Below are 144,179 nucleotides of genomic sequence, written 5' to 3' on the forward strand. Positions count from 1 at the left end.
TTCACACTATACTGCACTGTACTATACTGTAATTCAGGGAAATCCCTAAAAACTGGTATGCATAGAATGATTAACTGTTATGTAAAGCATTTGTAAGAGTCAATGGCTGTTAGGAAATGCACTTACAGTTTGCTTTCTTGCCAACTTACCACTATTATGTATGTATAGGAAATATGAAGCTGCAGTCAACAGCTGGTTAACTTGGCGTATAAAGACTGGAAACAGGAGGAAACTGCGAGCCTGGCTGTCAAAGCCTGGCTTATAAGAAAAAGTGACAAAATCCACCTCCCACCACTTTTAAAGCTCAATAATGAAGGCTTTGTTCAGATTACCAGCCCAAATCCAGTTTTTGACACGTCCAGATTGTATCCAGATTTATTTTAGAAAATCTTGACAACAAATAAAACACCCCACATGAAATCAGATTTTTGCAAATTTGGATCAGAGCCACATTTGGAGGTGGTTTGACATGCCATTCGAATAATATTTCTACTGCTACAACTCAGTCCAGAAACTCTAGATGTCTAAATCAGATTTCAAAATTCCTTTTGCACCACTTGCAACATGACACACAACAACAACAACGTCAAATCAGAGTCAGAATGGTGGAAGTGCATGAACTAGCAGAGAGGTAAGGAGGACTGCTGGCTGAGTGTGTCTGGTACAACGCAGAGGTTCTTCACCAACTGACAGGGCAATTGTTTAAAGCACAATTTTGATGGAGCACTATGCTCCCACATTTAAAAGCCATATCACCAGCATGCATAGTTATTGGTCATGTCTGGTCACACAAATCCAATCTCTTCACTTGCAAATAAAAGTGCAGACAGTCTGTCTTAAAGTACTGACTTGAGAAACAAATCTGTTTTGCCTGCAGTCTGAACAAAGCCAAATAGAGCACTCCACTGATTTAACATTTCATTCCTGTAACATTTTTGGACTCAAAATTGGTAAGAAAACTATAAAAAGCAATGTAGCAGAAACAGAGATGCATTTTTTAATCCATGCATTCTTTTCTGTCATGACTTGGTGCCTTCATTACCCATAATTCATGCAACTTGACAGCCAACAGCTAGGTCAGAGACTCTGGTGTGTTTGGCTAGTAGCGGCTAATGTAGCCTTGAGCCATTAGCTTCAAGCACAGATGAAGAGCAGGATACAGAGCTCTGGTAAAAACGTCTTTCTAAGGGCTTGTTAGCGTTTCTTTTTTGAGCAACAGGATCTTTTTTCATTTGTTCCAATGAGAAGCGAGCATATGCAGCAGCATGAGGGGGCCCAGACAAAAGGCGATGCACCCAGCATCTTTTTTCAGACCACTCCAACTTTATTGCAGACCTGAGTGCTTTTACAACGTAGCTGATAATCTCTGAACTTTTCAGAAAAGTGCTGGTGTCATCACTATCATTTTTTTTTTTTTTTTTCCAATCAAGCAATCATATTAGATGGGGACACTTCACCCTATTAACTAAGAAAACGGAGAAGAAGCTTGTTCTGTTTGTGTCTATCTATGTGTTACAGACAGAAACTAACATAAACAGAAGAGTCTGTTTGTGGCAGCAGATCAGCTGGATACTACATGTTGCTGCTTTTATCACCCTGTAAGCTTGTTGTTAGTTGTGCAGTCAACCCTCTGTTTACACAGCAAAAAAGTTATCTGCGTAGGTAATGTCAATCATGATGTCAGCCATAATGCACAGTGTTTTTTTCTCACCACATAATTGCCTCATACCAGCGTTCCCCAGCGCCTCGCTAGCACTTTTCTAAATTCTCCTAAATTCAATTCAATGTTATCAATTTTCTCACACAACTCTAACCAAGAAAACAAATAAGCCTTATCCCCGAACTGTTGAAGTATTCCTTTAATTAAACAGAATAAGAACTTTACACTGTTGTGGTCCTCAGGGACTCTCATTATCATGAATAAAACCTGTGTAGTTTGTGTGCTGCCAGTATTTAACCAATGAGTCGTGTGTTTGTGTTCCAGTGACTAACAGAGATAAAAACTGGTAAAAACAGCTGTTTTGTGAGGATTTCCAAACGCTTTTGTAATGCATGCCAAGCTGTAACACATGCAGAGCCTTGGGAATGCTTGTTTTTAAGGTTTGGTTCTCCACCCTGGCTTCACCAAACCGTGGACGGGCAGTTTTAAGAGGGAGAGCCAGATGGCCACAGCTGGATGGAATAATTGGGGGAAGAAGTTGAGGATTTGAAGGAGGGTGTCTGAAGAGCTACAAAGGTGGAAAGAACACTGAGAGGGTTTAGAAGAGAGGTAGAAAGTTGGAGGGTAGAGTGGCTGGTTTATGTACAAGAAGGGTGGAGGGGTGAGATGAGCAGCAGTGGGACCATGACTGTCTGTCTGTCACACCCATGTCTGGATGTTTTCCTGGCTGCTGTTTGCCTCCAGCTCCTTGCCTGGAGTAGTAAAAATGGTAGAATTTGCAGATTTTCAGTTTAAATATGCACAGATGAATGCACTGTGCATTTGAATGCCTGAAAACATGACATTGAAAACGTGAAGTTATGCAGAAGTTCACACTATAATCAGCTCTGGTGTGACTACAAAACGGTTGAGCAACATAATTTGAGCTTGTCAGCATTCTCGCTGCTCCTCGTCACCACACAGGTCTGAATCAGTCTGAATTTTCTGCACAGGATGTGAAGAGCATCTGTGGGTCTGCTGACAACAAATGCCAGAGGTCACCGGGAGCAGGCGGCCCGTGCGGAGACGAACACTCTGGCGAAGCATTTCCCAAGATTCCACAACACAGTGCTACAATAAAGAGTTACCGTGGAAACCAGATTGGGTGGGACAGTTTGGAGAGTGACAGCGGGGGTTTGACTTGACAAGTGAAGGGTACTGATGATGGTGGCGCTTCATCGACTGAATTACATGTTGAGTCACACATGACACTCACACACCCTTGAGATGAGGTAACCTCAGTGTCAAGAGACAGGAAGAGGAGCAGAGGGACCAGACAAAATACTTTATCATTCAACTCTTAGGTCCTCTCTTTAATCTGCAGTGATTTGTAGATGTCTTTAGGTCACAACTCTTCATAAGGAAAGCGCAAGTCAAGATGCAAGTAAAATTACACATCATTTGTACACTTTTACTCCCAAAGCTGTGTTACTAGTGTTTTCAGCATAGAGACTTAGTCCTGTCGATGCATAGGCCAAATGAGTGCAGAGCCTGCCTGACACTGACTTATTTTCTCTGTACTAATTTGAGATTTTACTAAGCCAAAACTTCTATTTATAGCAAGAACTTTGCTATAAAGTCTTAGGTCAAGCCTTAATTTTGTGATATCTACTGTGTGGCAGAAAGACCCCTGATGCTAACACTTTCTGAGTGACGGCAATAGCATTCAATCAATATAAATTCTATGAAAACACAAATAGGAAAGAGCTGTTGTGCATCTGACTGTACAAATTGTTTTAACGAGAAATAGAAGTTATCTTTTTATAAACTGCCAAAAGTAGGTGGTTTGTTCTATGAACCACATTGGAGTGTGCATCCTCACTGTGGACATAACTGCAAGCACCCACGCTGCAGCATGTGAACATTTTGGCTACTTGGAAACAAAACTTGAACAACAACAACTTAACATTATCACCTGATTAAGTTGATATGGCACATTTGTTGGCAAACACTTGCCTACTTACACAACCATCAGACAAAAAGCAGCAGTCGACTGGTCAGCTCTGTTTTGGTCTCCACCAGCTTATCAGTTCTGCCTCTTTAGCTTCTAAATGCTCCACTTTGTCTGTCTGTCTGTCTCATTCTGCGCTGGGTTGGTAGTTGTTTTTTTAAAGCTTTTTTGCTGAAAACAGCCGCCTGCTGTAGTCAAAAATGACACTGATGAGAGAAGTAGGAATGAACATGAAAAGTAAAGTTGCAGACTGTAAAATCTGATAAGGTTACATAGGCAATATTTCTTCAACCTGTAAGATGTTCTTTTACATGCCACAAAGTATCACCTTTTTGACATGTGCAAAGTGGTTCCACCCGCTGTGAAGCCACTAATCTGCCAGAAATTTAACAGTAGATAAAGAAGTGGTTCTGCCTGTTAAAACAATTTTTACAGACCGACATCATGTCCTGGGAACAATGTTTGTGTAATGTCTGAGCTTTGTTAGAGCCCACCCCGAAGAGCCAAGGGTCGTCCAGACTGGGAATCGAACCACAGGGAATCATAGCACAGTATCTGGTCAGCTAAAGGCCCCGCTCATGAACAGCCATGCAGCTGTATTGGTGTGTTACAGTTGTCCTGCAATACTAGAAGCACGTCCGCGCATGCCAGGAGCGAGGCTCAACCGGGGGGATTTCGCAGCATTGGAGAGATCTAACCACTGCCACCAATGCAACATCCGAGCTTGATTAGAGCCCACCACGAAGAGCCAAGGGTCATCTAGTCTGGGAATCAAACCGGGGATCTCTCACACCACACACAGCTGCAGTATTTGGGCCAGGCCCACTGGTGAGCGGTCATGCAGCTGTTTTCGTGTGTTACATTTGCATTTCTGATGTTCTTTGTAATCAGGCAGCAATCTCAGCAGCACATACTTCTCCTGCAATCTTTGGACGGCGAGAGTGCAACTCATTCATGTCATTTACACATGGTTATAAGCGCTAATATTTTCCTGTTGATTATCAAAGGTTTACACCACCCCTCACGACCCAATTGAAAATGCTCGCAGTGTCACAAAATAAAGACGCTAAAATGATCCGAAGAGGGGAACTTGGATATTTCTCTGTGGGTTCACCCCTTTAAGCAACAACTTTCAGACAGAAGTGATCAGGTTGCTTTGGATCTTAACTTTAAAAGACATATTGTTGAGTGGTGAAATATGAGGAAGTCTCCCACCTCTTCCACCTCTGATGCAACAATGGCACTCCCACTGCAAACCTTTGTGAATGCTGACCTACGCCCTCCACCTCTGCAGACAGCTGTGTGTCCTCAGTTTGTTCACAGTTTATACATCCACCAGTCAAACCTGGCATTAGCTCTGCTGCCATTTCCCGAACGGCAGTCTTCCGTGACACTTCTCCTTCAATCAGTGACGTCAAAACCTCGTCCGTGTCTTCACACCATCACACCAGGTGTAAATAAGCATGACCTTAACGGGGTAACACGTGTGTTTTCATGCCGTGTGTTTGTGTGAGAGAAGAAGATGGAAAGAGATGAAAAGGCAATGTGGTCTGGGTGGAAGTGCACACTGTGTGCTTCTTTAACCTGTGCCCTCACACACAGTCCACTGCAGTGAGTTCATTCAATGTGAAAAGGATGAGATGTGCTTTTCCTGTGGGGTTAATTTCTCAGACTGCCCCTGTGATTTTAATAAGGCCAATGGGAAAAATAGTGGAAACAAGTCTGCATCTTGTTTACCCGCCGAACTGAAAAAGTAGTCACTTTGTTAGTGTTGCAAACTGAGCTTCGCAGACGTGCACAGAATTTTGGATCCATGTGAAAACGTCTGAGCCTTTTCCTGTTGTCACACCAACTAAGACTGATTGAGAGACCACAATTCATCACGTTAATGAATTCCTGATTAGGCCGCCAGTGGGAAGGTGATGATATTCACACAGACAGGGCACAATTCCAAAGGACTTACGGTAAGCTCCAAAGGCAGCAAGGCAGAGAATCACTCTGCCCTGACCCCGGTCAGTCGTGTTACTCATAACACTGTTGGTGTGTGTCTGCGACGTGCGTTTGTGCTCGGCTGACCTTCGCAACAACCTGCCTGCCGCGTCATCTCTGACTGGGCAGGTTGTCCTCAAAAGCTCCAGCTCAGGAGGAAGCAGACAAAGAGGGGCTTTGAGTGGGCAGGACTTTCACTGGAAAGGTGAAACAGACCAGTCTGGATCCAAATATGTCAGCCAACAGTCAGACAAAACATATACAGGAAAACACAAAGATGCTGTTCTTGTTGATGGGAAAAAACATTTATTCCAGTCTGCAATAAAAGCCATTTGTGCCCAAAATGCTGAGCCAAGTTGGATCCTTGTCCTCACTGTTTTACTATTTTCCCCAAAACATTCAGCCTTAATGAGTGAGCATTATGTTCATTACGTTCTGTTTCACTATGTGTTTTATTAGACAAAAGGTTGTTGTCTCTAGATTACGATAGGCTGACATGCACACAGCATACAACAGGTCAGAGCAGGCAGGGTTGGGGAGTAACAGAGTATAAATACACACTAAAAACTGCCGGTCTACAAAACAGCTCAAATTTAACCCAACCACTGGGCATCTATGGGACAGAACACATGCTGGGTTCGTTTGAAAGGTGACTGTGCAATTTAATGACAAGTTTCAATTGTTTGACAAAAGTTGCACTTCATGATTCTTTTTGTCGTTGTTGTTAAAAAAAAATATTGTAAAACTGAACATTTTCTCCACACTATAGAGCAGTGTTTAACAGCTCAAAAGCATTTTATGAATCATGTTTTTCAAAACATTACAAAAATAAGACAAATGTAAACTACAAAGCGTCCATAAGTGTTGGCCACAAATTTTTGGTTACTGTGGTGTGTCCGGTATTAGAGGCGCGGAGGGTCCACACAGAGCTCCGCACTTCGGTCAAAATATGAAACTCTGCAGGCCTCCGCAACTGATGCTGTCAGTTTCGTGTCCATGATTGGCGAATGGTTGCTATGTTAGTTGGTTACTACAACTGACAGCTGATGATCAGCACACACTGACTAACTGCGCTGCTGCTGCATTTGCCATGAAGTGTTTTACCTCTGTGGAGAGACTGGTCCTGCAACAAAGCAGGACAATAAAGTCAGGAGACCACTGCAGACTAAACAGCAAAATTTAAAAAGAAAAAGATAGCCTGGTTATCACCTAACAAGCAATTGTTGGTTAGCTAGCTAGGTTCCAGTGAAAAAAAAAATTGTGACGCTCAACAACCCAGCACAAGCAACCCAGCCGTGTTTACAGAAACAACCCAGCACTTTTTTGAATGTCACTTAATACCGATAAAATACAAAATATGAGTAACTTGATTGTGTTACAGTCTAAATTATTAGTTTTCTGAATACAATTACTGTCTTTGGAAAATAGATTACTCAAAAGAATTACTTTATTTTCATTTTATTTGCTATAAAATTCATATTAGACACACATTTCCCATAAACGGATTAGAAGAAATGTGAAACAACTTGAGCACTCACTGCACCCGCCAAACACCAAACGAGGAGACGCACAGCCAGGATACTGTCAGGAATGTGTTTTTATCATAAAATTATACAAACATATAAACATTTTACCAAGACATTTGGTCAAAATGCTGCAACACTACAGTGCAGTGCAAGCTCTGCTTACCATCAATCTGCATCAAATCTGAAGAAGATCTTGGGGTAACTTTAATTTCTTTTTTCTCATGCTAGTGTGCATGGTCATGCTAATGAGGGTCTGACATTAAGGACATCGCTGTATTTTTACTTTATTCTATTTATCACCCATGGATGTGTTTGGTGCGCATAAGTTGCTCTACATGACTGTGTGTGATAAGAGTAAAGGGTTCGCTGGGGTTGTTCCAAAAAGCAAGTGCTAACCGCATAAGAGATCCCAACCAAACAGCTCAGCAGGACAATGTAGGAGTATTCCAAAAGTAATCTAAAGTATTTAAGTAAGTTTAACTTGAATAATCTAATGGAATATGTTAAAAAATTATGTTGCAGGACATGAATTCAGTTCAAATTTGTTTTAAAAGTAACACTCAACTCTGGGAGCAGGGTGTTTTCCAGCTCTCCTGCCTGCCTCGTAAAGCTTCTTGACATCACTGACATAAAATAGACTTTCACTGTGTCGACCCCTCAGGGAAGCAGAATGGAGGTTTACGAGACCCTAGCAAGTGAAAAAATGAAATTCTTAGTTTCGCCCTCTCTCTGCCGTGTGTTTTTCTCATTGTCGGCACTCCCCCCTCTTTGTCGGCCAGTGTGTACTTTTAAGGCCTAAAGACAAAACTATCTTCCTGCCAAAGTGGAAATCCTTTGTTGAAATTCACCCACTTTGTGCACACTTATACAAACATGCGATTCACCCCTAAATATTTTCTGCAACTGAGCCCTGATGATGCAGACACACTTTCCAAACCGGTGAGAGGAAATGTCATTAACTGTGTACCTTGCTGTAAGCATCACCATTACTCACTCATTCCCGTCTAGACGACATGGACATGCCAGCTCACCTGGGGCTGTACAGAGGGGGACGCCCACCTGCCTCTTCCCAGGTGAGGTCAGCCTGTTTTTGGAAACACACTGCATGACAAGCTCCACAGGTTCTATTAACATTAAATGGTAGGGCTTGGTGGAAATTAATGATCAGCAGAGAGAACGCAACCCCTGTCACCCGAGATGCAGGCGTAGGAACCACAGTGCGGCTCGTTCCCGAAATGGTATGCTCAGTTTGTCTGTACCGACAGAAGCCAGCATGCAGAAGCACTCGTGTACAGACCACCACGCTCCCCTCAACACACACACACAGTCAGACACAAATATACACATACACAGAAATACACAGACACCTCAGCAAACAGTCTGCAAAGTACACCGATGTTTGCTCTCAGTATGCGATCACCACAGGTGTGGACTTGAGTCACATGATTTGGACTTGAGTCAGATTAGAGTCTCAAATTTGATTACTTTAGACTGGACTTGACAATATCAAAAAAGCTTTGGCCTTTAAAGTGACAGTTCACCACAGAATGAAATGTTTCCACTGACATGTAGTACATTATCCATGTCTTAGTGGCGATATCAGATGAAGAGATGTCTGCCTTCTTGCAAATATAAAGGAACTAGATGACACTTGGCCAAACAGCCACCAACTGTATTAGAAGGAAGTGTGCATCTACTCATGGATGAGAGGCTTGTGACAACACAGGATGTAAATTTTAATGCCGTCCTCCTTGACTGAGCTGTAACTTCTTGTCCATGAGCACCATGAGCCAAGTGTCATTTTGTCATTTATCCGGATGGATAAATAACACTTAAGGTAAAAGGAAAAATAAGTATTTTTTAATTTAGGGGCTAACTGTCCCTTTAACACCAATGACTTCTCACTTCACTTGGACTTGACCCTTTAACTTGAAAATAGTTAATACCTTTTGCCCCAAGCTCACAAATTTAAAAGTATGTTATTTAAAAAGTGTGCCACAAATCAGTTCATTTCCTGGATCAACTAACTTAACATATTCATTCTCAGCAATTTGACATTTAATTCCCCAGATCCACTTTGTTTGAACCAATCTGACAACATCCAATCAAGTTGCAGGAGAGAACAATGAAGAACTAACTTTAAACTACTGAGCTCCTCTTGAACTAAATTATACCAAAGATAATTTTGTTGTTTGTCAGCCAAAAATTATGTGGTAGTCAACAAAAGACGAATGACAGTATGCAAAAAGCCACGGGTCAGAAATTACAGGAGTGGAATTATATTTGGTAAAGAGCACATTATAATAGGTTTCAGACTCTTCAGATTGTAATTTAGCAAGTTAATTTGTACGTATACATCATCAATCATGTTGATAAGTCAACAAAAAAAAATCATAAGCGCTTTTGCTTTTAGCACTTAGTAGACAGCTCACTTCATGCCCCAAACAAATATATCTAAATATCTGAATTAACATCATACACGTGTGAAAACTATTCGACTGTTGGCTTTAACTAAAGACTAGTCGACCAGAAAAATCTTCAGTCAGGGGCAGCCGTAAAAATTACAGATGGAGATGCAACAACTACCAACTTTGTTTGATATTGGAAGTTGCACAAAGAACAGTAAGCCGAGGCTTTGGTGTTAAAATGGTGTAACATTTTGTGAAGAGCACATTATGACTTGTTTGGGACTCAGAGGACTTGGGACTTGCATGTCTTGACTTGGGACTAACTTGTGACTTGCAAAATAATGACTTGCCTAAGGATCTTGCAAATGAAACATGAATGTTATTCTGTACCCCCTGTTGTCGACTTTGCAGACACACCTGTGTTAGGATTGTGTTTTGACACAACCACTAGAAATGATTCACCGTGCCAGTAGGAGCACAGCAGGGAGGCTTGATTCAGAGGAGATGATGGTGAAGGAAGAAACACAGTCTCTGTGGATGAGCAGTCTTAGTGTAGCTGCTGAGTGAAGCGTGGGTCACAGTTCACACCCGGACAATGATTCTACCGGTGGCTAACAGGAGGGATATAATAGCATTTCTCAGCGTTGGTAAGGTGGTGATGATGTTGGAACTATAAAGTATGACCTCTCCTGCAAAGACTGACAAGTCCTAATATTACAAACCTAATGCCAGACAGAAATATTGATATTACACAATTCTGAAAAAAAAAACAATGGATTATGTTCATTTTAAAATCTCTTTTAATTCATTTCCAATGTTTTTAACATGCTTTCTTGAAAAATTTGTATTGTTGCATGGCAGCAACAGTACGATTAATGGAGAAAGCGTCTGGTTACAGTTAATTAAAGAGCGACTGTTAATAGACGTCTATGACAGGACACAAACTCCAGTCTCCTGCACTACACACACATCCACCACCCTCTTTGCCTGGTAACATAAAGGGTGTGCACTTTTTTTCTGTCTAGGCATTGAACTTTGGAATTGGAAATACATTGTGAGGTACAAAATAGTTCAATATGAACATACAGTCCTTCTTATACCGGGCTGGATATTAAAAGAAAGAACAGTGACGTAACTTTAGGGTAGAAAAACCCTGCGTCACACACATAATATTTAACTGCAGCAAGATGTTGAATGTTTCCTTTTCTCGTGATATAATTTCAAATCATATACATCCCTTTCATCTAAAATGCATGTTTTATTCTTTCATATTGCATTAATAAGAACACTTTCACTAGCAGGAGACTTGGCCACAGACTAAAGAGCATGAGAGCATGAGCGTTTCCCCTGAAACAGCAGTTAGTCTGACCAGCAGTGAGATGTCACTGTTGGGTGGTTTATCAAAGACACGCGCAAAACAACATTAGCGAAGCGGCAGTTCAGATCATTAGCACAGCAGGAGCGTCAGACAGGTCAAACCATCATGTTTAGTTACAACTGTAAATGTTACAGCTAAAATTAAAACACTCTATACAGCACTGATAAGTACACTGTAAAACTGTATTAAACTCTGACACAACCCAGAGGTGGTTCAAGGCCATTTTTCAGGAACTACTTTGTCTTATTTGCTCAACAATGCCTCCAAGTGGAGAAATGATGTGGGCAGTTCCCCAAGGCTCAGTCCTTGGACCACTTTTATTTATCATTTGCATGCTCCCATTAACCCAAATAATGCAAAATAAATATTTCAAAGGATCAGTGTGTAGGATTTAATAGCATCTAGCACTGAGCTTGCAGATTGTAAACACCTCATGCCACTCTCGCCTTCCAAATGTCTAGGAGAACTTATGGTGGCCTCAAAACGCAAAAGGCCGTATCTAGAGCCAGTGTTTGATTTGTCTATTCTGGGCAACAGAAACATGGCGGTGCAACATGGTGGCCATGGAAGAGTAGCTCATTCTAAGGTAACAAAACCACAATTTTTATTTAGATGTAATAATATACTGCTAAACAAATGAAAACAACTTATGAATATTATACTCCATTTCAACCACATTCTGACAATAAATCTCTGTAAATCTTGCAACAAAATAGTTTTAACACTACCTGATACGACTTCATTGTAATGTGTAATTGTGATATAAAATAATGCTAACTTGATGATCTCAGGCATGTTACAAGTCTCTGCTAGTTGATTTTCATATTATATCTGGATACAGGTCAAAGAAAACTAGATTTACTGTACTGAGGAGGAGAGCAGTTCCCACACACTTAAAGCTTTATGGGTTGTTCACACATTGATGCCACATTACCCCGTCTGAGAGTCTCTATAAACATACAGTTTTCATTACTGAAACATTACATTACTGAATTCATTGGCTACCTGGATGCTAGAAAAGTAAACTAAAAATTAATGGTGGGATTCAGAAAAATGTTAGCAATACTGTACAATAATTATGATTTGTAGTTTATTGGTTAAAACAAACAAAACCTCTGAAATTATTTGGCTTTTAATGCTACGACATAATGGTCCACATAGCATACAGGGAAAGTGGAGGCAGTTATATCACAGCAGAATCTCATCAAAGAATAATTTCACGTGGGTGAGGATATAATTCCACCTTGTCTCGTATTATCCTTTCATTTTTTTCCCCCCATGTCACCATCCCCCGCGCTCGTCTTTCCTCTCCACTACCTTTTTTGGTCTCAGTCTGAATGCTTCTCTCCATTTGGCTCCACGTGAGGCCGACTGCAGCTCTCCTCAGACCATTTGCCACAGCGCTGTTTTCTGAGGGAAATGCCAGAATGTTTTACTGACTGTGCCACAGAGAGCCAAACAGTATAACCACAACACTTCAAGGCTAAAGCGTCTTTTGCTACTTGAATGTGACTGTTAACAGTTGACTGGAGTCCATCTTTGACCTCTCAGACCGACAGCCGAATGAAGCAAACATATTGCAATAATAAACTCCAGTCCAGTTTATTTGGCTATGGCTCTGGCAATACTCCAGGTTGGATGTGACGCACGTGTATGGCAATGCAGCACAAAAAAATCATAACCAAGCTGTGAGAGAATGACTCACAGTCTGTGGACGAGCACACTGACAGAGCTCATTACATTATTTCCCAGCAGAAGACTTCTCTGCATGGGGAAAACATTAAGAATGAACTGAAAGGAGTTTCCCAAAGCTTTCACTGTTACATTGCAAAGTAGGCACACGATTATAGTTCTTAGCTGCAAGTAGAGTTACAAGGCTATTAAAGAAACACCCTCACACTCTTGGAAACAAAATTATCCTGTAATAAAGCCAGAACTCAGTTGTGCCAGTAACTGAAATTTCTGATCTGTGCAGCGCTTACAAGAAAAAGTAAAAAGCAAGAGGAGAGTAAAGCTGTAAAAATCATGGACATTAGGCCGTACTGCAGAAACCTCTGAACTTTCAGATCCTTTCTTAACGGCTTGGTAACCATGGTAATCAAGTCAATGTTCCCGTCTTAACTTGAGAGAAGATATGATGGAAAGTTCCCAAATCTTAATAAACTCTCCCTAACTTTAGGATAATTATTAAGCTGTCCTAATTTTAATTTTTCCACCTGTGATAGTAGCTAACTAGCTAATGGTAGCTAACAGTAGTGTTAGCGAACTTGTTCCTTTTATTGCCTTTCAGTCAAAAGTGTGGGTCAAACTCACACATATTGCAACATAAACAAACTCCCAGACTGTTTTGACTGTGAAAGAAAAAAAAAGTAATAGGAATTGTATGAACTGAGAGATTTGAAAATGAAGAATGATCCCACCAAAAATGTCTTTTTCAGTACAGGGATTTTGAAAGAAAAAAAGGGGTGAACCTCAAATGATGATTAGGACAATGTTTATTATCCATAAAAGTCTCCACTATAACATATAAAAAGTTCTAAGGGATCCAAATGGTGGTTAAAGGGTCTTTCTTAACAATAACCTAGTAGCATGTTTTTGCTTCCTAAAATAATCATTTAAATCAACATCACTATATTAGTACACTTGCATACAAGGCAACATAAATTGGCACTAGTCAGTGTAAATGGTGGCATAAATTAACATACATTTAAAACAAAATTATTAAATTAATTCTTCTATCTAAGCCCACTCTCTTTTCAGTATCTCCAAAGTTAGCTTTTTTTCTCTGCTGACAGGAAACAACAAACTACACCGACTGACCCTAAATTCGGTGGACTGGCACACAAACTACACAAAGTGATAAAAATAACACTCCATTTGCAAAGTGTCACTCTGAAAACATAAAAGTCAGAGCCAGCATAGACAAAATCTGTGTGTGCTTCCCAGGAAAGGCCGGCTTCTGAAGATACAGGAAGTTGAACTGCAGCAGGGGACAAGGACTCCTCACAGAAGAGACGGGCAGACTTAGTGACTTGCTGACTTAGTGATTGACTTTAAACAACAGGTAATGGCGGACAAAACTCCAAAGTTGACTCCTATCCCAGAAGCACAAGTCTCCAGACAGGGAACCCAGGATATCCACCAGGTGACAGCTCACGTACAAAAAGACCCAGTTTCCACACAGGAATCTCAGAAAAACATGCATGTCACAAACCATGATGATTCAAGGTTGAAGGAAACCTTCACCAGAAGACACAAGTTTTACACAGCAAAAAGACACGGTACCCCAGATCTCAAAACACTGGGTGTTTGGAAGGTGAACAAAATCATAACCTGCAACCAAAAAACTGTAAATTAATGTATCTCTATGTAATCTTTGGTTAGAAGTGAAAAATTCATTGGAGAGATGAAAATAATCTGAAGGGGGTTTCTGTCTCCATTATTCAACAGAGGAAGCAGAAACATGGAACCTGCTGCTCAGAAACAACAGTCAAGCTGAGTCATTTACCAAGAATTCAAATTACAGAACACATAAAAATAAAACATTTTAATTGTGCAAAAATTTAAATAAAAATAATAAAGTGCAAACAAATCTAAATGTAAACATAAAACAATAAAAAGGAAAAATTATATAAATACAAGATATAAAAATAACATATAAATAAATAATAAATCAAAACAGCTGTTACAATGATTATATGATATATATGATATATATATTAATAACAAAGTTTAAAAAATATCTACCTATATATGCACATAAAACACATAATACAATTGGCATGATGAAATATTTAGAACTGGAATTTTCGAAACTGCTGAATTTTAAGGACATTATATTGAAAAACTATCAAATATCAACAACGTTAATTTCAAAAATAAACATTACTTAGAAATCAAACTCATCAAGATTATTCTGACAGAACAGGATTATTCTGGCTCACCCTGGGGCGCTAGCACAAACTGGAGGAACAGCTGATCAGGTAGCATTGGCACGCACCTGCCGGTTGGCTCGGCCAGGCGTGCCAACATGAAGTCAGGGGACGGCTTCTTGGTGAGAGGTATGAAGTGAGGGGCTGGCTTGTTGGTCAGGGGGGCCGGGGGCGGCTCGTCAGTCACAGGTGCTGGCAGGGATTTATTGATGAAATATGGCAGGAATATAATATTCATAAATAGGTTTCATTGGTGTATAATCATCTGCGTTTTCACCACCTAATGTGACGTTTATATCTACAGAGGGAGTGAATCCTCTTCCACTGAGGCTGCCACGATGTTTCTACAGCATCACAGAACAAACAAACCGTCACCAAATGCCACACAGATGTCACCAAATGCTACCCAATGGACCTTTAAAATAGGATGTTTGTACCAAAATTCTTTCAGACCTTCTTAAAAACATTGGCTCCTGCCTCACATCTACATCCAGGACTGACTTTGTCATTATTTCTCAGACAGAGCCCGAACGGTCAACTCAGGGTAACCTGTCTCATCCTGCAGCTTCAAAGACCATTAAACAGACGATGATAGAAGTCCCCATAAAAACAACCATGATATCATCAGTGTGTGTATGTTCATACATGTGCCTGTTTATGCGTTTGAAGTCTCTCTCCATTTCTAACCTCCTATAATTATACAGCTCATCGTACCCTGAAGGCATCCAGCAGATGACATCAGCCAGACCACAGCCGAGTCACTTATTCAAAAGTGAAATGTTGGATCTTCTTCACACGTTCACACATTATAGAGGCTTATGGGATCTACTGCTCATCTGACTCATTGGAGACTGTGATGCAACAGGAGGTGTGAAGTGCACATACAGGTAGAAGAGGTGACATATCAGTGATTAACCACCTTTCAATGCCTACCTTTATGGAAAACAAACATCACTCCTGATATTTATGTAGATATACTGTATATCAGCTTGAACTATAGTTGAACTAAACATTCCAGAAAAGGGTTAAAAGACTGCCAGGCACAGAAGTATTTGAATCATATACAGTGCAAACTAAATATAACATCTGCTGTTGAAAGTGTGACAATGACATGGAGAAGCATTGTGAAAGTTTGAGTTTGTTGTGGAGATACTTCAGTCAGTGATGACTGTCTCTGAACCAAAGGGGAAGTCTGGAGGTTTTGGAGGTGAAGTCACTGAGGAAAGGTCACACAAGCTAATAATGGAGAAAATTCTGTGAAAATATTTGAAAATAGGAAGTAAAACCTTTGAAAATACAATTGTGTGCACAAACGCACAGTAGTGCATAGCCATATGTGGTCATCATTCTTAAAAGACTTATCTTATGGGGTTTTACTAATTTGTTTTGGCTTTCTCATTTTACTTCCTCTAGGTAAATCCTTTGCTTGTTGTGCCTCTCTAATTTTAGACAATAATCTGCCCTCACTATGAGCAGAGCTGCAACTATGCAGTGAGCTAAACACATTTCCAATAAAGGCTGAGGACAGGAATTGGCCTTTTTTCCAGTTTTTACTGGAAGAAAATTTCTTAAAAACTAAAAACAGTGACAACAAGCTCAATGACAATGATTACAAATCAGAAAAATATGTGATATATATAAGAGTTAGAACAAAAGCATTATTACAAGACTACCAATCTACAGCCACACGCAGCCTTTCTGTTGTGGGGCTGCTGCTACCAGACATACCTTTCTACAGTGAGTTTTGAAGAGAAGAAGAAGAAGAAGAGCTATAACTAGAAAGCACTGTGATTTTTCCTCCTCGTTCAGAGATCAAGAGAGAGAATGCTGGAGGGAAAAAGAGAGAAAGAAAAAGAGAGTACACACTAAAAAGTACTTTAATACTACACATATAGTCACTGAAACTGAAGAGAGGGGTATCATGTTGCTGATATGACTGTCAACAGATCATTTTTCACAGTTTTTTTTTTTTTTTTGTTGAGAAAATTCGCCACACACATGCACTGCTCAAGCAGCCATACTACACCTGAGTGGGGCTTTAAGATAACATCTTATTGTCTTAACATATCTTGAGGCGTTATAACCTACATGATATTCTTTGGGGCCATTTATTCAAGGCCAGTGCTGTATTATAGGTCAGCTGATTGCATTTTCCAAATGATGGCTGACTCAAATCCAGCATATTCCCCTTCGTAACATCCAGAAGAAGGTTAACTGAGCAATGTAACCCTTCCTTCAAATTTATATAATACAAGGTTGTCACCATATGCATACATGCCTCATATACCTTAAGATGTTTCCACAGTAAATTGTTTGAAGATGGCAACCAGTCAAGACCGGTCTGTAGGATTTAGTGCCGTCTAGCAGTGAGGTTGTAGATTGCAGCCACTCGCTTTACCTTCCTCTGTAGGAGAAACTGCAGCTGCCGCGAAACTCGTGAAAAACGCAAAAAGGCCGTATCTAGAGCCAGTGGTTGGTTTGTCTGTTCCGGGCAAATGATCACGCCTACTGAATCGTAGGCTACGATTCAAGTCAGCATACAATAAAACGTCATCAGTGTGCATCATCTATCTGCGCCGCTGCAGTAGTAAACAATGAAGCTGAGCAAGAATCGAGGTCTGACTATAGTGATATTTATGTGTATGGAAAGAAGCCAAAAGAAGAGGTGAGGAAAGTGAATGTGGAATATTGTTCATAAAGTAACATCTAAGCCGGACTGGGAGTCAAACCAGGGGTTTACTACACAAGTAGTATCCGGTCAGGTAAAGGGCCAGGCCCACTAGTGAAGAGTGATGCAGCTGTATTTGTGTGTTACAGTCATTCTGTCTTACTAAAAGTGCGTCCACAGGGTTTGATGTTTGTGTGTTGTGCTAAGTATGTCAAAACAGCACACATAAATGTACGTTTGTGCATTCCTCTTAGGCTGGGTGTCTGACGTAGCAGCAGTCACATGGGAGAAGTTTATCCTAAATTTCTTACACTGTCAGAATTTTGTCCCAGGCAATCTTTGGTCACAAGACCATGACAACAGTTGTCTCACAATGTGACGCTGGACCACTGTTTTGGAACCATTACCAAAGATATTGCCAGGTATCTTTCATGCTGGCCATCTTTCGCCCAAAACACACACTGTATACGCAGCTTTAATCTCACACACAAGTCCTTCTTAATGGCCTCTTTGAAAAATCAGGAGCTTGTAAATAACTTTTTATTTTCCCATGAACAAATTCTGACATCATATTCGAGTTGCTTTCAGGACATCTGTTTGGTGTTTCATCCACAGCAGTAAGAACATAAGAATGTGTCTAATTAATGTTTATTTCAGAGTTGTTTAGCTTTTTCTAGCCTACTATGTTTTCCCTCTTTCAGTAGAGAATTTTCCGTTCATAATTGCATAGAGATCTTACATTTGTCATTATCAAAGGTATTTAGCCAGTGACTCAGACTTCAAAATGTCATTATTTGGCAGAAGTATTATTCGAATAAAACCTCCTGCACTGACATTTTAGACTCACTCGGTGCTCTTTTCCAACTGTCTGCATTACCGGAAAGAGGTGGAGACAAACCAGAATGGCTGCATTTCCCACCAATAGTTTTACAAAAAGTTTAGGCTTCCCCAAAGTTCAGTTAAATTGTGAATAATTGCAGCTCAGTTGTGGAATAATATGCAGTAATTCATGCATTCATAATTCTTTCCATTTCCCATGTTTAATCTGCTTTTCCTATCTCATTACATCCATTCTGAGCCAATAAATGTCTTATGTAACCATAAATTAAAGGAGGAACAGTAAATATACTATGAAATGGAAAGCTGCCCAACATCTAGTGTGTGTATGTGCATATGCAGGAGTGTGTTTGAGTTCCTTATTGACTTAAATAACACAGACCCAGACGGTGAGTCCCTGAGGACCAGACCAATGAAAACAGCACCTCTCTTTTGTGGTCCCGTCCAACACGACCCTCTTCCCTGTGCAAACGCAGCCGGTCTGAATGCACGTCACAAGCACACACACACCCACTCGCTTCATCTCCTCAGGCACTCTGCTCAAGTGGAAACTCTGTGGACAGTGACATCATCATTCCGAGACCACTGAGTAAGATTGCAGAGAAGCGGAGTGGAAATGTAGTCCCGGGCAACGAGTAACATCACAACACCACGGCACAGTGTTACTGTCATTACTGTACCACAACCACAGAAGGAGAGGCTCCGGGGGCACAACAATCGAGTAAACCCACACAAGGACACACACACACGCACAAATGAGCAAAACATCTCCCTGGCGAGACAACAAAAGGGCTGTTCACCCCAAATTCAAAGATGCATATTTTTCCTCTGTCCTTAAGTGCTATTATCCATCTAGACTGTTTTGTTGTGAGTTTTTTTGCCACTCTGAGGTCCACAAGCCAAGTGCCATCTAGTTCCATTATACTGGAGAGAAGGCAGACACCTCTACAGTCGATATATGTAATACTCGTCAACTTAAACCAAAACAATCTAGATGGATAAATCAACACATCCTGATACCTAAATGACGAAGAGGTCAGAGGTCTGCAACCTGCAGCTTCGAAGCCACATGCGGTTATTTTGCTCTCCAGTAGCTCCCTGTGGCTGTGACAAAAAATTAAATGCAAATAAATAAGTTTTTTTTTTTACATTTGAATTTTCACTTAATGTTGAAGGCCTAAATTGATCCTCGCATTTTCTAATAGTAAAAATGTATAACCTATACTAAAATATGCACCTTTTCCTCTACATTTTGTCAGTGACTAGTCTTAAGTCTCCCTCAACTAGCTATGGATGCCAAATCCAACAACATAAAAGTGTCTGAGGAAAATAGAAAATAGTTGTGGCTACAATCCTTCTGACTTTTTGGGTTTTAAGCAGGAGGTGTCAGAAAAGTTACCACAGGGATAACTGGCTTGTGGCGGCCAAGCGTAAACATATATTACCGGTGGAGAGTACCGGCAGCGACAGGCTTGGCGGACCTGAAACACATTATGTTAGGTCACGTGGCATAATGCACGTGGTTTATGTTCTAAAATTGTCACAGTTTGGCTAGTTTTAGGCTATCGGGCCTATCAGTAAATGGACATATCTGTCAGAATAAGCTGCTTGCACTACCTACCAACAGGCATGCATCTGGTGTGCAGAGACGGGATAAAAAGCTCGACAGGCCAGAGGAAAAATATGCATTTTTGATATGGGGTGAACTGTCCCTTTAAGTCTTCCCTGTTTTCCGAAAAATCTTGTTTCATGATAAAAACATTAAGGAGTGAATCATCACTTAAATTACATGTCCTGAATGTCCCGGATGGCCTTTGTGTACTTGTTCACCATCATCTCCTTCCCTTCCATCATTTATCTATCCAATATCTCAAGAGGCACCTTTAAACAAACACTCTAAGGGGGGTGAGCTATTCCCTGATATGTTTATCTGTGCTTTGGAAGATAAGTGGTTCTGGCGAATTCTTGAGCTTATTTGCTCTCGACTCTCTCCTGTGGATTGGAAGCATATGGCTGCATTGCATAACATAGACCAAGAGGGCAAACAGCATGGAGAGAAACGACTTCACATAATTATAAGAAATGATAGGTCGGTAGACTCCCTGTGTGGCTACAGCTTTGAATTTTGGCCAGTGGGCTTTTCTGCAGAACCCGAGCTCCTTTGCACATGCCTGAAAACAAATGGAGTCTTAGTCAGTGTTTCCTTTTGCCAGGAATCAGCAGTTTACCGCAGTTTGACAGCGCAAAGGACAAAGAGTTCTCCATCCATGCTGCTGCATTAAGACTAACATCTGTACAGCATGTTTCAGTTGAGATCACTTTAAATTACGTCATCAATCCTTAAAGGTAAGCGAGTCTGCGAACAACAGCATGCACATACAGCCTGGAGAAAAACAAGAAGGATCTAACATGTTTTTTAATAGCAACATAAAAATCAATGAGTTCACAAAAGGTGTACATTCAGTGTTCAAATGTTCAATAGTTTCTGGAATCTTAATCTCTCTTTTTCTTTTACCAAGACTCAAGGAGAACCTGCATTTATAATGGCTTTTTGAGAATTTCATTATACAAAACATTTTGTTTTTCCAAAACTTGTAGAGCTGAAATGGCGCCTTGCAATTAGTTCTCTGTTTTGCTGAATATTAAGTGTGTAGGCCTACCAGAAGACTGATAAATGGACTCAAATACTGTGAAGTCACCGCTTCAACCAATAGCAAAGATGTGTGTGTGCCATTCACATTGTCAGACAATGGTTACTCCACTTCATTCATGCATGTGTGACTGTGCCCCAACTCTATACCCAACAGAGAAACTGCAAAGCTTCTCTCATGGTTACTAAATCTCATTGAGAAACAAATGCATACATATTTGTTGCATTTGTGTTAAACCTACAAACGCTGAATGCTGCTTCAATGAGTTTTATTATGTCTAACTCAAGTTTAAGGTTTACCCCCATCCGTAACCATGACAAGTACATACCTAAACCCAGTTTATATGACCATGATTCTAGTGTAAACAAAAGGATATCTCCACCATCAAAAGTTAAAACACAGGACAAGTACCTGCTATCAGTTCCAAATTGATTAAGATGTCAGACAACAACAAAATCTGCCAATAATTTTGAGCTTGTCAAATCATTGTTGACCTTTGAAACACCAGTGGACAAAACATTCCCAACTTAAGATGTGAAGACTACAAGGACTGTGTTATAAGGTAAAAAATTCCAGAACAAGCAAGTTATGCCAGTAGTCGCACTAAATGACTTTCAAAGTCATCAGTCATCAGAACACTGTAAAACTTCCTGTCTTGTAAGTTGTTGGAGTTTCCACACTATGTGACAGATCAGCAACAGGGGGTCACACAAGATCTTTCACCAGGATGACTCCACGACAAGTCTGCAAACTACGTGACACGGTAAAAGACGCAATTCCATGCATAGGACAGAACCTTTTGCTTCTCAAATGGATGTCCGCACAAAAAGAGTGGCCCACATCGTGGACCGCACTTTTCTTGCAGCCGTGTTGTCTCCATGATGTCTTCTATCTTTATCATTCTCAGCTCGTTCCCTCCTCCAGCCTGTGTCTGCTTTCATTGGTTGTGTAGTGGCTGCATGTCTCCCTGACCAGTCCCAAACACGACCAGATATTTATCCTGCTTGGTATCTTTCAGGTGTCTGTGAGGCATCACTGAGCTCAAACCAGCGAACTCCAAAAACCTTTAATGAGTAGAGAATCAGCAGTGCAATGTTGTAGTAGGAGCTCAGCAAGCAGACTGTCAGCTGAGACAAATGAAGTGTCTAAGTTGACTATTTGCTGATGTTTCTATTTGAATTATCATTTTTTTAATTTAACTGTGTATGTATGCCTCAAATTTATTTGGCAAAAGAAGTATGGATTGGATCTATTTCCAGTTAAAAATAATGCAACTGCAGAGCAAACAAATCGTGGACACCAATAACACATGCTGGCCTCAATTTTTTGGTTGAAGCATGAGAACAAAAGAACACTTTGCACATCTATTTGATGAGATAGGTGTGGAGGAGGGGGACAAGTGGACCAGAAAGTTGGAAAAGAACTCCTACACACTGTCTAACTTGCAATAATAACATTTATTTCGGTAGTACACCTTCATGAGGCAAACAGTTTGTCAACGAAAAACCATCTTAAATAGGGAATATTTGATGTAATCTGCTATTTATATACTTTTTGACAGTGCACCTTAGTACCTTAGTATTTATCCCTCTAATGTAAATATTTTGGGACACATTTACATATGTAATGCTTTAATTTTCCGGGGCTGTTTTGGGTATTGCTGTGTGTTTGATAGTTAAATGTTATTTATGTCTTTTTATTGGACGTGGGGAATGTTACTGGCTGCAGACAAACAACCACTCCCCATTTAAGATGGCTTCTCCTTGACACAAACTGTTTGCCTGGTGAAAGTCTAGTACCAAAACATTAAATCAATTAAAATGTGACAGACAGTTTTTTTAGTCTAGAGAACAGAATACATATGAATCATTTCTGTGGGTGGAGGTCAGATTAGGTCACTCTGTCTCATAAGGCCACAAGGAACACGTACACACACACACACACACACACACACACACACACACACGCACACACTCTCTCACACACACACACACACACACACACACACACACACACACACACACACACACACACACCGCGCTGCACTGCGGCATTTAAACTCACCCGTCGAGGAAATGGCCCATTGTTAGGCTGTTTAGCTAAATACATAACTTTTCAGCTCCTGCAAGTGTTTTGCATCTATATGCATACTTTTCAAATTATTTTTTGTTTTTCAATGATGTGTTTTTAACCTTTTGATACAACCACACCCTCTATTTCCTTCCCATTTTGTTCCTCAGTTGCTGCCCAACTTAGCTTATAAAATACTCTGCCAGGTAACAGAGCTCCAGTACATCCACTTGCTTTCATTCAGACTTTTTAAGAAACAGTCATATCAAGAGTATTCCTGGGGTGGAAACGAGCAGCATGACTACTTTGCTATCTCTGCCAATCATTTTTTTCTTTCATTCATTCGGGTTTTGTTGTACGTGGCTGGCTCGCTCTGCAGACGATTACTGATTATTCAAACTATGATCTAAGTCCTCTGTCTGGTTCTGAGTTTTATTTAGAGTTAAATACAAATACAGTCCACATTCCACATATGCCAGATGTCGTGCCCTTCTAACAGTAGCAGGCACCATTTTTCACATGTTGTTTATGTTACTGTTTGCCAGAAAACACTGCAGGTATGAGCCGCCCTGCAGTCCTGAGCTGAACTAAGCAGAGAGTGCAGATCTGTTTATGTCTTGGCTGGACAGATGTGTCGGGAGAGTGAAGATCTTTGCAGGTTAAGGGCACTCTGACTGATGGGGCAATGTACACAAGAAGGGAGTCAGACTCTGAGCTGATATAACACAGCTGTCTGGCAGACTGCATTACACTAAAATGCCCAAATGGTCCACATTAACTATGCTTGCAGACACATTTAATGGGCAGTGAGGAAAGGTGGAATACAGTTGGGATGCAGTAAGTGCTCCACGGAGACTGTAGGAAGGCAGATCTCGGTTGAGGAATGAGTGTTTATCACCCTAAAGAGATGCTCCTCCAGATGTGCACAGAACACCGTTAACACATGTAAAAATTCACATACATGTGCAATGATGAACAAGCAGAAACACTCACACTTTCTCACATACGCAATCCAGTATGCACCTCTGCAATAAGACAGCTCTTAAATCAATCTCACCTAAAATTTATTAGCTGTTCTGGAGCTTTTGAACACAGTCAAATGATATTCTTTACTAGACAGATTTTGATATTTGTTGTGTAAATGCAGAGGTTCAAATTCCCATTTTTTTTCTGAGTATTTTAACATTGCAATATGTAAGAATTGGCCACTTGCCAAATTCGTACTCCAAACAAATAGGAGATAGCATTTCATCAGAGTAAACACTAACTTCTGCAGTAGCTGCTGCAGCTGCCATCAACAGTCTTATTAGCTGACTCTGCATTCGTTTTCACGTCACAAGCACGGGAGCATCGGACTGTAGGGAGAAGGAAGGTTTTGAGGCCTGGGGTGGGGACCCAGCAGGCAATGCTGGAAGGGAGCGGTGCCGAACCGGAACCAGGCGAAAGGGCAACAAAACCAGGCTCAGCAGACCAGACTCCTGGTGCACGCCACAGCCTCCTGTCAGTTTGATGACAGGAAATACAGTGCCATGGTGGTTTTCAGCAGCTCTGACCAGGACTCCAGGTACAATGAAGAGTGGAGACACGCAAGCTGTGAAGCAGGAGAGGCGCAGGAGGGAGGTCAAACACCAGTCATCGCCCACCTGCGGAGGCCTGAGCAGGGGTTACAGTCACGTCAGCCCTGGGGGGCCAGGAGATAAACCCAGCAAAAAAAACACACCTCTGTGTTATTTACTTAAGGGCAGACTAAATAAGCATGCTAACCTCCACGGATAATTGTAGCAAATTTAGTAATGTTTTAACTACAATTCCTACACATTGCACTTTTAAAAATGTTGATGTTAAATAGGTACAATATTAACCATGTTCACCATCTTAGTTTGCTTATTGCCACAAACTCAAAAAGTACATCTGGGGCTGATGGGAATGTCATTAGTTTTGCAGGTATTTGCATAAAAAACAAAGTATTGGACACAATGATTTTATACTTTATACCTTTATACCCCATCCACATGGAGATGCTACATTTTCCCTTTAATGTCTGTACAAAATTTCATGTTATCAAGATATCTCAGTCCAAACCAAAGCAGTGGAATGGCCAACAAACCAACATCCCAAGAGCCACGGCCCCCAGCATGACTAAAACACAGTCTGCTGGTGAGGATCTTCTGATATGATCGCCGGCTCCAAAATAGCAAATAAATGGACCGTTTTTGGTCAACAACTGCTTCCACAGTCAAGAATAACTGTGAAACAAACAAAGACAGAAGGTTCTCAGACAGTTCATTTACTGTATCTCTTTGCCTCATTACACTCTGACTCAGCAATGAAGAATTCTCAGCGTTTCACATGAACAAAAATATGCTTATCTGCATCTTTTGTACTGCGATTGTTCGCGTTTTGTAACTCTCTTAACTGCTCATCTGTGAGAGTAGGCACTTAAAAGGGCTCAACTCTGTCATCCTCTGGCGCCCGTCCACTGAGGCGGGGCAGAGTGTGTTGCGTACTTGGCCATGGCTTCATGGGAGTGATCCGTCCTCCTAAGACCACACCAAACAGCACCAGCGTTTATTAAAGCCCCTGCCTTGTTTACAGCATCCCCCTTTAACTCATCTGCTTGGAAGTGGTTCACCATGAGAGGAGAGCGGGGAGGAAAACATTCATCTGCAAATGAGAGCGATGAAGGAGCATCACATGATGAAGCTGGTTCTCCTTCAGGCCTCCATCCAATTAGTAGGAGAAGAGACTGGCAGATTTGCACAGGTGGAAGAAAGATGTCTGCTCAAGACTGAGCATTAGTGAGTCTCCAGTCAAACCCCAAAGGATCATCTGGCTATTTACAGTAATATACACTCACAGCCAAACCCCAAGAATCATCTGCGGAGAATAAAGCATAGTTGAGGCTTATCTTACCCTGTTTTCAGAGAGAGACAAAAAAGCAGGATCGGACTTGTGTGCTACAGTGAAGTTTTTCCTGAGTGGAAGCCGATTATTACGGCTCCAGAAAGATAACATTGTGTTGTTGTTGCTGTCTCGCATTGGTTTCTACGCAGGACGGCAGCACGCTGGTTTCATTCGAGTCTGTAATCTCAGTGAGACATCGCCTGGCATTTTAAACAGGATAGACCTTGTCTGAAAACGTCTCAGTGATTTCAGCGGGCTAGAATGAAAATACTGTACGATGATTCAGCACTTTAAACACACAATGGAGGTGAAACTAGTAGGCTTATACAAACAGACAAGCTTTACATGACTTTGCCTTTCAGAGCTTCCTGTTTTTTGGAGATTACTGTATATTTTTGAGATGCCTTTTCTTCTACCTTCACTGCAAGGACTTGTACAGTAAGCACAACATCTATAGCTTCACATACATTTCACACATCAACTCTATTGGCTTCACACATTGATGGAAAGTATCAAGTGTGGTTGTTTATTGCGCCCCTCCATTCAAAAATGTGTTTTACTTGTTCCTACTTCACTTGGATGTTTGAGCTTCACTATGCAGAAAGATGTATGTGCAGAGTTTAACACAAGAGAGCTGTTTTCACATTCATCAGCGAAAGAGGTAAAGTTTCTCCCTGCCAGCCTCAAACCTTAAAGGTCCAGTATAAATAAGATTTAAGGGGATCTATGGGCAGAATATGGCAGACATGGAATATTCACAAGTATGTTTTCATTGGTGTAATCCAGTCCCTCCAGGAATGTGCAGGCCTTTGGGGGTATTGTTGCAGCCCAAAATGCCTGATTTTATGGCAGCTTTTTTAAAAGTGTGATATGTTGAGATGTTTCAGGCATTTTTGCAATGAAAAGTTAAAATTAAAAGAAAAAAAAAAAGTTCAAGACTGTAAAAATTCTAACATATGCTTTATTTGTAAATGAAGACATGCACTGCGGACTTGTGCGGACATGCACACTTCTACAAAGAAATAAAATCCTTTTGGAGCTCAGAATCAGTCAAAACAGCAGAGTGCACAGAGCATTGATAAATATCAACAACAATTACAAAATAAAAGTACAAAATAATTAAATGTTGCAACTGCAATATTCCAGCTTCCTGGAGGGACTGATTAATCACCTGAAAATAAGAATCACTGTGTTTTTGTTACCTTAGAATGAGCCGTTTATATCTACAGACGGAGCAGGTCGTCGTCCATGGAGGTTGACATGTTCCGCCACCATGTTTCTACAGAAGCCCAGAACGGGCAAACCAAACACTGGCTTGAGAGGGGAGAGTGAGATGATGTGTTTGCAAGCTCACTGCTAGATGCCACTAAAATCCTACACGTGTTCTTAAAGTTTAAGGTGCCTAGATACAGGCGTGATTTTGTAACATCACTGCTGGTTTCAAAGCCAGTCGTGATCCAGAATGCAACTGGCACAAACACTGAGACGCCACCTTTCATTGGAGGAGGAGACATCTCGTCTCCAGTCGTTTAAAGCTGCTACAAGTGATTCTGAAGAAAGATAACTGATTTCTCAGTGAGGGAGAAAGAGAAGGAGTGGATGTAATTTGAAAAAAATTCAACCCGATAACTGGACTTTTTTTCCATCTTAAAAACACCATGTACTTGTACTTGTTTCTCTTCACTCCAGAGGGAAATAGCTTTTACTGCATTCTGCTAAATGAATATTTGTATAATTGATATTTAAAGGTGGGGTAGGCTGTTTATTTTGGCCTCACTGGGCAAAAGTTCCATAATAACCTTTCAGCATATTCCAATTCAAGCGGTCTGAGAGAAAACTAGACTTCTAATCCTCCTCTTGATGCAGATGCTTTAGAAATTCTAGTCCATGATAGGAGACTTTGGCCAATCACAGGTCAGTAAAATTGTTGAGTCTCACTCCTCAGACACACGTATTTGATGATACTGTAAAATTTTGAATATGTGACATGTACCTCCAATTGAGTACTATCACGCTGTGCCATTGACAATTCAAAATGTAAATGCATGTATGTAAAGCAGTAGTTGTCAAAGTTGTTGGGCTTGATCATAAAGCCATTTACAGAAACATGGAGGCCGCCCCTTTGTGCACTTAATTTTGAACTGTTCTGCAAATTTCCAAAAAAAAATAAATTGGTTCAGAATCCAAAAAGTTGGTAACCAAGTGGAACCAAATAATAGCAGGTTTTTCTTGGATGTGGGTGCATGGTGAATCTGTTGATGATGATCCATGGTTATGATGGTTCCGCTCAAAACGGCTGGTTCACTAGATAGAACCAAGGTTCCAAGTATCTTGAATGGCACCAGTTCAAGAGCCAGGGCTAATGTGCAGGAAACTGACTTAGTGAGAGTCATTATTAATCATTAGTATGAGCCTTACACTTATCTTTTTACACGTTTACAAGTTTTTTTCCCTGTATTTTCTTAAAAAGTCTTTTGAGAGCATCTTAATAGCCCATATGAAAAATAAATCCTAAAAACATTTTATTGATTTCAAAGTCAGCACTTTATTAAATGTTGATAAATCTATATAACCCAGTCAGCGCTAATATTAATCTAATATGCAGTGGTGGACTAAAAAAATACTTTTGTTCAAGTACTTTTACCCTGAGTATTTTCTTTTCATGCCACTTTCTACTTCTACTCCACTCCACCTCAGAGAGAAATATTGAACTTTTTCTCAACTTTTAGGTTATGAATTTACCGTATGGTCTATGGTGGAGCCCACTTTGTCATTCCCAAATGGCCTTCAGAGAGGTGTTTCATTTCACTCCTAAATTTTCACATTTTTTTCGGAGCGTGCTCTGAGAGAAAGCCAATTCGATCCTGCGTGGGTTGTGAAGATTCCAGTCAGGAACAAAAATGATGTAACCTCAAAACTGATTTAATGGCAAGGGGCCACATAACTCTCTGTCCAGTTAGTGTATACTGGACAGGGTGGACAAAGACCATATGCTTCATGTTGCTGAGTTACTGCAACACGAGCTGCATCTCTGGCTGAGATCCTGTGAACCCATTATGGAGACTTTCTCCCTTCAAACTGTAATAAACTACGAGGGATACTGGCTGTTCGGCCCCGCTCTCACTATGAGAACATGACTCCTCTCACAAGAAAACACTCAGCTGGATAAGCCTGTTGTTGATTGTCTTTATTCAGGTGGTTTGTAAACTTTACTGTTTGCACAGCATCTTCTCTTCAGACCAAACCCCAGATGTAAATATTATATATTTTATGTGTCAGGTTAATGTCTTTTCCATCCTACTCATTTCTCCTTTCTAAAAACTTTCTTAAGAAGCTGCAGTCTATGCAATTCAGCAGAAATATGTAGGAATGAAGTTTCTTCATGTCATTACTCAGTACAGTACATTACAGACGTAAGCCTACACTGAAAAAAGGAATTCACTCTTGCTGATCAGCTTTTTTTTCCCTCAAACAGGGCAAAAAATTTAACATCACTCATCTTCCTCTTCCTTGTAACTGACTACAAGCTAATGTTTGCAACAAATAAAGGGGAAGGAATCTTTTTTTATAAGCAGACAAAAACCAAAAATCAAAAATAAACAGTGACATGGAGCAGTAAGAGTTCACAGTGGATGCAGAATAGAGGATATTAAGTGTGCTGTCTCATATTTTAGCTATGGAATCATAGTAGATTCCCCCTTAAGTATTGCCTCGCCTTTTATCACACACCACAAAACAGTCAAATCTGTTTGACTCTGGAACAATAACTGAGCTGAAATGTTGTACAGAATCAGAAGTGACATCACCTTGATCACAAACAACCAAGCCCGTCTGAGGGTTTAACAAGTGACAATGACTCGACATATACCATCTGGATCACAACTTCTTGTTTTCATCCATTAAAGTTGCACCTCTGACGCCACCCAGTGGTTAGGACGGGTGTTACACTGAGTCACAGGGAGACTCAGCTGCTGCAGCTTCCTGTTCCACCTTTAAACTCAGCATCCAACATATTTTAATTCTGTCAGAAGTAAAACTAGGGTCGATCTATATGCAATAAATAAATAATTATGTTGCTTCTATTAAAATATTGTGATAGTGATGAGTCATGATTGTAGTGGAAATGGTCATTTTTTCCATTAAATTTTCACTGGGAAAAAAATAAATAAATAATTTTTCCTGGGGTCTGTACCAAACAATCATGCTCCCTGATGTCTGGAGAAATGTCACTGGTAAGCAGCTCCTGCAATTTGGATATTGCACTTGGCCATACTGTGATTTAATAATAATATTAGGATTAATTGTTCAGGCCTGAGAAAAAGCAATAAAATAAGGCCGTTTCGCCCTTGTTAAGAATTGTCCAGATACACACAAAAATACTACATGAAAAAAACTAGATAAAATTATGTAATAAATCTGATTATGTTCATGATGCATTTGTCTAAACAGTGGTTTTCAAATTTTTTCCAATCACACCAAAGAGCAAGCCAAAATCTCAAGACACACCTGTATTCATGTCAGTGCAAAATATCCTCCATAACCACAACCAAAGGAGGACTAGCCAATCAGAGACAGAGTTGCTAGAGTGCAGGTGAGAAAAAAAGGTGTCAGTTTTTCCCACCATCCAACAACTGTGCAAAAAGCAAATAGTTGGTATAAAAATGCAGAAATACAATACTTTGATTCAAACAGAAACAAAGTTATGCGCGCTTGTAGAATTATGCAATTTGCTGTTTGGATTGTAAAATAAAGTACCACCCATGTTGTCCAACTCAAACCAGACGCAAGACTTCATTTCATACATACATTTATTTTATATAAAAGAAAACAAGGGTCGCAATATTAACAGTTATACACACAGGGCCGTCACTGGAACACTACGGTATCCAACATGGCAGCTAAGCACTGAACAATGTTGGATGTCATTAAAACGTCTACGTGCTCCTCCAAGTGCCTCTTGGGATCCTGCAAGAAGGAAAGAAGATTAGAAAAGAAAAACATCAATAATGACATTCTTTAAATAAATACAGTTTCCGTTTTGGCGAGTCTCTGGTGTCAATTACAAAGTAAACTGATCCCTGCTTGTATAAATTTCTCTTCACTAATATGTCTGCACAATCTGTCTCTAACCCAATGCAAATTCACTTCAATGAAAGCAGCTACAAGGAGCTTTCATATTGTGTTGATTCTGGAGGCCCCTGTGGACAAAAGCAGTAGCCTATCCACTGCCATAACCACAAAATATAACATCAAAAATGAAATCTAATCTGAAGAAACCTATAGAAAAATGTCAATATTATTAACTGGCTAACTACTCACTATAACTTTGCTTGGGAATACATAAACTGAGGCTCTTCTGGTCTGCATTCCATAAATAATTTCATCCAATTTCAAAGAACCCGACGGGTGGCAGGTATTAAAACCTCTGGAAACAAATCCACAATCGTCTTCTAACCCTTAATTCAGCCTCTCATAAACATAACAGTTAGCACAGAAGAAGCATTAGAAATCAGATTTAATCCAAATTTGAAACATTATCATTGAGGTTTTTGTAAACTTTCCTGTATTGAGTTTGAATTGGGCAGGTTTGTGCTTGGAGATTTAGTCTGAAAATTAAAGAAATAATTCAACAAGCCAATCATAAATCCTCCGTGAATTGCCATGTGGGTGCAACCAAACTTATCTGGTCTCGATTCTGCTGCTGTTCTCTGAGTCTGAGCCAACTGAAACAGGGAGCTAAAGCCATTATATCACTCCTTTAATACAAACGGTGATTTGACCTGGCTCAAATCAATATCCGTTTAAGTGTATGCAGTATTTAGAACATCTTCCCTGCTTTACTTTGCTATTAGATGGTCTTTACTGATGGCGAACCAAAGCTATCTGTGCTCTCTTCACAGCCACAAAACTCCATTGAAAAACATTTTCATTTGAGGACATGGGAGTCACTGGTTTACCGCTGCCTCAATCCAGAGTTACTTCAGACCTGAACAAACGTGTTAAAACACCAAAGTCTCACAATAACACAAACAAACTAACATATCAAGGTAGCAGTAATCTTACAACTCCCCTGTCCTTCACGGTCAATGGAGTGTGGACAAGCACAGATGGCAGCTTCAGTTCCTCATTGTAAAAGACAACAAAGAAAAGTGGCAAACATGTTCTAAATATAGTGTACACTTAAATACATAAGGCTTCTTTTAGTCTTTTATTTAGGTGACTAAACTGGACCTGTCAATCAGACGTGACCTGCCATACCCACACGGTCCTGAGAAATGGCAAAATGAGCCATTTTCTGAAATAGGTTTTTGTAATAATTATGAACTTTGATTTTCACTTACAATTCTAATCAACACCAAGCACAAACAAGGACCTTGATGTAGCACCTTGTCATGTGGGAAAAAAATATATATAATGTTGCATGCATCATATCTGAAGTTTGAAATTTAACTGTTACCTGTTTTCCAACATTCTTGATTGCAAGCTGCTCCGGGGTCATTTTGTCCTCTTCTTCAACGGCCTGAGGTGGAAACACGACAATGTGTCTTAATACTGAGGGGGAGTACAAAACCGGACCACGCTCTGCATGCAAATGTTTATGCATGCAACCCTCTTTGCAGGTTTTGCCCTGCAGACATGCTGTATATCATTTTTAGGCCTTGCGAGACCATAAGAATCCTGTAAAGGGGAAATATAGCCAGCGCGTGTGCACAAGTTAAACATCGGCATTACTAAGACATGTCTCCACAAGCATCGAAAACTCAAGGGTGGATTCTTCACCAGCTGATCAGCAGAAAATTCTCTGATCCTCTGACGGATGCACCAGAGTTAACAGTTGAACTGAATAACAGAGCAGTGATTTTGTTTGTTACAACACTGCCCATAAATCTCTGGATTAACAGAGTTTTTAATGTCAATACTAAAAAATACCTAATACTTTATTATATGAAGATTACTAAAATATACATAAACATTCCTCAATCACAAAGCAGCACGGTGGCTCAGCGGTTAGCACTGTTTCCCCCGTGTTCATGTGATTTTCAAAACACACATGCATTAGGTCTGTTTCCCTGCCAGCACCTTGACCAACACACTGGTTTAGGACTGGAGTTGATCCCCAGGCGCTGCAAAAGGCTGCCCACTGCTCTTTAGGATGGATTAAATGCAGAGGCTGAATTTCATTGTGTGTGAGGTCTAAAAGGTGTACCTTGTTGTAGTTCTTAGCCAGCTCCAGCATTTCCTTGACGATGGTCTCATTGAGCTTGCAGTGCTCACTGTAGTCCTGCAGGGTCAGGCCCTCCATCCAGCTCTTCTTATGCAGATTCAACAGCATCTGAAAAATAATAAGTTATGTTTCTTATGTTCTACTAAAAAACATCCAAGTAAATAAATCATTCTATTAGAAGTATATTCTCAAACCTTTTGCTCCAGCTCATTTTTCCTGTAGTTGATGGTGATGGAGTAGTAGTGTCTGTTCAGTCCATGAATCAGAGCCTGACACACATACAAAAAAAAAAACAACTTAAATATTTGATGCAATAACATGCATTTTTAAGTGCTGAAAAAATATCCCAAATTAGGATTAATACTCCACTTTTTTGTTTTGATTCAATCCTGTTTGGACCTTCGGCAGTAACAGAGGATTAAGTCACATTAAAGTGGTGTAATATTAAGCCAACTGTGATTTCTCTAATTGTAACAAGATGATCTCTGATGTGATGTTTATCTGACCACTAATGACTAAGAAACTGAGACAAATAAGGTCATCAGCTGATTGTCTTTGCTACTCGTCATGGGGCACAAGTATTGTGCCTGTGTGGCTCAGAGGTGTGGAAAACAACACTTGAACATCTTCCCTTGGGCATTTTAGAAGAAATTCACATTGAGCAAAGATGATTTTGCCAAATCTAATGTGTTACCTGGATTGAGGGCTTGTTCAGATGACCCAGGTTGGATGTCGTCTGCCTTGGTTCATGACCCAACACCATCATGTTGGCGTTGATCAATCTGAAGGCATCAATAACAACCTGTAGAAGACAAGAACTGTTTACTGACTAGGAGGTCATTTCTAACTCACTTCACAATAGCATTTTTTTTGTAAGACAACTAAAATTAGAGCTACTGAGTTGCGAGGTTCCACTGCAGCAGTCACTTCTTTACCTTTCCTTTGACGCTCTGAATGGGATCAACCACCACTGCGACGGCGCGCTCTGACAGGGCCTCGAAGCTCTGCTGTGTGTTGATGTCCACACCAGACAACCAGCAGCCAAAACCAGGATGACTGTGGTACCATCCAACCACCATTTCTGGTCTGATAAAATAAGATGGGTGCAGGAAACAAACATGTTTAGAGGGTATCAAACACCCTTTAAATTTAGCCAAGAAATTTGCCTGTTTTGCCTTCAAAGCAAGATTTAATAAAACTAACTAGCCCAGAAATTACACACAAGTTCACATATAAAATACTCAATGTAAGGGTGCAAAACTAACTTTCTGACTACCTGCTAAATGGCTAATCAGTCTTTAAATTTTACTAACCAATCAGTAGGTTACCATTGTTTTTTTAGCTGTTGAATGAAGCAAATTTACCAGCCACTTGCATATTTACCAGCATTTGGATGGTGCTAATTTTGGTCTCTGGGTAGAGTAACTTTTTTGTAAGTTTGGTTCAAAGAATTTGTAATACATGTAGACAAACAAACAGTGAGTAATTTGTTAAATACTGTTTACTGTAAATATGTGTCAAGGTTTTACCTGCCAGTCTGCTTCAGCATGTCCAACATCTTGGCCTGGAACACAGGGTCTACTGCTTCAACACTCACACCCTGTTAGGTGAAAAACTGTCATTTAGTACTTAAGAGCCAAAGTAAAAATTGGCACCAAACAATTTCTTGTTTTTTCTTGTGTGACAATGTCAGCTTTATTTATTATGTAAAAAAGTTTCCAGATCAAGTATTTTCTATAGCAATGATGTATATTGTTATTATACAAAATACGTACTGTTCCTGACTGGGGCATGGCAAATACATCAATCACTCGCACTGTGTAGTCATCAACAAATTCTCCCAGCATCAGTCCCATGACCTCCATTGGTACACCAGCACGCCCGTGCTTCAACATCTAATGAAGAGGAAAAAACAGGAGGGAAAAGTCACAGGAGTGTTATTTTAAATACAAAAATGAATACAGCCACTTTGAAAGTGCAGGGGGTGATGTGATTACCTTGAGCAGGGCCAGAGAGGAGATGTACACCTGCTCAGCTGTGTCCACAGCAGGTGCATCTGTTGGAGGGCCCTGAGGAGTCAAAGCAAAGATTATTTTTCAATTCAGCCCCTTAAAATATAACAATTTCTCAGATTAATCATTACGATGAAACCATCATCTAGAATTTCAATGAATGCAATGTATAATGTATGGTCGTGATTTTTTAGCCCTTATTCCTGTGGTAATATGAGACTGCACTGGGACTCAAGCAAAGTTTCTGTGTTCTCACCCCTGAGCTTGAAGTTGAAATTCTAGTTTTTAGTAAGTAGCCTACATATTACTGATACAATAATGAATCACAACTGTGTTATGGGCAGTTTAGTCCAGCACAGTGTAGCCTACCAATTTTTAAACACTTACCAAGTAAGATTTTATAAGTATAAGCTTGCAACCATGTAAGTTTAAGTGTCATTTTTGTTCATATTCTTTATTTATGGACAATTCAGACTTTGTGTTACCTGGCCAAGCCCTGGCATTCCACCTCCAAGCCTCAGCAGCCGGTCCATATTGGGAACTGATAAACACACAATAGATACAATAAAGACATGAGCTTGCTTTCATACAATACAGCTGACCAGGAAATTGTAGAATTATCATATATCAGAGAGATTTGGAAAACAAATAATTACTGTTGTTGATTAATTTCTCAATTATCAATTGGTTGTTTGGTATATAAAATATATTTCCCAAAGCTTACAATTATGTCTGCAAATATTTCATTTTGTCCACAACACAAAGATCGTCAGTTCACTCCGTAATAGAGGACTACGGAAACCAGAAAATATTTACATATATATATATATATATATATAAAAAAGGTCAGCTTTGGGTTAAATGTCTTCCATTACATCAACTTTTATATTTTATGCTGACTAAGTGTGTGTTGACATTATGACATAAATTAACGTGAATTAATTGGGAATTGTTTTAATTTCGTGTCTTTTCTGGTCTGAAGCTATTGTACCTAACTTTATGACATAACGACTACAACGTTATTTGAATGCTAATGAAAAACTGAAAATAGCGACCAAATCGCTAGTTAGCTTCAGGTAGCTAGCTTTAGCTAACTTACCCGCAGTCACGTAAACACAGCACAAAAACGGGATAACCGGGAATTGCTCTTTAATTCAAATTAACAGCTGCTGTATTAACTGTAAAAAATATCTGCCACATTTACCATTTAGTAACATTAAATCGCTCGGTTCACGAATTAACAGTTAACGTACTGAAAGCGTTAGCGTATCGTTAGCTTACTCATGCTTGGCCTCTGTTAACTCGCACAAGAAAAGCAGAAAAATTATCAACACTGATTCAATCTCACCATATATTATTAAAACTGACGGTTGTGCTAAAGCTGTAAGCCTGCTTACCTGTTGTCAAATCTGTCGGATGTTCAGAAAAGTCTGCGTTTCTGTAGTCAGTCGAATCAAACCAACTGGCTACAATGAATCAGCCAGAATTGTCCTTTTTTCAGAAAAGCTACTTCCGTCGCACTGATGACGTTTTTGTTGTAGGCAGATTGGCAACTGCATAATCGAGACACAAGGGGGAGCCACAGTCATTACATTTCATACTACTGCTTCTGTAGCTTGGTGAATTTATTTATTTATTTTTCATTTTTATTTTTTATTTATGTATTATTTTCTATTTGAATAATATTTTAATTTTAGGTTCATTTTATTTTATTTTATTAGAGGTCATCTTCTGAATAAATCTGAACAAAAGGAGGGCATTAAAACTCTCTGAATTACTTGAATATTTAATGAACAAACTATTAGCTATTCAATTAACTTTTAATTTATTTTGATATTTTTTGCTTTTCTTTATATATGTAGGTATTTATTATTTATATTCATTTTTTCCTCCCCATTCTGCTATTTTTTTGTTTGTTTGTTTTTTGTTTTGTTGGTTTTTTTATGCTGCTTTGGAGAGTTATTGACAGATGTGTTTAAACTTACAGTCTTATTTATAATTATCGTTATTAATAATAATAATGAATATGTATTTATTCACCTGATAGAACATAGCACACATGCATGTAACTAATTACTGCCTAACACCTGCAATTATCATATATAATTCTATTGGGCTATGTCTTGTCTACTGTAAAATAATACCAAAAGCTTGCACAATTTCCAGATTCTATTTGAAATTCAAAATTATTATCTTCTATTTATGTAATTAATTATTATGTAACTGTTTCTGTGTTCTCTGAAACAGGACATATGCAACTTTGACAGCAGGATTAAAAAATATATTATATTTTATAAGAAGTTCAAATGCTTTTACATAATTTGAAATATGCTTTGTAAGTAAAACTGATAACAGATTCCAATTGTCAATGGATGGCATCAAATGGATTTTAAAGGAGATTGGTGGTAAAACTAAAAATCACATGTAATAGGGATAATTTATGTCTATATTTTCAGGTAATTGTACATTTTCAGATTGAACTGAAGGTAAAGCTGTTCCCTGACCTGGCTTTCAAGTACATACAGTGGTAAGTGTCATCTTTGTAAAGAGAGCACACTGAAATAAGACACAGCGTTTCCCTTTTAATACTAAAAGAGTGAAAGCAGCTGTGATGTTTGTGTGGTTTCTCATATTTCAGCATGCAAGCATTTCATTATTCCCAGAGGAGCCACAAACTCTGAGCCAAACCACACCATCACCAGGCCTGTGAAAAAGCTTCACTGTGCGCTTTCATGTATTCTGGCCAGACAGTTGCCAATCCAGCTGAGCGGCTCGTACAATATCACCCAAGAATGTTACCAGCCACACTGACCAGCCAGACAGGTCAGTTGGCAAGCTCAGGTCGTCCATAATTCTTCCTCAGCAGAAGAGGAAGGGGCAGATAGTCGTCCACATTCCTCAGTCCCTCCCTCTCCACACCCACAGGACCTCTTACAACCTCAACATGCATACACTTTGCAGTCTTAACCAGGATGTGCATCCTTATGATGGACTCGGCCAGTTTACTGCCTTTGAGAGTTAACCTACATAAAGTATATATTATTAATGTTGTCTTGACATCCAGTGGCTTCTGTGTTTGTCTCGTTTCTGTTGGATTATTGCTGATATAGTTTGAGTGCAGCCTCCTATAATGACACTTCAGCAGGTCCAGAGATGGGAACAAATACATCAAAAAGTAAAATACAAACTCATCAAATGTATTTAAATAGAATACATTCTATACAAACTCACATCATCACATTTTAGGAAGCCTCAGTGAGGGTCTGACCTGAACCCCTGAACACTGTGGTGCATGCTGGGTGGTTTCAGGTGGTCCTCACCAGAAAAACAGCAGTATAGGTCATCCATGAAAGCAGCTTAGATACATTTAATGTTAGGCGGCGGCCTTTAGTGGCCATATAATTATGACGGGGCAGAATAAAGAGTAAAAAGGCCCGCATACGAAGGGATGGGTCAAGGACAGGACTTTTACCAAGGACACTGGGGTTCATGTCTTTTGTAAAACCAAAAGTCAACATGGACTTATTTAAAGTTTTAAGCTAATTAAAGAAATTACAGTACCTATTGCAATAAATTAAAAATGACCATGATATGTCATCAGAGATTAAGGAAATGTGTTAAGTTGAAATACTCGCCACTCTTACAACAAAGCTACAGCTGCAGTGTTCCGGGCTGAAATATGTGTTTTTGAATGCCTGTTTCACATTTATAAAAGTTTAAATTAATGGCAAACGTTTGCCAAATGAGTGTCTGTTAATGAGACGTAACAAATCATTAATAATTAATAATCTTTTAGAAGGAGTAGGTTTTTGTAACGGTTAAATTGAGCAGTATGTCATCGTAGTCTCAAAGGCAGTGTGACAGGCAGTCACTGAAGTCCAACTCCAGAGTGTGTATTTTCAGAGCAGTGGACTTTTGTTTTCAGGATAATGGACTAACCTTTACATCAAGAGATGACTGACAGTTAAAAAGGGCTGATGAACTTACAATGTGGGGGAGGAGGCGAGGGGAAACAACTCGCTTCACCCACAGATTGTATATTAAATAGGATTTCAACCCATTTAATGTACCATTTAAGCCTCCAGCTTGCTATCTGAACTGCTATATTCATTTTTGCATGGGCAAAATGTTTCCTAAGTGCCATCACGAAACACAACATACTTATTTTAACCCAAACCATGATCTTTTCCTAAACCTAACCAAGTACTTTTGGTGCCTAAACCTGACCGCACTGTGTTCCATGTGTTTAATGTGGAACCTGTACTTAAGGTCCGATATGCCTGTTGCACAGGACGGGTCACATGATTCACTTGCATTTAGCCAAATGTGACGCAGCTGTGCCAAGTGGAATCAACCCATAGGACTGTGATTTTTTTTTTTCCCCTACAGTTTAAACCTGCGGATAAAAATGAAGCTTTTTTAAAATCAAATTACAGATTCACTATTCTGTTTCAAATACACAAATGCAAGCTATTAAAGTATTTTGTTGCAAATTGCATCCTATGTTTTTCTTTCCAGCAAACTATAGGAAACAAAATATTCGAAAATAATCAGACCTGTTATTTTATTGAGAAAAGACTTTGCTGTTGTTATACGAAAAGATTTTGTACCTTTGGGATCCAAGTGATCATCAAAGGATAAACTTTATGTTTAGTAACTCCTCATTCTTATTGCAGTTATGATATGGAGGGCGATGATATGTGTTTGTCCTCTTCCTTGGATTTTGTTGTTGTTGTTTTTCTGTATTTTTTGTCAGTTAATCTGTACAGTTGTCTGGGTCTGATATTTGTGTTACACAGAATTCTTTTTGAGGACAACATGAATATATGAATTTATGCACAAATGGAAACAATTACTAAATGAAAAGTAATTAAATCTGTATTTTAAATACATTTCATTGAAATACCGGCCGTCTCTGTATACGTCCATTATTAAAGGATCTGATAAACAATGACTTAATCAGAGTCAAAACAATACAGGAAACAAACTGTCATTATTTTCCCTTTAAGTGGGCCGAGTTTATTGTTTGCTGAATTGTTATTGCTGACTGGGTTATCTCATTGAATTCAGCTCTGCTTGTGATTGGCTGACAGCTTCCCAGTGGTTCAATTTGAAAACGATTCATTTTGTTGCTCCAAACAGAGAGAAATCATTACCGAAGCTTTTTGATGAATTACACAGACAAACAATGGATAGCTGGATGAATGAGATGAAGGCCACAGATCAATTGACTTATTGGATATTTGACACATTTGAAGGTTAAAAATACAATGCAAACTGATGTGGTATACATGTTTTTAATTTGTGAAATAGTTTAATTACAGTTAAATCCAATATTAAATCCCCTATCAGTAAAAGGGCAATTTATGGGGCATCAATGTATAGGGATTATCGATCAATAACTGGGTAATAAGAAGCACAGGAAAGCATCTATATAAAGTCTGTTGAAGCTGATCATTCAGATAGGAACGATTGGACTTTTCAAGGAGCATCAGAAGTAGCTTGTAACTTGACACCAGCATGAAACCTTAATCCTACCAGCAGAGGAAATAAGGGAGAGAAATTTGATGCTTTAAGAGCTTCCCTGCACCCTGATGGGATTTGGATTTAGCTTTGCTTTATAAATCTCCAGCAGGACCTGCAGCAGGATGACTGCCAGTGGCAAGCACTGCTTTGTGCCCTTAAGTGTTGGTATGTGAATATAAAATGAGTGTAATTAGATAAAAATGCTAAGGCAAATGTGTACCTAGACAGTTTAAGTACAACACCTCTGGGGTCACATATGAGCCTGTGTAGCTTAAGATTTAAATCCCTCTGCAGCATCTCTACTAATCTGTCTACTTTAACTGTATGAGTAAACATTAAACTTGTTTATAGTGGTTAAGATGCATACCGTACACTGTGATGCAAAGTATGTGGTTTGACACCGCGTGGGCATCTTTGTTGCATCATCCCCCTGCTCTCCTTTCATTTCCTGTCATCTCTATACGGTCCTCTTTTGAATAAAAATGTACAAAAGATACTTGAAAAAAAAATCACATTCACAAGTTGACTTTACACTTTTCTTTCTGAGAAATTGAAAACAAAGGACTGTACAACACCGTTTTGATGTCTGTTCCTCAGTGACGTTCGCATGAATAACGACTTGTGATGTTTGCAAAAAGATGTTGGTCAAATACTTTAGACACAAAAGGTAAAAAAAAAAAAAAAAAACAAGGACACATTTACTGATATGAAGCCATTTTACATTCTGGCTGCATAATGTTGACACTAGAATTATTCAAACTCAAGACTTCAGTGGGTTTTTTTTTATTATTATAAATGGAAATATTCCTCATGACCTTTGCATCATCATTTTACACATGTCCCAGAAAAATCAGGCAATATATTTCAAATAATTGGCAAAGTTGTGATCTCCACATGAATCTGAAATAAAGATCTATGACTCTGAAAGAAGTCTGACTGCAGAGCTTGTAGAGTGGCTCGCTGAGATTTGAACGGTAAAGGAAGAATATGCCAGACTGCCGTTTCTGAACACAGCTCATTGCATCGTTGTATTTCCAGGTCGTCAAATAAAAATGCTTTTGATCGGTAAAGCCTCCTGAAAACAGCAAAATAATGAGAAAGTAAGAAAATACAGGCTCTCTGCAGATACAGACACCACCACACACTTCTAGAGGGTCATGAATGATGACTGAGAGGGTTAATTTTAGATGAGTTTATGTATTGTTTTTTGTTGTTGTTGTTTTTAGAAAAATCCTCCAATGTATATCTTTAATGCACTGTATGATAATCTTTTTTAATGTATTGCATGATAATGTTGCATGATAATGCATGAATATGTTATCATGCCAAGTAAAATTTATTTACACAAAAAAAAAAAAAAAACAATTGCACAAACAAGGCACACAATCAGAGCCATGGCCAGTATCTCAGAAATACAGAGATCATCAGTCTACATCCCTCCAATGCACATTTTACATGTATTATTTTGTTGTTGTTGTTTCTGTTATATTAAAATATAAACATATCAAGTCTTATTTAATCTCAGTGGAATCTTCCCAGAAAAATCAGAAGATATGACCTCAGTTAAACAGTTCAACATATGATAAAAGTGGCTGATGCACAAGAATGAAAAACACTAATTTGTTCACATGGCAGGTGAAGAATAGAGCTGTTTTTAAAAGCCTTTTGATTGATTGTATTGAGGAAGGGGTGGCCCACCCTGCTGGTGTAATAATGAGGGAGGCTGGTCCATCTGAGTGCAACAACTGAAAGCTTTATTTAAGCCCGTGCCAGATGAACCTAAAGGGCCTTAGAGGTCAAACAGGAGATCAGAAACATAGGAAGAGGCCATCTTATCTTGCATCAACAGCAAGCCACAGAAGCTAGAAACCTATAGTTCCTCATTTTTGGTCATTAATTTGCTTAGTGCTGGTTTATATTTATATGCTATATGTGAAAAATGCTTAGTTTACACTTTTATAGACTGCATATCAGCAAATCAATCATATGAATGCACTCAAAAGTGGAAGATATTAATGGTTCTCTTGATTTATAAGTCGATATTTTGCTCCTATTTCGCCATCAAACCTGTATGTCACATGATGATGGAACCTATAGGGGAGTGGTTCTCAAATGGGGGGCCTTGAAGGGGTTCCAGGGGGTCCCCAGCAAAAAGGAGAACACTTTACTTTCATTGTAATTCCATCTATAAGCAACACAATGATATAATGCATGACTATTTGGTGATGGGTTTGATAAACCAGTGTTTCTTGTGTATTTATTTAGCAGTGGTGCAATTACCATGTTCACACGGTGGCTATTTTGACATCGTGTTCAGGGTGGGGCACTTAAATTCTGTTATCAAAAAGAACACTGTCGCCCTGCTGTGTTCATGGTCATAAGTTTACAAAATATGATAGTTGTCATGTCACTGACTCCTGATTGAACAGCAAGTGAAACGAAAACAGCTGGTCAAAATCTGGAGTGACATCGAGCCATATTTTCAGATAACACAGCATATTTGACAACAGCTAAGGTTAGCATTAACAACCTCGGAGCTAACAAATCAGTTTGATAGTATTACAAAATACAATATGAAAAGCATGAATGAATTCTGAAATATCAAGAGAAGAATTAATTTATACCTTTCATACTGCATTATGTCATACTACCAAACAGTAATGTTAGCCAAAAAGTGGTTGAATTAGCTGTTTTCTAGCTAATGAGTGATGAAAGATATTGTTTTCATTTCAAATATAACCCCATGTCCCCCTGGATCTTCACTGTGCATTGTCTTTTTCAGTTATTGTTTGGTTGGGTTACTTTTGCCTGCCTCTGTCGAGACGAAAGAAATTATGGCTCATACCACAACAACAGAAAATACTTTCACAAAGTAAGAGATATATGTTATTGTTCTCCTGTAAGTCTGGTAAAACTAACCAGATCAGGCTTATTTTTGACCGTTGACTCAGTGATGAGGTGGACTTCATTTAAGCTTCACCCTGACACCCATATTACAAGAGAAAAAGCCTGTGCTGCAACCGTCCCCCTCTATGCTATTGTCCCTGCTCTCCCGTAAATAATGATTCACCGAGACGTGAACAGCAAAAGACATGAGACAAAACTAGCATTATTGCACAAAGATCCTGTAGTAGTAATATTACAGAAGAAACACTGTACACTTTCTGTAATAAATCATCTGAAAGTGAAACTCTTATCAAATGGAGATCTTTTTACAGCAGCCAACTCTGCTGGGACGAAAGAAACAGCCGTGGGACAAAAAATACATCAACCACAAAACAAATAAGTATTGAATAGTTCTGACATATAACACTCATTAATAGTTCTGTTAGTCCTCCAAGCAAATGATCACGTTACTCCCTAATCAGTTTTCATGTTAAAGCTACTACAAGAAACATTTCTTTTTTTCTCTTTTTTAATTTTATGTTTAAATAGCCGGTTTTCTCTTTAATGATCTTGTTTGCATATGTGGGTCATACTGAGGCACTTGTAATAAATTGAGATTGTTTCATTATCAGTTAAAAACTCTTTGTAGTAGCTATAAATGTCCCTGTTGAATGAAATTGGTCCAATTCGTCAAATTCAACTTAGTGCAAAAATACCTCTTACGGACTATTCCTCACACAGAACAGCCTGATGAGGCCTGTCATACACATCTGGACTGATGAGACCACTGTTGGTCTTCCTCATGCTAACTCTGGGCATTTCCAGCAAATGTGATGAGAAAGAAATAAACATTACCGTTAAGAGAAAACACTTCCATTTTGTCTTTGTATTTTTCTATTATAGCTAGAGCTGCACAACTAATTACAGCTGCAACAAAATCACAATATGGCAAGGTGCAATATCCAAACCACAGAACCAGAACCAAATCGAATTTTTTTTGAAAAAGGAAAAAATTGTATGAGAAAACAACATTTATAATGAGATACTGTAGTGCTGCAGAGATGACCTGGCCTTAAAAAAAAATCTTGTTCTCCAGATGAAAGAAAACATGTTTGTTTGGTACAGACCTCAATAAATCACATCATCACCATTTTAGTTTTTTTTTCAGTGAACATGAAAATTAGAATTCAAAAGCGATCATTTCCACTGATCATATCGCATACTGCAATCACAATTACAGTTAAAATGATCACAATATGACTTTTTTACTAAATCGTGCAGCCCTAACTGTAACTCTGGCAAAACTAATCGGATCAGGCTGACTTATTTATTTATTTAGTTATTTAGTTATTTATTATTGTTGTTAAAAGAGAAAAGGTCAGTGTTGCAACCGCCCCCCTTATACTTTCATCCCTGTTCTCCCCTACACTTTGTGTAATAAAACATCTAACAGCAAAAATCTCACAAGACTGGGGCCTGATTTGTGTCAGTTTAAAAGTCCTTGATGTGAAAGCGTTTGAGAACCATTAGCATAGGATACAGGCTGTATTTTAGAAAACATTAGTCCAATATTAAAGACAGCAGAAAATGTTTTAATATATTTCAGATATTAATTCTGTGTTCTTGCTTGTGAATCCACTCTCTCCTGTGACCTCCAGCTCAGGCCAGCAGCTCACTGCTTATATTTCATTGCATCCTGATTCTCTGACATGTAGTGTGTTGGATGGGGGGAAGGGTAGGAAGAGGAAGAGGGTGTGTGTGTGTGTGTGTGTGTGTGTGGTTGGTGGAGGTGGGGGTGAAGAATGCTTGGTATGTGCGGACGACAACAACATGAAAGGCGACGAGTGTGCAGCCCAACCGATTGTGCGCCTGCAAATCAAACCCAAACGCGCTTTGTGTCCCATTATAAATTGCGCCGCAGACCTCGGGCGTCTCGACGTGCCTTTGTCGCAAAAAACAAACCGCCGGTGCGAGTTTTTGTGAGGCCACCGCGCAGCTCATTTGATGTCAAACACCCTGCAGAGGCGGAGATGGTTTGGTCTGTAGTAGGTGGGACTGCCGAGCGGTCTGCTGCAGGACGTCGTAGATCAATGAACCGGACCGGAGGGTTGGTCCATCCATCGCCTGGTGTGCTGTAGCGGTCTGACTGTATAGATGTGTCAGTGTACCTATGCAGGAGCGAGGGTTTATTACTCTTAATCAGTATGCGGATGTTTTAAACCGTCTGTCGGCTGTTTTATAGGCTCCTCACACCGCTTGGATTCCGTCTCTAGTGGCTCCATCGCTGCGATATTTTTATTTGTGGGGAAATAAAATACACCAGTAACCTCCAGGATGATCTTTGCAAACACAGGCAACCCGCTGAAGACAGCCAATCGTAAGCAGGTAAGGCCAAAAACACATTATTATTATTTCTGCCTACTTTTTTTTTTTTTTATGCTCACACCTGAGGCAGAATTTGAAGCCACAAATGACATTGGAAAGCCCTTTCCGTCTCTCGTGTGGAATATATGCGTTTATATCTCTTAATTTTAATGCAAAAAGAATTAGATTCTATTAAAAAATAGATCCTCTTACTCTCAGTCAGTATCAAACAGGAAGCTGATCCTCTGATAGGCTACATGGGGAGATAAAACCAGCTGCTGCTCTACTACCACCGAGACTTTAATTATTATGTCCATATAACCTTGTTTGCCCACTCTGGTCAATATGCATGGCGGTAATTGTAGTCCATTTTATAGATTAATGCATTCGGGGTGAATCCACACACACGCAGAAAGAGAGAGATGGAGGGAGTAGGAGTAATGTAATGTATGTCAGTGTGCTGAAGTGAACTGTGCTGCCTTCATCCTTCATTTTGACCTCTCAGGTGAACAAAAAGGTAATTGCAGGCCGAGCCCCCTTTTGCTTTCCCATCACACTTTCTGATTTAGATGGAAGATGGGAAGAGAAGGTGAGGCAGCTGTTGTTATAACCTCTGACGATGATGATGGTGATGGAGATGGTGATGATGATGATGATGATGATGATGATGATGATGATGAAGGGAATGTGAGAGGATGAAGTTGGATTGGGGGTTCAGATTGGAGCCTGCAGCCTTATTAGGGCTGGGCTATATGGCTTATAAATAATGTCTCCATATTTTTAGACTATGCTGTGGTATGCACATGGTTTCTAAAATCAAATAATGCAAACATGATGATCTTATAGAATATTGTGCATTGCTGTAGATTAAACCATCTAACAGATAGGGCTGAGCAATATGGACAAAATCACATATCACAGTATTTTATTATTTTTTTTTTTTTTACCAAATACTAGGGCCCGAACAATACTGGTCAAAAATACATAAGCCAGTATTCTGACAGATACAATGTAGAGAATATGGAATTTTTTTTGCCTATAAAGCTAACAAATAAAAACAATCTGCATTATGTTCTGTTATTAAAAAAAATTAATATAGGCATATATCAAACAACATATGCTGATACTGATATACAGCAGTATAGCTGTGATAGGCCAATAACAGGCCAATAATATTGGTTGACAGGCTCAATACCAAGTACCTTAATATTAGGACAATATTGTAGGAATGACTATGGGTGCTTTTGTGAAATATTGTAACAGTGAGATTTTTATTTTAATTTAATGATGATAATACAGGGTTTCCCCCAGCAAATTTGTTAGGCCCAGTGGCCAAGTGCCCTTTTTGGTGAGGGCCTGGCATGATAACATAATCACGACTGAAATTGCTGAATCGAGAATTTAGAAAAATCAAAACACAGTTTGAATAGGGCCCATTAGGGTTGGTCCGATGGATCACAATGCCTGACAGTCATCGGCTATTGAGCCCTCTGTGATTTAAAAGTGCCTTAGAACTGATTTACATGATGTTTTTTATGGAGTGTCAGCCAGAGAGTGCAAAAACAAAGGATTGGTTTATTATAATAGCACCTTACGCCTGATTTACTAAAGGAAAAACAGCAAGAAGTACTGTGCAATTTGTAATTAATATCCAACATATATCCAACCATTATGCCAATGTTTCTGGTGTTACGGTACTCAGTGGTGATTCCTCTGTTTGGATTGTGCCAGGAATCACACATATGATGTTTGTCAGTTCAAAAGATAATTTTACAAGTGAAGAAATTTGAAGTTTGTTTTAAAATTGTCAGACTGTGAAGACACATAATTAGAAATACTACACACCCAGTGTTGGCATAAGTGATACATGACGTTAGCTACTGAAGGTATGATGTCGCTGTGTGTTTTAGTACCAGGATGTAGTCACACGAGTAACAGGTTTTGCACGTTCTTTGGCTTCCTGCCTGGACCAGGAGTTGCTGGATAAAACACCTCAGGCAAGATTACGTTACAGGGGACAGCGATGTTGTTGTTGGTGACTTATATTGTGCAAGATGAGAGATGTAGTTCACTGAGCAATTTCACACGCAAAAAAAACTGCCTCTCTCCATTGACAACCACACCAAAGTAACAACCTTTCCAAAGTAAGGTGCCATGGAGACCACTGGAAGGGGAGGGGCTTCACCTCTCTACAGTGCATTCACATTTTATCCAACAGATGTCGCTGGTGAGCTTTCCAACTGAGCCGCCCCGCTGTTACTGTTGTTTTAAAACAATTTCAATAGTGGAATGTGTATAAGTAGTTAGTATTGAGTGCAAATAAAAAAATAACTAAACTTAGTCATCGTATCCACGTCACTGATGATTAATATTTTGTGAAAGCACCAATATTTATCCTTACAATATTGCTGTGATACTAATAAAAATCTATATCAAGGTATTTGGTCTAAAATATTACAATGATTTTGTCCTTATCACCCAGTCTCAGATCTTTTGAGATCATCTGAGAATTCATGGTATGTTATTTTTTGAAAAAAAAGGTGTATATGGAGATATACATTGAGTATTGTGTCGGGTTGTAATGATACCAAAATCTCGCAGTACGATAATGTTACAACAAAAAGTTCACGATATGATATTTATCACAATGCTAAAAAACAAATAAAAATTATGACTTGAAAAAAAATCCTTTATCAAGCAATAAATCTGATGTGTACGTCATTTTGGGCATATAAAATGTGTTTTTCCTGTAGACTTCTGCCTTCCTTCTTAAATAAAATAAAAATAATGAGCCATGACCTAAGCATGTGCAAAAAAACTGCATGAATTGTCTTTTGAATGTTTGAATTATGTATGTAGATTTGCAAATCGAATGCAATGCAGTAGTCATTTTATGAAATAAAATAAGTATAATAAAATAACATAATTAACCATTTAATATCACTGTATATATTGCCACAGTCTGGGACGACATTTAGACATTTTTTATTTCGATATTTGATGTATTGGTACATCCCTAATATTGTGGAATAGCCTAAAAGCATTGAGATATTATTTATATTGCCCAGCCCTACTGGTGAGTTCATAGAAGTACATCACTTTACAGTAATTTAAAACCAGAAAAAGACAACACATATGCCACATCACGATATAATGACATCCAAAATCCAAAAGACGATAGAGTCTCATGTCACAGTATCAGTAAGATATTGATAAATAGGCCAGCTCTAAGCCTTATAAGACCCCAAATGTCCCCCTTTCAGATTCAAACTGTGATATTTATTCATCAGAGGAACGGTGCTGAGTATTACTTTGAGGACAGGAATGTGAAAGCAACCACATATGAATCCCCCTTAGGGAAGCAGTGAATGAGTTCCTGGCGTGGGCGTAACACAGGTTGAGTCTGCTATAAGGTGTGATGATGATGATGCCTCTGTGAAATGTGCCCTCTAATGGAGTGGGCGTACAGTCTCGGAGGCCTGATGTGAACCCTTGATGGTCTCTAACTAAGTTAGCGCCGTAATTGCACACCAAAAAAAATGTAAAGCCTCTACTTGAAGACCTAACAGGCCTAACAGATGTTCTCCTGCCACAGCGATCAATTCCTCATCTGTAAGAGAAAAATAGCTGCTATGAACATTTAAGCGTCACATGACAGTGGAGGAATATTTCAGTGATTCTTGTTGGCATGGCTGTTGGAGTGGATTGTCCTTTGGTTATTATGGACAGATGGTGTGATTCTGCCATGCTTTTGTGTCTTTGATCTGATCTGGAGAGGGTTTGGGGTGGCTCGGAGCTATTTTAATGAATGAGTAAGGGGAAGGAAATGCTTTGCAGGCCAGCGCTACGTGGTTTGGCTCACAACTATGAAGAAAACTGTACGTTTCTGATAAACACTACGGCAGGATATGAGACCTGAACACAGATTTAATCACTTTGGTGATTCATAAAAGCCCACACACAAGAAGAGGTGCGTTTTAATGTATTCTGCGGTGCACTGGTGGACAGAATCACCCTTTTTACAACCAAAAGGAGCTCAAAGGTCAAACCTACCGGCCACTGAGACCCTGACAGTGGTGGAAGAAGTATTCAAATCCTTTACTTAAAGGTACAATGTGTGAGATTTGTTAGTTGCTGTTGTTGAGTCTCACTCCCAGGTTGTCAAATACCATAGATTTGGGTTGGTAATGTGTCCGGGACACAGCAAAATAATAAGAAAATATGGAGCAAAACTAAGCTGAATGAATATGATTTATGATGGGAAAATAAACAAACAAGAGTTGCTTGTTGATGCTTTCATGCTGACCTTTATTCCACTGTTTTTGTTTTTTTATTATTAGTTGCTTCCCATATCATTGCTAATGAATGCTAATGTGATTCTGGGGTGTGAATTTTTTTCAGCCTCTGAAGGGAGGCATGCTAGAAAAATTCTGACAACCAGAGAAAAACCTAAGCTGTGTTGACCTATATGTGGATCACTGATAATTAACATCTTAATAGGAGTACAGCAACTTTTAATGTACACGAAATAATAAGGGCAGATTGTGCGGTTGTGTTTATTTTCAGCGTTTTCGTTCCACACAGTTGAGACGTTCTTGTGATCTCTGTTGACCTGGGATTAAATTAGATCATCTGGCTCCCATAAAGTTACTAACAGTGGGTTTCCTGTGTGCAGTCCTACCCCATGACTCCGTCCAGTCCCAGCAGCAGCAGCAACAGCAGCAGCACAGGCCTGGAGCAGCTCAGCAAAACCAACCTGTACATCCGCGGGCTGCCCCCTGCTACTACAGACCTGGACCTGGTCAAACTCTGTCACCAGTGAGTACACACATATGTACAGTATGAACATAAGCAATAAATATGCACACCGGTATTTTGTCACTGATAGGCTTGTTTGCTTTAATAACCAATAGTAGTGGGCTTTAGATATCACATACCAACGTGATTTCAGTCTGATTTGATGAAGGTCTCTCCCTGACCATAGCAACAAATATATGGGTCAGTCTGCAGAAATGTCCACTTTAAGAATAGCAAGGTGTATATTTTATTTCTATTTCTAACAATTTAATTTAGACCACATTATTGCATAACTAACTAACCTTGTGAATGCACATGAATGACAGATTTTTTGTGCCTTTATTTAAAGACCACATGTAGTCTTTTAGTCACTGGTCTTTCATTACCCCTTTGGTAATATCAAAGGCTTTTATTGAATATTATTCACAGAAGAAGAATAATAATAAGGCAATCAGTCACCCTCTTCCCCTCTTCATGTTCATGATTGGGCCGTTCTATCAAATAAAGGCATAAAAAACAAAAAAAATCAAGCAAATCAGGAGATTATCTTTAATTTATTTTTAATCAGGTTCGGTAAACGTGTGATTGAAGAATATTTGTTCATTTGCACAACTGCGTACTTGTTATAAGAATGAATATATTTGAAAAAACAGTTATGAACAAGAAATGATTCGATCATTTAAACCTTAACCAGTGATAAACTGATTAATTGGGCAGATTATCTGGAATTTTGTGGCCTCGCCTGCTGCCTGCGCCCCCGAGGCCAATAAACAAAAAATGTCTGCAGACATACATGTGCAGGCAGCCTCATCAGTGAGGCTGCTGTGGAACAATGACTTTGTGAGTGACAACTTTGTGAGTTTTGGGATGGAGGTGAAAAAGTTAGTTTGCAGTCCTGCATTATAACTCGCATGGATCGTGATATAAATGTTTGCCTCAAGTTCCTCTGTCACCATCGTCTTTTCCAAATGTTAGCACATTTATCCCATCCTAAAACAGCAAATCTAATCTAAAATTGTACTAGCTAGCCTTAAACATTATAATGTATAGATTAATGCAGTCTAATGACATCCCTTCTACATACTGTGACCCACTCTCCCTTAAATACATTCTCCCTTAACTCACGTTCCGAAATTCACACTACAACCCAATGCATTGTTCTGTTTCATTAATTAATAAAAATCCCTGTAAAACAGCATGTAACTGACTAAAACATCTATCAGCTGTAATGTGCATTGAATGTAGGAAGTATACACGAGTTCTTTGTTTTAACCTCATTATCATTATCAGTATCAACCACTGAAAAACCCAAATCAGCGACCACTAATCTTAACTCTTGACAGGAGCAAAATTCAGTGAATGCCAAAGTGTTTTCATGTTAAATGTTATATTTTGAGATTTTGGGAAATACACTTATTCACTTTCTTGACAAGAGTTAAATAAGAGGATTGGTGCCACTCTCATGTCTGTACGATAGATATGCAGTTACAACCAGGAGATGGTTAACTTAACTTACACACACACACACACACACACACACACACACACACACACTCACACACACTTACACAATTTCGATCGTCCCAGCTAATCTTCAATCATCCATCCTTTATAAGCACACACACGCGCAAAACTCATGTTTTTCCTTGATGCTTTGATAATATTGTTTATGTGACATTTATGCCAATAAAGCTTGTTGAATCGAATTGAACTGACTGGAAACAGAGGGACACAGCTCGCATGGCTCAGCCCAAAGATAACAACATACACCAAAAAGAAGACAAAAGGGGACATTTCCCAAAATGTTGAGTTATTTGTTTACTGCCAATGCTAAAAATCTCATTATCCTGTGTTTCAATAGGGTTTTAGTGTCTCAGAAAAGTTTTTAAGTTGCTTCTGATAGGTTTCCTCCTTAATAAGAAGATACTTTTGGGAAGATGTATTAATAAAAGGAAATATTTTACATTTAAATGGCTGCTAACTGTTTCCCCCTGTTTCCAGTCTTTGTGCTAAGCTAAGCTAACCAGCTTCAGGCCATAGCTTCATATTTAGTATTTATAACATTTTTATTTATATATATTTTTAGATTTATTTATAAAAATGTTATTAATTCTCTTCTGACCCTTAGCAAGAAAAAAAACTGATTCCCCAAAATTTCAAGTTACTTGTTTATGAGCTTCAAAGGCTAAAAACAACCATTAACAATAGCCTATTTTGAGTTTCAACATAGTTGTAGTGCAGAAGTTTTAAATTTGGTTCTGATAAGTGGATAAGAAGAGACTTTTGGGAAAATGCACTACAGTTATAAATAAAAGTAAATATATTGCATTTAAATGGCTGTAGTTGAAGAATTTTAATTGAAGTTTGACAAAGAAATACTGTCTGCCGTTCTAGTGCAAAAACAAACACGCTGGTTTAACCATAGTGTACGCTGACGCATAAAATGCTCCAACCATGTTACCTCTATAAACAGACACGCACATGGAAAAGTCTTAGCTCAACTGTGGTATGTGAAGCGGACTGTAAAAATGATTGTTTTCTAAAAAGAACGAGTCATGTAAAGCAGCCCAGCGCACATGTTTGATACGTGATACTATAGGCTTCAGTCTGAGTGGTTAGTGCGGTGGATGTGCCATAATTAGTGGAGTTTTGTCTCCTCTCTTTCCCTCTGAATCACAAGCATATGGAGTGAGGCATTCACCCATGTAACCAGCAGCAGCAGCAGCTGTTTGTGTCCTGTTTGCTTGTGTTTTGTTCATGTTCCCAATGGTGTTTGCCAGCACAAAGCAGAAATGAAAGCGCTTTTCATAGCAACAAGGTCTGAATGGTGATGTAAGCTAGGCATTCAGTCTGTATGGTGTGTGTGCACGCTCAGATAGCAGCTCGCAGTTTGTGTCACAGTTCAACTTGAGTATAAAGTCAAAGATAAAGCAAAGCCCAAAATGTTGACATTGGATTAATAGTGTTTGGAAACGTAGGAGAGCGTAGTGATGTATGATAGAGTATGTGCCTCTGAAATCACCAGCTATCTCCGTCAATATGACCAGTTTTTAATATTTTCATGAATTGTTGTTATATAATTGTGTTGTATTTTATTTATGAGCTCACTAGATTTCAGGATGAATCAATGAACTCTGTGCAAATTCATCTAGAAATGGATACACAGAAATTTGACTGACATAATGAAAAGTCTTGCTTGATTGTTTGTTTACACATATAAAATTAAAGGGCTATTATTACACATAATCAAGCTAAAATGTCATCTTTTTTGTGTTGGTGGGTGCCTGATTTGAAATATTAATGGCTCAAAGTATAGTTTTATCTCATACCAGCTCGCACTGATCTCGCGAGGCAGCTGAATTCACAAGGTCACGCAAGAATCCATCTTGCCCGGTTTCAAGTTATCGGTTTAAGGTCAACATAGATACTGTGATGGCATCAGTTATATCAGAACTGGTGAGTAATTTCCTCATTGTAAGAAGAGCAAAGAAAGGCACTGAAGCCTTTTCTCAATGGAAAAAATGTTTTCGCTCTTCTCTTGACCGGCTTCAGCAGACAGATGGTTCATCCAATCACCTGCCAAGTGTTTTTTTTTTTAAAGTGCCTGCCCTTTCCCAAACAGCTTCTAGGGACAACTTCCCAGACAGTTCTGTGCATCAAACCATCTGGCGTGTCAGGTTAAGCTCCCGCTGCCAGTCAAAAAAACAAAACATAAAAAAACTGAAGACAACTTTAGGTAACTTTTGTAAAAACACATTTCATTTAAACTCAACAGACAGAAAAACCATCTTGCTCAGTCCTTCCACTATTATAACAATCCCCAGCTCTGGTTTAGTTGAAATAAACCCTTCAATCACTGCGTTAATGTGAAAACACTCTGGTTCTATGGCCTGGTTTACTCTCACATGTCCTCTGGCTCAGTGCACCGTCCTCCAGCCAACAGCAGCAGTCGTCACTCTGCAGACCCTGAAATTAGCAAAATAAAAAGACAAATATCGCCCCAAAAAAGGCAACCATTGTTGAACTCAGGTAGTTGTTTGCACATCTGCCCAGTTGCCCAACCCTATGGCAATTGTAGTGCGTACGGGTCGGGCAGTCTGGCCCTATTGATTCATGTTAACCTTTTCAATTAACACTCGCAGTCCGGGAGAGTCATGACTGCACATCTTCAGCCACTGTTACTAAAAACGAGCTAACAAAACTTGCTGGCTAGTGTCAACTAAGGAGTTATTTTGCCTCTGTCTAAGCTCCGCCCACAAAAACAGTGATAATGCTTACCAACAGAAAGGTGTCCATTTACGACAGATGGGTCTGTGTGTGTTGCGTGCAACAATGCATCCCATAAACACCCATGTTTTACACAAGTATAATGATTCAGTCACACTCATAAGACACACACACATTAAGATCACTCATTTATAATACATGCAAGTATACACAAATCCAAGGTAAATAGGAGACATTTTGATAAAATACTATCACCAGTTATTTGACATTCATCTACATGTTGATGTGTTCCTTGCAGGTATGGCAAGATTCAGTCAGCAAAGGCAATCCTGGACAAGACAACCAACAAATGTAAAGGTCAGTAAGGTTATTAACTTATCAGTCATCATTTATAAGGGCTGCATGATGAGACATTATAACTTAAATCCTCTTCCAGCACTGCAACATATCACTTGATAAATAGTTCAGTTGGAGCATTTCGTTTTCAGATTATGTTTGCAGAAGTATCACACCAGTTTTTTGCACGTTGTGTCATATGTCATGCATACTTATACCCAAGTGCAATCGGGGGATCTCCCCACCTAGTGCTTCAGTGTTGCACAGACTCTGTATGCATTATACAAGATTTGAGTCTGTATTTTTAACCAAGCGTAACCATGATGTTGAGCCAAAAAAAATAATAATAATCCACTGCTTTTCAGGTTGTACAGGGTAACACTGCAACAGAAACAGCCTAGTATTCAAAGGCAACATGAGAGGAAGCTCCACAACAATATGTTTTGTATTCATCTTTGTGAATAAATGTTTTTCAGTTTTAATACTGGCAATAGTCAGCATTAATCAAGGTGTCTCAAACCTTACGCGTATTTTGCAGCATGCTTACACTGTATAACTGTGTGCTTGTAAGATATGAAAACATATCATGCTGTTTTAGATTTTTGAATGAATTTCCATACCTTCCAGGCAGCTCCTGGTTTCATTCATTTCCAAAGTGTATGAAAATCAATTTGCAGTGACTTGAGACTTGCTTAGGTTGGGTAATCCATCACTGTGAACATGAACAGTGCATTTGTCTGCCTTTATTTTTGTCAAACTTGTTATGTTGTTCTATATGACATCGCAGCTGAAAGTGCAGATTGATTTGCACAGTCTGCCCTGCGTTATGATGCAATGATAAATTTGACCAAAACAAAAGCAGATTATGATGGATTACCTAACACAAGCAGGTTTAGAGTTTCAGCAAACAGATGGAAATGAATGGAAGCCAGTGAGTGACTGGGTGATGGTAGAACACATTAAAAATCCAAAACACCATGCATGGTATGCTTTGGAAAATGGGGGAGAGGCATGCTCACAGTATGTGTATTATGAATTTGGTTAGACATTGAGGCTGGCTTGGTCCTTAACGGAGCAGTGTGACATTTTGAGTTCAAGCCTACAGGAAATCACTGCACCCAGCGAAGAAATAGTCTCCTCGAAAACCACAAGTCATTTCTACACTTTGCATTTTAACAGGTTTAGATATAACATGTTAATTTGTGATAAGCAGAGTTTTGTAACATTTGGACAAAGCCAGGGTAGCTGATTCCCTTTTTTCAAGTCTTTATGCTAAGATAAGCCAGCAGCTACAGATATGAGAGTGGTTTCAAACTTCTCATCAAACTCTTGGGAAGAAAGTGAATCAGCAGATTTCCCAATGTGTTGAACCATTCCTGTAAATTTGACAGAACTGTTTTGTAGTTGTTTCGATTTGCATCAACATGCAACATGCGTCTGTCAAAACTGAAGTCACATTTTCAAAACTCTTCATGCAGTCATTGAGTCAGAGGTCCATATGGACCAAACTATGAATCATTTTTCATTGATTTTACATGAAATACATTCATGATTGACAACATTTTCCAAAAAACATGAACTGTTTTCTCAATCACTACACTACTACTACTACACTATTTATTTGCACCACATTTGTCATATTAACACACAGTTCGCAAAACTGTTAAAATCATACTCAAATCAAAACTATGGCAAATTTCGTGCATTATTTATTGTTGTTTTTGTAATCACTGCACAAATTTGTTTTTGTTACAACATTTTATTTTTCAGGAGTAAATTACAATATGCAACTATATTTAGGATACTGAAACAAATTTCTGCATTTCTCATTCATTCTTGTCACATATACTTTAGTATAGACAATAAAGGAAAAGGTGCTATTTTTATGCTATGATGAAATAGTGAGTTATGTGAAAAATCATTCAAACTTAAAAGATAAAACCTGTTCATTATGTAATGCTATTTGTTTTTTAAGTCAGTGTGTTATGTGTTCATTGATTTGTGTGAATTTTGAGTTGGGATCAACTGTTTGGTCAAGTAATGCATACTGTATGAAGATTTTTGCAAAACTAGCTTCAGTTTTCACCAATGCATGTTAGCAATTGAAAAAAATATATATATTTTAGACAACAAAATTGTGTATGGTGTGTAAGATATAATGTGTATAATGTAATATTTAAAATACTGTGTATAATATAAAATATATCTTACACAATAATAAATAAATGTTAAAATACTATGTGATCCATCCCTTCAATAATAGTGATAGTACAAAATGTACAATAGGGGATCTTTCTTAAAGTGAATGACTGATTCATGTAAATGCTGTTCTACTGACTACAGGTTACGGCTTTGTGGACTTTGACAGCCCCGCGGCTGCTTTAAAGGCAGTACATGCTCTGAAAACCAGCGGCATACAGGCCCAGATGGCCAAGGTGAGTTTGGTGCAGGCGTATGTGTGAGAGTGTGTGTGTGTGTGTGTGTGTGTGTGTGTGTATGTGTGCATATTTGACTTGCTTGTGAACATCTCTGTGGGCTGCGTGCATTTGTGCGGTGTGTGTTGGAGAATGACATTAGACTGGTCACATGACCTCAGCTGACAAGCTGTTCTTCCCGTGACCCCATTTACTTTCACTGTAGAAACCAGATGTCACTTCTCTTTCTGCCAAATAACCTGTCAGTCAGTGTGACACGTTAACACACAGGACCACCGGCCCACACACACACACACACACACACACACACACGAACACACCATCCTGCTGAGGTTAGACTGTGTAGATCATACAGATTGTTACCAGTGTTATTAGTATGTCACTGATTATCATTCATGCATACTGATGTAGGCATATCTGCACCAGAGCTCTATAGCAACAGCACTTCTGCAACGAGCCATTCTTCATCCTCTGTGACTAATTTAAAGTAAAACACGCCAGTTTTTCAGTTTCATAAATATGTTTAGATGACAAACAGAGTAGTTCTGCATCACATCTGTGATTTGTGTCGTAGTGGGCAGCAGAAATAGCCTGGATCATTACATTTCTGTCAGTCCTTTCTCTTTCTCAGCCCGGTCGTGTTGCTGTGCTTAAATTCGTGGGTGAGAGTTCATTGATGAAGGGGTTGTTCTCCTGAGACCTGCATGTAGCTGCTGTGTTTGGAACAAACACGGCAGAACACAGTTTGTGTGTTGTGGTAGCTAGGCTACGCTGCTCTCCTGCTGTTTCTAGGGAAGACTGGAGCAGCGCTGAGCTACTGCTGCACAGTGCTGATGAAGTGTGTTTCAGTGTGTGTGTGTGTGTGTGTGTGTGTGTGTGTGTGTGTGTGCATGGGTGTGTGTGTGTGCATGCGTGTGTGTGTGTGCGTGTGCAGAAGAGCTTATTAATGTTTGTTTAACCAAATGTCTTCTTCTGACCCTTAAACATACTTCAGCTGAGTCTTAAATCCTGATTCATGCACATCCGGACACGCTTCAGTAAAACTTTATTTAAAACTGGCTTTATAATATTTAATGGCATCTTTATGACAAATCCAAGTGGTACCACTTTGTTTGAGGTCAAGGAGATTATTCATGACGCTGTTATAAAAGAAAGGACAGTGTAATAAAACTTAATGACATCTTTATGACAAGTCCACATTTTATGACTGTATTTGAGGTCAAAGAAAATATTAATGACACACTGAGAACAGTCTCATGACAGCCAATGTCAAAACCAACCACATATAACATTATAATGTAAAATTCAAACAGTTCATGTAAGTTTAATAATGTGAAGTTTTCATGGTAAAGACATTGATAGGTTATATTGTCTTAGTTAAAGATACATTTAGTAAAAACGGGGATTATTAGAAGGAGTACAATTTAAAATACAATAAAATAAAGACCTATATACTATATGTGATGATGATCACATTACAACACCACTGTTAACACTGTCAACACCACTCTGGTTTCAGTGAAACCAGTTAATCTGACAGCCACAAATTCATTATCTCTTGAAAAAATGCTTTCACTAGAGGGACATCTTGTCTCAGGATTAATTTAAAGCGCTAACATTAGCTGCAAAGACCAAAGGCTAATATTAGTTTACCAGACGAAAGGCTGCAACTAATGATTTATATTCAAAAATTTTTGCTCATTGTTTTCCAAAGACAAAGATGTGGGTCCTCAAATGTCTCGTTTTGTCCACAACCCGAAAGTTTTCAGTTTACTGTCATAGAAGAGTAAAGAAAGTATTCACATTTGAGAAACCGAGTATTTGGACATATTGTCTTTAAAAATGACTCCAAACAATGAATCGATTATCAAAATAGTTGACAATTAGTTTAATAGTGGACAACTAATGAATTAATCAACTAATAGTTGCAGCTTTGTCCATTTTCTTTTAATATACAAAGTTAAGAGTGTTTTAAGATACTCTGAAACACCTTCAATATACTTCTTCTTTCCTATCTTTCATGTGAGCAGCAACAGGAGCAGGACCCCACAAATCTGTACATTTCCAACCTCCCGCTCTCCGTGGATGAGAAGGAGCTGGAGAACATGCTGCAGCCCTTCGGCCAGGTCGTCTCCACGCGGATCCTCCGAGACTACAGCGGCAACAGCCGAGGCGTGGGCTTTGCCAGGTCGGTCACCGGAGACTGACACAAAGGAGCGCTGCTCTTTTATTCTCAGCTGAGTTGTAGTTGTAGAATAAGCCTGCAGCTTTGATCACGAACCAGTGATAGTAAATGAGTAAAATTCATATCTTATTGACAAAATATATTGTGAAAATTTGAATCAAATTCGATAGAACATTCTGTAACACAATAAATCACCAGAGGTTGGGTTTTATTGCAGTTTAGTACAATAACACCTTGTTCACACGCGATTTTAAGCTTGACATTAAACTTATTGGGTGGAGTCGGCTGTGGTCTGTACAGGATGTCTGTATTCATACTGCTGTCATTAAACTAGATCTGTAATAGCAAACAGTATAAACATGATTAACAGAAACATGCATTACCTTCAAAATAATTCTCTATCTTCTAGCACGTAGGGAGCCGACAGTTCTCCCCATTTGCGTCACAACTCACAACACCACTTTGTGTGACAGAAAATTTGACTGTAGATCGTCTCTGTGTGAGTCATTGTTGTTTTTTTCTTCTCCCTCCTGCCAGGATGGACACGACAGAGCAGTGTAATGCCGTCATCTCCCACTTCAATGGGAAGTTTATAAAGATAGCTTCTGGAGCTCTGGGTAGGAAAGAATCATTTCACCTTTCTGTACACTTTCCTTCCAATGAAAACTGTGGAGGCGGCGATGATTGATTGTTGAGTGACTGTTAATATGTCGTCTTTTTTTTTTTTTTTTTTTAATGCTTTGCCCCCAGCTCCCTCTCAGCCGCTGCTGTGTAAGTTTGCAGACAGTCAAAGGAAGAAACACGCTCACAGTGGATTTGTTCCCAACGGACAGACAGGAGATCTCAGACTAGTATGTATCTGCCAACTGCCAACAGTCAACTTACATGCGACCTTTTGCCCCATCTGTAGTACTTGTTAATGTGATGAGAATGAATGTCATGCATGTAACTCCATATAGGTTGCTCAGACCTGGTATTAACATGTGTCTTGGGTAATCTGATCAAAAGTTGACAGCTCTAGGTTCATTGGTTCACACCTGGCATTATGGTGCATCACCCGACGAGGCAGTAAACATGCAAATAAACACTAGAAGCTATTTTGTCAGTTGAATTATCCATTTGGCTGTTCAGTGCATAGATTTGACTATTTGCTCTTTTTTTTTAAGCTCAGCACCACACAAAACTCTTCTACCAGCCTACATGAACGTCACGTTTTTCCTGCACTGTCAGCAGCCCGACAGGAGTGATTTGGGATTTTGGGATTTTATAACTAAACTATGAGCAGGATGCGCATTTTTACTCTTTCTGACTATGTGAAAATCTGATGCTTTCACATCACAGATGACTAATAAAGACATTAATGACAGAGTCAGAGAGAGTAAAAGCGAGCATCCCAGTGCACCACGGAGCATTTCTCCGTTCTGCTCTTCTCAACAACACAAAGTTTTTCTTTTACAAATAAAGTATCAACTTTAAGTGTTGCATTTAGTTTGTCGTAGCGGTTTCATTTTCTCACTCTGCATGCAAATACACATACTTGCAGTTTTTTTGTTTTTTAACCAGCGGCCCAACTGTAGTAGCCATCCCACTGGGACAAACGGGCGTAATGTTTTTAACACAAAGAAAGAAAAATGTATAACATTTGTCGAATTTACAAGAAGGCCCAAATAATTAAGAATTTGTCAGTGTTTCATAAAATATATAAAGTTTCTCATCACACAACAGTTCTCAAAGCTGCATGATTTTTTTAAGGGAGTCTGGGAATAATATGGTCACAAACATCCACTGCTTATCTTGGCTGGTAAGAGAGTTCAAACATGTTATTTACATTACAATTAATCAAATCACGTAACGTCAGTTGAGTAGGTTGTCCGTCAATGTATCCTCAATGCATCTTGGGTGCATTCACACCTTTACTTAGAGCTGTTCACTTGAGATCACATCATCCAAGACGCATGTTAACACCAGGAGTAAACAGGCTCATAGTTTACAACAGAATCCATAAATAACTAGCAAACACATTTACTATATGATACCAAAGAAATCAGTTTAAATACTATTCAAACAGTCCATCTTATCTTCTGTTCCAGACTTTTGAACTCATCATTTCAGTTTTTGATCATCTGTACAAAATAATATGTCATTTCTTTCTCTCTTTAATGATTATTTGTAAAGAACAAAAGAAATTAATAAGTAATATTTTAAACACTAAAATTATTCCTGTATAAACCCATAATAACTGATACTAACACAATAGTGTCATACAAATATGTAACTCCACATTATTGTCTTTTTCCTCACTTTAGGGTGCAATGACACTTACCTATGACCCCTCCTCAGCAGCTATACAGAATGGGTAAGTTACGCTCAGGTTATAGCAGGTCGTAGTCAGGTCGTAACTGTTGAGCTGTATTTTGAAAAGCTGTCTGTTCCCTATAGGTATTACCCATCTCCGTATCCAGTGGCCAACAGGATAATGACTGTGCAGCCTGCTATGTCTCCCTACATGTCTCCAGTCTCTGCTTACCAGGTACTGCAGAGCTGAATTTAAATCATCTCTCTTTCTCTCTGTGTTGCATTTGAGGTTATGTACATGTACATGTGGGTTAGGGTGTATTTTTGCATGTGTGTGGGTTGTACAGGTGCTATAGATGTAAGAATAGGTGCTAAAGCTACCCTGGGCCACCTTCATGTGGCAGTGGATGATTATTTGACTTTTTTTCTTTGACTGTTTGAAGAGCTCAGTAGACCAGAAATCATGTGATATTACAGCAAGTGTTGTGTTTCATAGAAGTGAAGTAGTTAAAAAAAAATCCTTTTTTCCAGCAGATTCTCTGAGTCACACTTACTCTGGATTGGGTTCTCGCTAACTGTTTTGTAATATTTCACTTGAAAGTTTTGATTCATTACTTTAAGTTGTCCAGAAACACTTCCCACCACTGATAGGATCTGTTGTCTGCAATCAATTTGCGCAAATCTAAAGGGTCTTTGCGTAACAGGGATGCAACGCACAAGAGAGGTTTTGAATGGAGCCCTCTGGCAGATGTTCTTCAGATGAACCCACAACATGTTTGGGTCTTTCAGGCCTGTGTGATACACATTCCCATCATATGGAAAGTTTACATTTGATGAAACCATTGACCCTTCCTATGTCACGCCCCTTTTTCTTCTGTGCGTCAATAACAGTTGAACAAACTTGGTTCCTTGGTCAACTTTCTCCTTTCCTTCTTTCTCCTTACATGGCCTTGTAAATACTCTGATTGTCTGATTGGTCAATTACAACATTCTAAAGTCTGTTTGTTGCTATGAAGAACAAACCGTTGCTATGGACGTAGTTCTAATCATAAAAGGAGCAATAAAATTATTCTTGAATCCATAAAATCATTTCAGGATTAATATTTTGTGTCATATTATTTAGTTTGTTGTAAGCAACCATGGTATAAGCAGGATAATGTACAGTGAACAGATCATAACTGAGAAATAACCCTCCTGGAGGATTCAACCTGCCCTGCTGAGGGACCTGTAGAGATCTTAAATTAGATAATGTTAGCAAAACGCTAGCTAACTAACATGATAATGGATAATTTAGCTATCTAGTTCACTGGTTTGTTTTTTGCTTAAATTGGCTATTAGATTTAACTAGCCAGCTAATGATTGATATAGATTAGCTAGCTAGTTAGCTACCCTATAAACACAAACCATTTGTAGTGTTTTTGCAGACCTGCGAAAGATCTCGCATTTAAACCCAAGCCGTGGTCTTTCCACAATCCTAACCAAGTGGTTTCTGTTATTAAGCCCACTCAGATTTTAACTACAGCATTATATAACATATTTAGTTTGTACAACATGTACTTTGAAGAAACAAGGCATACAAATCTTGTTCCAGAGTTCCAGAAATGTAGATTTCTCTTCTAGACACAACCACGTTCTTCTTGCCTGTTTCCTGTACTCAGATATACTATGTGCTATGCTCATCTATGTTGAAAAGAAAACCACTTGTTATCCAGCAAATTAGCAAGTGTTTTGCTAAAATTAGCAAACATAAGATGTGATTATATAATATATGTAGCTTTTACAGGCCCAACAGCAACAGCCTGCATAATGATCTTCAGTGTTTGTTTGTTTATTTTCAACATAGACAAGAATAAAACATAGCTAAGTGCAGGAAACAGGAAATAAGAAGGTTAACTGAGGTACCAAGCTTGCTGGTACAGGAGCAAAGAACAAAATGGGGCGGGACATAGGAAGGGTCAGTTGCCAAGTCGATCATCAGCCTGGCACTTTACAGGCTCTAGTACAAAGACAGCTGACTGTGTGAGCTTTCTTGCCTTTGAACAAAGTTTTTCGCACCAATCCATAACTACTATTGATGTGTAACAAAGGCTCAGCTTGTCAGTGAATTGGGGGAGGCAGTTCCTCTCTCATCTTCTCCTCTCTAAATGTCTTATTTATTGCCAATATGATCACTGAGTTCTATAGGTAAGATTATGGAGTAGGTGAAATTTTCTCAAGGATCCAGCTAAGTTAAGAAGAGACACGCCCCAACAACAGCCAGACAGTCTTTCGGTCACATCCAAGCTACACTCTCTTCCACTTGGGGAAAGTGATAGTTTTACCACACATTTGTCATGTTTATGGAAGAGTTCTGGTTCTGACTACCTCCAGTTGGTATCTCTTAACATTATGTTCCAGCTGCCAATGTCCGCAACACCTACATCCATCCCTAGTCCCTGCCCTTGGCCCACTGGACATTGCACCTGATACCTACCTTTTGCCTTAAGGGTGTAAGAGGCTACAAACACCTATTTGGTTTGAAGGCTGGCAGTCCAAGAGCCCTCTGATGGTTCTGCCAGCTAGGACAACCTTCTACCAGTCTCAAATACGTTCAGGAGAGATTGCTGATGGCATTGACCCAGGTGGTCAGTAAGGCGACATATTGCTGACCTAATCAGAGAGACATGTTCTCAGAACAGGAGGCAGAACCGTAAGATTCATGGCTGAGGTCATCTTAATGGCTGAGGTCATTGGGGGAGTTTAAAAGCTCTGTAGTCCCATGCCAACAGAGGGGGAGCCAGATTTGTCTTAAAAAGCTGAAGGCTTTGGATATTTTTGGGCTGTCATGGTTGACCAAGGTCCCTCAGCAGGAATAGTGGATTCAAGAACGGATGGATGTATATGGTCAGAGATGGTTCAGAAAGGAGACAGTCATTTCCTGTGTCTGTGTCACGTGGGTTTCACCGCCGCCCTGTCCATTTAGAGTTTAGAGTTGCTGAGACAGGGCCAGGTCTTGAACAAAGTTGATTTTCTCCTGATTTGTCGGTCTGAAAAAATGCCAATTTTAATGAATGTTCAGAAAATATTTGACATTGGGCAACACAGATATTTCTTTCAAAGATGTTCTATAACTATATTAAACACATTTAGCTAGCAGATAAAAATGAGGGCAAATTAAGATGCAAACATTTCCTTTGTACGAGTGTTGTATTGTTTTGACATGGACAAACTATTGTCCATCTGTAATGTGTTAGTGTTAAAATGCCCCAGCTTTGTAACAGGAACGAGTTATCTGTCTTTTTTATTTTCCAACAGATGTAGTCAGAATATTAATAAATTGTGTATTAATAATACCTGCTGTCACATGTCATACCAGCTGCATAGGTCTTACTGAGCCTGTGTATGAGCGAGAGTTGTGATGGTATAGATTTTTTCTGACCAAGATGACAAAGTAACATTCCTACGGGACTGCGGTTTAATAATTATGTTTTATTGGACTTTATTGAAGTATACTGTCATAAGCATAGCATAGCTCCTTAAAGGAATCAGGTAGTATGTAATGTGTGTGCAGTGTGTAAGTGAGGGAGCGTGAGCAGCAGACTTGTGCTGCTCATAAACTTAGCAATTGAATTGTCAGTCTGGCAGTAAATGTACAGTACATGTTACACTGTGTCACGCTGAAGCTTCTCATGACCGGACAAAATGTTTATCCATTTCTTATCCATTCTGTCTTGAAAACAATCATAGGCTGTGTTCCTGACTTGTGTGTGACAGCGCTGAATAAAAGTTTGAGGTGATGATGGTATTGAGCTCAACACTGCGGTAGACATCACATGACCACGGTATTGCAGTGAAGCCGTTATTGTCACAGCCTTAGCATGAGCCCCAATTGTGTCTGCTCGGGAGACAGGTGTATAGCAGCTTGTGCAGTATCATCTTTTGTTATAGAGCGTCTTTGATGCAGTATATGAATTGTTGCAGTCCAAATATATTATTTAGACAGATAATATCCTTGTTTCTATTTAAAAACAAAGGTTTTTGTTGCAATTGTAATTTGTAACATAAAAGTTTCAAGTAAGTCACGTCAATAACTCTTTTATCTCTATCTGTCCCTTGTTCTGCCTCCCCCTTCCTGTCTGACCCTCCATTAGGTACAGAGTCATTCTTGGGTGGCACATCAGCCGTATATCATGCAACACCCGGTAAGAGAACAACAGCGTTTTGCTTTTTTTTTTTTTTTTTTATTCATACAGTCACACACCAGCTCCTATTCTGTGTACAGGAAATGGGTGTGTGGCGCCACTGCAGCTAAAGCTCTGAGCTCACAGTAACTCACAAGTTTAATCGTCCTGTTCTGCTGACACAATCAAACCAACAAAACTTCCCCAAATGTTAGAAGCACAGAGCTAAGACGTGTTCTGGGACATAGAGGCTGTGTATTTACATAGTGTGTTGGAGTGTGTATGAAAGAGAAATGGAACAAGTAAAAAGACATTCGGCAGCCACTGCACCCCCCCACCCCCCCACCCCACCCTCCTCCTCCTCTCTCTGGATCCAGCAGGAAATGCCTGAAGCAGAGACAGTCTTGTGACTCTTTGACTCTTCCAACAGATGGTTTCCAGTGGAACAAGTGTCTCTGCTGATCTGCCCCCTCCCCCACTTTTTACTAGGAAATGGTCTATTCCCTGAAGGCGTCATGTTTAAAGGAATACACCCCATCTGAAAACAGACTAGAGCTGCCAGCGTCGCACCTTTGACATATTTTCACCATCAACATAACCCAGGAGCATAGAGTGTTTAATGTTTACATATTATAACACAGTTAATGCTGCTAATATACGATTTTACATTTTGTCAAACCTCAAAATATCATTTTCCCATGCTAATCTTTCCAGTCTGCCTTACATAGACAGTTTTTAAACAGTAACTCATGCTATATTTATACTCAACACTGCCCGTCACTGTTATTACGGTCTATGTTTTGTGTTTTAATCAGGTGTTTTATCAGAATTAGCTGATTTAATCAGTAAAATCATATGATATGTGGTAATAACACAGCTGCCTTGTATCACAGGCTGCTGTAATGTCTCCCTCTGTGGATCCCTCCATGTCACTGCACCCCTCAGCCATGATTACTCAGCAGATGGGTCAGCTGTCACTGGGAAACACTGGAGCGGTGAGTGGAATTGTGGGAAATCCTACGTCACACACAGCACTGATCACTATCAATCTGTAGTATGACAATGGTTATACACCAGAAAGAGGTTTAATTTGGGACATTTCGCATGGACATCACAGGGATTAGTGAGGCAAAATCTTTATTTTGCCAGGCACAACTTGTCCCAAATGTAGAGGGAAAGAGGGGCTGTTGATATGTAGTATTTTACAAACATATTGTGTGAAAAATAGCTTCACGTAAAGCAGAACTGGTAAGGAATGAAGAATAACCATTATTAAAAAATGGTAAATAGATAGAATAGATAGTTGTTGATGTTAGATTATCAAAAGTTTGTGTAATATAAAATAAGAATATTATATTTTTTTATATTTTGATGGGAGACAATAACGGTTTCAGTCTGATTACATGAGTTAACTCTTTATTGTAAGAAAGAAAGAAAGAAAAACATCTCAAACAAATTTCATTGCTGACCGTGAAATAACTGTTTACTAAATAAAGAAAAATGTAAAGTTAGAGGGTCATTATTGTGAAATTAGGGTTTGGTGATTCAGGGTCTTGAATCAAAACAATAATCATAATAATTACCTCCTTTAGGTTAGACTGAATATGACGTACCGTTCGTGTTTTATTGCTCATTATAAGTCTACAGTTTTTAGTTTAAAAAAAAAAAATTTGTGAAGAGTTCTTCTGAATGGATGATTATTAAAAAAAAAGTGTCAGATTTGACTCCTCAACTGCAGGACAAAAATTATAATTGGAGAGCACAAAGGAAAAAAGTCTGCGTCAACTTCAAATAAATATTTTAATTAAATATTTTTTATTCTCTTATAGGACGTTCTCTTTAAAGGCAGTGTTTCAGTCTTTCTCAGGAAGCCTGAACAGTGTGCAGACTTTTCTCCTTTGTTCCCTGCAGATTTTATTTTTAGAACCTGGGACAAAAGACAAAGTTTCTTGTTTGCAATATAATGTCTTGTATAAGAAGTTCCGTTCACGTCTGGAAAAATTTTTAACCACCGCAACACTATTTTTTTGCAGCGTCTTAATAAGTCGATGCCACGTGCACTGAGCACTTACCTGTGCAGTGCATGACATGATAAATAAACACAGCCACCTGTTAATGTCCCCATATGAGATCCAGGACTAAATGCTATGGTGACAGTCGATTTAAAACACATCCTGAAACTTCTCAAGGAATTTCTATCTCTATATGCATGGTGTAAACATGTTTTCTTCTATTTTTTTTATTATTGTTTCTCCTTTCTTATGTTTTTTTTTTCTCTTTGTGCTGGGAAGCACTTTGGATCAGTTGTCTTTTAAGTTGAGTAGCACAAGATGCATGTATAGCAAGGCAGGTTTGATAAAAGGTATTATACCATTGAATAATTTGGATTTAACTGAATTTTTGTTCTCATATTACAGTATATTTCAGCTAACCCTGGTGTTCAGGGAGCTTACATGCCTCAGTATCCTCCCCTGCAGCCAGCACCTGTAAGTGTATTGTGTCTTTGTCTCGTTCCATACATTCATCTTGTCCCAGGTGTCCATTAAACTGCAATATATCTTAAAACAATAACTGTTTTAGAGTACAGCAACAGCCTATTCATATGGCCTTGAGTTGTTTTTGAAGTGTTCATCCTTTAAAACTATCAATTATCTCAGTGCAAACACGGTGAAGACAGTTATTATCATGTTCTAAATGAGAGACGCTGTTTTTCCTTTTCAGGAAAACGGCACGCCGCAGCAAGTGGATTCTTCCAACAATTCGTCTCCTTACAGTCAACTCAGCAAGTAATCACAGGTACGCTTCAAGTTTCTCAATGGCAGCTGCCTGACATGAATGCCAGCAAGTCTTTTATTTCAGCAACTTTATTGCAACATAATAGAAATTATGGTGGCACTTTCTGATGAGACACCAAGGGTTTATATGTTGTAAGTAAGCGCTTTATTAGTGTTTAAAGAATCAATTACAAAGGTTTTATAGATAAGCTATAATCCATTAATATGAAGAAATGCAGTGCTGTTGTTTTGTAAGGAGTTATGATTTATAAAACCTTTGTACAGGGTGCTTTAGTAGAAAAATGTACCAAAAAGCAATGTGCAGTTTTGTCAACACTTGGTGTTCCTTTTTTCAGCCATTTCTTAGTCAGAGACGTCTATATTTATCCTTCTTCCTCCACTCAAGTTCCTCTAGTTTAATCGTACATAAGAGATAAAAGAAAGTATTTTAGTTAAAAAGACCGAAAGATGATTTTTAGTCCAAAATGGAGCCACAGATGGGCACTCCAAAATACAAAAATGATTTGAGCCTTTGTTACCACAAGATCTCCAGTAGTCAGCAATTCTTTTGGGCAGCGATACAGAAACAACAAATAACATTCTTCCAGCTACATTCTCTCCAAGATGGAGATCTTGTTGTTGTCCACTGTTGACTAAATATCTCCTCCCACTCCACTTGTGTGAATTATCAAGACTGATAAACCCCTGCAGCATTTCCTTGTTCAGAACATAAATGTAAAACTGTACATGCACCCGTCTGCACGATGAAGCTAAAACACCCAAATGAATTAAGCAAAACACACTGTGGAGTGGAGAGGGACTTCAGATGAGCACAGTGAGAATTTAAAGGGGTAGTTTGGATTATTTGAAGTGGTTGTATGAGGTTCATATCTGTAGTCAGTGTATTACCTACAGTAGGTGCTGGCTGGCACACCCCTCTTATGAGTAGCAGCAGGAGTCCTGTTGTAGGAAGCTAAGCAATGTGCTGCTGTGGACAAAATGTATTTTAGCCACCTATAAAAGGCCCACCTAAAAAATCTATTTGATAAAAACATTAATTTTACCTCACAGCACACATGAGTTGCTGGTTGACCGCAGCCTCGACCTGTTAGTTTGTTTGCATTATTGGGTGACTTTGGTGAATCCCAACTGAACCTTTAACACACCAAATTCTCATAATAACACAAACTAACTAACCAAGAGAGGCAGTGGTGGACTGAACAACTCCTGTGTTCTGTGAGGTAAAATTACTGTTTTTGCCCCAGTGGTGTCTGGTGGCTCTGGAGAGGACAATGTCGGCTTATATAATAGCAGTTTTCTGTCAGAAAAGGCGAAGTTAAGATGTGAAAGTCGTCTAAATATAGTGTACATTTAAACTTAAATAAATAATTTCCACGTGGTCCTTTTTTTAGGTATAAAATACATTTTACTGCTGAACCTGTCCACACCAGTTTACTGCTTAGTTTCCAATGCATGTACTCTTGCTGCTTCTATAAACTGGAGGTGTGCTGAACCCCATCTACTGTGTAATACAGTGATTATGGATAATTAACTCATACAACGCCTCCTCAAAAATCTGAACTATCCCTTTAACATCAACAATCCAGTAGTTATCAAGACCCTTAAACCTCACAAAGATCCTAATGTTGCTGTTCATCATCATCAGTCAATTCTTCTTGCTCCCCATGTCTTTATTTTCAGGCTACAGATTCCTGCTCTGTGAGCCAGAGGGCAGGTGGGAGGTTGCTGATGACATCACAGCGACAGCAGTCACCGCCTTCTCTGATTGGACCAGATACATGAACTTTTTTTGCACAGCCCCGATGTTTGTGGTGGAAAATGCGGACAGTGTAAATGGACTCAAAGCGGTTGGCTAACTACAGAAAAAAGAAAAACAAGATTTATTTTGATAAAGAAACCACACGCTCTTCTTTTTCTCTTTTTCAAGGATTCTCAAACAAATGCCAGAGGACCCCCCACCCACCCCAAACCACCCCACCCCCACTCCCATCCCAAATCCCCAATCCCCCCACCCATCGCCTAGTATGATGTGATATTAAAATGCATGAGATTGAGATATTTCCCCCTTCTTCAAGGTTTCTATGATTTTATAGTTCCTTTATTTGTGATATATGAAAAACCTTGCAAAAACCTTGTTTGCACTGAAGTTTAACATTTCAGAATAGCCTAATTTTGGTTTTTCAAAGTTGCCACAGAATCGCTTAAAATAATCAATTAATGTTCAGCTACACTTGACGGCTGACACAGGTGACCATTTCATTAGGAAATTAATGAATTTATTATTGGATAAAGGTGCCTTCCTTACGTCACATTGAACATTTTCCAACATTTCTCCATCAAACTTGATCAGGTGTCATATTTCTATATATCTGATTGATCAAATGTGTGTGTAGAATCATAAGATTTCCATTGAGTGTTTCGCTATCTAGTCTTCTGGTTAGCAATAAAGACAATGAGAGTCCCAAGGCAATACTGAGAAAAAAGGAACGGTGACAAACTCAGAGCAAGGTAATTCCTTATTTTCCCTCTTTGCTTTTTTTTTTCAAGACATGAGCTGAAAAAAAAGAGACATGCTTTTACGAAAATTACAAGTTCTACACCCAACGGACGTCTTTTAGGAGGGTTTTTTTTTTTTCTCTTGTGGTCAGTTTGACCAGTGATCTACCTCATGGTTCTGCTGGAAGTCTGCTGGTGTCGCGGGGTTTGCAGGTAAAGCCCCCTTTTCACCACCCGAGTGGACGAAGCAGAGCAAAAAGCCACGCTCAGGAGCTGGCTAAAATAGGACTTCTGCCGTTTGTCTCCCACAATGCAGCGTTTTTCTCTTCCTGATCTGCAAAGAAAACATTTTGTGCTTTGCTTCATCTTTATTTGTCCTTTGCTTCTGTTCTGGTGTTTTATTTTTCTCAACATGATGAGTGTTGTTCAGTTGTGAGGCTCCATTTTAGAGATTCAAAGCGAGACGACTGCTAGCTTCTCCTTGAAATAGTTGGTTTACAATGTGTTTGAAATAAATGAATGCAGGCTAAATGCATTTTTCTGCCTTTGCCATTGTAGACGGATCTTAGATAACTCACCACTTTCCCTTACCTTTTCTCTCTTTTTCCTTTAAAAAAGACTTAAAGTCACTATCTTGGGTAATAGGATTTAACCAGATTTTGTTAATTTGGTTATACAGCAGCGCAATAGTGTACATGCCAAACAATTTGGATGAGTGGAAAAGTAAGAAATCTTGCAAAATAAATGCAACAATCATGTATGAAATGCTTTGACAACAGCAGTATTTCATAAGAGTTGGATGGGAGGTGAAATCACATGACTGACTGTGTTTCGGAGGTTGGTTTGTTCGGAATAAGATTTGTAAATTATATGCATTCAGGGCCAAAAGTGGAAAAATAAGTGAGTTTTATTGTTTGCTTTGCTTTTTTTCTTTAAACTGATGATTTCTGATGTAAGAACTCTACACTACTTTCAAGAAAAATGGTCAAAGCTGTATGGTCGCGGTGCTTTTTTTCCCCCCGATCAATAGTACTGTAGCGGCAAATGCTCACCATCGGAAAGTACAAGCAGTAAGAACCAGGCTTTTACTGAGCACACTTTCCCATTCTGAACATTTGTTGCTGTAAAAAATGTAAAAATGAAAAAAAAAAAAAAGCAAAAAAATCTTGTACATGTTTATCCTCATTGCTTCCCCTGTCACCTTCAACTGATTCTCAATCAATCTTCTCCTTGCTCTCTCCTTTGAAAACATTGGAATAAAAACAGCGCTGAATAAAAGGCTCTTTCTCAGATACGACTCCTGTCTTTTTTTTTCTGCTATATTTTCCCGCTGTTGCACATGCATAATGTATTTCAAAGTTTAAGGGATAATTCTGGTCTTTATTTTTTCTATATTATCCAATGAAAATACCCAGTGGCGTATGGTAGTTATGATGGGTCCCAGTTCACACTATTATGACAGGCACTAGTGCACCCTAATTATTAGTTATGAAGCACATGCACACACCCTTAGGCCTATATTGTGTATTTTACCAACAATGTGTTAGATTTTACAGTCGAATGAGTTACATTGGCCAGCGGTTCCCAAACGGTGTGCTGACTTTGTGACAATCATACAGTATATCATTGCAATTATTTTTTAAATTTACTATATAAATACTTTGTATGCACTAATTTCCCAATATAGAAGCAAATTATGTGTCCTAAAAATTCATTTTAATAGGTTATTTGTATACAATAACATGCATAACAAAGAAATGGAAAGAATCACTCAGAGGTTGAGAAACAGAGAGGAGGAATTCATAAGAAACTGGAGTAAATGGGTCAAGGACACAAATGGAGTGGAATAGTAAAATTTAAATAAATAAATTATGATTGAGAGAGTACAGAAGCCCACCCCCCTGTTTTTTTCTTTCTCTGTGTTGATTTTATTTCTCTTGTTCTGTCTGCAAAAACAAAACCGTTTAATTGTGACAAAAATAACAAGTAAAAAAAGGATTTATTCACATACTCAAATATTTTTCATAGTCCATTTATAGCTTTTATAGGTTGTGTAGCCTACAATAAGCGTTTAATTCTACTGATTATACTGAATATTTTACATGCAAAAATGAAAACCATTACAGAGATGAGGTTACCTTTTTCAGGGCATTAATTTAGTGTGATCGCTTCCTTGAACACAGGTGTGTTTGCAAGGTAGCATTGTGAATGACAAAGAAGGGCCCGTTCTCTGTCCAATCAGTTGTCCACTTTCTCATTGACCCCATGGACTACAGTCTATATTTATGCCTCTGAAAATATCAATGATTCATTCGTCCGACTCATTCATCCGGTTTTTCATGCATCCTCAACAGCAACAGTTGTGACCAGAGGCATAATGTTTCACAGGTCGTCTTTCTGTACGTCTTGAGGGAATGTCCCCAAACTTGGTTGAGGCGTCCACTTGGACTCAAGGATGAACTGATTAGAGTTTGGTGGTGAAAAAGCAAAGGTCACCGTGACCTAACAAAAAACATTTTTGGCCATAACTCAAGAATTCATATGCTAATTATGACAAAATTGCACAAAAATGTTTAATAGGTTAAACAATGAGTTGACATTTTATATTCAAAGGTCAGCTTCACTGTGACATCATAACGTGCAGCTCTCTATCAGTCCTCTGTACTCCTCTGTAGAAATAGTATTGTAGTGAAGACAGCGTGTTCCTGACTGGACATTATTCACTGGAATCACTCATGTATTGTGAGAACTTCAATTTTGCCAAAAAAAACCCAAAACATAATACCTTTTGTTAAATTCCTTCAAAGTCTTCACAACATACATGAGTGTGGACAGAAATGGATGTAAACTGCAACTTGACTGGGTTTATTGTTTTTAGATACTCTCTTCCTGGTAAAAGCTTGTGACGTAAAAACTGCATCTTTAGTTTGTAATCCAGCCCAAATACAAAATATCAATCAAATATCAAAAGGAGAACAAAATAAACATACACACACAGATACCTGGCCTTAAAATCCTCAAATCCTCTGAACGTACAATAAATATCAACACATGAAATCTTGTGATAACTGGGCCGTGCTGATTATCTGGCAGCAGAGGGCGCTGTGAGCCAAAACTGACCATAATATTTGAAACCAGAGCAAATTTTCCAGCTTTTTGTGTGACTCTGTCTGATGTTACGTGTGCAGCTTTATGATCAACATGTGTGTGCTCAGGCCTCAGCCTTTTCCTGCACTATTTCAGGCACTCCTTTTGTATTTTCACTCTTATACCGGATCTTCCTTCTTAAGCTCTGTCTTAGCACAGCTGATCCCAGAGACATGAAGGCACCATGCCCTCATCTCTTACCAGTCAACGGGATCAAAACTGTCGGGATGCAAGATTAGCCATCGCACCCGCTGTCACCCCCCTCCCAAGACACCTCCCATCCAGGAATATACATACATGTCCGATGTAGCCCATGCACACACACACATGTCAGTCAAGTGTCTGTATTGTAAGGCCATCAACCCCTTTGAACATTAGATACATGCCAAGCAGAGTCTCCCTCTGTTTCCTCTCATCCGCCCTCTTTTAATTCTCCACAGCTGAGGGGACACATGGCACTGATCCCCTGAGGAAGCCCAAGGTCAGACTCGGGGCACAGACGTTCAGAGGGGAGGCCTGCTTCAGTATCCAGTATCATTCACTTAGTGTGACACTCGTCAGCAGTTCAACACATGGGATGCTGCCTAAAGATGCAGGCTGTTTCTGCTTGTTGCTCTCAACAATGATTATTTTCTCCAAAAAGTGTTTGGTTTATACTGTAATAAAGTGTCTTCAGGTGTCTTGTATTGTACAACCTACAGTCCAAAACTCTGAGATATTTAGTTTATAACAACACAAGATAAATCCTCATTATGAGACGTTTGCAACAGAGAAAAAAAAAATACAGAAATGATTAATAGATCATCAAAACAGTTAATCAAACAATCAGTTAACTATCTCATCTGTTAACAGGCCTGAGCTTGTTATCTCACTGCCTGACTATATATGAGTAATTATAAAATGCATAAAAAAAAAAAAAAACAATTAGATTTGTACTATTACTTTCTCAAAAACAGCACTGTGAAGGTGTCAGGACAATTCTGATGGCATTTCTCACTTTTTTCTGATTTCTTACAAATCAATCAACTGTATAAATGAGACTATGATCAGAATTCTAATTCATAATGGAAATAAACATTAGTTGCAGTGAGATACAGAATAGATGCACCTTGGTACAGGTGGTAAATGTCTGCTTACACATTAATGCATCAGTAATGATAATCCAATTATATAATAGTATAGCACTCACAGGGAATATTTTTCTACATTATAACATGTAAAAAAAAAACAAATCCTGATCTGAACTAAGCCTGATTAAAAATCATGTAAATCAAAATATTGTCTTTTGCTATTTAATAAGGTTACAAATAAAATTTTCAAGTGCAGGCTCGTCTTCTGACTTCACAGAGCTGCATAGGTTCTTGTTATAATAACCTTTGGTGCTCATGTGTAAATCACCATGAATCAGCATCAGCTCACACCAGGATACGTCTGAACATTAAGGTTGACACTGCAAGAGCCGTATGGTAAACCAAAGCATAGTATTGCTATCATATCAGGAGTATTAGGATATCAGGTTGAAATGCTGTTGCTTGACTTAACATCACTGAAATAGAAAGAGAGTTATTTGTGTTAAATTAATACTATTTTAAAGTATTTAGCCTCTTAAGCATCTAACCCACTAAACTAATTAAACAGAAATTACAGCCATTTTTTTATAAGAAAATCTTGAGTGATTTACAACTAAAAGCAAACTTAGATTAAATATCCTGCCAGTGTTGGCATTACTGAATAATTGACTTTTCAAAATGTAGTTGAATGCGACACTTCCTCACAAATATAGCAAAGGTAGAGCTACTGCTATTAAACAAAGCAATAAAGCCACTCAGTTTTAGAACAAGAACATTTATTGTTCCTGTTATTGTAACAAATGTACATACATAGTTCCTCATACTCAGTCACAACAACATAACAGCAATCAACACACAGTCAATAAACACACGTCAGGAATAAGCTGCCTCTAACATGTGCATCTTTTCATTCTGTGTACATTTGTGGTGCCCAGAGGATGAACTGTGACTACTTTGATATCCTGATTTTCCATGTAGCACGTTTGCATCTTTGAGTTAAATTTCTTTTGTCCAATATTTTGGTTTCTACCTGCAAACTAATGACATTCTCATCAGCATCAGCTGCTGTGTTAAAGCTGCTGCATTTAAGCGCTAATTGCCAAATGTTTGCATGTGTTTTGTTCATCTCTCTTTGCCCTATATTTGTTGTATTTGCACTATAATTGTTAATTACTATTCATATTATCATTACAATGTTTGTTCTTTATCTGTGCCTTGTATTTACCACCCCTCCCCCCCACTTACACACACAAGCACAAGCACAAGACAGGTACAACATTTATAACTGTCAGTTGTCTGTAAATGTAAAGCTAAGCCTGTTATCCTGAAAAGGAAAGCAAACTGCTCAGAAACTACACACCCTGGAGTTGGAGTTCAATGACAGCCCGTCTCACTGCCAGACTTCATTAACAAATTGCTCAGTTTCACTGTTACAGACTTCTACTCCCTCTAGAAGCTTAGTAAGAATTATCAGACACTTACTCATTCAACAAACATTTGGGCAAACTAAAACAGCCATTCCTGCCTGAAATGGACACTTCAAAGGACAGCATGCTGGCTGCAGCCATGCTGTCAGAGAAGCAAGTATTTAAACTTAAAAAAGCATGTTTACGTCAATTCTGCTGCTACCTTCCCCGGTCTCCCCTACATTTAACCAGAATTCACAGTTAAGTTGACGTTAACTTGACTTAACACTCCTCCAAACCACATGATGAACATGGTAAACATAATACCTGCTAAATATCACACTCATGCTAGCGTTATCAGCATGAGTGTGGTGCTGTGTAATCTAAATTCTTATATAGTGCAGTAGGCTTCTGCTCTATTATTTTGTTCCACTCACACATGGATGTGTACACCTGCATTCCAGCCATACCACTGCGAGAAGGAGGCTGTATTACAGCACCAGCACTCCTTCTCTCAGCTTCCTCCTCCTCCTCCCTGCAGGAAGTAATTGAACTTGAACAAACATGCACGCGCGCGCACACACACACACACACAATCCAAATTAATCACAGGGACCATTACTTTGAGTCAGGGGTGTTTGTGCTGCAGTTCACACCAGCTTCAGCCTCTAGAGTGCAACACTCGCACATCAGTCAGGTCGTCCCTTAATAAAGAAGCTGCTCTCACAGTCTGCAGTTGTTACTGTCACTCATTATCATCACGCACACACACACACACACACACGGGCAAGCTGGAGCCTGTACAAACACCCACACATGACCTCAGTATGCATGCACACACATTCACTCACCCACTTTCAGACGCACACACACTCACACACTCACACACACAAAAGCACACATGAGCCAAGGAGCATGGGCAGCAGGGTCACCCCAGCGCCATGCTTCATAAAGGGCGCCGTTACAATAGGTTTACTGTTACTGTGACGACTGCCGGGACACAATAAGACTGTGAGTGTGCTGCTGCTGCTGCTGCTGGCCTGATGCTTCTCCGTTCCTCTCCATTTTTCACTTGATGACAAGGACTGAGACGGGACAGCATGTTATCAGAGGACGCCCCTGAAGGTGAGTCGACTCATTGCAGGGTTAATGTGTGCCTCAATTTCTATGCATAAGCGCTGAGAGAGATATGTGGGAGAATAATTTATGGATTGCTGAATTTTGATGAGGTTCTCTTTAAAAAAAAAAAAATCATGCTTCAAACACTTAACTGTCAGATTCATTGAAAGGATTTCCCTGAAACCAAAGTGAAATGCAACAGCTTTTAAATTTAGAGCAACGTCAGGCTGAAATGTGAATATGGTGCAACTGTGACACCTTATTACACCTTTAAGCATCTAAACCAAGACATGACATCGCCTTAAAAAATGAGATGTTTCAGAAAAACGGTGTTTGATTGCATCAGACTGAGATATTCAGAAAATAATGACAAGCATGGAGAGATGAAGGCTGTGAAGCAGGAGAGGAGAGGAGCAGGTACACTTTTAGAAATAAAAGTGCTAAGTGGAACCATAAAGGGTTCCTCATCTTGTCGAGAACCTTTTTTGTTCCTGGTAAACCCCCTAGAACCCATCCTAAAGAGTTATACCCTACCATCTGTTAAAGGTTTTACCCAAAAACCCCTATGAGAGGTTCTACAGAGAACCTTTCTTTGGTGTAATGTTTAGGGTGCAAACAGGAAGGGTTAACCAGGGGAGTTCTACCAAAAACTTTTTTATATTTCAAGGGTTTGATTTAGAACACATTCAGAGGGTTCTCCAGAGAACCTTTTTACATTCCAAGGGGTTTATCTAAAACACACTCAGGGGGTTCTACTTAGAACCTTTTTATATTTCTGAGGGTTTTATCTCAAACACGCTAGAAAACTTCTTGTATAAAGGTTTCACTTGGAACCCCTTTAGTGTTCTACCTAGTGCCCAACATAAAGGATTACACCTAGAACGATCTGTGAAGGGTTTCACCCAGAACCTTCTAGGGGTGCTACGGAGAACCCTTCTATGGTGTAATGGTTGGTGTGCTAACAAGAACCCATCCAAGGGGTTCTACCGAGAGCCTTTTTTATTTCAAGGGTCTTATCATTCAGGGGAGCCTACCAATATTTTTTTTTAATTGAAGGTTTTATCTAGAACCCATCAAGGGGGTTCTACTGAGAAGATTTTTACATTGCAAGGGGTTCATCTAGAACACATGTGGCGTGTTCTACAGAAAACCTTTATATTCCAGGGGTTTTATTTAGAACCCAGCCAGTGGGTTCTACAGAGACCCCCTTCATATTTTGGTTCTATGGTGTGGAACCTTTGATGAACACTTGACAAAATTGTTTTGTAAGTATTTCAACAATCCTTGAAGAAATCTTTCTTCCCACAAAGGAAGAACGTTTGACATACCCTTTCTTCAAAAAAGGGTTATTTAGAAGCAAATGGTTCTGGGTAAAACCTCAGCCCTTCAAGAACCCTTTTGGAACCCTTTTGGAACCACTATTTCTAAAAGTGTAGATTGGAACTAAGCCAAAGGAGGTATAGAATGAAATGGCATTTTCACAGGGCGACACATCAAGAGGGCTACTGGGTATAAGGTGGATCAAAATACACAGAGAGCTGAGAGGAGAAGAAAGGAGGAGAAGAAGAAGGGAGGGATTAGGATAAGAGGAGAGGAGAAGGAGGAGAAGGAGGAGGAGGAGGAGGAGGAGGTGGGATTTGGTTTGGGGGTGACAGATGGGACTCACCCAGATCCAGAGGGGTGTGGTGGTGAACTGTGAGATTCCTGTGAGTTCGGACAAGCGGGGATATTTGCACTGCAGCTGTCAATGGTTCAACACCTACGCAGCTCCACCCTCCTCCCCCTCGAATCATACACTCACACACATTCACACACACTCACACACATGGTCATATTTCATATCTTGTGATAGGCCTGCATGGTTTGCCTTGAGTCAATCGTTAAGTAAAATTCCTTGTCAGTCTAAAGACAATGATTCATGTTCTCATGTCGTTAAAGATTAACATATGTTCTGTCATTGTGTCTGGGTAATAGAGGTATACAGGCTGTATTTGCTTATGGCGTGGCCTGTCTGTATTTTATCATTCCTCGTCGGCCATAGTTCAGCGATTAGGTGTAACTTACCTGTAATTCAAACCTATGACATGCAGTAATGTTGTCAGGGTAAAAACAATCTCTAAGTCCTGTGGGCACTATATCAATCCCACAAGTAAACAAATAAAGCTTATTTCTATAACACATTTTAACTATTCTTACCATTATTTACATATTATTTAGTGAATGTGGTTTAATGTTTGTTAATATCCATGTTTTGTGCCTGAAGACCCCCTTAAAAATCCTCTCATTAAACATTTGAAATTAAAGTAAAAATAAATCTTAAATCCAAACTCCCAAGGCGAGCCTTGACAATTTTGGAATTAATATTTAATGTATAGTAAAATCTCAATCTGGAAAGACACTAGCTGTTGAATAAAGGTAGTGGAGTAAAAACTACACTTCCCTCTGTGGCATTTAAACAGAAATATTCAGATGAAGTAGGCCTTTAAGTTGAGTAAATCCACCACTGCACTCTTAGTACAGCTGATTACTCAGTAGGTCTATTAATAATTTTATCGGTTGTGGATGGGAGTAAAGGCTAACAAACCTGATTCATCATCGACAATTAAAGGCGGGAAATAGATGCGTGAGCGGTCATCATGTCAGCATGCAGGTTTGATTTCTCCTCCCGCCCGCCCCGCTGTCCGTCTCACCTGAGCGGAAGTGAACATAAAAGGCAGCGCAGCGCAGGTAAAGGCAGCCTCACCTCCTCTTCCTCCTCCTCCTCCTCCACCTCCTCCTCCTCCTCTTATCCAGGTAGTGCACTGCGGCTCGGCAGCTCTGCCCCTGCAGTCAGCTCTCGGTTTGAGGACAGGAGGAGGCATGACGCTGGACATGTTTCACTGCTGTAAATATGAGACAACCTGAAATATTCCTCTCGTGTCTCTTCATAAGCAGTAACCTCACGGACTAATGGGGCTTCTACTGCTGAGCCTGGTTCTTCGCTACTGGATCAACACCGTGGAGGGTAAGAGGCGGCAGGACTGACGGCTGTTCACTTTAAAAATCAAGGGCAGCAACTCGTTTATAATGTGCAAACAAAGAGTCAAGAGCTGTGACATGCTGTGTTGTTGTTGTTGTTTTTTTTTTAAGACGTTTTATTGTCCAAAGCCTTTTATTACTTTTCATTCCACTTATTAGAATAGTTTAAAAAGTTGTAAATCAATTACATCTTAAATTATTTACATATATAGTCCATGCCATGCTATGCAAAAGTAGTATACCTGAGTGTAATGTAAATAATTCAAATAATACAAAAGGTATTAGAAGTATGTACCCTAGATGTCATTAAGTTCAACTTCAATAAGGACACAAGGACTTTATTTATTTATTTACAACAAGGTTGTAAAATGTTATCATGATGTAGTTCCCTCTTTCATTGATTTAATAACTAATTAATTATAATAATAACTAACTTAAACTAAAAATAGGTGCACGAATTCTGCAGTTCTTACAGTAGTATTTCATTGTTCTTATAAGAAGAAGTATTGTGAGTGTACTCTAAATTGTGCATTAGTGTACTATTAAGAAGTATACTCAATTGCAAATACTTTTAGTGGTAAGTTAGTTTACTTTTGATATGATGTGATTATTTACAACTCCTTTGTAATATTAGTATGATTTATTAAAGTGTACCTCAACTCACTTTATTAAAAGTGTATTTAAAGGCACAATGTGCAACAATTTCCTTATAAAAACGATGCGTAGACTCATATGAACATAATCCCTTAAAATCATCACTTGTGACCCACTTGAATTGTGTGTGGTGGTGTCAGTGTCCGCAGAGACTGTCTGCCTGTATTCCCTTATTTTTCTTCATTATTTTGCTGTACTCGAACAGCTCGGACAAATCCTACTGATTCTGCCTTTAAGTAGGCTTACAAAAAGCGCGTTTCAATATAAGTTTAGTGAACAGAACTTACCCTACAAAGGTAGTATAAGGGATCGGGTGCTGGAACATCAAAATATCAACATAAACCGCCGCACACTGAACTGACTTTACTGTGGATTTATTTGGAGTGAACAACACGTCAGTGCTATGCAATGCTATGTGTTTGATTAATGTAATATCATGTAAAATCGTCATGTTTTTTGGATGAATATTTATTTTGTGAAAGATGTTGAAGCACTGAAAAAAAGAAAAAAATGAAGTGACTGTGATAATTAGTCATGTGATCTGTGTATATTTATCACACCTTTTGCTGCTCATGGGATTCTGTAGCAAGTTAATTACAACTAAAATATTTTTAGTATCAATTGTTTTTCAAACCAGCAAACTTCAGGTTAAACTAATCATCAACACACTTGAAGTATATTGAAGATCAGTCTGACTCCAAGTACACTTAAGTGCTAGAATTTATAAAATATACTTATAATATTTAATTTTCACCAGGGCAAACACTTGACTCACTTTTTAAAATCCAGTTCTCTTTCCTAGAGAGACCTTTAGTTGTTGCAGGAAACTCGTGTCCATGTTGGCATGCTGACTCTCACTGTGTTCATACTGCAGGATCATGTTCAGCTGGCAGCGCTGTGACTTGCGATGAGTGTCTGCAGCTCAGTTCTCACTGTGCCTGGTGCACGCAAGAGGTGAGCAGACAGCGTTTGCATATATAAAAACCACAGCATGTTTGGAGAGGGCCGTAATGCATTCAACAATGTGGGATTTTTGTGCACAGATGAGCAAAAATGACAGTTTGTTTGGATGTTTGCCCCCGGTTATGATAATAAAACTGAGTATTTATGACATACTGTAAAACAATCCCAACATGTGACTTTCAGAATTTCACAGACTGGTTTTCAGTCAGCGAACGATGTGACACACTGGATATCTTACTAGAAAAGGGATGTGCCAGGAGCCAGCTGGAGTTCCCTGTTTCTGAAGGCCAAATCCTGCAGGATCGTCCACTCGGGAAGAAGACTGGCAACGTTAACAGCACTCAGATCTCGCCACAGAAAATGGCACTCAAGCTACGACCTGGTAAGCAACCTGGCACGTGACATTTTAATTTGATGTTTTGCCTCCAGAGGTGGCTTCTTCTTTTTCAGATGGAAATAAGCAGAGGTGGCAAAAGTACAGACATTTTTTACTCCAGTAGAAATACAGAAACTTATGTAAAAAAGTACAGGCTCTGAAATGTACTTAAAATACTAAGTCCCTTAAAAATTATTGAGACAAATGGCTGCAAAGCCCAAGTGGTTTTATGCAAGTGGCCACAGGCGCCTGAAAACTCTACTTTAATACAGTAACAAAGTATTTGTACTTCATTACTTCCCACCTCTGGAAATAAGGTTTTGGTTTCATTTTTGCACAGGCAGTCAGGTGACTTTCCAGGTTAAGATTCAACACACAGAGGACTATCCTGTGGACATCTACTACCTGATGGACCTGTCGGCGTCCATGATCGACGATCTGGAGATGATCAAAGACCTGGGCTCCACTCTGTCCAAAGAGATGGCAAACCTCACCAGTAAATTCAGAATGGGCTTCGGCTCTTTTGTGGAGAAACCCATCCTGCCTTTTATCAAGATCACAGAGGAGGAGCTTGCCAACCCCTGCAGGTAAATATGAAAACAAAACTTCAACAACACCTTCTTTTCTGAGGTTGCAGATTTTCTTCTATCTCGTTTGGTATCTCAGAGAATCTTTGTTTTTGACTCCTGCAGCAGTGTGGCTGCGACCTGCCAGCCAACGTTTGGATATAAACACATGTTGTCTCTGACGAGCAGCACTGACAAGTTCAACGAGATAATCGCGAAGCAGCGTGTTTCTGCAAATATTGACGTGCCAGAGTGTGGTTTCGACGCCGTCATGCAGGCTGCTGTTTGTGGGGTAAAGTCTGTTTCTAAAATCTCTAGAAGATATGAACTTAGATGTTAGTTTGTGATTCTAAAACTTCTCAACTTCATTATTATTTTTTTAATTTACTCAGTTGAGTTATCCCCTGATGATGTAAGAGGCAGAATGAGAAAAATAACGTGTCTCCCGATAGGACAAGATAGGCTGGAGGAATGACTCGATGCGTTTGCTGGTGTTTGTCAGTGATGCTGACTCACACTTTGGGATGGACAGTAAAATGGCCGGCATCGTGATTCCCAACGATGGACAGTGTCACCTGGACATCAACAATGAATACTCCATGTCCACAGTGCAGGTACGTCCCTTTTTAGCATTGCATTATGCTGCCACACTTGTAATGTTTTTTGTTAATTTAAAGTATCATGCGCTGTCAGGAGGTAGGGGCACACTGAGACAGACAGATTTTCCTCTGTCTTTTTTTTGTTTTACACAAAGTATTGGTAACTTTCCTAAATATTAATATTAATAATGACATAACTAATATGGCCCTATTTAGACGATCCATAGCACATGGTCTAAGGCGCACGGTGCAAGGGCATTCTGGGTGTGTCCTGCACCCCTTTGCTATTTAAACGGTCGATAACCTGGATACTAAATTAGGTGCAAGGTGAAAACATACCAATCAGAGTGTCGTCTCCATTTCCCTTTAAGAGCCAGGTGCTCCTGCCTCTGGCTCATTGATATTTAGGTGACAGATTTGGCAGGTTGGAGAAGTGAATGCTGAAAGAGATGCTGAAATGACCCAGTAGTGTATTGATAAAGGCCGTGTAGTTAAACCCACTGGTCAGGCGGTTAGGCTCATAAAAATTATCACCATAATTAATAGTGGATGGGCTGCAGGTGGGCAAAGTAGACTGAAGTGTCTCCTTAGAAAGAGAGAGAGACGCCCAGTGTGTGCGATCTCATGCTCAGAAGCACATTACCCTGTTAATTACTGAAAGCTACCTCTGTTATCATGAGAGTACATCATGAAAGAAAACAATAATACATCAATTCAGAATCATAAATCATTTAAAAGATGCTTTAATGATTAACGGGGAGTAAATATCAGCTGCAAATATGGCTAATATTTAAGCAGCAAAACTAAAAACTCTTGCTATAAACAGACCACTACTAATCAAAATGTTCATTTTTAAGACCCACAGATTAACTGCAGTGCCATAAAAGCAGATTGTGCGCGTATTGTGAACCCAAATACATAGGCTCATCTTACTGTCTGAATAATGCATCCTTTAAATAACAGGAAACTACTGCATCGGACCAGGTTTTTGTTGGTCACTGTCTGCTACCTCAAGATAGCATTGTGCCAGCAGTGCGCCTGAACACACCTCATTTTAAGACCAACACACCCATGGGCTCACAGATGGGTGTAAGCACATATGGCAGGTACACAACGCGGCCGCTAGGCAAGAAAGTGACAACCGAGTCGGTCAGAAAATAGCAACGACAGCTGCATTTCGCTGTGTGCCACTTTGCGCCTGGCAGAAGATAGAACCCATAATGTTGTATAGAAGAAATTATTTACCATTTTGCTATGTATTTCTTACAGTAGTTTATTCCCATGGACCCCACTTGGTATGTTGAATATGTTGGTACAATGAGGGTTAAGAAAAATTCTATTCACCATTTCTTTTCCAGGAGTATCCAACTCTTGGTCAGCTGATTGATAAGGTGGTGGAGAACAACATCTTACTGATCTTTGCTGTGACAGAACAACAGAAGCGTATCTATAAGGTAACAGCCTCTTTCCAAAAACACATTAATTTCCTTGTCAGCAGAGATCTGAAAAAATGGAAGTGTTTGCGTGAGGTGAGCACAATGTTTACTGAGGTCTGCATATTTATTCATGGAGCTGCATTCTCACTGAACCTGTTCGAACTAGCCCTCTTTTCTTCCCCACTCCTTTTTGCGTACTTTTCTTTGCTTGCAGGACTATGAGCCAAAGTCTGTCCACATTTGTAACTGTGACTTTGCTGTCTGTCTGTTTTTTTTTTTTTTATCTCACAGAACTATGCAAATCTCATACCTGGCGCCACCGTTGGAGTCCTGGCGACAGATTCGCGGAACATCTTGGAACTGATTGTGACAGCATACAAGGTAAATAAACAGTCTTGATGATCTGGATGTGCAGGTAGGCTCTGTGACAGAGAACACCTGCCATTATAAAAGCAACGACACAGTGTGATTTTTTTAAATGGGGTTATTTGACATGAAAATGAGTTTTAACCAAAACACATGGAACATAAAGATTCAAGATTCAGGATTTTGTCATTTTCTTGTGTATTTGCGTGCATACAAAAATGAAATACTGGTTCTCTGAGCCCATAGCAGTGTTAACACAAGAGATAAAAAGATAAACAAAAGTCCCTTAAAAACAACAACAAACAGAACAATACAAATCAATCATAGAGATTAGCAGCACAGCTCAATAGTTTCAAAGAAGTGCCTGTTTCAGTTGAAAAATGACATGTTTCCAGTTAAGAAGTGCATGTTTCAGATTAAAAAGTCTATCATCTTAGGTGCACAACAGCATTACAACAATGAATTAACCCATTGCATCTTTTCATCTTTTCTATCAAAACTGATAGTATCTCTGCCTTTTGTGCTTCTCCTCTTTCATTCTTTCTTCTATTACGTTTTCCCTCCACCTCCCGGTGGTTTGCATCAGCATGTTTGACAGCAAGTCTCTGCTTGTCTCAGCTGTTTGATCTCCTCTCCCCCTTCTGACTCTGACTTGCTCTTTCTTCCCCACTCTCTCTCTCTCTCTCTCTCTCTACCTGTGTCTTTCTCTGTCTGTCTACCTCTTTGCACACTCTGTCCCTCTGTAAATCTCCCCTGGCGGCGGCGAGTGGTGGCGAGTCCTCTAATTACTTCATCAGTTATGTTGCTGACAACCACTTTTAGTCTCTGCCACGTTAACCACACTGAAGAGATGAGTACTTACAATCAAACTGATTGTAGATAGCTGTGGTTCTTAAAGGGATAGCTCTGATTTTTTTGATGTATGGTTTTGTGAGGTACTTATCGATAGATGGTGGTAGACACACTTCCAGTTTTGAGCAGCAGAAGGTGGCTGTGGACAGGGTCAGCAGTAAAACGTATTTTTTCAGTTTAACTGTACAGTATATTTAGGATATTTGAACTGCTTTATCTTGCTGTCAGACAGCCTTTTCTCACAGGAAACTGCTGTTATACAAGCCAAATATCACAATCTTCAAACCAACCAAAGTCCATAGATGAAATCAGTGATTTTACCTTGCAGAGCACAGGAGTTGCTGGTCCACTGCTGCCTCAGTCTGTTAGTTTGTTTGTTTTATTGTGTAACTTCCACAACCGAAACCGAATCTTTTAAAACACTGAGGTCACACCATAACAGAAACAAACCAACAAATTGAGGCAGTGAAAGCTCTGCAACTCCCATGTTTTGTGAGATAAAATTACTGATTTTGCCTATGGAGTTTGGTTGGTTTGGAAAGAGCAATATTTGGCTCATATAACAGCGGTTTCCCATCAGAAAAGGTTTTCTGATGGCAAGGGAAAGCAGTGAAAATATTCTAAATCTAGTGTATTTATTTATTATAGGTGGACTGTTTTTGTTAGGTATTGTAGCTGTCCACAGCAGTACATTGCTTCACGTCAGTGCTTGTGGTCTTCTCTGCTTCCTCAAACAGGGGGTGTGCTGCCCAGCATCTGCTGCTACACTGACTTTTAACAAGTACCTCATATAACACCACATTAAATAATCTGAACTATCCCTTTAAGATAAACAAACAGAGGCATATTTAGTGACAGAGGATGGATGATTAGTTTTTAAACTTATCTGCAATTTTAAATGAATGTCTGTTGCTCAGTGAATAGATATTTCAGCAATCAGAATTTAAATACCCTGCAACAGATTTATTGATCAACAGTTAAGTCTTTTGAATCTGTTTTACTTTAATCCATCTTCAAATTGGGTGTATCCCATAAATATCCCCCTGTTTTCTCCTCCTTAGCAACACCGAAGATGCAGTACAATTACAGGCCTGCAGGAAACGCACAATTAACCCTGTTATAGCACCCAGACAGTCCGTCACAGAGTTCATTAGTCAGTCAAACACAGTGTTTCCTCCGGCTGAGGTTAGCTGTCACTCTGTCCTCAGGTGCTTTTGAACAGCCCAGCACACCTGGGATGATGACTCACCCAAAAAGGGAGAACTAGATTGGAGGTTTCAGACAGTCTCAGCACGCCACAGGTCAGAACAGGGTGAAAGTGTAATCCCACTTAAAGCCCTGGAAATCCCAAGTCATGATCATAGAAGTCAGTGCTTTCATTTAGTAGTTGGTAAAAAAACCTTTTGTTCAGCACCAGGTCCGTGCGTTTCCAAACAAAATGCTGATATGTTAATATGCTGTTTTCCAGGAACTCCGCTCAGAAATGGAACTGGAGGTCCTCGGAGACACGGAAGAGCTCCAGATGTCCTTTACAGCCATTTGCCCGAATGGGACCGTCCTCCCTGATCAAAAACGCTGCTCCAACATCAAACCTGGAGAGACAGTCAGTTGTTTTGCTTTAAATTGCTCTTTCTCTGTATCTGCAGTGATGGAAAGAGTGCTGAAAATATTATTCAACCATAAGTAAAACTACTGGTGTAAAAAGTGAAAGTGCAAAGTATTCTTCTGAAAAACTACTCACATTATTAATTACTTTTTAACTGTTGGTTTTTAATGCATTATCAAGAGCAGACATTCAATCGAAAGGGGTTTCCATTTCTATAAATCTTCAGTTTAAATTACTCCCAACTCCAGAGCTGTTTTGCTCAGTGGGCACAGTCAGCTCTCCAAACCTGTGCCTGCCATTTTTGTCCATAACTCTTGGTTTTTATTGGCCTCTTAAGCCTTACTGGCCACAAAAATGAAGATGAAAGGGCTGGATATTAACTCAAATTGTAGATCTACTCAGTAGCAAAGTATATTTAACAGTGAAATCAGCAAAGTGAATTATATAGTGTTGTGCATAATTAAGTAAGAGTAAAATTAGACTTGGAAAAAGTACGCAAGGGCCCAGAAAATGATAACAGTAATGTGAGTAGTTCCACCCTTCTGTATTTACATTCTGTATTCAAAATTAATAAAAGTTAAGAGAGCAGAAAGAAGGGGACAGTAAAAGTAAATCTAGCAACTCAGTTGTCTGAAAAAAGATTTATGCTATCAAACTATTTTGATTATTGATGAATTTAATTGAATTGAATATTAAATATCTTCGGGTCTTTGACTGACAAAACAAGACATTTCAAGACATCAACTTGGATTTTGAGAAACTGGGATGGACATTTTTCACTATTTTCTGAAATTTTATAGGTGTTGCAGCTCTGGATTAAACATGACAATTAACTTGAATCTTTCTTGTTATTTGATAACAAATAAATAAATAAGAATTTTTGTGTAACGTATTGTAAAGTGTTACAGGTAATTTATACTGGGGTTGTTTTGTGATGTTGTACTTTGTCTTGTGTTACACTGCACAGGGTGATACCTTGTTTTCAGTTTCTCGTGTGAAAGTGTTCAAACTGCTGGTTCCCAAGAGTTGATAAATGTTGACTGCTGCAAAGTTGTATGAGACTCAGCCTTCAGCTGCTTTCTCAGCAGATAACGGCAGAAACATCCACTAGCAAGGAAAGATAGACACAGCTATGCAAGAACAACTGCGAATCAATCAAAACTGTTAGTATCTGAAGGTGACAGTATGGGATGATTTGTCTCACTGTGTCCTGTAACAAATCGAAACAGAGAAATTGATGCATTAAAATTATATCTCACATCTCAAACCGAATGTTCTGAATTTTACTACAGGTCATACATACTTTTTCACATTTTTAAAATCCACAAAATAATTCCCTAAAACAGCTGGGCTTTGTAGTTTTTTTAGCATATTATTCAGAGAGGTATGCACTGCCTTTTTTGGGGGCTATTTTCAAAGGCAGATTTATTCGCATTTGACACTCATATTTACTACAGCAGGACAGTGTTTGTGGGGTTGATTAAAAATAAATGACAGTGTCCATGTTCTTCATAATGAAGGATAGTGTCATTTGGTGCATTTTGGTGTTTTGATGTGTTTTTAATAGATTTTGGAAAATGATGGAGCTCTACAGCACAGTAGAATAATCTGTATCAGTTTTAATCTTTTCATTGGTGGTCTTCTTTTCTCCTCAGGTCGTGTTCAACGTGTCTGTGGCGCTCCCAGGATGCATGTCAGGGGTCCGGCACTTCTCCCTCAAACCAGTTGGCTTGCAGGACACTTTGGAGGTGGAACTGGAGTCTCTTTGCTCGTGCGACTGCCGGCAGCCTCCTGAAGCAAACAGCAGCCGGTGCACCGAGGGCCAGGGGGCTTTCCAGTGTGGCGTGTGCGTGTGCCAGCCAGGGTTCCTGGGAGCAGAGTGCGAGTGCAATGAGGAAAGCGCTTTGTTGAGCAACTGCCTGGCGAACAATGAGTCGGAGATATGCAGCGGTCAGGGGCAGTGTTACTGCGGACAGTGTGTGTGTCATGCATCCAGCTTTGGACACATCTACGGACCGTACTGCGAGTGTGACAATTACTCCTGTGTTCATTTCCGTGGGGAGCTCTGCGGAGGTGAGAGATGACACATGAATGTCATGAATTATTCATGTGTTTTTGGGTTGAGCTTCAGTCACTTTCTCAACCAAAGCCTAGGAAGCAAAACATGAACTGTATAGGGAAGAACTGAACAATGGTTCATCACTTTGCTGGAAGCTGACAAGCAAGATTACCCATCAGTCATTGCACGTACAACAAACAATGAAGCTCAGAGAGAAGTTTTTTTAACCTCATATTTTTATATGTTCTATTTATTTTTAATTTAAAATTATTAACGTAATTAATACACTTCAATTTTATATTTAGTAAAATATAATAATTTTTAATTCATTAAATATTTACTTCAATACAGATACAGACACAGATCATTTTGTTAGTTGAACAGATACAGATAATGACGTCTCTGTGCATCTCTATTTATGCATCTAGGCCACGGGGTGTGTGACTGCGGGGAGTGTCAGTGTGAGAGCGGATGGACGGGCGAGTACTGTAACTGCAGCACCAGCACTGAGGCGTGCGTGTCGGAGGATGGCACTCTCTGCAGCGGCCGGGGGAGGTGTGAATGTGGCCGGTGTGTCTGCTCCGTACCTGGAGCCTCTGGGGACAAGTGTGAGAAGTGCGCAACATGTGGAGACGCCTGCAGCTCTGCGAGGTGAGAGCACATTCACGCCACCAGCTCTTGAATGAGGATGCAAGGTAGAGGTTTTTGTCGACTGTAATTGCTGTTTCTTTACCTCAAAGATATAAGATGTTGTCTCCATACGCCACATGATCCGTCTGTTCTTTTGAGTACAGGCGTATCAGGTTCTGCTCCCCTTGTTCACATGTGTCTACACCTTCCATGTGACATCAAAAGACAACTAATGTCCCCAACACAGCACTAAGAGATTTCCTTTCTCCATTGTAAAGCAGCTGTCAGGACTAGTGCCACATGATCCCACTGTTACAGGGGAGACGGGTGATAGAGAGTGAGTGAAGCCTTGGGAAAACTGTGATAAGTGACCAACACTGTGATTCTGTGTTCTTTGTGCTCACTGTGTCAGTGACTGAAGCCTCATTAAACTCTAGCTTCCCAAGAGGTACTATATCACCTCTCAGGAAAACCTGACCTTTTTGTTTTTCCACTTGTTTCTACACCAGAACCTGTGTAGAGTGCCATCTGGAAGATAAGGATGATGTGGAGTCATGTGATCAAATGTGCAGCGTCCCTAAAATTTTCATCAACACAACAGCAGGTAAAGGACCCCCCAATCTACTTTCTCTTAGACTTCCAACCTATATTATTTTGGTGTGAGTTGCAGGGGTATCTGTACCTTTGTCCAGAGAGGAGAGGCTGGAAATCCACTCAAATTAGATGGGATGTATGCATACAGAATTTTCCCCTGTAAGTGATTTTTTTTTATTTAATGTTAAAAAAGTTTAATTTTCTAACAATGTAGTTTGTGATCTGTAATAAGACCAAGATAGTTGGTCACCACCCCAGTCTTTTTTCTTGTAGTCCAGGACAGAGAGGTTAGTGGAGTTCTTTTTTATAGAACAAACGTTTCATCAGATAATCTCGAAAATAAGATGCAGATCAATCAGTAATTAAAATAATGGTTAGTTGCAGCCCTAATGCCAGTGATTGTGTTTGGTTTGGCCCATTAACTACAAGTAAGGCTGGTAGCAGTACTCAGTACCTTCAAGTTATCAGCTGAAATAAAACACTACCAAGCGGTATCAAAAATTCCCCAGTCAAACAATACCTGCATTCAATCCTTTTTGTACCTGTATGGAAGTAAAAAAAAAAAAAAGGTATCTAATGGAGTACTCTATTGGTACTGGTATAACTTTAAAGGTACTGGTGTCCTCATTTTTTAAACGATATCCAGTTGTTACCATATTTTTTCAGATTGATTTTTCTTGCCACGTATTCATGCCAGTACAGTGTGAAACTCGACTGGCCGATACTTGAAACTTGCCTCAGATTGTTCATGTATCAGAGGGAATATTTTGTTCCCTGCATGCAACATCTAATGTGGTGCTGGGCGGGTACTGTTTTGTAAATGCTGGTGGGAACCTTCCAAATCTGAAACGTGAGAAGTGGCGTCCATGTTTGCTTATTGCTTGCTGTCTAGGTTTGTTTTGTTTGATAACGTATGGTAGCTGAGGAATGCCTGGCTTTTTGGCAGCCAAACCTGGATATCAGGGTTTCTTGGAAGAGATGAACAAGGAAGAGTTTTCAAAACAGTCCCTGACATGATATAACATAGATAGCAACCAAGGTCACTACTGTAAATTTTCTCTCTGAAGGAACACCGAACAGGATCTCTGACTGGTTTCAAGTTCACAGAAGTTGATATTCATATCACACTGGCATGAAATCAATGGACACCTTGAAGGAAATAATGTAACACGTATGATATGATTTAAAAAATGGTCAGGTTTTTAACACCTTCCACCCCACCCCTCCCTACCATAGGCCTATTTTTTTAATTCATAGGGCGTGTGTCAAGTTTCTCTAGTCAGAGATCTGGAATAATTGTGTTTTGGTTCGGTGCGTATTCAAAGTTTTAAAGTTAAGAGTGTATAAGGGCTTAGAACATTATGTTGGAAACATATGATGGCAACTCCCATACTATCATGTCTCAAAAGTTAATGCAGCAATTGTTGGGTTGACACCATTCATTACACAGCTTTGGTGCAAATTTAACCATTTTTGTCTGCTTGAGAATTGATAAAAATGTTCAAAAATCCTTCTATGATATCATATTAAGACCCATTGAGGAACTCCATAGAAAGATTAATGCTGTGATTTGGCATCAGAAACTTTTAACATTTGCAGATTTCTGCAGGAATTGCATTTTTTGGCCATTTAAGTATTACATTGGAATTTTACTGGCATATAACCGGGCTTGCTTGGAAACCTCTTTATTGTTAATATACCCAGGAAAACCATACATGCCTTGAATGCCATGCCAGATTGCCATGAGAGATTATCTTGTATTTCTGTGTGTATTTCTCTCCTCCTGCCTGTCTGTCTGCGTGTGTGTGCCTGTTCAGTGCAGCTCTGTGTCTGAGCTGTAAAAAGTGTCCGCTCGTCTCCTTCTCTTTCTCTGCTTAAAACAGCTGACTAGTTTGACCTTTCTTCTCGACCAAATGCTGCATTCCTGTTGTATTCTACAAGTTGATTCAAATTCAATCAACACGAGCTGAAACTAAAACCAGCTGGAAAGAAAAGATGTGCTACATTTACAACAGGACAAAACACGACATGCCGCCACGGCATACAGCACAATAATTGTTTTGTTTCGATTATCTTGTTGTAATGATTGTGGGAAGCCAAAATCGGAATTGAAATTGAAATTCGATTAATTGCCCAGCCCTACCCAGTATGTGGGAATATTCATATAGAATTGGTGAAAATAACACACTTACACTGCATGCAAAAACTAGGTGTTTTTTTCCCAAAACTGCATGGATTAGCATAAAGTGGGCATATCTGAAAAGGGCAACTTCCTGGGTTTCCATAGAAGCCATTTTCATTCAAATATCTTGAGTTGTGAGGTCTAAGGATTGCTTTGAAAATGGCCATGCCAGCTTTTCCCTGGAGCGTTATCTAGTCTCCTTCCTGACAAAGGCTGGCTACCTTTAAAACACAGACAGTAGAAAAAGAGCTTAATTTTAATTTACAGTCAGTCCATAAACACCGGCCTTTGGATGACCTCTTACCTGTGCTGTGCATGCTTGTCGTCGCTGCAGTTTGTCCTCTCTGCCCAGTGTTTTTGATAGTGGTATCAACACGGGGCCATGCTAAGTTTCCCCATGGGTCAGAGACTTGGAGGAATGCTGACCTGCAGCGACTCGGGTGTCTCTCTGAAGCCAGCCCCCTCCCGTCGTCTTTAACACAACACCATCCATGTCCATTCAGGCATTGCTGGACAATGGGGAACATATTATTTACCTTGTCGTACAGGCAGAGCTATTGTGGCTCATGTGAATAGCCGAAGGACCTCGTCTTCCTTTATAGAAGAGATTATTTTAAACCCACTACACTTGTGCAAGCTGAGAGGTATATCTGATTATCACGGAGGATTTTCAGGCTTCAGATGCAAAATACAATGGCGCGGTCCACACACACACACATGCACGCACACCAGATTGTAGTGTTTGATATGGAAATCACACTGACAGCTTAACAGAGGAGAGTATATCCTTTTACATTCACAGCACAATGTTGAAAGGGAAGACAATGGACTCCTTATGGATATGCATGTTCTCATTTCCTCTCAGATTATGACACGAGTCCTTCTATGAAGTGCACGCTGATGACAGAGAATGAGTGCTGGATCTCATTCAGCGTGGTAGGAGGTGACACGGGGACCACTGCCTACAATCTCGAGATTTACGGTGAGTTTAACAACATGAAGTTCACATCAAACAAAGGGAAGTTCTGGTTTGAGTCTCATCTTGTCCTATGTCCTGTCCCAGGTTGTCCAGAGCCTCCCAACATCCCCATGATTATTCTTGGGGTCTCCCTGTCCATTGTGTGCATCGGCCTGATCCTGCTGGTTGTGTGGAAGGTGCTAGTGTCGGTCCACGACCGTAAAGAGGTGGCCAAGTTTGAGGCTGAGAGATCAAAGGCAAAATGGCAGTCGGTAAGACGAACTCACGTAAAAGATAAGGCTGGTGATATTCTATATTTTGCTCATGAAAACACCAAAACTGACAATGAATTTATTCTATTAACAAGTATTGTCTGTGTGGTGAGCCAAAGCCTGATATAACTTACTATGCTGTGCCACAGACCTCCATTGTTGTCCAAAATCATTTGAAAAATAATAACAACAAAATAAACTGAAGAGAGGGCAAAACAGGAGAAAACAATTTGTCTAGATGAGGGTTTAACAACCTGACGGTCTGGCCTTCAGAAAACTGACAACTACACTCCGACATCCTATTGTCAATAAAATATTGGTAGTCCAACATGAAAAACAAGTAATGATTTTTCCCCCTCTTATTATTATCCTTTATAATACTTCAATTTGAGTGATAGTCATGGGCAGCAGTTTCTCTGAAGAGGGATGAGGTGGGATGTCATCCAGCTTATTAGCAAACTGACCAAAATGCATCCCCCTTGTTAACCTGCCATCCAGCCATCTCTATCCCCCAGTGGCAGAGAGGAGCAGAAGGGTTGTTCAGCTGAATCTGTGAGTCTAGTCTGCTTGAATCATTGATCCTTTATGTGACTGACGTTTGTGCCAGTTAGAATCTATGACCCCGACCATGGCTCTGCAATATCAGTAGCTTAACTGTGCTGTGTATTGATAAATCTGTGGCGCTGTCCGTGGTACTGAAGTAGATGACGGATAAATAATGGCCAAAACAGTCGTTCATGGCTCAGTGCATTAGTGGCTGGTGAACAAAATGAACCAAGTGCCTGCTAATCATAAGTAACACTTCATTTGAGTGGGGTGTCCATTAGACTGGTGAGGCCGAGCAAAAGGGTTATTGGAAATTAAATATGAATTGTTTAAAGAATAATGTCAGAACTGGCGACTTGTCCAGGGTGAACCCCGCCTCTCACCCAGTGTCAGCTGGGATAGGCTCCAGCCCCCTGCGACCCTTCAGGAATAAGTGGTTACAGAAAATGAATGAATGAATGAATAATGACACAGTTGTTGAAATGAAGAAGGAAATCAAAATGATAAAGAATTTAAATATTTTAACCAAATATGATACTAGAAAGCATAAAGATTTTTTTAATATATATGTAAAATTTTAAATCAAGGATGAAATGAAAAATAGAGTCCTTATGTTGAAGTATATGGATCTACAAATAAGAGCATGTCATGATACCTGTCATGAATGTGAAGGAGTCTTTATGAATGTGTATGACTGTTGTCATAACTAAGACAAAAATGTCTTTGTCATGACTACTTGATATTATCAAAGTTAAAGAAACTGATTAGCTTTATGTTTTAACATTTCTTTGACACTGGCCGTCATAAGGCATTATAAGTTTGTCCTCAAGTAGAGTGGTACATTTTAGATTTGTCCTAAAGATGTCATTAAGTGCCATCACAGCGTCAAATGCTTTTGTAGCTGTGTCATGAATAATTTCTTGACTTCACGTAAAGTGTAGGTATCATTTGAACTTGTCATGAAGATGTTATTAAATGTTATAAGGTCAGTTTGACAACAGAGCACAGAATCAAGGTGATTTAGTTCACAGAGTTGCCTGATGGACAGATAACGCGTAACTAGTTTCCTTGTTGCCAAAGTAGGCCAACCGCTGTCTGCTGTAATCTGTAGCTGACGTTAGCTAGTTAGCTCGGTTAGCCATGGAGCTAGCCACCTAATTAGCTGACTCAAAGCCAGCAAGAAAACCACATCTGTACTGTATTCCTTGTCGTGAAACTGGCCAACATCTGTCTCAGAGACTGTGTTCAGTCATTATGATGAACATTGGCTCTGTGGTTTCTTTTGAGTTGATTCCACTTCCACCGTCCTGCTGCAGTAAATAGTCACAAGTTCACCAAAGCTACGGCTGAAAAAGTAGCAGTCTGAGTAATTTTGACAAAAACTAGAAAGCCCACTGACTTAGCAAATTAGTAGCCTTGTTACAAAATAAAAGTATGTATTTGTGACCTGTTTTAAATGTCTTTAGTTGGACAAGGTGGTATTTAGGAAAGGACTAACACATTGTTGGTCTTTTCATACTAATTATAATAGCAGATATAGAATATCCTCACCATAATGTACTAAAATCTGTTGTTCCATTTTGTTAATCCAAAGTGATTATGAAAAATGATTACTGCATGTTTTTTTTGTGTGTCTTTCTTCAGGGGACCAACCCTCTGTTCAGAAGCTCAACGTCTACATTCAAAAATGTAACTTATAAGAACACACAGAGAGAAAAGATGATTACACTGGATCACTACTGACGATAAACTAGAAACAATGCAACATCTGAGTGCACTTAAGTGTGCGTGTGTTTGTGTGTGCGAGTGTGTATTTGTGTGTGTGTGTGAGAGAGAAAAACATGGAGTGGGAAACATTTTGTACTAGAGTTTGTTTTTGTATGAATCTCTGTGTCGAATCAGAGAGGTTGTAACACAGTAGACGACACTGTGAACGGAGGAACACTACATGATGAACTTGCTGCTGTAAAAGTGCACTGCCAATGTACTGTCCAACACTGCACTTTCCTGCTGCATGACCCGACAAACTGAAACACACATCTGTCTACTGTAACATGCGGCTTGGAGAGGAGGAGTCTACACTACAAGTGGTCTACTACTGATAAATGTTTTATTCTAATGAATGTAAATATGCAGGTGGATGATTATGATGTTTTTTAAAATATTGTGTTTGTCTTTTATTGTAAAGTAAGGCTGAGCCTTCGATGTTGTTTTTTAGTGGCATGGCACATAAATAAAAATGAGTTTTGACTTATTGTAAAATTGTACTTTTAGCATTTAATATTATTTGTATGTTACAACACACAGTACCAGTCAAAAGTTTGGACGTACTTTACATTAAATGTTTTTTTACATTCGTTTTTACAAGAAATAGTTCAGATCATACCAAGTTTTCAACGCTGTCATCCAAGCAACAGATGGATGCTTTAAATAATCTAAAATATTAACAAGGAAAAAACTTTTGCACGCTTGCAGGTTGACAGATGCATAGAAATCCATGGGTCCACAACATAAAACAAACAAAAAAAAACTTTTGCACACTGTCCTCTGCACTTGCAATCAAAGATAAGATAAATAAGTGTTTTTTTATTTTTGATTCTTAAAAAGCAAAAACATATTTTTCCTTGTTTCACATTTTTGCTACCTGATTCCATATTTCATAATGTCGATGTCACCAGTATCAATCTACAATGTTGAAAAATAACAAAAATAAAGAAAAAAACAGAAGAATCAGAAGATGTGTTCAAACTTTTGACTGTTACTCTGGTTCTCAAATCCCCTGACAGACGTTGACTGAACTGATTAGATTTGGTGCTCTGAAACCCAATTTAAAGTTAATTTTGTTTACGGTGGGACACTCAAAGAGAGAGGCATCCCTTTATTGTGATAAAGTGATGGAAAAGTAAAGTAAAGTGTTTTTAATACTTTGAGGTTCTTGTATTTTACTTGTGTTTCCAGTTTCTCCTGCTCCACTTAAAGGTGCAACGTGTAAGATTTACTGGGAGTTTATTGGCAGAATATGGCAGTATGATATTCTAAAGTATACTTTCATTAGTGTATAATCACTTGAGAATATGATTCATTGTGTTTTTGTTACCATGGATGTATAAAGGGGAACTAGATACATTGTTGGAGGCGGCTCATTGACAGCTGCTCAGTGAAATCAACATGAAATCAACTTCTGTACCGGAGCTTCCATGGAGCAAGCACACTTAGAGACTAACTTTGGCCAGATGCCTGACTTCTGGTTAGATCCTATCTAGGGCAATTCTACATTGTAAAAATACTCCATTACAAGTAAAAGTCCTGCAGTGAAAATGTTACATAAGTCAAAACATGTATCATGAGCGAAATCTGAGCTCTTCAATCAAAAGTAAAAGAAAAAATGACTCTTTGGTTGTTGTATAATCAGTTGTGGAATGTAACTAAATATACTTACTTACTAAGTATTGTAGTTAAAAGATGGATGCTGATGTAAGCAGATGAACTACTATCTTTGGACTCTAAAGGAAAGAAGTAGTTCCAAAATTAAACTGCTGTTGCCTGTTGAGTTTTTCAAATGTTTCTTTGAAACCGTGGGGGGATGTCGAGCACTGCAGAGTGCCATCTAGTTCTATTACATTTGAGAGTGGGCAGACATCTCTATGGCTGGTATCTTCAAAACTCAGCAACTCACTCCAAACCAAGATGAATAAATAGCACTACTGTTCAAGCCAGAGGAAGAACATGTATCTTTTATTTTGGGATGAACTGTTCCGTCAAAGGCACAAAATGCAATGTGTATTTTGTATATGTGTATATATATGCATGTACATAAGTATGTATGTATGTATGTATGTATGCATATATGTATATGCATGTAGTATGTGTATGTATGTATGCATATATGCATATATGTGTGTATATATATGTATTTTGTATATACATATGCATGTGTATATATCTGTGTACATATGTATGTATGTGTGTGTGTATATGTGTATTTTGTATATGTGTATATATATGCATGTACACAAGTATGTATGTATGTATGTATGAGTATATGCTTCCATGCGCGAATGTTATACGTACATTCTGTATGTATGTACATATTTATGTTTGTATGTATGTGTGTGTTGTATGTAGCCTATGTGTGTATGTATGTATGTATACAATATGTATGCATAAGTATAATTTACTTTTCCTTACATTTAATATCAGATAAACTTTTTCTCAAGTACAACTTTTGAATACTTTTTACAACAATGAAAGGAATTAGTACTTATGGCTGAAAAAAAAAAAGTAAACTATTGTAATCTAAGTACATTATTAATCTCTCTGTGTATCTCTCAGTGTGTTTGTTTATTTACTGAAAGCCTTTAGTCCGGTCTAAATCAGGGTTTTCTGGCTGTTACCCAGTGAAAACAGTCCGGTGCAGCAGGAATGCTGCAGCAGGCTGCAGCCCGGTGAGCAGCGGCAGCTCCTCCGTCAGACGTGACGTCGCTGGTCCCCCGCTAGAGAAGAAAAACTTCACTCGGACAAACTTTTCTATGAGAGACAGAAAAAAAAAAAAAACCCAACGAGACCGAAATACTCCCTGTGACCCGGAGCCTCGGAATGTGCGGACATTTGCGCTTCAACAGAGCATCTCGCCGTCGAAATGTTAAAACAGTCGTCTCGTTTCATCGACTCCGTGGCTGTTGTGGCGACTATTTGTGCAACTGTGTTGTTGGCGAAAAGCTGTCTGTGTGTCACGGAGGAGGACGATGAGGTTCTGGAGAAAAAGCAGCTCATGGAGTTTTACAGTAAGTTGAATCATCCGCCTGCAGCTGCTGCTCCTTTTTAAGGTTGATGAACTGCGGAATGAGTCCATGTTGACGAGGAAGGATTTTGTCTCTAACATGGTAGATAATTATGTAACTGAATAGTAGAAAGAGCAGAATAATCGTCACAGCATGTTCCTGTGTGATGTGATTAAGTTAAACTCATTTTAGTTCATGGGTCACATAGAACCTAATTTGATCTCCAGTGGGCCGGACCAGTAAAACCATTGCATAATATTTTATAAATAACAGCAAACACTAGGGCTGCAGCTAATGATCTTCATGATCACATTCAATGATCATCTCCATTATCAATTAATATGTCGACCAGTTTCTTGATTAACCAATTAGTTATTTAGTCTATAAGAAGATGGTGATCAGTGATTCCCACAGCCCAATGTGTCGTCTTCAAAATGTCTTGTTTTGTAGACAACCCAAAAACATATTCACTTTACTGTCATGAAGGACTGTTTGATGTAAACCCAGAATCTGTCTCAGGGATACACTCCTTCCTCCTGACTACCACTGATTCTATTAAGCATACATTCATAAAGTGCTATTTCCACTATTGCATTAACCCGTTTCTGCAGTTCTGGAGCCTTTGTTTACTTCCAGTGTCTTAACATAACCCAATAGACTGTTATTATACCCTCGATAATAACAACAGAAAATGCACACTTGGATATGTTTGGTGTCTGGTACTGGTTTTACAGCAAACACAACTTTGGACTTAAAGAAGACAGAAAGTGTTCACATTTGAGAAGCTAAAATCACAAAATTGGGACTTTTTTAAGGCAAAAGCCTTAAAAAAAAAGACTCAAAATGATTAATCAATTATCAAAATAGTTTGAGATTAAATTAATAGTTGACAACTAATCAAATAATCAACTAATTGTTGCAGCTCCAAACAGTTACTCAATTTTCCCCCTTTTTTGGTGTAAAAAAGTAAAACATCCCCAAAACAATCCAGTGGGCCAGATTGGACCATTTTGTCTGGCCTTTAATCTGTTGATTGTTTTCTTGATTAATTGATTAATAGTTGTTTGGTCCATAAATTGTCAGAAAACTGTCAAAAATGTTGATCAAGAAAAGGTCCTCAAATGTCTTGTTTTGTTTACAACCAGAAAATGTTCAGTTTACTGTCATAGCAGTTTCAACAACACACAGAACATCAGAAATAGCAATGCATTTTTTTTTAAAAAGTGGAATTAATAACAATTCTCTGGATGCCCCACAGTTAAACTATTCCCCAGTTTCCTGGGGGACCCACCTAAACTTCTCTTCAAGTCCCCCAATGGCCTCTGGACCCCAGTTTGAGCCCCGCTGCAGCTGCAGTTTGGCTCATGTTACCTGCAGTGATTTTTATTATCTGCTGAAAAGGACCACTCAGAAGCTAAGCTTTTCTTCTCTGTGTACGTTAACTTTGAGAAAGAGAAACATGTGCTGCCCATGTTGTTTTGTCCCCCAAGGTAGATAAATTCATTACTGAAAAGAAACACAAAGTCTGAGTGAGGAAAAATGCGGCGCAGACCGAACAGCCACCTGGCTAACATGGGATAACATTTGCAATATGGCTGAAATATTTTGTCAAATGAGTGGAGCGGATGAGTGACATATTATGGATCAAACAACTAATCAGTTAATTGAGAAAATGATGACAGATTACTCAGTGACAAAAATAATCAAATAATACAAAAAAGGCTGATATTTTCTGGTACCAGCTGTTGATATCTGTCCAATATGACTGTAAATACTTTTGGTTTGATACCAAATCCATTTTAACAAAAAGAAAATCACATTCCGCATTATGGTGCAATTACTCACTTTAAAGGAAGAAGCTGTTTAAAGACCTGGAGGTAAAAAAACAAAACAAAATAATGATCCCCATCTCTTGCAGTAACAGTGTTCTCTATTAGATAGCCAATCACCAGCATTATTAGGTCACTGATGTTGGTATCAGTTGGTGCCATAAAAGTATTGACATTCGATGTCCGGACCTTATCATGATTTTCATTTTGTCCATATCAGATCAAATCTAAACACCTTCTTTCTCCTCTCAAATGCACACTTAAATGTTCTGTCTGTATATCAGTGTTATGGTATCGTCCATGCTGGTATGAAGACGAGGCAGCTTTACTTATATAGCACATCTAATTCCCAAAGTGCTTCATAGAAAACAGGCAAAAGTACAAAAATCAGAAGATGAAAACACTTAAAGGAAGCAAAAGCACATAAAATAAAAATAGCAAACCCTATTTATTTATTTGTGTTCATTTCATTCTCTAAATCCAGAGAAAGGATATCCGGACACTGAGGATACACTCCCACATACAACAATTTTGGTCACATAGACCGTCATGCTCAGCCTAAATATGCAACACCAACGCCTTTTTAAAACAATCTTTCCCACCATGTAATTTCAGCACACACAATTTAGATCTAATAACATACACTCTGTTTTTCCTCTCCAGTATGCAGTGCTGACATGAAGGAAGAGATCATTTCTGCAGCTGTTTACATCCCTGCCACTTGTATACGTTCAGTGTACATCCTCTGTTTTGTTAAGTATCCAGCTACTCAGAAACCAAAAGGTTCCCTCGGGACTCCATCCAGCTTCAATATGGCTCCTTTTTGATGGAGAAAAACTGACACTACACAAATTCAGTAGAGCTGTGTGTTGCCAAGAATCTGGCAGTATTGCGATACTGAAAGCATGGTGACAAAAACACAAATCCCAATTCCAAAAAAGTTTGGAACATTTCAAAATGTAAATAAAAATAGAATGCAATTATTTGCAAAGCCTTTTGGACTTATAATCAGTTGAATACAATCTCAAAAGAGTTGGGACGTCAGCAGGAAAAGACTGGGAAAGTTGTGGAATGCTGAAAAAACACCTGTTTGGAACATTCGGTAACAGGTGACAGTATCATGATTGGGTACTTTTTCTTCATACATCCCCCCTCCTTTCATTTCCTCCACTTCTGCTCATCTCATCTTCTTCCTTGTCTCTTCTCATCAGTTTTGTTTTTTTTTTTTCCAGGAAAGGGTCTGTTCATCCTAGAGAGCGAGCCGTTGAAACGCTGCATCACAGTGGACCGCTCTAACCTGGTGTTGGAGGACTGCGAGCGGCCCACGCGCCACATGCTGTGGAAGTGGGTCTCCCGACATCGCCTCTTCAATCTGGGCACCAGCACGTGCCTGGGCCTCAACATCTCGGACACGACGCAGCCTCTCGGCACGTTCGAGTGCGACATGGCCCTCCCCGTGCTGTGGTGGCGCTGCAGTGGAAACACGCTGTACGGGGCGTCCCAGTGGAAGGTGGCTGTGGCCGGACGGTTGGTGGTGGTGAAGAAAAACTCTTATCATATATGGAAAAGGTACAACACCAGAGAGGGGCCCTGCTCGTATCCATATGAAGGTAAACACCTAAAATATCTTGCACTTTGGTAATATTTGACACACTTCAGCAACACAGCATTCATCTTAGCTACTCTCCGCACAGGATATTTGTCATTTGTCACACTGGATATGTTTTATTTGCAGATATTCACACCTTATTGGGAAATGCGCACGGCATGCCTTGCGCTTTGCCCTTCAGATACAACAACAAATGGTACTTTGAGTGCACGACTGAGGGGCGTGAGGATCATCTTCTATGGTGTGCTACTAACACTCGCTATGATGAGGCTGAGCGATGGGGTTTCTGTCCGGTACAAGGTAAAGACACACAGTGACAGAAGCACCAGTGTAAGAACAGATATAAGGATACCAGCAGTGTTGTGCAAGTTCACACTTGAAAAGAAAATTAACTAGTTAACTAGTTAATATAATGTGGATCTGTCTGTTTCTCACTGTAACACAGACTCCAGTCTGCAGTGTAGTCCATGCACAACATGCTGCTTGATCAACCAAAGTTTTTATTATGTTGATGTTTCGTTCCATATTTGCACACACCCTCTCTCTGTGCTGCAATCAACTGACGGCATGAACTGTGTTACCTGTCTCAGGAGTTAGCCACACTCACATTTACATTCATTAAACTGATCTGTTCAGTTTAGAAAAGCCAAAAGATATGAGCACGGTCAGTGGACACAGCTCTTTTAGGGCGTTCATGCACAATACTGCATACCAGTGAGTTTAAAAAAAACCCAAAAAGATCAGAATTCAGTCGGTAAAGAGTCCATTTTGTTTTTCCCACAACCCTAAGCCAGGTCAGTCCAATCCAGTTCACAATCAAAACTGAAATACTGAAAACTCAATATGTCTGCTCTGGCCCACAAAACCAAACCAAATCAGGAAATAAAGATTAGAATAACACTGTCTGTGTATGCATTCAGTGACAATATATACACCAGGTACTCATCATACCGTTGATCAGTCAGTCAGTAACTTAGTCAGACAGGTTTGCAACATCTGTGATTGGGAAATACACAATCTATTGAATTATTTCTTCTCCTGGCACAGACTTTCTGCTTACCACGTGCTGGCTACAATAACTTTGCAATACGATTTGGTGCCGAGGTTCATCTGGTGTTTCTCTCCTCCACTGACAATATGAAGTTTGGTGTACTGCTTTCAGGGCTAATAAATTATGTGGTATCAGATTGTATCGGTATCGGAAACAACCCTAATCATAATGCCACCATACACAAAGCGATCTCCAGAGTGAAGTGATTTTACACAAAAGACCCCTGATACAATGCAAAAACATCTTATTTTTCAGTGACAGTCAGATGCCTTGTCAGTATAGTTGCACTATTCTCACATTAACTTCACATGTTGTCAAAAGTAACAGTACTTTGAAACTTTTCTGCCAGTTTCCTTCTGCCTTTTTAATTTAAGTGTTTGTTTTTTTTTCATAGATACCAGTTGTGAACATTTCTGGGAGTCAAACCAGGAGCTGCAGGCATGTTACCAGTTCAACCTCTACACCATCCTCACGTGGAGTCAGGCGCTGTCGACCTGCCAGGCTCAGGGTGGAAACCTGCTGAGCATCACCAGCCTGGCAGAGCACAGGTACATCAGAGGTAGGCATCTGTTTGAAAACACATATAGGGATCAGAAAGCTGCTCGATAATACATCCACCGTGGACTGTACATGTTTTACTTCCACAAACACACCACTAGAACTACACTATAATAGTACTGGAATCTGTATTGTATTTTTCTAGCAGGATTATACTGTTTCTGTATTTATACTGCTATAGATGAGGTTTTGGCCTTTCCATCTCTTCTATTCAATTATTGTTCCATCACTCTGTGTTTATGTTATCACTATCAGCTGTTCTGGTTATTTTTAAACCCCACAAGTGAGACCAACCGATGGTTTACCAATACCCTTGTTGACAACTCATACAACATGCCGTACTTGCATTTGTTGCTTGTGGCAGATCGACTTGCAAGCGTTGGAGCGATGGTTTGGATCGGGCTGAACCACCTGAAGGATGGGTGGGGGTGGCAGTGGTCTGATGGAGCGCCTCTGTCATTGGTCAATTTCACCACAGGTACTGACTATTTGTTTACTCCAGAACCAAGTGAAAGGACAGTTTCTGTTTCATGAGGTTTGAACACAGATATATTCCATATCTTGTACATATATTTATGGAGTTTGTATTTGTATGTGTACATATTTTGGCAATAAAGCTGATTCTGATTCAGAAGTGTACATAAAGTGTACATAAAAGTGGCTCTTCAGTTGTATCAACAGCCTGACAGACTTGTTCAGAGTTCTCTATAAAAAATAATATTATTTCTAGGGATGTCCCAATCCGATCACGTGATCGGAAATCGGGGCCGATCGTGTGATTTTCAAATGATCAGAATCGGGTGGAAATTACCAGATTTAACCTTACAAAACAACAAGCATGGCCATGTTCACGTTTTAAATTCATCCTGAGGTACAAAGAGATTGTCAAATGGAATGACAATGGCTTAGTTTTAATTTTAATAAGTTCCACAACATCAATATTCATTGTTGCACAGACAGAAACAACACCATAAACGTCATAATTTACAGCAGGCGGGGAATTCAGACAACATAATAGTAGTGAGCTGGTAGTTAGTAGGCAACGCAGGGCAAACGTGTCACCTTGGGACAGCGAAAATGTCTGCAGTTTGGAGGTATTTTAAACTGGACAGTGAAGGCAGTGCAACAGCCACTTGTAATGTGTGCAAATTGGGCATTTTGTATGGTGGAAATGTGGATGTGTTCTCTTTTTTTCTTCTTATTATTAATGCATTGCTGAAGTATCGGATCGGGACTCGGTATTGGCAGATACTCAAAATCAAATGACTCGGACTCGGACTCGGGGGCAAAAAAATGTGATGGGGAAATCCCTAATTATTTCTCAGTAAAAATGAAGCAAAACAAACAACAAACAAAAAAGAACATTTAACACAAACTGTCTATTGTATATACTGAAGATGCACAAACGAGCATGAAGAGAAGAGAGAGACAGAAAACAGCAAAACAGACCTTGAATAAACAGATGTGTGCAACCAACAGAAACAGTAAAGATTAAATCAGAAATTTCTTAAGACTGTGACCTAAAAGCTTGCAAAGAGGATAACAATGACACATACTGTACAATGCATTGCAGTCAATCTTAGCTGGAAAGTCACCTTATGTAACATAATGAGCAACGTGATCTCAATCCCTTCAACATACTGTTTATCCAGTGTATGTGCTGGCATTTGTATTTGTTAAGCAAAAAATGTTGTAGTTCAGACACTGAAAAGATATCAGAACAAGAATTCTAACATGCCGATGTTTTGCATAATTCAATATGAGAGATTTACATTGTAGTATCTCCATCTGATTATTTTTAAGTTTGTTATCCTATTGAGAAGAGGTTTATACTGAATTAACACAGGAGTAAATTCTTTGCAGATGTTTTTTTATGAAATGAAGGTGTAGAAGATTATTTTATAAAAGTTTTGAAAGAAAGAAAAATACATAAAAAGGGGATTGTACAGTTGATTAATTGAACAAAAATATGCAACATTTTCATAGTTCATATAACCTGAAACATTATATCTGTGCTAATAATTATGTTTTGTTACTTTCATTAAATGTAGATGCTCAGTTTGCGGCAAAAGTAATGCACTTTTCTACATACAGAGATTTAATAACATCAGGTGAAAAAAATATGTAAAGAACAAATAATAAACAAATACCAACACTAATTCCTTTTGGGATTGTGGGATCCTAAGTGATGAAGAAGTGAAGTGAAAACACAAAGCTTTATAGTAAAAGATAAACTTCTCTGATCGCTCTGTGTCTCCGTCAGCTCTGTCCGCCAGCCCACTGCAGGACAACAGTCAGTGTGGAGTTTACAACTCAGCGTACGAGGGTCACTGGCAGAGTCTCTCCTGTGAGTCAGCTCTGCCGTACATCTGTAAGAAGACGCCTAACGACACCCGCAGAGCTGAGCCGATGGGTGAGAGCGTGTGCACACATGAACACATGACACGGCAGACTGCCTCCCTGCACCTTCAGAGGTGTCCTGGCCCGTGGCGGACGGGGGAAGAATTATGAGTCAGAGCAAAATGTGCGAGGAGCTTTTTTAGCTCTTGTAGCTGTTGGCCGCCACAGCTGCTCTGCACCTGGGGAGAGAACTTTTGACCTTCCTCTCTGTTGCGCTGCCGGCGGCCAGACCAAAACAATGTCTCCTGTGAATGTGTGTTGTTAAAACGTGTCTGTGTTCTCATTTCTCCTGCACCTCTCCCGACTCTTCTTCCTCTTACAGAGAACTGGCAGTATATCCATACGGAGTGTGCTGAAGGCTGGTGGCCTCATAATGGTTTCTGCTACAGGCTGCTGTCAGAAACAGAAGCAGGGACCTGGGAGGAGTCTGCCCGGGCCTGTGGCTCTCAGGGGGCAAACCTCATCAGCCTCCACTCCCTGTCAGAGGTGGAGATGCTGCTCAACCTGCCGGCTAACTGTAAGGAGCATCATAAAACACAGATACATGAAGTTCTGTTTGCCAACCTTCCAGATTTTTCCATTTCCTTCCGGGGTTACAATTCTCCCATATTTCTCCTGATTTTCACTCTTTTTTTTTTCCCTTTTTGTTATCTGTGTCAGGCACTGCACACTGGTATAAGCCCTACTAAAGTCTGCATTTCCACGCGGACAACAATACAATTGTGTGCTGACCTCCTTAATGTATCTGTGCTTGCACCTCATCCTCATCAGTGAGTTGGAATGAGAGGGAGAAACGGAGAGGAAGAAACACTCAGATGTCCTGGAAAGAATTCACGTTTCTTATGAAAAGTTTTAAAAGGAAAGGGGCACATTTTTCCAAGAGCAGCCTAGCTAACATACCTTTAGAAGTGTCCCTTTTAAGTCAACTGCAGTCATCTGTTTGTGTGCTTATTATTTTATTATTTTTATGCTTTAAACGTCGCCAGAATGCAGGAAACAAAGGCTATGAAACTCAGATTTTTGGGGAGAGAACCGGCAAGCTTGGCAAATGTGTTATTGCCACACTGGTGGTATACTATGTGGAAACTAAAGACTGTTTTGTTTGTGTGAATGCTTTGGTGTGTGCAGTTTCTGGGCAGAGCGCGGAGGTGTGGATCGGTCTTTGGAAAAATGCATCGTCGACGACTGTAGAGTGGTCTGACGGCTCACCAGTAACTCTCACTCTGTGGCACCAGTATCACCCTCCTCACAACCTGATGGATGCAACACTCTGCGCCAAAGCAGACAGGAAGGTGGGAGACCCTGCGTTGGTGCTTCTTTTATGTAAAAACTCTCTTGAAGCTCAATTATAATAAGTGAGTTTGGCTCTCCAAGTGAGCAAATTAAAATTGATTGATTATTCCTTGATCTGCCTATGATTTTCTTGATTAATTAATTAATTGTTTGGTCTATATGCCCATCAGAATTTTCTAGAGTCTAAGGTTTTGTTTAGATGACACATTCGAAATATGACAATAGACACCTCAATAGAAGCTTTAAATGTAAAAACATTTGGTACGACTCTAGTTGCCGATGCATATTCTGTCAGTCTACTTATTAGTTCATTAATAGTATCAGATCTAATCACTTTATAATCTTAGTGTGCATAGATTGTGTGTTTTCCTTGTTAAAATAAAATATGAACCTCTTTCGCAGGAAGGTAACTGGCTTTTAACATCATGTGATGAGCGACTACCTGCTGTGTGTAGAAGACAAAGCCAGAGTCCAGTTCATGACCGTGGAACCTGGGATGAGGGTTGTCCTGAGGTAGGAACATGAACGCACAAGTACACACACACACACACACACACACACACACACATACACACATACACACACACACACACACACACACACACAAACACACACACACACATCTATGTCAACATGTATCCAGCGGCTGAAATGTCTTGTACCTCTTTTCCACACATGTGAGTCTGTTTGACTCAGCACATCAGCCCAGCGCAGCAAGGATTTGCATCTCCATTATAACAGGGCTACCCGCTCAAAGGTGTGTCTTTTAACTGAACACTTAATTTCCTCCCCCATTATTTCCCCCAGCAAAATCAGGAAATGTTATGTTTTCATCAGCAGTAACTTATTCCTATCTGGCTGAAAATGAGCACGAAACAGTAAAATCAAGCAGATATCTGAAAGTACAAACGTTGACGAATGAGAGAAACTAAACTTCAAACTACAGAGATTCGGTTAGGAGCCACAAAAGTACTGACAGCTGAACACACAAAGACTTTTACATCTTTCTCTCTGCTCTCCTGCAACATGCGCTTGTTTAGGGGGTGGAGGGGGGTCGTCACAGTTTAGTCGTGGTGAACAAGACATCACCACAAGGCGGTCCATCTTTGGTGTGACTCCACCCAGCTCGGTGATAAATAAGAAGTAACTGAAATGCAAATCAGCGCAGCATGGTTTGACTTAGCATGGTAAAAATGATCAATCGAAAAGCCCCATTTGAGCAAGACAAGGAAGCCTTGTCATGCAATGGCACTGTTTTGAACAGTAGCTTTGTCCTAGCCTCGTTAACCTCACACTACGTAACACTTAATCTTCTTAATTTACCTTGTATGAGCACCTACAATGTGGCACAAGTCTGGTTTAAACAAGACCAGGTCGAAACTTGCTGTGTGGCTGGACGATGTATGGTTAGCATGCTCCTGAATACTGAATTCAGGACTTTCCATGTCTCAGACATAATTCAAGACTGTCTACACCTATTCAATGTGAATGAGCAAAAGCCAAAGGGGAAACTCCAACATGACTGCCCAATTGTGTAACTTCATCACTCAGTCAGGGACAGACCTCCATGTTTGTAGGGCCCAGCCCGCTTTGCTGCAGTCCAGCTAAAAAGCAAAGGTAACACCTACAGTCACAATATGTTTACAATAACTTTTACGTAGAAAACCCTTGCATCATGTAGTTGTCCATATAATTTAGCAGCAATATGTTGAATGTTTTCTTTTTCCATGATGTTATTTCAAAATCTATGCATCTCTTTCATCTGAAATGCATGTTTTGTGCTTTCACTAACATTAGGTTAGAGACCTGATTTACCTGTTGGGGCACAGACTAAATGACAGCTTGAGTTTACTCAAAACTAGCAGTTAGTCCCTCCAGCAGTGAGATATCACTGTTGGGTGTGATCAAAGGTGCCGGCAAAGCAACAAAGCACATAAAATAAGCACAGCAGAAATGTCACATAGTTTGGCCCATTGTGTGTAACTATATATCTTCAATCATTACAGGTTTGGCGGAAAATGTCAACAATAATAAACAAATTTCAAAATAACTGCCAGTTAATTACCTGGAAGTGACTGTTGTTAGTGCAGTGTCATAGTGATTCAGTCTATTTTCATGTATTTTCCTTTGTATAGTGCTGCCTTTGCAATAAAAGTGCTGATGTGATTTGTGTCTTAAAATAGAAAACAGTATTACTCAAGAACAGTGAGCTTGGTAAAATTACTCAGTTTAAGAAAAATGGATATTTTCTATTTCCGACAGAAAGTGAAGTGACTTATTTTTAACTCTGTCAGGCAGAGTGTGAGCTGTGCAGACAGTGTTACAATAGCTCCATACAGATCGGGACGTGCACCAGGCGGAGCCACACGCCTGCTGCTGCAGTTCAACTTCTGAGGAAGTTTCCCCTTCAGAAGCACAATGAGCTGATTCACTCCTCTGCTGACGTATTGTCTGGCCTTCATGTTGCTCCTTGACTCTGTTTACAAGAATATCAGGCTCCTGAGTCATCGGGCTGCTTTATACCCCGCATCGTGAGGCCAAAACGCACCCTGCAGGCACAATATCGGTGGACACGTTTGAGCATTGTCTGAACAGTGCTGCTGGGGTTTTAGCAAACAAATCTATATTTTCCACTTTAGCCTCTTTGTTGTCTGTGTTGTACAGGCAGGTAGTGCAAGTAAAGTGAAATGTTCAGTGCAATTCTTTTTTTGATAAAACTGCAGACACTCTAGTTTTGCCTTCATGTAAATATTAGTTTAGGCCTCTGGATCCCGAGCATAGGAAGGACAGGGGGTAGATGGGATACAGGGGTAAAGAGGGGGGTGGGCAAATTGACTCCACTTGTCAAAACACCCCCAGCACACAACTTAACTCACAGACATGCATATAATTGCACACATATGCACACCGATACATAGAGTAACCTTCACTCCAGATTAGATTTGAAAGTAGAGGTGTTAAAATATAATTTATCAATTAACTGCCATCTAGAATTTAACTGATTAGAGATTGATTTCTATTTTCTATTTAGTGTTTCACATAACTACTATACAGCTAGAATCATTTAAATCATTAATCAATTATTGATTGTTAACATTTTCAACTATCAGTTAAGGAAAATGCACAAGATTTGCAAACCCATTTGAAAGTTTTCAGTTGTGGTGCCAATATGATACTTTATTTTTCGGCACTGATGCCAAAAGGAAGCTTAAGCTTGAGAAATATAAATGTGCTTTTACCAGCGGTGGTGTCGCTACTGTATATGGGTGGTAGTGTTGGTTGAGCAGTTTGTCTGTCTGCCGATGAAGCCACTAACTTTTTCTTTTAATATATAATGTCTTTAATCAACAGGACAGGTAAAGATATAACAGGCAAGGGGGAGGGAAAGAGATGGTGGTCAACAGGTAGTGAAGGGTCACAGGTGGGAGTCGAACCCACAGCCACAGAGGACTCATGGGGCACGCCCTCCCAACTGAGTCACTCGGTCACCCCAACCACTGACTTTGTTGATCCTCTGGTGCCAACATGTGGTTGACTTTTTTGGTTTTGACTGAAATATCCCGTACAACTATTGGATGGATTCCTATGAACTTTTCTGTAGAGGATACACTGTAATGACTTTAGTGACTTTTTTTTTCTTTTGTCATCATCGGGTCAAAATTTGATTTTATTCACCACTTTGGTTTCTGACAAAATACCAGCAAAATACTTGCAAACCTAATGACATTCCCATCATTGTATTTAATGCTGACTAGCAAATGCACCTGCTAACAGACTGAACTAAGATGGTGAACTGGATTAAACCTGATCTACTTGATCAATATCAGCATGTTAACATTGTCACTATAAGCATATTAGCATGCTGATGTTAGCATTTTGCCCAAAGCACAGCAGCCTCACAGAGCTGCTAGCATAGACATAGAGTCTTAGTCTTGTGTCATTTAAAATAGAAAATATGTATATTTAAAATAAAATATGTTGTATGTTTCCACAGTAAAATGTCTGAAAACACTTGACATATGTTAAGTTGTTTCCAACAATAGTCAAACACAGAAATCTGCAATTTATTCAAGGTAATGTTGTGTTTCCTGCAAGCTTTTGCTAGCTAACTACCCACTAATTGTTACAACTTCCAGGAAAATCATCAAAGAATAAGGGAGGAAGTTGTTCAACATGATTAAAAGTAACATGAATAAAACTTTAATATTATGTCGGCCCTGAACATGATTTATGCCTGAGTCATGTCAGATTTTCATCAGATATGGTGGTTGTTTAAAAGTTGAGATCACAACTTCCACACTACTTTGTCTGAGCCACATCTTTTGATATTGTCTTAATGTGAGAGAGACCCCTAGCGGCAAAACTTAAATATTCTGCACTTAACAAAAGAAGCCAAACTTGTTGCTTTATAAGCTGCTTTGTCTCAATAAAAACTGGCAAAAGTTGGACTTTAGTCAGGATCTCTCAGATGAAAGAATACTGTAAAGATCTCAAAGATGACAGGACATTCAATTTTCAATAATTTGCAGCTTTAAATACTTGGTGAAAAAAGTTTTGATTTGATATCCAGTCCTACTCCAAAAAGGTATTCTTATAATAATATACATGTGTACTTTCCTTTAATTCTCATCTCTCCCTCTGTAATGCAGACTGAAAGTTAGTCCAGTACAATTTTTCAGTACTGTTTCCATGACATTCTTATCGTATGTGTGTTTTGGTATTTCATGTCCTCTGCGTAGATGCTGTATGTGATGATGTTTTTGTGTTTTGTAAGAAAGAACAGTTTTAAACAGACCATAGATGGAGCTTGATCAGTGGATTTGTTGTTGATGTTGTAGGGCTGGAAGCGACATGGACACTCCTGCTACATGGTGACAAGCCATGAACAGTACTTTAGTGACGCAGTGATGGGATATTACTGCAAAGCTCCCCTTCTTACAGTGGAAAACAGGTGATTCATTAAGATAATGATGTGTTGAAATTTTTTTTTTTTTTTTTTAAAGTTTGGGGTTTCGCCTCACCTCTTCTGTCCTCTTCCTCATGCTGGCAGGTTTGAGCAGGCGTTCATCAACAGTTTACTGAGTGAGAGCGGGGCCAACAGTAGCATGTATTACTGGATCGGCATCACGGACATGGAGAACGTGGGAGAGTACAGCTGGATGTCTCACAATGGCTCCCATCTGCCTCTTACCTTCACAAACTGGAACAAACACCAGCCAGGTAGCCAGCTGTTGGATAGTTTTTGTTTGCCAATTGTGTTTAGTTGGGGACTCGGTTTAATCTGAATCTCCTGTATGTTTTTCTCTCTTCATTTTCTCCTTTCCTTAGTCAGTTCTGGTGGCTGTGTTGCCATGTCGGGAGGCCCTGCTCTGGGTCACTGGGAGGTGAAAGACTGTAAGTCCCACAAGGCCTTGTCTGTGTGCAAGCAAAGCATCAATAGTTACCACGATGTCCCGCCACCAGAGCATCACATTGATGCCTACGCCCCCTGTCCTCCTGGGTGGGAATCACAATCGGGACTCCTCCACTGTTTTAAGGTGTCCTGCCTCATGTTTCTGATTCTTTTTTTTTCAGTTTCATCTTTTTTCCTTACCTTTCTTATTTATTCTCATTTAGGTGCGTCAGTTTTTACGAGGTGAAAAGTTTCATTGGTCGAACATAAGCTGTGTGGTCATAACTAGTCCACAATTAATATTAGAGTGCTTTCTTTTCCTTTTTTGCATGTCTGTTCATTATGTTACCTGGTATTTCTGCGCAGTTGCAGATAAAGATTAGGCAACATCATTTCTAAAAGCAGTCTATATTTGAAGGGGCAGTAAAGAGAGTTAATTTAATAGGAGCATTTTGACTCATTTAATCTGATGAAACAGTTAATTCAAAGTGAGAATTTTTTTCATGTTTTTTCTTTTTTTTGGACTTTTTTAGGGTGATAAGTTTCAACAGGCGTTAAAAGCTTAATTTTAAAACTTCAATAGACGCTCAGGATGTAAAGAAAGCACATTTTATACATTTTATACAGCCCTAAAAATGTTTTGTTTTATCCAACCGGCAGTCCAAACCTCAAATATCTCAATTTGCTAGCAGTTTTATTGTCTGGTACATTTCAACACTAAGGTAATTCAAAGTGTGTCAGGTTAAACAGAAAAGAGACGTTAAGACAAAATGTAGAAGAAAATCAAGGCAATATAAAAATACATTGAAATGCAATTAAAAGAGTCAAACAGAAAGCAGAAATAACATAAACCAGGAGAGTGAAAGTCACAGTGTAGTGCAGTCTCATATATTTTATAACAATTAATCTGTTATCAAAGCTGCTGTTGCTTTATTCTCTGTTGATTGACTAATTACTTAATCAACTTATCAGCTTATTCAGCTCTATAGACAGGGCTCAGGGTGGATTTGTAAGGAGGCAGCACTAATGTCAAAGCTACCGTGGTGCCCTACAAAGAACAGCCTCAAAAACAATGATTTTAATCGTTTTTTTATGGTAGCCATGTTGATACTGATACTGATTAAGGTTCCATTCCATTGTTGTTGTCACTTTCATGACTTACAATTACAGAACAAATTAAATTATTGGGGAAAAAAACACAGTATATATAAAAATATACAGGAAACTGTTTCTATGCGTGTGATGTGTCTCTGCGGCCTCACTGACGGTGTCTGTTGTCTAGTGAACCTGTAACCGTCTGTAGCTGACAGTAAGTTTTGCTCTTGTAGGTGTTCCACGACGAGAAAGTCCTGATGAAGCGTTCCTGGGTGGAGGCAGACTTCTTCTGCCAGGCCCTCGGGGCTCAGCTGGCCAGTTTCCACCACTATGAGGAGCAGGTGTTTGTTAAGCAGCTCCTCAGTACCATGTTTGAAGGGTTGGTACAGCCCTCTGGGCCTCGTCAGTGCAGGAATGTTATGAGAATTGATAAATGCATTAGTCAGAGCTTTATGTTTGGAGGATTTATGTGATCAAGCAGCCAGTACACAATTTAATTAGTGGCTTTTGAAGGTAAAATATGGTTTGGGATTGTTTTATAATCAGATGATTCCTCAATTATTTAGCTTGTAGCAATAAACACAGATAAGATGTAAAAAAAATATATAAAGAAAGATAAAAATCAAGCAATGCAAGTTAAGAAGCGTAAATAGGAAATAGAAAATAGACATTAAAATATAGAAAAATGTTATGAAAATATGTACAGTATGTTATTTAACTTTTTTTTGTGCAGGAATGTGCCAAATATTATTCAGGAAATATGCAGGAGTTCACAGATAATGATCATAAGATAATGATTTGGTGAGGCCGGACCCCTCAGGCAGATAATTTCAGGGCTCTGGTGCCCCAATAGCAAAGGCATGAACCCCTCTAGTCTGAAATCTAGATACAGAAACAACCAGCCGGTTCTTGTCTGAGGACAACAGAAAAGCAACTGTGATGTATAATCTGGAGCCTTAAAAGTAATCAATATAATTTTAACATCATGAGGAGATGAAGGCACATATTTCTGCAGCTTTACTGTTTTTCAGGTGATAAAAACAGGACTGGACAAGCTTGCTCATATGATATTCAAAAGGTTTTTTCCACATACGTAGTGTTGTTAGCAAAGGCGCCAAGATATGGCTTGATCTGCACTTCTGGCTTTCTGAATCGCATTTTTGTTTTCAGGATTTAATTGGAGAAAGACATCTGATCTGTCACATCTGCTTGGCATCTAACCATACAGGACAGATCAGAGGGGTTATTGGGATTTACTGGGAGATATATCACAGTCAGAGAGTTTTATGTGTACACATGCGAGGGATTTGACTTTAGTTTTCTTTGCTCTTAATGCTGTACACAGTTCTGAGAGCAGTTTTCAGGAAGAAAGACATAGACATTTAAAAATTGTGAAAATGCTGAGCAAAATAGACAAACATAAACAAGAAAAAGAAAAGCAAGAAGTCCAGAGGTCCTACAACTGAAACCTGGGGCACTCAACATTTTTTTTTTTTTTTGCATCAGTGTGATTAAATACTTTGATTTATCAGGTATTCAGTTAAAATATACATTTTCTCCTGGTTATTATTTATAAAAAGACCTTAAAAAATTATCACAATAAAATGTTTTATTTCAGTCATTAATTTCTGAATGACTCAGTTTTAATAAAGACCAGAAGAAAGAAGGTTGAATTTAACAACTTTATTTTAAATTTAACCACTTAATAGACATAATAGATCATAATTGTTTTAAACAAATTTAATCTCACATCACATCAGACTATACATATGTTATAATATGTTTATTCACTCCTATGCAGTTAAAAATATTTCTTCCACTGTGTGCTAGTGAGTTAAGAGTTCAGATGTTAAAAGGTTAAAAAAAAATGCTCAGCTGGACTTCTGTTGCAGTGTGTTTCTTTGTTTTGCTCCTCTTTTTTTTAGAACAGAGGGTCGCTGGTTCTGGGTGGGTTTAAACAAGAGAGACCCTGATTATCCCGGAACCTGGGAGTGGACTGACGGTTCTATTGTAAGTACACAGATATTCTTGAGTATCCTTGGTGATAATCAGAGGATGTATCTGTTGTGGTTTTGATCTTGTGTGTGTGTGTGTGTGTGTGTGTGTGTGTGTGTTTCTGTGCAGGTGTTGATGTCCTTCATAGAGGATAAGAACGAGGAGGATGACAGGAGGGACTGTGCTGTGTACAGCGACCTGACCAACGCCCTCATGCCGCAGCCCTGTGACACCAAGCACGAGTGGATCTGCAAACTGTCCAGAGGTAAAAGCACCCACACACAGTTACTGTTCACATAGACATACAGCACATACACACAGTACTGCATTATTTAACAAACTCTGATTTATGTTGCAGGTGACAAACTGAAGAAACCCTATTGGTACACTGAGCGTAAGTAGAATTTTTACTGGAGAAATTGTTAAAGTCCCGATGAAACAGCAGGGGGTGTTGGTAGTTTCATCTCTGCAGCACCACAGTACTTCATTACAAGAATAAGAAGATAAGAAGATTATAATAATAAGTGTGTAAAAATATGTGCCTGATAGATACAATATGTGCCTAACAGCAATATATAAATATAAAAACAGCAACATGTATAGAAAAAATAGAAGACAAAATAGAAAATAACAAAATAAGAAATGTAAGAATCATGTACAAAAGATGTGCATCATGCTACAGTATATAAAGGAGTAAATAACAATGCTGTCTTTATTGCACAGCTAAGTTATTGCACAAAATTATTGTAATGTCAGTCAGTAGTGCACAGTTGAAATCTTCCATGTTTCCATATTTCTGTTTCCACTATATGTTATGTTTGGATTGGCGTTATTAGTTGTGAAACAGCATCAGTCAGTCAGCAGCTGGAACTTTGTATTCATTCATCACACCCGCTGATATATTTAAAACCGTGTTCCTTGAAAATGTGTGTGGTTGCTGACGCAGAGAGCGAGCCGTGGGTGTTCTACCGAGGAGCCGAGTACCTGCTGGCGAAGCAGCCGTTTGACTGGCACGCCGTCTCTCTGGCCTGTCAGATGATGGGAGCCTACCTGCTGTCCATCCACTCCAGAGAGGAGCTGCACTTCATCAAGGAGCGTCTGCGGCGGGTCTGTTACGACCACTGCTCAATATCGCCAGACTATGGATGTAACAGTTTGAAATAACAAGTACAATAACTTTGTCAGAAAATATCATTGTTTCATGGTATCATCGTATATGGTAGCACACAATTATTATTATTGTTATTGACAGTTACATTGACCCTTAATAATGACCCTTATTACTGTCAATTTTCGCACCACTGCAGCTGACAGCATTACTATAACAATATTCATTTTTCCAGTATTTTTTATTTTTTTTGCTAATTTATTTACCACTGATAAACAAATTTTTTATCGTCATACCTATTTGCAACCAAAAAATCCAACAATACATACCCTAAAGAATTTGGCAGATTTAAAAATTGTAATTTTGAAAGCAAATATTGAATGCAAATAATTTCAGAAATCTCATTTAGGTTGCAACGCCTCTTTTTAAAACTTCTTTCTTAGTAAAACATGCTATAGAAAATGCATTTTAGTCATTTTAAGAACTGTTTTATTGAACAAAATAAATACAGCCTATTCCAAATTAAATATAACATTTTTAGTTGATTTTAAAACACAGAAATAATAACTCATTTGCAGTTTGCTCCACATTAGTACAGAATATCTCTGCAGAGATACAACAAGTGACTGATATCTTTCCCACCTCTTTATTCCTCATACCATGATTTTTAGAGATAATGCATCTGACGGTGCAGTGGAAAAACTCTCACCATGTATTTTCATTGACCAAAATTATGCCAGAATCTTTGGACATGAAGACTTTTCATTGTTTTTAGTGGGCAGGGGCAGTTTCACACAGGAGTTCACAGTCAAAGTAATGTACTCAATCACAAGACTCTTCTGCTCTGAATGAATGTACTAAGCCCATTCTTCTAACTGTTCATGCACACAGTGACACGTGCATGAACAAGTGTGAACATAAACGACACACTCGTCCCCTCATACAAAACTCAAGTGTTTACAGACACACGCCGACAAGCTAAACTGTCCCTCATATGTGGACACTTTAATGCTCGAGTGCCCCGACACACAGGGAGCAAGAAAAAAAAGCTGTTTTTTTTGGCAACGGTCTTTTGGACTTCGCTAAAAGGAGTCTCTTGTGGTGTTGAGGCTTGTGAGGGGATAAAGAGAACAAAACAAGGCGATGAAAGAGCCGAAGCATGGGCCAAGGAGAGGGGCCAGGCTCTGAAAAGCCGATCTTCCAGCCCAGTGAGGACTGGAGTGCAAAGGAGGAGGGTAAAAGTGAATGTAAGTTCTTGTTTTCATCTCTGTTCTTTTCACTGTGTCCCCGCAGCTCTCCCTGGGCCCGACCGACTGGTGGATCGGCCTGTCCATCGGGCAGCCCGGAGAGGAGGTCAGGTGTGTGTCCTCTTGAGTTTGTTAAACGTTTCCTGCTGCTGCCACTGATTCGATTGGAGCAGTCGACCCTTTGAACTTTAGTAAAGAAATGTTGACGTAGTTACAACCCAAAATTTAACCACTAGGAGGTTGGCCCGTTACAAGGTTTAATAACCAAGAGTTTGACCCTTTAAAATAGAGTAAAACCCCCCTCAAAATACGGTTTTGTCCCAGTTCTCAAGAATGAGTGATTTATTTGCGATGAAGTCACAGATATCCTGCAACACATACACCAGAACATTATTCCCAGACTGCATCTCTCAAGTATGAAAATATTATGTTTGTGATCAGACAGCCTTCAGGGCTTCTAAAATGCAGTTGAAAGGTTAATTCAAATTGTGCTCAGTAGTCAATTATGATTTAAAAAGTAACTAGTAGATTACAGAGTGTAATGCATACTTAAGTGTAAGTTAAAGCACAGACTAAATCTACTCATGAAATTACAAGTACCCAAAAAACTACTTAATTGCAGTAATTTGAATAGTTGTTATCAGTTACTCCCACCCCTGATTAAAACTAGTGTGATAAGTGCAGTTTCTCAAAAAAGTTACTTGAGTACATTGTAACTGTAATTGTAACTTATTACTACCCACTTCCGAGTGAGTGAGACGTGTCAAAATTAGCAAGAAAAAGAAGAAGAGGTGATCTCATGTTGCAAGTCACAGCTTGCAAATTTGGTATTATTCCTCAGGTCTGTAGTGAAAAGCAGAGTGAAGCCAACTGAAGTTTGGCAGTGAAGTAAATTGTTCTAGGCGCAAATCATTTAAACAAACTGGAACTGAACACATATAATAAGAAACAAAGCCCAGATACAAAGGAAAAAGAGCCTGCAGGTGTTGCCAAATAACAAAAAAAGAAATGTAACAAAAGAAGTGTGCTAACTCATGTTTTTTTTATAATCTACCAGACTGCCTAAGAAAAACAAAAAATTAAAATATAGCCTGAACTGATGGAGTTGCTTTTCTGCTTACCTACCCAAACAAAACACAATAGACACCAGTGTGCCACTGCAAACAGCCTTTATGTGAAGATGAGTTGGATTAATTCTGGCTGAGGCTCAGAGCAGTTTACAGCAAGCAGATCCACAGATAACAAGTTACAGTAAGTTAAACAAAAGCAGAGACAGGTGCAAGATGAGGACACCAAATAACAGCCACACAGAGGGATATTTTGTTCAGAGACACTTGCGACAAAAAATTCGGCTGTTTCTTGCAAATGGTTATTCAGTTAGATTTGGTGAAAAACACGGTGCTGTTTGAGGGAGCTCCAAAAGAATCAGAACATTTTTTGCAATTGTGCATTTTAATTTGCTGTTTTTTCTTTAGCACACTTAAAAATTAATATAACTAGCCATGCTGTGTGGCCCATCCACTAACTGAGAACAACTGCATTAGAGCTTAGCAAGACAACAATAAGTGTTCCACCTCCACTTTATATGCAAATTTACAATGTGTGCATAAAAAAATCAGTGGAGAAATGACAGAAATCTGAAAGACTGCTTGGCCGAGGTGGAAAAGTTGTTGTATCAACAAAAGCAAAATGTGAGTAATGAGCACAGACTTGGTGATTTAATCATCATGGACATGAAGCGTTTATCTTGAATGTCCACTCAAAGTTCTGTTCCCCAGGACAGAGGAGACGTGATGGTGCAGACACAAAACATCAGAAACAGCCTTGCAGTTACAGAGAGCGTCAGTCTGCAACATATGAACTACTGGCTGAAAACCCTTACCTTGTCATTACCCTTTTTAAGTAATATGCATACTAGAAAATTTCCACAATGATGTGCATTAACATGTTGGGAGAATGCAGTAAGTTCTGCCCATTCCTCTGTTGTGGGAGATTCAGGAAGAAGCCAGTGCTTAGTGAGGGTTTTCTTACCAGCAGATATCAGTACACCAAGTAAATATTCTTTGAAATACTTTCCTAAAATATAGCCTGGAACTTTTTATGTGCATGCAGTTTAGCTCCAGACTGCTCATATATTTGCGTAAACAGTAGTTGATGAAAATATGCATTTTCTTTTCCCAATATTCTGGAATTTCTACTGAAACTTTAAGCTAAATTTGGATGGAAATTCAACAAATATATAAACTTTATCAGAGGAATTTAGGATGTGAAGTTAAGGAATAGTGGGAGCTGACAGCTTATCAATCAGTTTTAGAAAGTGATTGGGTGTTACTAGTCCACTGTGGAGTAAGATAATGATACGTGACTTTGGTGACTTCAGTGCTCTACCTGAACTAACACAACGCTTAAATTTGAGTAGAATGTAATTAGCATGACAGGGTTGACCTTGTGATCCATGGATTGGGTCCTCCTCCAATCAGACCAGGTCCTGGGATCAGTTGGATCCTCACAACATTAGTTGCGTGCAAGAAAATCCACAGACAGGTGCATTAAGACATCTGCTAGGTTTGTTCATTAAATGTATTACGTGCTTGTTTGCAGGTGGAGCGACAAGTCAGAGGTAGATTTTCAGAACTGGGCAGAGGGGGGTTCCAGAGGTGGCCCAAAGAAAAACGGGAACGTGTGTGTCACAATGTCGTCTCAATCAGGTAAACGGATGCAGAAGCACACACTGATGCATACACACTTGCACGTAGCAGAATATGTTGAGGTTTTTGCTGGTGTGTGTTGCAGGGAAGTGGTCGACCAGTAAGTGCAGCGATTTCCACGGCTACGTTTGCAAGAGAAAGACTGTGTCTGTGGTGGAGACTCCCAGGGAGCCGCACTACATCGGAGGATGTCCGGAGAAGTGGCTCTACTTTGGACACAAGGTTCACACACACACATACACACACACGCTCTTGAATCATTGATTCATGTTCCCTAATAAAACCTAAAGTAACTAAACACAGACTGTAGAGGAATATATTATCCGTGAGAGTAACCATGACTTTCTGATTGGTTATTTTGACATTTGAAAACAGCAAGGGTGGAGCTGAGCAGCAACCATAATGGATGTATTAATTGTTTGGAAAACTTATCAATCTTACCTTAATTCAGTTTTAGTAATATTGGTGGAAAAAAATGAAATAACTTTGCATTTTGAAATAAAAGTATGAGGCTTTCTCCTTCACTTCAGTAACAAAAGGTTTTTGTGGCCTCTTGCAGTTTGAATCATATGAAAGCCATTTCTGTACTTGCTTGTCAGCCATAGCATTTGCTCCTTTAAAATAAACAATAGAGATTCAATAATGAACATCTTTTGAGATCTGCATGCTGAAACAACATGATGAGCCTCCACATTTTAACAATAGTTAAGTTTAGTTTAGTTGTATTTGTTTCGCACGCACAAATAAATGAAAAAAAAAACACATGAATTAAATAAAAACGTATGTACTATGTAGGTGTGGTTGAAACCTGTGATGACTTATATGAAAACAACACACATGACATACAAAAGTCAAAATACTGACAATTGCATATAAAATGTCTAGTATTATAGTTAAAGAATACATTAGTTATTAGTGTGTTAATCAACATCTATACCTCTAATAAATAATAAATTATCCCTTACTTATAAGCCATATAATAAAGTTTTATATTCTGCTTATGAGTGTAAAATAGGGGTTTAAAGAAAAGTGTTACTGTTTTATATGATTGTCCACTTATTTTGTTGTAATGCTATAAACTGGTTCAAAGCGGTTCATTTCACCCCCATGGGTTTGTTCTCAACAAATCAGTTGAAATACTTCAGCTGCCTCTGGGGTTGAAGCAGGATGTTTGTGTTTATATTCACTGTTCTTCAGTGAGTTGTATTGAAAACTTCAGACTAACCCCCCCCACTGATGAAACTGAGTCAACCTCAGTAAAGAGCAAAACTAGCTGATCCTCCCCCAAATCATCTATTAGATCTAAAAATTCTTTTTAAATAAATTGCTGAATTGTTAAAAAAATGTAGATGGTTGCTAACATAAATACAATACTGGGTGATGAAAGAAGCCTTTTGAAACGTTTTTTTTCCTTTGGGAACATGTGAAATATTAACATATATCAAATTATATTAATATAATGTTTGAGTAGCTTGACAAGATGGACATTCATTCATGACTCGTACCAGATGGGGCCTGTTGTGTTGGAATAGATGGCGTCTATAATAAGACTTTAATTTCTCTGCATATTAAACAGAATTGAAAGCCTTGTAGCAATGTTTGTCCTTTCTCTCCTTGAACATAAAGTATAGAACAAAGAGTAATTATCTGAGGACTTTCTTGCATTTTTCGCAGTGTTGACAGGAAATGAGGTGAGCGAGTAAGATTTTAAAGTTTTACGTACCATATCAAGCTAAACTTGGCATATGAACAGTGAAGAAATTAGTGTGCCTTGTGTAACGTTACCTAATCTCTTTCAGATTTAAGATTTAATCACAAAAAGCAGAGCTCTGATGAAAATGGGCTTCCAAACTCTTGCTGTTTTTCTTGTTTCACCAGTAAAATGAAATTACATCCTTCTCTGTTTATCAAAGATGACTACACGCTTGGGATTTTTTTTTTCCACTTGAATTCACTTGAATTCTGACCTCTCCAAACAAGAGTCCTGGTGGTGATTGGGGAATAATAATTTGCATTTCACAGTGTGATATTCATGTTTTGTGTGTTGGCAGTGTCTCCTGCTTCACCTCCCTGGCAGTCCAAAGGAGGGAAAGAGCTGGAAAGATGCCCAGTCCATCTGCTCCTCGTTCGAAGGCTCGCTGGTCCTCATAGAGGACGAGATAGAACAAGGTAGAGGCAAAGTGGCTGATCTCATAAACAAACATCATCAGACAAGAGCAATTTGGTTTTGTGCTTCTCTCGAGCTCTGCTGGGAGGCATGTCAGAAAGAAATGCTGCTCATTTTTTCCGCGTTTTATTTATTTTCCTGTTGTTGTGCCGTCACTTCTGCAGCCTTCATCACCATGCTGCTCCAGGGAAGCTCTGTTGGCGTTTGGATTGGTCTGCATGATGAGGACGCAATCGGAGGGCCCAGCGGGAAGCACATCACCTACACTAACTGGTCTCCAATAGAACCAAAGAGCTACCTCACTGTAAGCTCCTGAGAACACCGCAGGTTTACCTTTACTGCTAAATGTTAGAAACGTTTGTTGTCAGTTTTTATTGTAACTGCGGCTGAAAGAGTCCCAGCTTTTGCAGATATGTTCTCCTTCTTTGACTAAAGTCTGTGTCTGTTCTGCGTGTTTTTAAACTGCTGTTGAACATGGCGCCGGGAACCGAAACAAGTACACTCACCACATCGCCAAGTCTCTTTGTTTAACTGTGTCTACACCAGATGGAAGTTTAGTTTCCATGAATCACATAAAGGTGCAATATGTTAGAATATTAGTTGAAAACGTTCAAAAATCACTAAAATTATCAACAAAATGTAAGGAAACTGTCAAATAAATAAACAAAAATGTCAATAATGGAAATATTCTTACCCATATTGTCCTTATTAAACAGAAAAATACAACCTTACACCTTCATAATTTAAGTTTCTCTCTTTTTTTCCTGAACTAAGACTAGCTTAATTACCTTGTTAACACATCATGAAACAACCTTAATTCAAACTCAACCGTAATAAAATAAAACTCACCAAAACCGTCTTGGTTAGTCTTTCCACTGCTCCAACAATCACAAACTCTGGTTTCGTCCCTTAAGTTACCAAGTTAGAAGTGAAAATATTATACCTCTCTGATGTCTGACCTCCCTTTCACTCGTGTCCTACTTGATGCCTCTCCTGAATCCATCGTGTCCTCATCGTCCCCGGACTGGTCCCAGTCCAGTCGTGTTCACTGGGAGGCTGCTGAACCTGGTTCTGTTGTTTGCTTGCTCAGCTCCAGTTCTGGTGCCAGTTCCTGCACCGCTCCCTGCCAGCATTCCCCACTGGGTCCCCCTCCACCGCAGGCCTGAAAACCTCCTCCTCCTCCTTGGCCGTCCAAAACTCCTGTGCCAGAGGTGTAATCACCAACACTCCCCAGTTCTCAGAGCTCCCAGTTCTGAGGCAGGCTGCTTGGCTGAGTTGACTTCCCTCCTTATGATTGTGTGTACAGGAGTTTGTACCTTTGACATTGTCTGTGCAGAAAACAATCAGAACATTTACTTCTTGAAACCTGGATGCCCCACAATAACAATTTAAAAAACTGGCTTGCGATAAAAAAAAAAACATAAATCACATAAAATTATTCAGTTGCAGGTGTTGGTATATTAATTCTAAAGATGTGTGTGAACACTTTCATGCTTTTGTGACTGGATTTGTGTGTGTTGATGCGTACTTTCTGAACCCTTCAGGAGGACGAGTGGCTCACTGGGTTCGCCGATGAGCCGCTGTGCACGGTTCTGTCCAACAACCACAACTTCCACCTGACAGGGAAGTGGTACGATGAGAAGTGCAGCGAGAGTGGGTATGGCTTTGTTTGTCAAAAACCTCAAGGTAAGAGTCCTTCAGTCTCTTTATCTTTAGTTTTATTCTGTCACCGTCTGTTTTTTCAGTTCGCCTGTCTTTCTCTCCTGTTGTCAGACCGCTCTGCAGTAGTTTTCTGATGCCAAATGGTCTCTAATAATCAATTCTCTCTGCAAGTCAAAAAAGTCTTTGTCAAGTTGAAGTGGAATCTTGAGTGCTGACAGGTGTTTCCTTTCCTGACAGTCACAAAATATGTTCCTGGCCTACAAATAAACAAACACATTAGCAAAATAGAAAACACAATGGGCTTCATGCAAGAACATTCTTGTATTCACATCTTAACTCTCTCTTACTTTTTAATTGTACGTTGGACTTTTAGAAGTGTGGCACATCAAACTCAGCAAATGCTTATAACTTCATGTAACTCTAGAAATGATCTAAGTTTAAGTGCACGTCGGTGAGATCTTGTTAGTTGCACTAACAAAGATTTATTTAGTCAAAGAGTTTCTTAATCTGAGTTTAGCAAAGCAGGGTTTACAATGAGTGCATCCAGTAAGCAGAGCTCAGTTGAACTAAAAAATGAATTTGCATTTCCATTTCACCAAAATAATGTCTGCTTACCCAAATTGAAATAAAAAAAATAATAAATTTGAGTGTTGTTGGGAAAAGTTAGTTAGCCTCGTTAGCCTAATTATGATGGCTCGGCAGTGAAACCTCCAGTTGATTCTCCTTTGAGAAGAAGCTGTTGGCCCAATCAACAGAGCAATATGGCCAAATAATAGAAGAGTCAAAAACTGTCAGTGCAAGTGCAAAGTTTGACCCACAGAGTCACAGGGGGCAGATCTGGGGGAAATCTGTCCCAGTGCCTAGAACTGATAGCTCTGATTGTTAACCTGACATGAATAGTTTGACATTTTGGGGATTGTAGATTTATTCATCATTTTACAAACCAGGGTTGTATAAGAAAATTAAGTTGTTCTTCCCTTTTTTGCTACTTACAAAAATGTTGTATACAAAAATTCTATATAGTAGATTGGTTGAATAAATGTTAAGTCATAGAACTAAAAATAAAACAAACTATTTTGCATGAAACTGTGCTGAAGCAACAAAAATGAACCTATCAGCACCTCTATAGCTCACAAACAATCACATTATATCTTCTTATTTGATCCATATGAAACCAAATTGTATAAATGAGAAATTATGTGTGGGACTACTTTTTGGGGGTGTTCTGGATAGTCTCTGGTGGTTGCCTGGCAACCTAATACCATCAAGACTCATGGTTTCTGAGATGTATCTTTTTTCTAACTCATGGGAAGAAAGCGAATAAGCCCAAAACGTCAAATTATTCCTTTAATTCATGACGACCATTCATTAAAAGCTCATGTCCCTGAAGTAATTACTCTGGCCCCAGAGTATCTTACCTTCTTCTACTCTTTTGCCCTTCTCTTCTTTTTTTCAGATACCTCCAAACCCCCCACCCACTCCTTTCACCTCCCTGACAAAATTGAGTACAGGAGCCGCAGCTACAAGGTTGTGTCTGGCAACATGAGCTGGTACGACGCGATGCATATGTGCATAGAGAATGATTCTGACCTAGTGAGCGTTACAGATGCCTACCACCAGGCTTTCCTTACTGTCCTTGTCAATAGATTGGCAGTCCCCCACTGGATTGGACTGTATAGTCAAGACGTATGTATCCCCTCTCATGCAATATGTACTGTATATACCTCTGCACTGTGTCTGTCTACTGTGTGTTTGTGTTGGAGAGGTGGCATTGTGTGTGTTTCGCTGCTTTTATACAGTTCACTTCTTTACATCTATACAAATATAGATTGATGGTTGATGTCTGTATGAAGCTACAGCAGGTCAGCTGGTTGGCTAGAGTAGCTTTAAGATTGGAAATAGGGAAACAGCCTGGCTCTGTCCAAAAGCTAACTATCCAAACTACCCTAAAATGTTTTATAAATCCTTACAAAAACAGGAGAGTTGCTTGCCAGGCTATTTCTTAGCCAGGAGCAGAATCGTTCTGAGTCTCATGGCCACGGTGCTGACAAGACTTCAGGAAGTCAGATGAAACATGTTAGAAGTGGTGGGAGGCAGATTTCTTTTTCCCTATAAACCGAGCCAAGCTAGCTGCCAAGCTGGCTGATGTGATTGTAATTGTCACTTTTTAGTTGATACCATGAGTGAGGGGCCTAGTACATTTCACCACTGCAACTGCAGTGTTTTTTAGAGTAGAAATGTGTTGGGGTCATTATGCCCAAAGATTATGATAGTAAATGCTTGACTGTAACATCAGCATGTGAACGTAAGCATGAGTCAGAAAGATGTAGAAATCGATACGCAGGGACGTTGAGGGGATGCCACAATTCAACTCAAAGACACTGATGGCCTTGTCATGTAACATACTTATGAAGGGTACGACTAACTGTTAAAAAGGAATAAAAAGAGGTTCCCAAAAAAAAAAAAAAAGAAACCGATAAGCGGAATAGAAAATTCAGTTTCTTAATGATTCTCTAAGAATCGTTATTTCAGAAGTGACCTATATTTGTTAGAAAGGTTATTTATTAGCATCAACCCTGATAACAAGTCATGTACAAATGAATTCAAAATATAACGTACCCTGTCCTTAGTAGCATCCATGTTTTTTCAACTTAAAAGCACATGAACACACCAAAGTCAGAGCAGCAAACGCACTATAAGCCGACCATGTACTGGCTGCAGCTTCATATTTAACGAAGAGACATGAAAGTGGTATGCTCATCTTTCTCAGCTCTCGTCTAGAAAGCGAATGAGTGCATTTCCCAAAACTATTCTTTTAATATTGGTCAATAAGCATGAATTGCAATAGTTTTCTCTTTTTTTCTTCACTAACAGCATTGTTTGCCAATGTAAGCATGTCAGTTCTGGAGAAAGTTAGGTGACCATTGGGCCTAAGTGTCGGTATTCAAAAACTTGGCAATGAGAACTCAGCAATCAACTATCAGCAATTAAAGTCCCCCATCACAGGCTAGATTTTCTAAAGCCTGGAAACAGAGCCAAGACTCCTCATGGCTGCACCCTACACAAGCTTTAAAGGTAGAATATGCAGGATCTGACATCATGTAAACACGCCAGAGAGATAGCTGATTGTTGAGTCTCATTTCCAGGTCATCAAACACCAACGCTTTGGGTTGGTAAATCATCCTGAACACAGCAAAATAATGACAAAATAAAGAAATTCAGGCAGAGGGGAGGGTCTCTGCAGATACAGACACCACAATACACTTCTAGTGCATCATATGTGATGATTGAAAGGGTGTATTGTTTATCAGGAAAATGACCAACTTGCAATATTTAATTGCTCTGAAATGGAAAATTTCTTTGAGTAATAGGTGCACGCAGAAAGCTTATAGTTAGAGCAAAATAGCTTGCAATTAAATCTTTAAAAAAAGGAAATTATGTTACCCACAGGTAATACAAAGTAAAATATTCCAAAAAAAGGTCCAGAAAGATTATTTAAATAGACACCTAGTGTGTTGAATTGAATTTGTTCCGCATAGATGCCAGGTGATGGCCTGTTACTCACATGCCTCACATGGGTTTTTCTCCTGGCCTTTTGCCCGTTTAGAGGTATTCTATGTGCATGTTCTTTCCCAGCAGACAGTCATTTGGCTTCAAGTATTGTTGAGTCCCTGTGGAGGAATGTCTTAGTCATGGAGAGAAATACACACAGGAAGTGACTGAACTGAATCTCTGTCTGCCTGATCTTGTTCAGTTTCTGTCTCGTGAACCACCCAAACCAGAATCTGGTCTTTTGATTTTTATTACACTCATTAATACAGTATTAACAAATACCTGCAGTGTTTTTGTCATTGTTTGGTAACTATTATGACTTCTTCTGATCATGTTGCTTCATGGATCACTGGGTGTGCGTCACCTCTGGTGAATCAGTAACTGAAAAACCCCTCAGAAATATGCACCTACTTAAATAAAGGGCATGTAGGTTCGTTAAAAACAGCATTTTAATTTCGGTTTTGCGTTTCGTAATGCTTCTAAACTGAAAACAATCCTAGGTTAAAATATTTTAGTGAGCATGATTAGGAACCAATAAAAAATAAATAAATACATAAATAAGTTAATTGTTTTTTTTTTTTATAGAGAATCAACAAAAGATTATAGGTCAGCAAATTTGTTTTTGTTTGTTTCAAAATTGTAAAAGTTTGAGCCAGCTGCCTTGAAATTATGAGTTTTCTCAAACTTTGTTTTTATTGTTTGCAAAGTACACAATATTACATAGCACCAGCCTGCAGGTGTTATACAAACATGAGAATCTGATAAAGAAGAAAGAAATTAAATTATTGAGCGTATGTGCAAAAGTTGTAACAAAGCAAAGAACAATACAATCAGAGAGGTCCATGTGAATGGCAACATCGATTTTAAGAAGCCTTTCAAAATTGTTTTGTTATCTATTTGAATAATATGACCTTTTACAAACATCTTTAGATTACAGGATTGCAGCGGTTTACCAATATCACATTATACTGTGTTATGAAAATTGATATTTTTACTTATTTATGTACCCTGGACAGTGCAAATTAATCGACACTGCGATTTACACATAAAAATAAATTTGTAGGTTTAGCTAAGAAGCTAACTGTCAATTTCAGTTTTCAGGGTATCATGTATGTACCATGTATATTTGCTTATCTGTGGTATTGAATTCTACCACACAGTGTTATTTAAAAAAGTTGACAGTTTCATGTCTGTCAGGACATAATATTTTAAATGTTTTAAATTATAATAAAGCATTTCTGTTTTCATTCAAGGGTCTTTGTAACTAATGATACTATAAAACCATGATATTTTACAAGATGCTATCATACTGTGAAACTCTCATATTGTTGCACGTTGGTGCATTGTGCTTCTTTACAGAGTGGCATCAATTATCAGTGGTCAGATGGCAGTGACACAGTGTACACACACTGGGACGCAACCGATGACGATGAAGACATTGCGACGGGAGAGTGTGTCTACATGGATGTGAGCGGAGGCTGGCGGAGAGCTGACTGTGAAACTCTGCTGCCAGGAGCCTTCTGTCATGTTCCCACACCAAGTCAGTGAAACTTCAAAATCTGAGCGCTGGACGCTGCATCTCTTCAGCTGTTTCTGCTACTCTAACAATTTCCTGCCTTTTTTCTGCCCTCTCTCACAGGCAATAAACCATTTGTCTCATACGAGGTGGCGTGTCCCTCCACGTGGGTGAAATTTGGACAAGGCTGTTACAACTTTGAGCCTGTGGTGGAGAAACTGACGTTCGATGAGTCAAGAGAGCACTGCAGGCAGAAAGGTAGGCATTCATAAGGTGTAATTTTGGTCATTTGTTACCTGAATAACCATTATCTCTCTAAGCTCTGTGTTGCATTTGGTATCATGATTGAAAATTAGAAAAATAAATGAAAGAATTGGCTGCTCCATCACTCTAATCTGCAGCATGGATTGCATACTCCCCCTACTGGTCAAATGGAGGAGCTGCTCTGATTCGAAATGATTAGAAGAGATTTGGTAGATAAAAACAGTAAACTCCTGCTTAATCCAAAACATATATATATGTATTTGTTTTTAAACAGGAAAATTCACCACTTTGGGAAATATCCTTATTTGCTTTCTTGCAGAGAATTATATAAAAGGATCAGTAACACTCATGTCTACACAGCAAATATGAAGCCACAGCCAGCAGTTTGCTTTGCTTAGCAAAAAGACTGAATGCAGGGTGAAAACTGCTGTCCTGGCACTGCTAATGTTCACTAATTAACATTAATAGCTTCTTTATTTAATCATCACAAAGAAATGAGGAACCAAGTGTCTGAATGTTGCCTGGCAACCTTGTGGTGTCAGCGGTTAGCTGGTTCCAGTCTCAATGCTAAGCTAAGCTAACACTGTGCAGGCTGCAGCTACATGCTTACTATAAAAGCACAAGGGTGGTATCAAAAAGATTGTGAATACAGATTTCTGCACAAAATACTTAACTATTTAAACTGCACAGAAGTTGTGGGTTTGTGATGTTGTTGTCACTTTCCAGTCAACACCTCAGACATCCTAACCATTGAGAGTGAAGAAGAGAATCGCTTTGTTCTGGAGCAGCTGTGGTCACTGGGGTTTCTCCACCACACTGTGTGGTTGGGGTTGTACTTCAACATTGACAGTAAGAATCTCTCACTCTGTCACACTCATCAGATGAACACGATTACCTACAATTCCATTTCATTAAATGATTTCTGCTTTTAGCTGATTCCATGGCCTGGGTGGATGGTTCACCTATGGATTATACAAACTGGCCCAGCAAAGCGCCAGACTCCAAGCTGCTGACTGCAGACACCTGTGTCACCACCAGGGTGGTTGACGGCGTGTGGCACCTGTCAGGCTGCACCGAGCGGCTCGGCTTTGTCTGCAAAACCATCTCAAGTAAGTTGAATCAAAGGCCGTAGTGTGGAACACAGGGACCTTCTGAAAGAATAGTGGGTCCCCTGTGTTGAACTAATACAACATATTTGAATATTTGTCAACCTTCTCTAACTGCAGGTGTTTTACCTAAATCACAGTGCCACAAGGTTGAAATTAAAGGACCAGTGATTTGGATTTAGTGGCATCTAGCTATGAGCTTGCAGATTGCAAACACCTGACCTCACCCTCCTCTTCTAAGCATTCAGGAGAAATTAAGAAAAATTAGAGCCAGTGTTTGGTTTGTCCATCCTGGGCTGCTGTAAAACCATGTCGGTGAAACATGGTGGCCTCCATAGAGGTGATTGTATGCTAATCAAAGCATACAAATGAATGTTATATTCAATTTCAACCATTTTCTGCTAATAAATCCCTACAAATCTTACACAGTGGGCCTTTAAAAAAGGAAAAAATATATATATATATAACAAAGAATTAACAGTATGCTCTGTGTGGATAAAATTGTGTCAAGCGTAAACAAAATCAGGTATGAGCCACAAGCAAAAGCTTTTTTTTTTTTTACTTTAATGTGGGGCATGACTCTCTGTAGAGACTAATGCACAATTGCATGGAGCTATTTAAGTGAATTGTCAGTATTTAAGTTCACAAATTTAGTTTCTCTCTTGTGTTACTGTTTTTATGTTCTGGCATATTAGGGACTTTTATTGTGATGACTTTATTGGAGATAACATGTTTTTATGTGTTCTGACAGCATTTCATGATGAAATATCAAATGCTGTTGGGCAAGTGTTTTTTTCAAATAAACTAGATAAATAAAATATATAAAATTTACAGTCTCTTTGAACTGAGACCCCTTCAAAATCATTATTATTGGTTCAGACTCTGACTTGGCAGTCAAAGGTCTGCAAGTAAACTTTGTCTTTTTTGTTTGACACATATTTTCATCTTAAGTCGCTGTCACTTGATTTTTGTTACCGCTAATAAATATGTTTAAAAAAGTCAAATGTAATTTGCAGTCAGATTCCATGACTTTGTCATCTTTTAAGGAAATTCACATCTGGTGAATGATGATTGAGTGGATTATGCTAACATATGATAGTGATCATTTCTGGGCTCCTTTTTACACTCCTGTTTTTTAAGATAAATATCATGGTCCGCATTGGCTCACGTTTTATATTTTTGCTCCACTGGATTCAAATTGAGGGCTGGCCTTTTATTTATCCATTGCCATGGTGAATCACAGTATTGGAGCTCCGTTGATGATGGTTTGGAGTGAACATACTCAGAGTTGACTCAATAAATTTTGATCAGCAGTTCTGGAACCGAAAACTCTTTGTCAGTGTGGTGTTAGACTCAGAGTTTGTTAATTCTGCTTTCTTAAAAAGGCCCCTGTTGTTATGGAGATGCAAATCCCTGCTGTGCCGGGCCGACGTGCCAAGTCAAACCAAGTCAACTCAGGCCAGCACATGTGTACAGAAAAGGGGTGATGGTGGAGCTTAAGAGCCAGATAAGGGTGAAAGAGTGATAGTTGTCAAGTTTCAGCAATACAACTGCAAATAAAGGTGATGCCATGTTTGCATGTTGTCAGATCTTGTAGGTTTAAAAATCAAAATTCTCTCAATCTCCAAAATAGGCCTGGGAAAAACTTCAGCAACACGCCTACATTTGAGATGTGTTTATTTATTCAGAGTATAAGTGCTATCTGCTTAGTTACTGTTCAATAATGTTTTGATATTTAGTCAAACTAAGATCTGCAGTAGGCTGTAGTTGTATAGTACGCCGACACAGGAGGACAAAATGACTGAAAATGTTAATTAAAGGTGCTGTAAGCGAAATTCACTGCCACCAGCTGTAGACCACCAGCATCTCAGACTGAGACAAATACAGATTTTCTTCCACATTATGTGGTCTGAATACCCTGGACATCATGTTGAACTTATGTATGTGTTCCTTTACAGATGTAGTGACAGAGGTGGAAGTGGAACCGATAAAAGGTAAAGTGCACTTTAATGGGACATTTTTACACTTCAGACACCTCTTTCCTGTCCTGTAGGTGCTATAAGCATGAGCTCATCATTTCACACGTTGACATGACAGCTTCCCAAAAGTATGTCTAGATGGTAACCCCACACAAGAAAAAAAAATGTGAATTATTATTATTTTTTTTAACCCAAACCATGATCTTTCCCTAATCCTAACTAAAAGTATTTTTGTCCCTGAATCTAAACTGATCTTAACCACACTGTGGTCACATCACAACAGATAATTATTTTATACAATGTACTATCAACGAACGATTTCTGGCCAAAAAAGAAAAAAAAATCTGTCAGAAGCTGGGACTATTAATGGAACAGGTCATCCTCAAATCAAAAAATAAATATTTTTCCCCTGGCCTGGAGTGCTGTTTATTCATTTAGTTTTTATTTTGGTGTCAGTTACACAGTTTTGGAGAAAACGGCTTGTGGTGCTTGAAGCGCCAGAAAAAATACTTGGAAAATTGAACACCAGTGTTTCTACTTTATTTTCTACTGGAAAGAAAGTAGTTCTTATATGAAACTGCTCACAACAAGGTCTGTGGATTATCTTGAGTTAGCAGGTTATGATTTCTGGAAAGAGATGCTGGTTTTGAATGTTTCAAATGTATTTTTGGCGCTTTGAGCACCACAAGCCGAGCACCATTTAGTGCCATTATTTTGGGGAGAAAGCAGACGTGTCTACGGTCAGCGTTTCCAAAACTCTGCAACTCACACCAAAAAATTCTAGATGGATAAAAAGCACCACAGGACATGGGAAAATTTCTTGGTTTGGAGGTGAACTGTCCCTTTAAATTCTCTACTTTCTGTTATTCTGAGAATTTGGAAAAATTTAGGGGAAAATGCGCCAAACCGTAGACAAAGGCTATGATGTACATTTCAGTTGTTTGGCAGGACTTCAAAAGTGAAGCCAGAACATCTTGATCACCCCCTGGTGGCTGGCTACAGTATAGGTCATAAACCCCGCCCACTCCATGTTAGCACATGGGATATAGACCAAACTAAAAAATCAAAGTATGTGTCAAACAATGGTTTCTGTCATTTCAGGTAGTTCTTATCATGCTGATGTTTGTTCAAGTATTCATTTTTCTAATAAGTTTGATTCTAATTAGTTATTGCAGTATGTGATCAAATGTGTGTTTCAGGTTTACATCATGGTATCATCGCCGCTGCAGTGCTGGTGGCGGTACTGATCTTTGCCCTGCTGGCAGGAGTCATGTGGTTTGCATACAGGAGGAACTCACGTTTTCGGGGGCTTCCCACGCTCACCAGCGCTTATTACAGACAAACCAGCTCACAGGCTACAGAGTCGGACGGAAATGTGCTGATCGCAGACCTGGAGGCTCACTCAGGAGAATAGCACTCAGTGACTCCTTTTCTGTTTTTCTCCCCCACGTTCTCTGTCTTGTCTGTCCCTCACCATTTCGCCATCAGGTACAAATGCCACATGACACTGTACAGCTGTGACGCTGACTTCTCAGGACAGTGGTGAGATGAAGACGGCAAACATGTCGAATTTTAATTTGAGAACGTGTTTTGAAGGATCCCTCTACAGTTTTCCTTTATTCAAATCATTTCAGTGAAGATGTGTGGAAAGGTGTTGACACTGAAGAGTCCACAATGGAATTTCTAGACAGAGTTCACATAAATGAGAATGTTGAAGAAGGGATGCTAGATAAATAAATAAACTTTATAAACATATTAAAGGAGGTACTGAACACTATGGCTGGGTTGCACCAACAAGGATTAATTTTTAAACCCATTTGAATCATAATTTGATTTAACTAAACTTTAATAAATTTTCAAACAGATTAAAGCTAAACCTCTTTAACCCTCAGTTTAGTTTTTGCCGTAAACATAGATTAAAATTAATTCCGTTGTAGCAAAACTTCAGACTCCAATTTAAAATATGATCCAGTATGAACTTTTAACGTACACTTGAGGAGGTTTAACTTTTAAAATAGCCGCCTGTCAGTTAAAACAGTCTAACAGTTGCCGTACTGTGCTGTTGTCCATTCTTTAATTGTTTATGATCTGGCCGATATTGCTCCATTAATTCAGCTTTTTCAAAGGAGGAGAAATTAGAGCTTCTCTTCTTAGCCATTATGAGTTGCCTAACTAGGCTAACTGACTTTTCAGTGCAATGTTTTGTTAACTTTTTAGCTAGCAAGAAACCAACTTAACATTTTTTTTACTTCTTAGCTAGCAAACAATGCAACATTATGTTAACTTTTAGCTAGCTAGCAAGCAATATGTATTTACCTACATATCAAACAATGCAATTAACCCTTCTTAGCTAGCTAGCAAATCATGTAACATTTTGTCAACTTTTTAGCCAGCAAGCAAAACAATATGACTTTTTCTAAACTTTTTAGCTAGACAGCAAACAATTTAACTTTTTTTTTTTTTTTTTTAACTTCTTAGATAGCTAGCAAAAATGCAATGTTTTGTTTTGGAATTTTTGTTTTGTGAAGGAATACAGAGCAGCTGAATGGTAAGGATTTTCCCACGATTTAGTATTCAAATTTATTTTTTATTTATTTCATTGTTTTCATGTGGATAGGCAAGCATTTCCTTGTTTAAACCCTACTTCAATTTCGGTTTACATCACAAAACTTGGATTTACTGAACCGAGATTAGTTTTTAATGTTGTAACAGAGCTGTGGTTTATTTTAAATCTGGATCAATTCATTTCAAACCTAATTTTGCTAAACTCTGATTAGAACTAATTGTTCATCTTTGTTGGTTCAACCCTGTCTTAAAGTTTGTCATGATCCTGCAGTATGAGGATTGATAATTGGTAAACAATAAAAAAAAATAATTTGTATAAAAAAGGTTTCATTCATTAAGATTTGAACAGGTGAAGAAATATCTTGGGCCTGCCTACTTTTAAGGTTAAAAAATTACATTTATTGTGATAAATAAGATGCAGATTGATGACAACATAGAAAGTACAGAGATATTTGTGATGTAATTTTGTATATTTCATTCAGAATTCAGGAGCTGTTGGAGCTGCACATGTGGTACAGCAATTTTGTCAGTATTACTTATGTTGTTTTTTTAAGTATACATGCTGTATATTGATATGAAAGGTTTTTTGAATGTTTAAAACTAACAGAAAACGTGTAACTGGATGACTGGATATGTCCTCTTGTTCACTTTTGTTGGCTGATGCAAAGCAAATTATTAGATGTATTTTGCACATTTTTCTTTGTGTTTTAATAAATTGAAGTAAGGCCTAACAAAATCAGATTTTACACTGACCCTTGCTGTGTGATTAACCGGACTCAAAGAAACAGAGGAGTTCCCCTTTTCAGTCCATGAATGACTTCACTTTTTTGCAGAATATTGCAGGAGGTCGTGACCATAATTCGACATTTCCTCCTGGAACATCCTCATTACAAAATAACTGAAACCAAAGGATTCATAGAAATACCATCTAACCTTGCAAAATAGAGACCCACATTTACCACAAAACCACAAAGAACTGTAAAGGGACCACATAAAAGGTATAACAGCCACAAAGAAACACAAAGCTACAGAGAGATGCAAAATGACCATAAAGAGATACAAAATGACTACAAATAGTCACTATTACGTGTTTTTTTCATGCCTTTTACATGTCTGTGCTCAGGGGCCCATTAAGATATAATCCGTCTATGGTGTCCTGTAGTTTCACCATCAATACAAATGTCATATTAAACACCAAAGAATGCCTCGCTTTGTTATAAGAAAAGTCTTATAAAGTAACATTCAGAAATGTACAGTGTGTGAAAAATAACCAGATATGGTTGAAAATAGACTGGTCTTTGGTTTTTATGGTCAGTTTTTAGTGGCTCCTTTAAAAATATATAATAGTAGTTGAGAGATGCAGGAGATAATATTACTGACATAGACTAATCCAAGTAGGTCACAGTTTAAGATCATTTATCTTTCTTTCTTGAATATTATCCTTGGTATTATCTTAGGACCACAAATATTGTCTCTGCTTGTGAAAAAAATATTATGATCACCTTGTGTTTAACTGATCCAAATAAAATACTCCAAGCTTTTAGATTGACTAAATAAATATATCAGCACTTGGCAGCAGCTAACAAAGGGAAATGAGACAGCAAAGTGCAGCAATTGACAGTTTCTTATAGTATCTGACAGCAGGATGTAAAGTCATTAATAAATAATAACAGGTAGCTGCTACTTTCACAAATAAAACAAACATAATTTGCAACAAATAAATAATTAATGTCGTGCAGTTAGCTGTAATAGAAACAGTGAATGAAAAATACACATATATACCTGTGTTTTTAGTTGACGGAAACAACCGCGTGGGCGTGAGGTGTGTGATTTGGACAAAATTTCCGGGCTTTCGGGAACGTGAAAGGAGGGCACCGACGCAAAGAGCCAGTAAATACACAAGAGAAACAGGAAGACGAGCGGTCAGCCTTCAAAATAAAAGTTTCACATGAAAGTTACTATTTGGACCAGTGAGTCCATAATGCCACATCAGGAGTTAGCTAACTTTAAAGGAGATTGCTACAATAAATGGCAGTTTCACAGAAGGAGAAGTTCATTTGGCTAATAACAACAGAAAATAGTTGGAAGACAATGTCCACCATGTTTTTAATGTTATTTGCTTACACTAGTTATAAGCTATTGAGTCAAAGTTAACTGACTGAAGATTATTTGATTTAAGTTTGTAATTTGTTTCTTCTAATTTACTTGACCAACTCAGTCTTAATGGCAATGTTTTTGACATGCATTGTAACTCACATTTTTTCCCCTCAACATCTGCTTTTGTTTTAATTTGATTTTTCATCTTATATTCAATTGACTCCCACATGTGTCCCATTTTTTTTTAGATAATAATTTACTCAGTAGGTGATAAGGTTGAGTCGGAATCATTTTTTAAAATTATTTTCGACACATGCCATAATTTGTTTGATTTAGAGAGCCAGTTTAACTTCATTTTATTAAGTCATAAGTTTGATTTAATATTAAGATGTGTTTGTTTTTTTTTGTTTTTTTTTGTATTTGTTATTTATTTTTTGTTTGATTTTACTTAGGTCATGAATTTGATTTAACTCATTACTTATTAGGTTATAATCTTAACCCAGTAGGTCACAATTTTAACCATTTTATATTATTTATTTATTTATTTATTGTTTGCTTGGTTGGTTTTACTTAGTGGGTCGTGAATTTGATTTGTCTAATTTCTATGACTAGTAGGCCATAAACTACTTTTATTTATTTATTTATTTGCTTGTTTGTTTTGTTTGGTCTTACCTAGGTCATAATTTGACTTTGAAGGCCATAATTTTAACCTTCCTTTTATTTTATTTTAATTCAGTTCAAGTTTATTTTTAGTGTACTTTAGTTTGTTTTATTTCAGTTACGTATTTTCCCAGTTTACCGGTCGGCTTTATTTTGTGGATTAGACCGGAAGTCTCCTCCGCTGTGGCTCGCGGTAGTCTGTGTCGCAGGAGCGGGACTGTAGTGTGGAGCACAGCTGACAGTTGAGAGAACTGGGTTAGCTGTTAGGTTGGTTATCTGTCCACTTTCGCTTTGGAGTCCAGTGATCGATCGGCCTACATTCACCGCTGAAACACTCCGGGAGGACCGATTATTTGATTCTTTATGAATCCAACAAAAACAGTCTGCCGTCAGTGACCATGCTGAACATTTCCCAGGCGACACTTTGCCTTTGTTTGTTGACTGTGTTGACTGTTTTCTTGGGGACCTGCTCATTAGCGGCGGCTAACGTCAAAGCTTTCGGTAAGTTATCTGCGTCAAGCTCCCGGACACTTCGCTTTCATTTCTGTGTCACTTTTTATACTTTAAGGCACGAGTGAGCCGTTTGTGCTGTTCACTTTCGACTCAGTTGGGTAGTAACTTCGTCCACGGAGGCGCGACGTGAATCTGAGGACAATAGCTGCAAACCTGCTGGACCACAACAAGTTGAAACCAGCTTTTAGTGTAACCGTTTAGTTTAATTAGTTGCTTTCCTACACAATTCCCATCCCCCCCCAGGGACTGGGAGTGTGATGCCACACCATATTCTGACAGGTCAAACTTGCACACTCATGCCTCCCTCCTTCCTCCTCTCCCACACACACACACTACATCTGTACGCGGCTCTTATGTATGTCAGACACTGTTTATTATCAGTAGTAGTACATTAACGCAAGCCTTAATGTATGCAATAACAGTGAAGCTGTAATATGATATTACTTTCTTTCGTAAAAAGCTTGTGTGCGTAGGAAGGTGGTGGACGTATGCCAGCTGATTTTATCTGCTTCATATGTTGCTGCAGTCACCAAGTTCAATAAAATTAACTAAAACTAAACTAAAAACGAAGTGTTGAAAAGCATCTCAGTTAACTGAAAGAGTCTGAGCAATAGATTTTAGAAAAAGAAAACTAACTGAAACTATATTAGGCACTTACAAAACTAAAAAAAAAAAAAAAAAAAAAATGCAGGTAATGTCTTCAGTTTTAGTCTAAGACGTTGTGGTCAAATTTGTCAACATACCAAGTATGAGCAGGCATTGGTGCACGTTTGTGTCTACACATACACTTAACTGTGAATCCGTTTGCTTCATAGTGTTGCAGTTTGTATTGTGAAACCTATTCTGAATTTCTCAAAAGACAAATACTCCCCATATTCTATTAATAAAACCCTTAAACTAAACGAAACTAGAACTGAGCATTTTGAAACAATAAAAACTAAACTAAATGTGCCAACCAGCTGTAGAAACTGGAACTAAACTGAATGGAAAGCAGAAGTTAAAAACGAAATTAAAATAAAAATTAAGGAAATAAAAAAAATATATATATATATATTAACTTTGGCAGTCACTCATAACAATTTATCCATGTCATTATACTGTATGTACTTACTTACTGTCCACTTCTCTTTATTTAGGTAACTGTGGATTTCACATATATTTATCATAAAACTTAGATCTCAACATGAAGATCTAAATGCTGTTTCAAAGCTGTATCAGTGCTTGGTTTATATTTTTATTCACTGGCCTAAACATAGTTAAATTTAAAACTGAGACTGGATATTTGGGGTCAGTGCTGATAACAATATTAGGGAGTAAAACATTCAGATATTAATATAGCGACTGATACTGCGGTGATCCCTGAAAGGTACTTATCAAATACTTGTGACAAAGATATGTAATGGAGGCCGGATATTTTACAGTTTAAAAATAAACTAATTGCCCATAATGATATCATGTCACTGAAACAGTAATTTTTTTTTACTGGATTCTTTAATTATTATAAATAACTGTAAAAAAAAGTTGTTGTTTTTTTTTGTTGTTGCATATATACTGTATTTAGTTATTTTATTTTACTGTTTACGTATTGGTCATTGGACTTGAAGCCATTTCACTGTGGTTAATTTCTTGCTTAGCAATCACAAGTATTTTAAAGAGAGATTCGTCCTGTGTCATAGCTTTATCTGGGATTTTGCCCAGGTATGACAAATGCAAAAAGCAACAAAATTCTGTTTCTTTTTGGCTATCTTTTGCCAATGTGAAAGAATTGAAAGACGCCCGGAAAATATGATAATGGTCAGGCATGTTTTTAATTTATTTTATTTTTCTCAGCACTAGTTTGCTTCCCAAGGGTTTTTTTTTTGTGGTAAGAATGTGGACTTCCTGCATTGTTGTTAAAACCTCCCAAAATTCCCCTGAAAGATCAGAGGAAGTGATCCTCATGTTCTAGATTGTTACTGTCACTTCTAAGTAATTTGAGCCACATTGTATTATCATGGGGTTTTTATTTGTGATTTTGCACGTATGCTTTAAAAAGAAAATAAGAACTAATTTTTTTTTTAACTCTGTCTGTCCATCACCACAGACGAGGATGCATTCACCATCCAGCACTCGAGCACAGGGAAGTGTCTGGCTGTGGGGTCTTCAACAGACTTCAGCCTTGCCTCCTGTGACTCAAACAACAAGTCCCAGCTGTGGAAGTGGGGTTTGGGTCACCGCCTCTTCCACGTGGGTATGTCCCTCTGCTTGGCATTAGATGTCCCCTCCAAGACATTGTCCCTGGTTGACTGCGGCTTGAGCAATCCGCTGGCTTGGCGTTGCCTGGATGGAGTCATTTACACCGTTTACCAGATGGGCCTGGCAGCCAGTGACGGCAAAGTTGCCGCCAAACGGGACACGACTGATACTTGGCTGAGAGGAGGAACCCAGGAAAACATCTGCCAGAAGCCGTACCATGGTGAGGGTGGTTTAATTTAGTTTATACACTGTTAGAAGAAAGGGTTCCAAAGGGTTCTTCCTGAAAGGCTGAGCTTCTACCAGAACAAGTTGCTTCTGAAGAACCGTTTTTTGAAGCAACAGTTTGTCAAGGTTTCTTTGTAAGACTTAAGGCTTCAATTAAGAACCTTTTCAATTAAGGGTTCATCAAGGGTTGTTTTTGTACCATATTACAAAGGGTTCTCAGTAGAGCCCCCTAGATGGGTTCTAGATAAAACCCTTGGAATTTAAAAAGGTTCTCTGTAGGACCACCTCATTGTTTTGTAGATAAAACCATTGGAATATAAAAAGGTTCTTGGTAGATCCCCTTGAATGTGTTGTAGATAAAACCCTGGAATATAAAAAAAAAGTTTGCGATAGAACCCTGC

At 39.0% G+C, this 144,179-nt stretch overlaps 5 protein-coding genes across 7 annotated transcripts in view; 4 read left to right on the plus strand and 1 right to left on the minus strand.

The window, feature by feature from the left end:
* Positions 1 to 30,803: 30,803 nt before the first annotated feature.
* Positions 30,804 to 36,785, minus strand: psmd14 (proteasome 26S subunit, non-ATPase 14). Its single transcript, XM_084714663.1, has 11 exons — positions 36,648 to 36,785; positions 35,736 to 35,791; positions 35,236 to 35,307; positions 35,014 to 35,133; positions 34,768 to 34,838; positions 34,174 to 34,324; positions 33,933 to 34,040; positions 33,433 to 33,507; positions 33,221 to 33,346; positions 32,471 to 32,533; positions 30,804 to 30,978 (listed from the first exon to the last, which is right to left on the minus strand). The coding sequence occupies exons 2-11, from the start codon at positions 35,781 to 35,783 to the stop codon at positions 30,880 to 30,882; spliced, it is 933 nt and encodes a 310-aa protein (XP_084570789.1). The 5' UTR covers positions 35,784 to 35,791; positions 36,648 to 36,785; the 3' UTR covers positions 30,804 to 30,879.
* Positions 36,786 to 45,477: 8,692 nt separating this feature from the next.
* On the plus strand, positions 45,478 to 73,042 carry rbms1a (RNA binding motif, single stranded interacting protein 1a). The gene is made up of 14 exons (XM_084714674.1): positions 45,478 to 46,047; positions 50,702 to 50,844; positions 55,349 to 55,407; positions 57,730 to 57,821; positions 59,852 to 60,009; positions 60,544 to 60,623; positions 60,757 to 60,857; positions 62,313 to 62,362; positions 62,446 to 62,536; positions 66,432 to 66,482; positions 67,355 to 67,456; positions 68,879 to 68,947; positions 69,183 to 69,257; positions 70,937 to 73,042. The coding sequence occupies exons 1-13, from the start codon at positions 45,997 to 45,999 to the stop codon at positions 69,249 to 69,251; spliced, it is 1,116 nt and encodes a 371-aa protein (XP_084570800.1). The 5' UTR covers positions 45,478 to 45,996; the 3' UTR covers positions 69,252 to 69,257; positions 70,937 to 73,042.
* A 5,360-nt stretch (positions 73,043 to 78,402) lies between these two features.
* Positions 78,403 to 98,433, plus strand: itgb6 (integrin, beta 6). 3 transcript variants are annotated; one of them, XM_084714691.1, is made up of 16 exons: positions 78,403 to 78,500; positions 81,429 to 81,498; positions 83,041 to 83,120; positions 83,313 to 83,511; positions 83,846 to 84,092; positions 84,198 to 84,363; positions 84,524 to 84,685; positions 86,029 to 86,124; positions 86,398 to 86,487; positions 88,793 to 88,927; positions 90,586 to 91,003; positions 91,418 to 91,640; positions 92,129 to 92,223; positions 95,261 to 95,377; positions 95,459 to 95,625; positions 97,816 to 98,433. In XM_084714691.1, the coding sequence occupies exons 2-16, from the start codon at positions 81,444 to 81,446 to the stop codon at positions 97,912 to 97,914; spliced, it is 2,349 nt and encodes a 782-aa protein (XP_084570817.1). In that variant the 5' UTR covers positions 78,403 to 78,500; positions 81,429 to 81,443; the 3' UTR covers positions 97,915 to 98,433. The 3 variants fall into 3 exon arrangements, with proteins under 3 accessions (XP_084570817.1, XP_084570826.1, XP_084570811.1); XM_084714700.1 differs by having other exon boundaries at positions 78,462 to 78,500; positions 81,426 to 81,498; XM_084714685.1 differs by lacking the exon at positions 78,403 to 78,500 and having other exon boundaries at positions 81,299 to 81,498.
* Positions 98,434 to 100,629: 2,196 nt separating this feature from the next.
* On the plus strand, positions 100,630 to 137,340 carry pla2r1 (phospholipase A2 receptor 1). Its single transcript, XM_084714722.1, has 30 exons — positions 100,630 to 100,955; positions 104,014 to 104,391; positions 104,517 to 104,690; positions 105,836 to 106,000; positions 106,364 to 106,477; positions 108,263 to 108,412; positions 108,722 to 108,916; positions 109,528 to 109,691; positions 110,095 to 110,205; positions 114,531 to 114,643; positions 114,743 to 114,912; positions 115,021 to 115,229; positions 116,413 to 116,558; positions 118,105 to 118,189; positions 118,304 to 118,439; positions 118,533 to 118,568; positions 119,121 to 119,281; positions 120,576 to 120,640; positions 123,131 to 123,237; positions 123,323 to 123,459; positions 125,289 to 125,406; positions 125,569 to 125,708; positions 126,949 to 127,090; positions 128,523 to 128,752; positions 131,978 to 132,158; positions 132,258 to 132,392; positions 133,125 to 133,247; positions 133,331 to 133,507; positions 135,463 to 135,498; positions 136,683 to 137,340. The coding sequence occupies exons 1-30, from the start codon at positions 100,811 to 100,813 to the stop codon at positions 136,895 to 136,897; spliced, it is 4,458 nt and encodes a 1,485-aa protein (XP_084570848.1). The 5' UTR covers positions 100,630 to 100,810; the 3' UTR covers positions 136,898 to 137,340.
* Positions 137,341 to 140,982: 3,642 nt separating this feature from the next.
* ly75 (lymphocyte antigen 75) overlaps positions 140,983 to 144,179 on the plus strand; it is a 35,497-nt gene continuing 32,300 nt past the window's right edge. The window contains exons 1-2 of the mRNA XM_084714710.1: positions 140,983 to 141,306; positions 143,402 to 143,773. Of these exons, the coding sequence (XP_084570836.1) occupies positions 141,204 to 141,306; positions 143,402 to 143,773 (475 nt within the window). The 5' untranslated portion in view covers positions 140,983 to 141,203. The remainder of the gene's footprint in view (positions 141,307 to 143,401; positions 143,774 to 144,179) is intronic.

The sequence above is a fragment of the Lutjanus erythropterus genome, chromosome 1 (assembly GCF_056507025.1).
Source record: "Lutjanus erythropterus isolate fLutEry1 chromosome 1, fLutEry1.hap2, whole genome shotgun sequence".
Classification (NCBI taxonomy): Eukaryota; Metazoa; Chordata; class Actinopteri; order Lutjaniformes; family Lutjanidae; genus Lutjanus; species Lutjanus erythropterus.

Excerpts from the sequence above, each read along its gene's own strand:
- psmd14 (XM_084714663.1), bottom strand. The coding sequence starts at position 35,783 with ATGGACCGGCTGCTGAGGCTTGGAGGTGGAATGCCAGGGCTTGGCCAG. Across the intron at positions 35,308-35,735 it reads GAATGCCAGGGCTTGGCCAG|GGCCCTCCAACAGATGCACC; the intron begins GTAACACAAAGT and ends TTGACTCCTCAG. Across the intron at positions 35,134-35,235 it reads CCTCTCTGGCCCTGCTCAAG|ATGTTGAAGCACGGGCGTGC; the intron begins GTAATCACATCA and ends CCTCTTCATTAG.
- rbms1a (XM_084714674.1), top strand. The coding sequence starts at position 45,997 with ATGATCTTTGCAAACACAGGCAACCCGCTGAAGACAGCCAATCGTAAG. Across the intron at positions 50,845-55,348 it reads CTGGTCAAACTCTGTCACCA|GTATGGCAAGATTCAGTCAG; the intron begins GTGAGTACACAC and ends TGTTCCTTGCAG. Across the intron at positions 60,010-60,543 it reads CGAGGCGTGGGCTTTGCCAG|GATGGACACGACAGAGCAGT; the intron begins GTCGGTCACCGG and ends CCCTCCTGCCAG.
- itgb6 (XM_084714691.1), top strand. The coding sequence starts at position 81,444 with ATGGGGCTTCTACTGCTGAGCCTGGTTCTTCGCTACTGGATCAACACC. Across the intron at positions 91,641-92,128 it reads GACGCCTGCAGCTCTGCGAG|AACCTGTGTAGAGTGCCATC; the intron begins GTGAGAGCACAT and ends TTTCTACACCAG. Across the intron at positions 95,378-95,458 it reads CTACAATCTCGAGATTTACG|GTTGTCCAGAGCCTCCCAAC; the intron begins GTGAGTTTAACA and ends GTCCTGTCCCAG.
- pla2r1 (XM_084714722.1), top strand. The coding sequence starts at position 100,811 with ATGTTAAAACAGTCGTCTCGTTTCATCGACTCCGTGGCTGTTGTGGCG. Across the intron at positions 110,206-114,530 it reads GGGATGAGGGTTGTCCTGAG|GGCTGGAAGCGACATGGACA; the intron begins GTAGGAACATGA and ends TTGATGTTGTAG. Across the intron at positions 127,091-128,522 it reads TGTTTGTCAAAAACCTCAAG|ATACCTCCAAACCCCCCACC; the intron begins GTAAGAGTCCTT and ends TCTTTTTTTCAG.